General features: G+C 43.6%; 2 protein-coding genes and 3 long non-coding RNA genes across 8 annotated transcripts; all 5 read right to left on the bottom strand.

The window, feature by feature from the left end:
- Nucleotides 1–27,233: 27,233 nt before the first annotated feature.
- scn3b (sodium channel, voltage-gated, type III, beta) lies at nucleotides 27,234–39,377 on the bottom strand. Of its 4 annotated transcripts, none has more exons than XM_071356564.1 (7): nucleotides 39,089–39,377; nucleotides 38,550–38,645; nucleotides 35,679–35,842; nucleotides 35,189–35,414; nucleotides 30,889–31,027; nucleotides 29,032–29,097; nucleotides 27,234–28,377 (listed from the first exon to the last, which is right to left on the bottom strand). In XM_071356564.1, exons 2-6 carry the CDS (start codon nucleotides 38,602–38,604, stop codon nucleotides 29,034–29,036), a joined length of 648 nt encoding a protein of 215 aa, XP_071212665.1. In that variant the 5' UTR covers nucleotides 38,605–38,645; nucleotides 39,089–39,377; the 3' UTR covers nucleotides 27,234–28,377; nucleotides 29,032–29,033. The 4 variants fall into 4 exon arrangements, with proteins under 4 accessions (XP_071212665.1, XP_071212664.1, XP_071212663.1 ...); XM_071356563.1 differs by having other exon boundaries at nucleotides 29,002–29,097; nucleotides 39,085–39,377; XM_071356562.1 differs by having other exon boundaries at nucleotides 39,085–39,376.
- Nucleotides 39,378–46,061: 6,684 nt separating this feature from the next.
- On the bottom strand, nucleotides 46,062–97,377 carry LOC139547482 (zonadhesin-like). Its single transcript, XM_071356366.1, has 49 exons — nucleotides 97,211–97,377; nucleotides 96,493–96,621; nucleotides 95,995–96,210; nucleotides 95,153–95,331; nucleotides 94,838–94,940; nucleotides 90,216–90,374; nucleotides 89,728–89,890; nucleotides 89,363–89,466; nucleotides 86,783–86,962; nucleotides 86,259–86,471; nucleotides 85,724–85,903; nucleotides 84,005–84,196; nucleotides 83,522–83,671; nucleotides 83,241–83,344; nucleotides 82,856–83,052; nucleotides 82,293–82,513; nucleotides 81,917–82,063; nucleotides 80,600–80,764; nucleotides 79,947–80,098; nucleotides 78,530–78,698; nucleotides 78,055–78,163; nucleotides 75,905–76,041; nucleotides 75,556–75,681; nucleotides 75,068–75,247; nucleotides 74,154–74,378; nucleotides 73,789–73,915; nucleotides 73,455–73,654; nucleotides 72,722–72,934; nucleotides 64,622–64,767; nucleotides 64,333–64,460; nucleotides 62,563–62,710; nucleotides 58,379–58,511; nucleotides 58,115–58,276; nucleotides 57,694–57,820; nucleotides 57,014–57,225; nucleotides 55,618–55,780; nucleotides 55,053–55,135; nucleotides 54,284–54,444; nucleotides 53,851–53,980; nucleotides 53,394–53,545; nucleotides 52,439–52,505; nucleotides 51,916–52,044; nucleotides 49,758–50,081; nucleotides 49,517–49,614; nucleotides 49,306–49,421; nucleotides 49,148–49,227; nucleotides 48,947–48,981; nucleotides 48,737–48,817; nucleotides 46,062–48,591 (listed from the first exon to the last, which is right to left on the bottom strand). The coding sequence occupies exons 1-49, from the start codon at nucleotides 97,290–97,292 to the stop codon at nucleotides 48,211–48,213; spliced, it is 7,578 nt and encodes a 2,525-aa protein (XP_071212467.1). The 5' UTR covers nucleotides 97,293–97,377; the 3' UTR covers nucleotides 46,062–48,210.
- A 438-nt stretch (nucleotides 97,378–97,815) lies between these two features.
- LOC139547615 (uncharacterized) lies at nucleotides 97,816–99,922 on the bottom strand. Its single transcript, XR_011669562.1, has 4 exons — nucleotides 99,791–99,922; nucleotides 98,946–99,062; nucleotides 98,442–98,603; nucleotides 97,816–98,022 (listed from the first exon to the last, which is right to left on the bottom strand). It is a non-coding gene; the product is annotated as an uncharacterized lncRNA (long non-coding RNA).
- A 2,103-nt stretch (nucleotides 99,923–102,025) lies between these two features.
- On the bottom strand, nucleotides 102,026–103,021 carry LOC139547617 (uncharacterized). Its single transcript, XR_011669564.1, has 3 exons — nucleotides 102,794–103,021; nucleotides 102,372–102,559; nucleotides 102,026–102,132 (listed from the first exon to the last, which is right to left on the bottom strand). It is a non-coding gene; the product is annotated as an uncharacterized lncRNA (long non-coding RNA).
- Nucleotides 103,022–104,450: 1,429 nt separating this feature from the next.
- Nucleotides 104,451–105,754, bottom strand: LOC139547616 (uncharacterized). The gene is made up of 4 exons (XR_011669563.1): nucleotides 105,547–105,754; nucleotides 105,056–105,159; nucleotides 104,787–104,940; nucleotides 104,451–104,537 (listed from the first exon to the last, which is right to left on the bottom strand). It is a non-coding gene; the product is annotated as an uncharacterized lncRNA (long non-coding RNA).
- Between the last annotated feature and the right edge of the window lie 16,142 nt (nucleotides 105,755–121,896).

The following is a 121,896-nucleotide window of genomic DNA, read 5'->3' on the forward strand; positions in this document are numbered from 1 at the left end:
AGCCAGGATCCGACAGGAGCCGGGGTGACATGTAAGTTTAGCGTAATGAGCCCATTCCAGGACGAATCAGGGACTAACATCCGGTTAGCCGGGGCCCCCCCGGGGAACACGTCGCCTTGTGGACCAGGCTCTCAATATCCCAAACAAGTATAGCTGCAAGACAGGAGGTAGGGAGGATGGTTTCTGGGTCAGAGGGTGTAGCCATCGAACTATACAGGCGAGAGAGGCTTAACATTCTTGGACTCAGGGCAGTAGGAACCGAGTGAATAATATCAGAGCCCAACGAGCCTGCCTGGAGGCGTTTGGCGGTGTGAAGATATTCTAGATTCTTATGGTCGGTCCACACTAAGAATGGGTGTTCCGCCGCTTCAAGCCAGTGCCTCCACTCGTCCAGGGCCATCTTGACCACGAAATTCCCGATTACCATCACAGTTCCTCAGCGGGATTAAGGCGATGGGACAGGAAAGTTCAGGAATGCAACTTTTGCTCCTGGGCAGAACGTTGGGACAGAATGGCCCCCACTCCAACATCCGAGGCGTCAACCTCCAACACAAACTGTTGGGACGGGCCCAGATGGATTAGGATGGGGGCAGTGGTGAAACGATGCTTAGGATTCATAAACGCCCGGTCAGCAGCTGGGGACTACGTGAACGGAACCTTGGGAGAGGTGAGTGCAGAGAGGAGAATAGCCAGGGTGCTGTAGCCCCAAATGAAGCAGGAGTAGAAATGTGCAAATCCCAGGAAACATTGCAGCTACACTCTGGATGTGGGTTGGGGCCAATCCACCACCACTCACCTTGTCAGGAACCATCTGAACTTTCCCTGCAGTGAGGACGTATCCCCAAAAGGAGATAGCGGAGCGATGGAATTCACATTTCTCCGCTTTGACAAACAGCTGGTTCTCCAGGAGGCACTGGAGGACTTGTCGGGCGTGGAGTACATTCTCTTGAGCCGAACGGGAAAAGACAAGGATGTCATCGAGGTAGACAAACAAACTTGTTTAACATGTCAATGAGCACATCGTTGACCAGGGCCTGGAACACCACGGGAGCGTTGGTCAATCTGACTGACATACCCATGTACTCGTAGTGTCCGCTATCCATGTTGAAGGCTATCTTCCACTTGTCTCCTTCCCATATCCGAACTAGGTGGTAGGCGTTCCGAAGGTCCAACTTTGAAAAGATGATTGCCCCCTGGAGAGGCTCAAATGCCGAGGAGAGGAGTGGTAAAAGGTAATGATTTTTTACCGTGATGCCATTGAGGCCCCGATAGTCAATACACAGGCACAGGGTTTTGTCCTTTTTTCCACAAAGAAGAACCCTGAGCCCCGGCAGGGGAGGTAGAAGGATGAATGCTCCCTGCAGCCAGAGAGTCCTCAATGTACTCCTCCATGGCCTTGGTCTCTGGGCCAGACAGGGAATAAAGCCGCCTCTGAGGCGGTGTGGTGCCCGGGAGGAGATCAATGATGCAATCGTAAGGACGATACGGCAGAAGGGATGTGGCGGGAGCCTTCCCGGAGGTCCTCGTACTCCGCGGGAACAGCGGAGAGATCCGAGGCTTTTCCCAAGCCCGCAGGAGGACGTCCCGGGGCAGGCTGCGCTGCCTTAACTTCTTATGGCTGCAGGGGCAGTATTGAGTAGCTTGGATGAAAGGTGCACAGAGGTGCCCATAGTAAACTGCCTGCTCCTCAATCCCAGTTGCTAATATATGCATATTATTATTCGTATTGGATAGAAAACACTCTGAAGTTTCTAAAAACTGTTTGAATTATGTCTGTGAGTATAACAGAACTCATATGGCAGGCAAAAACCTGAGAAGTTCCACTTCCTGTTTGAATTTTTTCTGAGGTGGCAGATTTTCAACCAAGCTCTCATTGAAATTACAGCGAGATATTGATGAGTTTTCACTTCCTACGGCTTCCACTGGATGTCAACAGTCAATAGAACTTTGTCTGATGACTCTAATGTGAAGGGGGGCCAAAGGAGACAGGAATTAGTCAGGTCTGCCACGAGCTGACCATGCTTTCCCATGCGCGTTCACATGAGGAGGACCTCCGTTCCACCGCTCTTCTGAAGTCAATCTAATTCTCCGGTTGGAACGTTATTCAAGATGTATGTTAACAACATTCTAAAGATTGATTCAGTACATCGTTTGACATGTTTCTACTGACTGTTATGGAACTTTTGGACATTTCATCACGTTATAGTGGACGCGCTTTGTGACTTTGGAATTGTTTACCAAACGCGCTAACCAAAGTAGCTAATTTGACAAAAATAACGGACATTATCGAACAAATCAAGCATTTATTGTGGACCTGGGATTCCTAGGACTGCATTCTGATGAAGTTCATCAAAGGTAAGGAAACATTTATCATGTATTTTCTGGTTTCTGTTGACCCCAACATGGCGGCTAATTTGGCTATTGTTCTGAGCTCCGTCTCAGATTATTGCATGATTTGCTTTTTCCGTAAAGTTTTTTTGAAATCTGACACAGCGGTTGCATTAAGGAGAGGTATATCTATAATTCCATGTGTATAACTTGTATTATCATCTACATTTATGATGAGTATTTCTGTTGAAATGATGTGGCTATGCAAAATCACTTGATGTTTTTGGAACTAGTGAATGTAACGCACCAATATAAACTCAGATTTTTTGTTATAAATATGAACTTTATCAAACAAAACATGCATGCATTGTGTAACATGAAGTCCTATGAGTGTCATCTGATGAAGATAATCAAAGGTTAGTGATGAATTTTATCTCTATTTCTGCTTTTTCTGACTGCTATCTTTCGCTGGAAAAATAGCTGTGCTTATTGTGGTTTGGTGGTGACCTAACATAATCGTTTGTAGTGCTTTCGCTGAAAAGCATATTTGAAATCGGACACTTTGGTGGGATTAACAACAAGATTACCTTTAAAATTATATAAGACACATGTATGTTTGAGGAATTTTAATTATGAGATTTCTGTTGTTTGTTGAATTTGGCGCCCTGCACTTTCACTGGCTGTTGTCATATCGATCCCGGTAGCGGGATGCAGAAGTTTTAAGGCAATGTGCATGGCAGAACAAGCTCCAACCCAGGATAGAATCAGTGGCCCAGTTGATCAGGGGATTGTGCCTCTGGAGCCATGAAAATCCCAAAACCACAGGAACTGTAAGGACTCACTGTGATTGCCAGACACTCACAGGTTAATGGGAACCATACTGTGAGTGACCCTGCCAATGCTCTGGCGTCCATGGGAATAGAGAGGGGTTGTGTGGAGATACCCAGCTCAGATACCAGGGTAGCATCCATGAAGCTCTCGTCCGTCCCAGAGTCAATGAGCACCCGGAGAGATTTAGACCGATCACCCCACAGCAGGATAGCATGGAGAGGAGTATGAGTAATAAGAGTTTGGAGACCCCCAGTATGGCCCACCAGCGTACCTACTGATGAGCCTGGTATGTTACTGGACAAGTGGATATATAATGTCCTGTAGTACCACAATACAGGCAACGTTGGAGCTCAGCCTGCGTAAACTTTCATTAGTAGACAATATAGCCCTGCCCAGCTGCATGGGCTCTGGGGGAGACGAGTCGCCAGTCCCCGATGATTCCCAAGGGAACTCGGGTGACTTCGGATTCTCTCGGGAATGCAGGCGTCGGAGACTTCCGGGATTTTTTGGAAGCGAGGTAGAAACCGAGAACAGACCTCCTCTCCCTCCTGCATTCCCGTAGGCTATCATCGATCCTTATGGTAAAGGCTATGATGGAGTCAAGGTCCATGGGTAACACCTGAGCTGTGAGCTCATCTTTAATTTCCTCAGAAAATCCATGAAGGAAGGTGCCGACCAGGGACTCCGGGTTCCAGGCACTCTCGGCGGCCAATGTTTGAAAGTCTACCACGTGGTCTGCCACATTACGGAAGTCTTGATGTAGTTGAAGTAGCTTCAGAGCCGCCTCTCTTCCAGACACCGGCGAATCGAACACCTTCCTCACCTCCTCTACGAAATACTCCAAACGAAGGCAAACAGCGGATTGTTGCTCTCTCACCATAGCCCAGGCGAGCGCCCTTCCAGACATCAGATCGAACGATCTGAAGGAAACAAAGAGGGCTGCATTTCAAAGATGAGGGAGCACTAGGAGAGAAACGCCCAGCAGGTCCCAGGATCCCCAGCATAGCACTCTGGAGGTTGTAAGTGGGGTTCTTGGGAAGCCGGGGTAGGCTGGGGAAGAGCACCGTTGGTAGCGGGGTTACTGAGCATCCAGGAGGTTTCCGTAGTGGCTTGCTACCCTATAGATAGTCCGCGTAATTTCTCCAGTAATGAGTTGAAACCCTGCATTCAAATCAATCAATCAAATGTATTTAAATAGCCCTTCTTACATCAGCTGATGTCACAAAGTGCTGTACAGAAACCCAGCCTAAAACCCCAAACAGCAAGCAATGCAGATGTAGAAGCACGGTGGCTAGGAAAAACTCCCTAGAAAGGCCAAAACCTAGGAAGAAACCTAGAGAGGAACCGGGCAATGAGTGTTGGCCAGCCACTCTTCTGGCTGTGCCAGGTGGAGATTATAACAGAACATGGTCAAGATGTTCAAATGTTCATAGATGACCAGCAGGGTCAAATAATAATAATCACAGTGGTTGTCGAGAGTGCAACAGGTCAGCACCTCAGGAGTAAATGTCAGTTGGCTTTTCATAGCCGATCATTCAGAGTATCTCTACCGCTCCTGCTGTCTCTAGAGAGTTGAAAACAGCAGGTCAGGGACAGGTAGCACGTCCGGTGAACAGGTCAGGGTTCCATAGCCGCAGGCAGAACAGTTGAAACTGGAGCAGCAGCATTGCCAGGTGGACTAGGGACAGCAAGGAGTCATCAGGCCAGGTAGTCCTGAGGCATGGTCCTAGGGCTCAGGTCCTCAGAGAGAGAAAGAGAGAAAGAGAGAAAGAAAGAAAGAAAGAAAGAAAGAAAGAAAGAAAGAGAGAGAGAATTAGAGAGAGCATACTTAAATTCACACAGGACACTGGATAAGACAGGAGAAATACTCCAGATATAACAGACTGACCCCCCGACACATAAACTACTGCAGCATAAATACTGGAGGCTGAGATAGGAGGGGTCGGGAGACACTGTGGCCCCGTCCGACGATACCCCCAGACAGGGCCAAACAGGCAGGATATAACCCCACCCACTTTGCCAAAGCACAGCCCCCACACCACTAGAGGGATATCTTCATCCTTACCATCCTGAGGCAAGGCCGAGTATAGCCCACAAAGATCTCCGCCATGGCACAACCCAAGGGGGGGCGCCAACCCGGACAGGAAGATCATGTCAGTGACTCAACCCACTCAAGTGACACACCCCTCCTAGGGACGGCATGGAAGAGCACCAGTAAGCCAGTGACTCAGCCCCTGTAATAGGGTTAGAGGCAGAGAATCCCAGTGGAGAGAGGGGAACCGGCCAGGCAGAGAAAGCAAGGGCGGTTCATTGCTCCAGTACCTTTCCGTTCACCTTCACACTCCTGGGCCAGACTACACTCAATCATAGGACCTACTGAAGAGATGCGTCTTCAATAAAGACTTAAAGGTTGAGACCGAGTCTGCGTCTCTCACAGGGATAGGCAGACCATTCCATAAAAAATGGAGCTCTATAGGAGAAAGCCCTGCCTCCAGCTGTTTGCTAAGAAATTCTAGGGACAGTAATGAGGCCTGCGTCTTGTGACGATAGCGTATGTGTAGGTATATATACGGCAGGACCAATTCGGAAAGATAGGTAGGAGTAAGCCCATGTAATGCTTTGTAGGTTAGCAGAAAAATCTTGAAATCAGCCCTGCCGCCAGTGTAGAGAGGCTAGCACTGGAGTAATATGATCACATTTTTTGGTTCTAGTCAAGATTCTAGCAGCCGTGTTTAGCACTAAATGAAGTTTATTTAGTGCTTTATCCGGGTAGCCTTAAAGTAGAGCATTGCAGTAGTCTAACCTAGAAGTGACAAAAGCATGGATACATTTTTCTGCATCATTTTTGGACAGAAAGTTTCAGATTTTTGCAATGTTACGTAGATGGAAAAAAGCTGTACTTGAAACAGTCTTGATATGTTTGTCAAAAGAGAGATCACGGTCCAGAGTAACGCCGAGGTCCTTCACAGTTTTATTTGAGACGACTGTACAACCATCAAGATTAGTTGTCAGATTCAACAGAAGATCTCTTTGTTTCTTGGGACCTAGAACAAGCTTCTCTGTTTTGTCCGAGTTTAAAAGTAGAACATTTTCCGCCATCCACTTCCTTATGTCTGAAACACAGGCTTCCAGGGAGGGCATTCTGCCTAGGTATGGAGTCCTTCCATAAGGTTCTGAAGTAGCCCCTCGTGTTTTCCAATGGTGGCTTCATACAGGCAGACAGCGCTGCAGAGCTGGTCCGAGTCTGCTGGGTCAGTCATGGCCAGTTCATACTATCACGACTCAGGATATGACCCAGATGCAGACCCAGGAGGCGGATGGTAATTCCGACAAAAACATACTGGTAAGACCTGACAAAACAAGATGAACTGGTAACAGACAGACAGAAAACGCAGGTATAAATACACAGGGGATAATGGGGAAAATAGGAGACACCTGGTGGGGGGTGGAGACACTCACAAGACAGGTGAAACAGATCAGGGTGTGACACAGACAGTACTTTGAGATGAAGAAGGGGTTTTTGGTTGTGCAGGGTTGAGCTTCGACAGTAAATGTATTGCGAATGACAGCGATTGAGGTGCCATTTCTTCTCAATCTCCCATACACAACAATTCATACTGTATTAGAAATGCCTTCCTAAGACATTTCACATCTTCACTTTGTTGACTGATCTCAAAAGAAATGTCCCCTCATTGTCCCTACACAATACACTAGCCGGTGGTAATCGGATGATACCTTTACCAATAAAGGCACGTTGCCCTACATCCCTTCCACAAAAACGGTAAAACGCTAACACCACAACCCTGTCCTTCCAGGAGACGTGCAGTACCAGCAAATGTTCTGCAAGAGGACCAAGCAGTTGGTTGTTAAGTAGCCCTGCACCACTTTCAGCAGAGTTTGATCCAGCTGGCCATTCACTGCAAACAGGACAAGCCTATCGCCATCAGCACAAAGAGTCTCCGCCTCCCCAGCCCACCATTGCCAGTGTACCGAAGCCGTATGAAGGACTATGGCTGCGTTTACACAGGCAGCCTAATTCTGATCTTTTATTTTCACTAATTGGTCTTTTGACCAATCAGATCAGTTCTGAAAAATATCTGAACCAATAAGTGGAAAAAATATCAGAATTGGGCTGCAGTGTGTAAACGTAGATAGTGTGGCCCAGCATAAGACCATGTAGAACAGGGGTCTCCAAACCTGTTCCTAGAGAGCTACACTCTTGAAGATTTTCAATCCACCTCCAGTTGTAACTAACCTGGTTCAGTTTATCAACCAGCTAATTATTAGAATCAGGTGTGCTAGATTAGGGTTGGAGTGAAAACTTACAAGAACGGGAGCTCTCTGGGAACAGGGTTGGAGAGCCCTGATGTAGAACCACCTTAAAATAAATATGGATATTTTCTATCAATCTTAAAAATGTGTCTGCCCTTATGGATTCACAGAATATATTTATATAAACTGTACAGGGCTTTGTAGCATCAAACATATGCTAGACATTTAGATATCCAAAGAAAATGTAAAATACAGGAGAGTGTACACTATTAAATAGTAACAAGAGAACTGCGTTTCAACAACAATGGGGGTGTAGAGACACAGGTGTAGAGACACACAAGTGCAGAGAACTGTAGTTACAGATTGTTACACCAGATTATGTGATATACCCAAAGATTTTTGCCGACATCTTGTCTATTTCTAATTTTCTCTCATTGATCGAGACATGTGGGTGTCCACCCCAAAGTGCTGCATGTTATGATGACAGGGACCTGTCTTGATTAACGAGTGAGAAGACTTGAAATAGACACGATGGTGGCGCACATATTGTTGGACTACTTTATGAATCAAAAAAGTACAACGGAGCAAACTGACCCCCTGCAACTGGACATGGACATTTTATGGACATGGACTCCTGTGTCCCCAAATCGAGGACAAAGACGACATCGCTAAGGTCAGTCAAAAAGTCTCTGTTCTACACCAAGCAGTACCTATCCTGTAACTGGATACCAAACATCTTTGGTTAGATCATATTACTGGTGTAACAATATGTAGCTAAGAGAGCTGGTGATCAGCAGTCATAAAGAGTCATCTGCTTGAAATCTAGCATAATGGCTAATCCCTCGAGAGGGATACAGGTCACGGGATACAGTTCTGCTACAATTACACACGCAGGCAAAGGAATTATGTTTCTGTATCTAGAATTCACTTCAGGAAGAAGCCCAGGCACCAAACAGTGTTGTCTGTAAGACAAAAAAAACAATTATACTCTATTGTACAGATTGAAAACAGTTGAACCGTGCCAGCGTAACATCAACATTAGGGTAGACGAGTTGAACATGCATACATTTGCACAGGCACAGAGATTACATTTACCACAATATATAGCCTAATAGCAGTGGTGTAAAGTACTTAAATAAATATACTTGAAAGTACTACTTAAGTAGTTTTTTGGGGTATCTGTACTTTAATTTTCTATTTATATTTTTGAGACCGTTTACTTTTACTTCAGTACATTTCTAAATGTGGTACTTTTTACTCCATACATTTTCCCTGACATCCAAAAGTACTCGTTATATTCTGAATGCTTAGCAGGACAAGAAAATGGTCTAATTCACACACTTATCAAGAGAACATCCCTGGTCATCCCTACTGCCTCTGATCTGGTGGACTCATGAAACACATGCTTTTTTTGGTAAATGATGTCTGAGTAGTGGAGCGTGCCCCTGGCTATCCATACATTTTAAAAACAATAAAATGGTGCCATCTGGTATGCTTAATATAAGGAATTATAAATTATTTCTGCTTTTACTTTTAATACTTTTTTACTTTTACTCAAGTAGGATTTTACTGGGTGATTTTCACTTTTACTTGAGTAATTGTCTATAAAGGTATCTTGACTTTTACTCATGTATGACAATTGGGTACTTTTTCCACCATTGACTAATAGAAAGAAATATGGCATAACCCTCAACCTTTGCAGTGATCAAATGAGCCTAAGTAGGTAGGTAGGCAGTATCTACCTACAGCTATGTATATCAGGCATGCTTAGGCAAATATTAGATTTTTTATTTAACCTTTATTTAGCTAGGCATTTCAGTTAAGAACAAATTCTTATTTACAATGACGGCCAACCAAAAGGATAAAGGCCTCCTGCTGGGACGGGGGACTGGGATTAAAATAAATAAATAAATACAATATAAATATAGGACAAAAAACACATCACTACAAGAGAGACAACACAACACTACATAAAGAGAGACCTAAGACAACAACATAGCAAGGCAGCAACACATAACAACACAGCATGGTAGCAACACAACATGACAACAACATGGTAGCAACACAACATGGTAGCAGCACAAAACATGGTACAAACATTATTGGGCACAGACAACAGCACAAAGGGCAAGAAGGTAGAGACAACAATACATCACACAGCGCAGCCACAACTGTCAGTAATAGTGTCCATGAATGAGTCTTTGAATAAGGAGATTGAGATAAAACTGTCCAGTTTGAGTGTTTGTTGCAGCTCTTTCCAGTCGCTAGCTGCAGCAAACTGAAAAGAGGAGCGACCCAGGGATGTGTGTGGGGACCTTTAACAGAATGTGACTGACAGAACAGGTGTTGTATGTGGAGGATGTGGAGGATGAGGGCTGCGGTAGATATCTCAGATAGGGGGGAGTGAGGCATAAGAGGGTTTTAGAAATACGCTTCAACCAGTGGAACTTTTTACAGAGGAGTATAGAGTGCACTATAAGTGTCCAATAAGGAGCATTGGTGGCAAATCGGATGGCCGAATGGTAAAGAACATCTAGCCACTCGAGAGCACCCTTATCTGCCGATCTATAAATGATGCCTCTCGTAGCCTAGCATGGGTAGGATGGTCATCTGAATCAGGGTTAGCTTGGCAGCTGGGGTGAAAGAGGAAAGATTACGATAGAGGAAACCAAGTCTAGATTTAACTTTAGCCTGCAGCTTTGATATGTGCTGAGAGAAGAACAGTGCACCGTCTAGCCATACTCCCAAGTACTTGTATGAGGTGACTACCTCAAGCTCTAAACCCTCAGAGGTAGTAATAACACCTGTGTGAAGATGGGCATTCTTCTTACCAAACCACATGACCTTTGTTTTGGAGGTGTTCTGAACAAGGTGAAGGGTAGAGAAAGCTTGTTGGACACTAAGAAAGCTTTGTTGTAGAGCATTTAACACAAAATCCGGGGAGGGGCCAGCTGAGCATAAGACTGTATCATCTGCATATAAATGAATGAGAGAGCTTCCTACTCCCTGAGCTATGTTGTTGATGTAAATTAAGAAGAGCGTGGGACCTAGGATCGAGCGTTTGGGTACTCCCTTGGTGACAGGCAGTGGCTGAGACAGCAGATTTTCTGACTTTACACAATACACTCTTCGAGAGAGGTAGTTAGCAAACCAGGCCAAAGACCCCTCAGAGACACCAATACTCCTTAGCTGGCCCACAAGAATGGAATGGTCTACTGTATCAAATGCTTTGTCCAAGTCAATAAAAATAGCAGCACAATATTGCTTAGAATCAAGGGCAATGGTGGATATTTAAGGTTGCAGTGACACATCCATAACCTCAGCGGAAACCAGATTGCATACCCGACAGAATACTATAGACACCAAGAAAGCCAGTCAGTTGATTATTGAGAAGTTTTTCCAACACCTTTGATAAAATGGCAAAAAAGAAATAGACCCATAACTGTTAGGATCAGCTTGATCTCCCCCTTTAAATAAAGGATGAACTGTGGCTTGCTTCCAAGCAATGGGAACCTCCCCAGAGAGGAGAGCCATGTTAAAAAGGTCGGAGATAGGCTTGGCGATCATAGGGGCAGCAACCTTAAAGAAGAAAGGGTCTAACCCATCTGACCCAGATGGGTTTTTGGGGTCAAGTTTAAGGAGCTCCTTTAGTACCTCGGACTCAGTGACTGCCTGCAGGGAGAAACTTTGTAGCGGGGCAGGGGGAAAAGAGGGAGAAGCATCGGTGCTAGTCGCATTAGAAGGGATGGGAGATGAGGAAATGTTGGATGGACAAGCAGGCATGGCTGAGTCAAATAGGAATCCTGACTTAATGAAGTGGTGATTAAAGATTAAAGATCAACAACATTAAGGGACATGGGCAACTGTGAGGAGGGTTTATTCTCCAGGTCTTTCACTGTTTTCCAAAACTTCTTGGGGTTAGGCCCACAGAGAGAGAACTGCTCCTTAAAGTAACTAACTTTGGCCTTCTGGATAGCTTGAGTGCACTTATTTCTCATTTGCCTGAAAGATAGCCAGTCAGCCTGAGTATGTGTGTGCCGAACCTTTCGCCAAATGTAATTCTTGAAGTGGAGTAACTCTGCAAGATCACTGTCGAACCAGGGGCTGAACCTGTTTTTAATTCTAATTGTCTTTATGGGGGCGTGTTTGTTAACAATACCACTGAAAATATCAAAAATGAAGGTCCAAGCGCCTTCGACAGAGGGGATCAAGCTAATTCTATACCATTTTACAAAGATGTCTATATTTATCTTTATTGTCAAATAATTATGGGAATCATCATGGGATTGTCATGATCAGTCTTACCCCTGTTCATTACCTCCTGCGATCAATGGACTCGATTGATTTTTTGTATTGTACATTTTGTATTTGTGCTCTTTTTTTTTCTTTTTTTCAGACTTCTAGTCTATTTAATCTGTTACATTTTTTTGTGTCAGTTGGTGTAAATGCACAAAGTCAGTGTGTCGTTTTAGTTTCGTTAAGAAAAGTTCTGTAGATGTGGATCATAAGATGACGCTGGCTGGAAAGTGACTTCATAAAGGAAGGCTTGCTCATTAAAGTCAGATCAGATCAAATCAGGACAGGTCGTTTCGCTGAGCAGCCATTACAAACACAGGCTGTAGTGATCACTAAGGTGAGGTCATTACAGAAAACACCAGACTGATACCTATCAGGATTATTTGTGAGGATAACGTCGAGGAGAGTAGGCTTTTCTGGGTGTTTGGAGTCATACCTCGTGGGATTGGTAATAATCTGAAAAATATGTAGGGAGTCCCATTGCTTTAGGACTTGGTCAGGTGGTTTAAGCATGTCCCAGTTTAGGTCACCTAGCAGGACAAATTCAGACTTAGTGTAAGGGGCCAGGAGAGAGTTTAGGGCAGGTAGGGTACAGGCCGGTGCTGATGGAGGACGATAGCACCCAGCAACAGTCAACAAAGAGCTATTTGAAAGTTTAATGCTTAAAACCAGCAAATCAAATTGTTTGGGGACAGACTTGGTGGAGACAATCGAGCACTGAAGGTGATCCTTGGTAAAGATTGCCACTCCCCCACCTTTGGAAGATCTGTCTTGCCAAAAAAGATTATAACCAGAAAGGTTAACATCAGTATTCAAAACACTCTTCCTTAATTAACCACGTCTCAGTAATGACCAACACATCTGGATTGGAGCTGTGAACCCACACTTTCAATTGATACAATTTAGGTAATATGCTTCTAGTGTTAACGTGCAGAAAACCCAGGCTTTTACGAGAGCAGAAATCAGTGAAGCAGATATCAGAACACAAGTCAGAATTGGGGCTAGAAACAGTAGATGGGCCAGGGTGTAGATGCACATTTCCAGATATCATCAACAGTAATACAATCAAGGCACGGCATAAGACAGGGAGAGCTCTGCAGTGCTGATTTATGACATCTGGATATGCATCAGATGGCAACAAGATCATATTGTACAGCAATTTCATCAGGTAACATGAATACGAGGCCGGCGAGAGGTGATTAGAATAGGATGGGAGGCCAATAGAGAGTTAGAGTGTGGAACGAACATAGTCTGTCCAGCGATTGGGTAAAGCAAGTTTGTAGTCAACAAAGTATGCAGGAGTCATGAGGCAAATAGCAAAATAGCAAAATGCACAATAATGAAAAAATATATATAACGACTTGGGGCTAGCCATTGTAAGTTCAGAGTCACTCGCACCAACAGTGCATATGTGCTGGAGGCGAGCGAAAGCTTGGGAGACAGGGGTGAGTGTGGTGGAGGTACCTGTACCTGAAGGGGGAGACAGGCCAGGGCAGACGTGAACAGATCACCAGGTGGAATCCAAGCAGCAGTGTAGGTTGTCACACCCACCTGGGAGAAGCTGTTATTTCAGGAGGCAGATTTCTTGTAGAAAATGCCAGTGAACAGCAGGAGGCGGCTTCAGAGGACACTTCAATGACTCCTGCCAACAGTACTTTGTTGTTTTAATGTTTCTCCTCACTGTTTGCTAGTAAACCTAGCTAGCTAGTTTGCTAGATATGCAATGCTTAATATTTACATCTATCTTGTGTCTTGCCTATCATTTTGTGAGATTGAAATGAATCCAAGGTCATAATCATAACCAATGTCAACGCTCGTCAATTATGTTACATAGCTAGTTCATAAAATGATTTACAGTTGCTGATGTTACACAGCATTGCTCCCAAGTTACAAATGCGAGGCATAGATATGTTACCGGTAGATTTTTAGCTAGCTAACTTAGCTAGCTACCTAGCTAGCTAAGTTAGCAAACAGGAAAATTATACGATTTTCCCCCACTGTAACACAGTAGTGTGTTTGCCAGCAATACACAATATGGGTTTCAGTAGATAAACTAAAGTTAGCTAACTAGCTAAGTAGCTTGCAGAAAAAATAACTTGCTTAGCTAGGTACTGTATTTTGTCATCTGCCCTCTTGGTTCTGGCATCGGCTATAGCTGAGCTTCTAACTTTAGCTAAATTCAACTCTTTGTTTTGAATCCTGTTTGCTATATTCCGGTTTAAACATGTATGGTTGAATGTCATCATGTAGCTAATAGATGCTCCATTGTCAAATTCTTGTTGATGAGACTAATCATTGGTCAGTTCTTTCAGTTTTGCCCAAAGGATTGTTGTTAGTGTCCTCATCCTTTAAGAAAAAGCGGGGGCCAGAGCACGACGCACCGCCCAACACAAGTTGTAGTCTTTCAGAGACTGGAAAAAATGTGTTTGATTGTATATTTAGCAATGAATCCGCCGATAGGAACATCACTAAAAGACGTCCATGGCTCTATTGAACAAGGACAACCATATGTACACCCACAGAAACATATGGTGCGATCAGTATAACATAGAGCCTTCGCGAAAGGCCTTCAAAGCAGGACCACGTGTATTTTTAGGTCTTGCCCCCCATCAATACACTGGACGCCGTCATAGAGTGTATCATTCGGACTGCAACAGAAGGCTTAATATACACTGAGTGTACAAAACATTAAGGGCACCTGCTCTTTCCATGACTTAGACTGACCAGGTGAATCAATGTGAAAGCTATGATCCCTTATTGATGTCACTTCTTAAATTCACTTCAATCAGCGTATATGAAGGGGAGCAGACAGGTTAAAGAAGGATGTTTAAGTCTTGAGACAATTGAGACATGGGTTGTGTAAGTGTACCATTCAGAGTGTGAATGGGCAAGACAAATATTTAAGTGCCTTTGAATAGGGTATGGTAGTAGGTGCCAGGCACACCAGTTTGAGTGTGTCGAGATCTGCAATGCTGATGGATTTTTCACGCCTTGTGTACCAAGAATGGTCCACCACACAAAGGACATCCAGCCAACTAGACACAAACGTGGGAAACATTGGAGTCGACATGGGCCAGCATCCCTGTGGAACGATTTCGACACCTTGTCGAGTCCATGCCCTGATGAGGCTGTTCTGAGGGCAAAACGGGGGGGGGGGGGGGGGGGGGGGGCAACTCAATATTGTGAAGGTGTCCTTAAAGTTTTGTACTCTCAGTGTATGTTCTCCCTGTCAAATAGAATTTCTTGACAGGTGTGTATTATACTGTAATCCTACTTTATTTAAAGGCGCTGAGGGACAGAACTGACAGAAGTCATTATTACTTAGCTGATATGATGGACTGTCACTTAGCTGATTCCTCACAGTCATCACAATTCATTACTGTCTCTTTCAACATGCTGCTACTACAGGACAGTTTGTTTCAAGGGCAGCGCCTAGATGTAGGCAGGATAGATGTCAAGAATGTTGCGTGTAGAGAAAAAATGAAATCACGTTATATTCAAATCTTATTTTATTGGTTGCATACACATTTTTAGCAGATGTTATTGCGGGTGTAGCGAAATATTTATGCTTGGAAAAGTCTCTGGGACAAGTGGAATTGCCTTGCGGGGTACGAACAAAGGGTCAGATTCATGAAAGTTGTATTTCTGGTTGAAATGCTGGTGAGTTACTGCTGCTCTAATATCCCAAAGTTATTTCCCGGCTGTCTATAAATAGGCAAAGTAGCTAATAATGTGAGAAATAACGCAACAATAAAAAAGAAAAACACTGCAAAGTTGCTTAAGAGCCATGAACAGGGTGACCATGTCTATCGGCGCCATCTAAACAAACAGGTTTTCCATGCTCTATCCTAAGAGTCAACCTGGATTCAAAATAACACAAAGAACAACAGCTATCGAAGAGATTCTTTTAAGGGTACTGGATCAGAGTAGCCTGGCTCTCAGATTCACGTAACAACTATCCTATCCCATCTATGTTTCCCTTATTTTTCCACAAACATTTGTATAGGCTCTGAGAGGCAGGCAAATGGTGCATCTACACGGCGCTACCTCCAACTTGAAGCATAAATTCCTTTTAAATATTGATTCCTTACTTCATATTAATATTTTTGGGGGTTCTGGTTCATAACGCTGCAACTCAGACCGCGTGGAATATGCTATCAGAGACAAACCGACCATGCCACACAGGGTAAAGAAATCAACTCCTTTTTGTTGCACCACACCGCACTCACTGCACTAACGTCCTGTCCAGAGAGTGTACTTGTACATCAAGATTCCTCACGCTACAGAAACAAGAGATAGGCTGCTGGCCTAAGGCCCGTTCTGGCATTGGCAAGGCTATTTACTTACTCTACTGCACTTGCCACTTGCTCTCCATCTCTTCCGCGTCAGTCTTAGGATGACCATCCCGCAAACACCTGAAAACAAGGGGTGCATTTGTTTTACCTCATCTGGTGCGCCACAGTTTGCACTTTAGGACCATGAAATAGGATTGAGTTAAGTAGGGCTCATTAATAATACATTGAGGTGAGGGGAAAGGGATTCAGGAAGTTACACGCAGGTGAAATATGATCAACTGTAAGCATACCTCACATATTCAAACCATAGGGCCATTTGCATTCAAGTCAGAGCAGGCTTGCACACCATGGATATCAACCCAAAGCAGAATGTTAAGAAGAGCTATCTATTGTGAAAGTATTTCTGCTGTATGAATACAAAGCAGATAAAAGCTAAGAGACTCTTGAGTAATTTACACCCAAAGCAGGACCTTTGATATCCATGTGAGCAAAAGATAAGCAGCATTCTCTTCGACACAACTTCAATTCACGGTTAACCACAAATGATTCTCTACTACACAATTGCTATCAAGGGCATTTGGGAATATTGAATGAAAAACCGGCTCCCATATATTGACGTATTCCATTATGTGGATTTTGCCGAAATCCGTACTTAATTCTTATCCTTATTTGAGTTTGGTTGTGTACCTTTGGGTCATAACAAGATGGCGTTGAGAAGTATCCATTCGGTATTAAGCTCAAATGAGACATATCCTTCTGGTACTCCATTATAGCTTTGAACATGTTAGTTTATCCTTGGGCTTTCTGTGCAGAAGTAAAAGGACACAGTATAATTTGTATTTGTATTTGTATTCATGTGACTGGAAAGAGTAATGGGTTTAGTGCCTGCCAAGCGGAGATAAAAAAGAACTAATGCTCTATGACTCCTGACTTCCAACCTCAATATGAAATTAATTCCGAACAAGGAAACACTTTGTCTTTCATCAAGCCAGTATTCAGGAACAATTTGTAAGGAAATGTGTTTTTTCCTCCAATCATTTCAGAACGGTAAAGGTCTATAGAATCACATGATCTGTCTCCATGGACTGGACACACACACATAGGCATGCATGCACAAACAGACAGAGACACACACACAGACACAAACACACAAACAGAGATAGACATAATCAGCTGGGTTCTGATAAGCTTTCATTTGTTTGGGGGAATAAAACGCTTTGATTGTTTAATTCAATGATCAAATAACAGACATTTGGGTGTTTGCATCCGAAGCCAAGATATTTTAAGATGAATTGGATTATGGCCTCTGTTGAAGTGCAATAATTTGAGTTTAGTCTATCCATCTATCATTTAGGCAGGCTATCGAAATACACAATATCAAAGCAAGAAGAATCTCCAACAAAAAAGCTACTGCACTGTTGGGCTGGCTGCTGTGCTCCATATTGAACTTTGAAGTAATCTTCTAATTCAAGGCCATAGGCAGGTTGTGTTGATAGTGATGGATGCAACTTCCATTCACCAAAATGTTATCTTAGCTTGTCCTGTCTCTTGCCCTAAGCCAAGGCAGATAAGGTCAGCTTTTGCCACTGGTATTGCTTCTGGATTCTGAAAGCAATAGTGGCCAGTAGTTCAATGTGTTCATTAGCAGGCTTTCCATATGATCACTTAAAACAAAGGAAAATGGTCTTCTATGTCTTTGCCAGATAAGCTTGAGGTGAAGAACAAAACTGAGATACAGTGGCTTGCGAAAGTATTCACCCCCGTTGGCATTGTTGCCTTACAACCTGGAATTAAAATGGATTTTTGATTTACACAACATGCCTGCCATTTTGAAAATGCAAAATGTTTTTTATTTTGCGAAACAAACAAGAAATAAGACAAAAAAACAGAAAACTTGAGCGTGCAGAACTATTCCCCCCAGGGTCAATACTTTGTAGAGCCACCTTTTGCAGCAATTACAGCTGCAAGTCTCTTTGGGTATGTCTCTATTGCATTTTTTTGAAACAAGTCATTTTTTTCATTTCACTTCACTAATTTGGACTATTTTGTGTACAGTATGTCCATTACATGAAATCCAAATAAACATCTATTTAAATTACAGGTTGGAAACACGTCAAGGGGGATGAAGACTTTTGCAAGGCACTGTACAGCTGTGAAAATATTTGAATAATGCAAACATGTAGAAGGACAGGCTGTAGATTAGCTTGATGTTTTTCCCAAACTAATTAGTCCCTTAAGGTTTGAACAATTTTGTTTCAACACTGTTTAAGCAATCACTTAACAATGTACTTTTCACAAACAAGGACCTGCTTGAGGTAAAGTGGAAGACTAAAATTGTGTGGTCATTATCTTAACGTAATTATTATTAACATTATTCTCATCGTGTTGAAAATGCAGATGATCCTTGGGTTTTGATGAGTAGAATGTTGATCTTCAGTGGTGAGAACTGGGGATAGGCCTACGGGCAGTGTGTCTTTAATGTTGAAGCATTACTTGTTATTTCTCGTCATGGGCCCTAAGTCAATTCTGGATTTAGGATTTTTTTAAGTTATATTCAAGAGGAAACAGATAAGCAACTTTTTGAAATGTGGTTACCCGAAGGTAAAATCACATCATTGATTGTGTCTGATTGCGTCTAGCCTCACTTGGGGCAACTGTCCTCATGACTGCTTTATGCAAAAGTACAAGAGTGAATTCGTACTCAATGAAAGCCTCTAAACTTTGCATTATGTCTCATAGCCTATACATTAATGTATGTCTGATTAATATTTAATGTATATGCACAATATTATGTATCTTACTATTATTTAATTACTGTATATGTCTGGAAAGAATGATTTGGGCAATTTCATTCATTGCATATTTTAAGTAATTGGTTCATGAGAAATTAACATTTTATCTATATACATTTTCTCAATAAATAAATAGTCAGAAGGCCTACAGGAAAGCACCAGCAGATTGAGCACAGTTACAATTAGTGTAATTCAAGAATGTGGAATCCAGGTGGGGCTAAACATATCCCAGTGATTTAGCAAGTCGCTAACAGCCAGGTGTTCATTTCACTAACAATGGAGCTACGCCGTCACTCAGAGCCGACGCCAGCTCGGTTCTCTAATCACGCATGATAAAGCAGCCCCAGCCATTGATTCACTGTGGATCCTGACTTGTTAATGCTCTTTTTATTTAAGGCATCCCTTTGTGCGCATAATCAAAGATGTCTTGTGTTTGAAGTGCAGGTGAATCAAATGGCGGGGAGGGAGAGGGGGCTAGTGGAAAGTAAATATGGGTGGACAGCCTTTTGGTTAATTCATATCTCCAAATGTTGTATGAGGAGAGATGATTGAAAGTCGGCATAGTACGGTGGCCCTAAGAGGCAAACCAGATTTTTAAATGATAGGAAGATATCCATCCCTCTTTTGATTATATCTTGTTGGAATGAATCAGTCTAAATATCAGAATGGAGTAAATGTTTCAACTTTCAACTTTCATTTCATGCTCAATCTTGTTCTTTGAACAGGAATCTTTATATTTCCTGTCTTTGCTAAAACTGCTTCATTATTTTCCAATGCAGTCGTTTTTATCTCAATATCAATTCATTTCTGGGTAACAATTAAGTACCTTACTATAAAAAAAAAAAGCTTCTTAGCAAAGAGCAATTCTCAAGCAATTATTTTGCTAGGACTGAGTGGTCTGAGTGGGGAGGGAAAACTGAAAACTAGCTGTTATCGGGGAAAGGGGAAAGGGGGATAACTAGTCAGTTGTACAACTGAATGCCTTCAACTGAAATGTGTCTGCCTAATTTAACCCAACCCCTCTGAATCAGAGAGGTGCGGGGGGCTGCCTTAATCGACATCCACGTCTTCGGCGCCCTGGGAACAGTGGGTTAATATTGGTCTATTAAATAACTGGTGATGTCACAAGGCAGGCCAAAACTCCATCAAACCAAATCAGTCTTTCAAACAGCTCTTACACTAAAAGGGCATTATCAGAATTTTCACAATTTCACAGTATTATTCCAATCTCACAGTGTGGAAATATATACAAAACACGTTTTTGACTGCACTGGTCCTTTAAAAGCAAAAAATGGATTTCGGCACTTAGTCTTCATTTGGGTTTTTGCTCATTTTTATTAATTGTCCCTCACGTTTGCTTATACAGTACTTGTAGAGTATATTACATTGTGGCTTTGACTCCTAATAAATTCATAATGAATCCTGGATATTCAAAAGGTGTCCCAGACCTAATTTATTTACTTCATACCTGTCACAACCATGGACGCCCTCACACTCAGAACTGCTTAAGACGCCCTTGTGACCTATTAGTCAGTCCACGGCAATGACAAGTTTGATCAAATTACAGCAATGTCAAGTTTGATCAAATTAACTTAAGGCCTCACGTGACTCACCTCTGAAAACGCAATCATTTGCATCCTTTCAAATCAGATGAACTTTGTGTGGATTTGGGAAGAGCTTCTGCGGGTGCTCTGTTGACTACTTAAGCATCATTTAGTGTTGCACATGCTGCCATTTTGCCTGTGGGTTTCTTTTCTCACGCTGACACTGTGAAGATGTCCAGGCCAGGGGAGATGTGACGAGGAAGAACATCACCGTGTCTGTTGTTTCTTTTATGGAGCACGGGCAGTCTGGGAGAGTCAAGGAGATTCATGAAAACATTTTCAACTTGAAAGCATTCCTAGTTGAAAGCCCACATCTGCTGAGATGATTTGAGGGAGGGAAGTGATTTCTTATTTACTGAAGCAAGATGTAAAAGAGAGACTTAAAAACGAATGTCACCGTGATATGACAGGCTGCACATTCTCACTGGGCTAACATTTCCATTTGTTTTCATATTCTACAAAAGTTTCCTCCCAACATCAGGTAATAGTTAATTGACTTTTAGCATTCTGCTGCGCAATGGGTAAAATGTGAATCGATTAATGCTGATCTCTTGCACTCAGATGTAATTCTAGATCTCAATACGCTTGAAATTCCCTTCACATACAGAGTTTTTCTTACTTGTTGTACTATTTTCTACATTGTAGAATACTAGTGAAGACATCAAAGTATAAAATAACACATATGAAATGTAGTAACCAATTATTTTATTTTTTACAAATAAACACATGTTTTATATTTCAGATTGTTCAAAGTAGTCACCCTTTGCCTTGATGACAGCTTTGCACACTCTTGGCATTCTCTCAACCAGCTTCATGAGGTAGTCACCTGGAATGCATTTCAATTAACAAGTGTGCCTTGTTAAAAGTTAATTTGTGGAATTTCTTTCCTTCTTAATGCGTTTGAGCCAATCAGTCAATCCAGAAAATTTCAAGAACTTTGAATGTTTCTTCAACTACAGTCGCAAAAACCATCAAGCGCTGTGATGAAACTGGCTCTCATGAGGACCGCCACAGGAAGGAATGACCCAGAGATACCTCTGCTGCAGAGGATAAGTTCATTAGACTTAACTGCAACTCAGAAATTGCAGCCCAAATAAATGCTTCACAGAGTTCAAGTAACAAACACATCTCAACATCAACTGATCAGAGGAGACTGTGGCAGGTAGCCTAGTGTTTAGAGCGTTGGACTAGAAACCGAAAGGTTGCAAGATTGAATCCCCGAGCTGACAAGGTAAAAATCTGTCGTTCTGCCCCTGAAGAAGGCAGTTAACCCACGGTTCAAAGGCTGTCATTGAAAATAAGAATTTGTTCTTAACTGACTTGCCTAGTTAAAGAAAGGAACATTTTTTTAAACTGTGTGGATCAGGCCGTCATGGTCAATTTGCTGCAAAGAAACCACTACTAAAGGACATGAATAATAATAAGAAACTTGCTTAGGCTAAAAAACACTAGCAATGGACATTAGACTGGTGGAAATCTGTCCTTTGGTCTGAAGAGTCCAAATTTTAGATTTATGGTTCCAACCGCCATGTCTCAGTTGCAGAGTAGGTGAATGGCTCATCTCTGCATGTGTGGTTCCTACTGTGAAGCGTGGAGGAGGAGGTGTGATGGTGTGGGGGTGCTTTGCTGGTGACACTCTCTGTGATTTTCAAGAGGACAATGACCTAAACACATCTCCAGGCTGTGTAAGGGCTATTTGACCAAGAAGGAGCGTGATGGAGTGCTGCATCAGATGACCTGGCCTCGACAATCACCCGACCTCAACTCAACTGAGATGATTTGGGATGAGTTGGACAGCAGAGTGAAGAAAAAGCAGCCAACAAGTGCTCAGCATATGTGGAAACTCCTTCAAGACTGTTGGAAAAGTGTTCCTCATGAAGCTGGTTGAGAGAATGCCAAGCTTGTGCAAAGCTGTCATCATGGCCAAGGGTGGCTACTTTGAAGAATCTCAAATGTCAAATATATTTTGATTAACACTTTTTTTGGTTACTACATAATTCCATATGTGTTATTTCATAGTGTTGATGTCTTCACTATTATTCTACAATGTAGAAAATAGTAAAAAATAAAGAAAAACCCTTAGAGTCCAGGCTCTGTCTTCGAGCCCAGGCTCTGTCGCAGCCGGCCGCGACCGGGAGACCCATTGTAAGGCGCACAATTGGCCCAGCGTCATCCGGGTTAGGAATGTCCTTGTCCCATCGCGCACTAGCGACTCCTGTAGCGGGCTGGGCGCAGTGTACGCTGACACGGTGGCCAGGTGCATGGTGTTTCCTTCGACACATTGGTGCGGCTGGCTTCCGGGTTAAGTGGGCATTGTGTCAAGAAGTAGTGCGGCTTGGTTGGCTTGTGTTTTGGAAGACGCACGGCTCTCGACCTTCGCCTTTCCCGAGTCCATACGGGAGTTGCAGCGATGAGACAAGAATGTAACTACCAATTGGATACCACGAAATTGAGGAGAAAACGGGGTAAAATATATATATACAGTATATACATAAAGAAAATAAAGAAAAACCCTTCAATGAGTTTGACCGGTACTGTATATTTCCAAAAGGTAGATTTTTTATCAAACCTTTAAGCAGAGTATCATTGTTTAGCCAGTATCACACTTTAGCTTAGATAGAGGTACAGTGTGTGGGTTCTATATGAACACACTCACACACACACTCACACACTGGGTGGGGTATGTACTCCAATCAATAACATCAAATTAGCAAACACAATAAAGAGATAATAAGGTCGCGTAAGGTTTAAACCAGTTATCTTCTCTCACCCTGCCACCCATACAAAATCACAGCTCCTTCATTAAACAGGTACACTGCCCTCTTATGGCCCTAGAACCATATTGCACTGTCGCATCCAATATCCAACATCAACTGACAGAACTAATGCACTCAAATATTCTACACCTGAATGGAGACCATAGGGGCAAAATATATTATTCTGTCTTCTGGGTTTTGGTCGATGATCCATCAATACTTTTTTTCTCCAAAACTGATCTTTCAGGGCCATGGAGGTGCTTTTGCATATAGATTAATAATTGCATTTTGGGGAAGAGGGAAAGAGGGGTTGTCCCTACAGTCTCTGAGCTGGGTCAGATGTTAGCAGTTGTGTGAAGTTTTGGCTCATTTAAGGGACTTAACAACTAAATAAATAAATTGTTTTATTCAAGTAGGCCACTACAACAGTGATAAGACGAACTATAACAACACCTCTACTTACCCTTTTTCATTTTTTGATTGTATATAAATAGTATTTTATAAGGCCCCCCAACTACATATCAGGTTGAATAACTTGGTGTTTAATTATATATATATATTTGTATTACACTAGAGGGAGACAAAGAGCCTTTGTAGATGTTATAATTGACATGACCTCATCTTGTTTTCTTAGATGTTGTCATGTCCCATTCTGTAACTAAACTCAGAGTAAAGTGATAGTAAATTGAGAGTAAAAGTGATAGGAAGTATGATTGGCAGAGCACATGATGACGTATTTGTTAAGTTCTTTTGTTGTTTTGTATTTATTAGGATCCCCATAAGCTGCTGCAAAAGCATCAGCTACTCTTCCTGGGGTCCACATGAAACATGACATAATACTAATTGTTTTGGTCACTTACACATATTTGGCTAACATTACTGTGGTTGTAGCGAAATGCTTCTGATTCTAGCTCCAACAGTACAGTAATACCTAACAATAGAAAACAATACACGCAAATGCCAAAACATTCAAATAAAGGAATTAAGAAATGTAAAAATATTAGAATGAGCAATGTCAGAGTCCGGAATATAAATATATATGTATATGATGGTGTGTATAGACATTATGGACAGTATATGAATAGAAAAGATGTGTACATCAGTACTTATATAGGATGAGCCCCGACAGGAATACAGTATATACATATAAAGTGGGTAAAACAGTATGAAACATTATTAAAGTGAACAGTGTTCAATGACTATGTACCGTACATAGGGCAGCAGTCTTTAAAGTTCAGGGCAGGGTACTAGGCCGACTAGTGGTGACTATTTAACAGTCTGATGGCCTGGAGATAGAAGCTGCTCAGTGTCTCTGTCCCTTTGATGTACCTGTACTTTCTCCACCTTCAAATCCCCCCTCCAAAATTTGGGGCAGGCACAGTGGTCTAAGGCACTGCATCGCAGTGCTAGCTGTGCCACTAGAGATCCTGGTTTGAGTCCAGGCTCTGTCGCCGTGCGCTAGCAGAGAGAACAGTCTATGACTAGGGTGGCTGGAGTCTCTGACAATTTTTAGGGCCTTCCTCTGACACCGCCTGGTATAGAGGTCCTGGATGGCTGGGAGCTCAGCCCAGGTGATGTACTGAGCCGTACGCACTACCCTCTGTAGTGCCTTGCGTTCGGACGATGAACAGTTGCCGTACCAAGCGGAGACACAGTCAGTCAAGATGCTCTCAATGGTGCAGGTGTAGAACTTTTTGAGGATCTGACGGCCCATGACAAACCTTTTCAGCCTCAAAGAGGCATTGTCGTGCCCTCTTCACGACTGTGTTGGTGTGTTTGGACCATGACAGGTCCTTAGTGATGTGGACACCGAGGAACTTGAAGCTCTCAATCCACTCGACTACAGCCCCGTTGATGTGAATGGGGGCATGCTCGGCCTTCCTTTCCTGTAGTTCACAATCAGCTCCTTTTTTTTCACCTGTATTTAACCAGGTAGGCCGGTTGAGAACAAGTTCTCATTTACAACTGCGACCTGGCCAAGATAAAGCAAAGCAGTGCGACCAAAACAACAACACAGAGTTACACATGGGATAAACAAACGTACAGTCAATAACACAATAGAAACATCTGTATACAGTGTGTGCAAATGAAGTAAGGAGGTAAGGCAATAAATAGGCCATAGTGGCGAAGTAATTACAATTTAGCAATTAACACTGGAGTGATAGATGTGCAGATGAGGATGTGCCAGTAGAAATACTGGTGTGCAAAAATATATATATGGGGATGAGGCAGGTAGTTGGTTGGATGGGCTATTTACAGATGGGCTGTGTACAGCTGCATCGATTGGTAAGCTGCTCTGACAGCTGATGTCTTGATCACATTGAGGGAGAGGTTGTTGTCCTGGCACCACACTTCCAGGTCTCTCATCTCCTCCCTATAGGCTGTTTCATCATTGTCGGTAATCAGGCCTACCACCGTCATGTTGTCAGCAAACTTAATAAAGGTGTTGGAGTTGTGCGAGGTAGTAGGTGAACAGGAAGTACAGGAGGGGACTAAGCATGCACCCCTGAGGGGCCCCTGTGTTGAGGGATAGCATGGCGGATGTGTTGTTGCATACCCTCAGGGGTGAATGCGGCCCATCAGGAAGTCTAGGATCCAGTTGTAGAGGGAGGTGTTCAGTCCCAGGGTCCCAGGGCACTATGGTGTTGAACACTGAGCTGTAGTCATTAAACAGCATTCTCACGTAAGTGTTCCTTTTGCCAAGGTGGGAAAGGGCGGTATGCAAATTATAGTGGTGTCGGGTAATGTGGAGATGTTATGATCCTTTAACTAGCCTCTCAAAACACTTCATGATGACAGAAGTGAGTGTCACGAGGCAATAGTCATTTAGTTCAGATATCTTCACTTTCTTGGGCAATAGGAACAATGGCAGACATATTGAAGCAAGTGGGGACAACATACTGGGATAGGGAGAGATTGAATATGTTGTTGTTGTTGTGTAAAATGTTAATGAATTGCTGTGAGGGATTGGCAATATTCCAGCTCCAATAGAACATCAAGCATTGTTGAATTAATTTCTGCGATAAATGAACTTATTTCAGAGCAGTAACAGCCTGGTATAATTATAAAGTACTGAATGTGGGTCACAATAGTGGGTTGTACCCTTTGGGAGATAGGACACTGTGCCGTACCCCATAGATACGCTGGTAATACAGAAGAGCAAGAAAATGCATTACTGACTGAAACAGTAGCAGCACACAGATAATGAAATGTTTAACTTTCATATCAACGTTGTAGGCCTATGCTTTAGGGTGCATTACCAGCTAGGGTTGTGATAACCCTTATGCCCTGTACTGCGTAGTCATTATCTTCATATCTCGCTAGTGCGTGACCCGCACAAATGTTGCATCGTGGCATGGTTACGTCGATCTGCTCCCTGCTCAGGGCTTGCATGGGTTGCTATAACGACAGATGCTATATCTGTCACCCGGCAGCCACAGAACAAGAATATGGAGGCGGTGAGATTGCTCTCCGAGGACTGCCCCCCATCCGAAGGTGCTTTACACCAGCTGTGCACTGTGAAGGTGGATGGATGGATGGTACAGATGGATGGATGGTACAGACGGATGGTATAGATGGATGGCTAAACCTGCCTAGACTTGGCCTAATTCATTCACACTCTACCTCCTCAGTCTCAATCAGCTTGGTGCCACCACCCCCAGTCCGTCACCACCCCCAGTCCGTCACCACCCCCAGTCCGTCACCACCTCCAGTCCCCAGTCAAGACATGTCATCAAAACCTTGTGGGTGGACTAGTCACAATGCATTTATTGCAAATGGGATGATGCTCCTTATCCCTGTGGTATTCGCTATTCAGGCAATAACAAATCTGTTATCTTTTTTAGATATGTGCCTTCCTCTGTTATTCGTCGGACAATCAGTGAGGAGGCTGACAGACAGCTTTGCACGAATCTTATCGAAGTGTCGATTTCCTTTTTAGCATTTCAACGAAACGCGATCTGCTTGTCTCGTCTCTGTGTCGACTGTGTAATTCTATTGATTTTCAAGATCAATGTAGAAAGACTTTACACATTAGATAAGTATAGAGAAGGGTTAGGATACATTTGGAATGCATTGTCCTTTAATAGCTCAATACAGAGATACAGTGTATAAGATATACAGTGACATATATAGTATGATAGTACACAATACAGTGTATACACTAATTGTAACTATAGAAGTAGGCACACGTTTGAGTCTCAATAACAGTGCTACTGTAGATGAAAAAACAACCTCATCAACCACCATATGGTTTAGCATCACCGAGTTTTTGGCTATTGGGGCGTACAGTAGTTGTATTCTGCAGCATCATTGTTTTGAACGTCTTAAGATGCCATTGAATCAACTTTATAGCTTACAAAAAGCTGAGGTTAAAAAAAAAAATGCCATATTGATGGTGTGAGAAAAAGATGGAGGAAACTCCGGGACCAATTACTATGTGGCAACTTTTTTTCTTCGTCTTTTGTAAAAGAGCCGAGTCACTCTCTAAGATCCGAATACACAACACCCGCCTCATACCAGGCTCTTTCTGTGGAAGAGAATTGAACTGAAAGAGGATCTTCGGACATAGTGAGTCACAATAAGAACCAGCGAGAGGACTCTGTGTTCACACCATAAACCACAGTCATACTGTGCATGGAATATTTTCTTTCACCAAACAACTTAAGTGAGGTAAACTTGAAAAGCTATGCACTCCAATTTCTGTAAAAAGATAACGAGACACCGGTCGTATAAGAGAAAAACCTTGACCCATAATCTCGTCATATTCTATTAGCAGAGTTAAAATGAAGTAAAAATTATATACCAGAAGTTTTTATGGGCACCCAATTATGTGCAGTGCAGCATTATTATTAGCAATTGAACAGCATTTCACGCGTTTAAAAGTGTGAGTAATTTACTTTGAAGTGATTCCTTGGTCCTCCGCAACAGTAGGTTCTGTTTTCTTTCTGTGGGTGACATTCAAATAGCATAAACAACTTATTACTCATCAAATCACTGCTGTCTGCCACAGAGTGGTACAGAGTGAAATAAGAAAAGAGAGTATACTTGAGCATTTGAGCTAGCTCACACCACAAGACCAAGACAAAGTTGCTGAGAGGTGTTGTGACATCTTCACTGAATGTTCCCTTCGAGGACGTCAGTCTGTATCGTCAGGTGACCGTGAATTGCTTGGCGCACTGCTTGGTGCACAGTTGGTCAGTACCTGAAACAGAGGACAGACCAAGTTGCTTGATTGTGTTGAAAAAATGCACACATTTCCAAGCTAGTTAGGTACAACAACAAAACAAATTCTAACGCAGATTCAGAAATGTAACACAATAACTTGCGACAAACTTTCTTCCATTTCAAAAAACAGAAAGTAGCACTCTGAAAACATGTACTGAGCCTCACACAGCCCCATAGCAATAATAAGAAAAAGTGTCTTTGTCCACTTTTCTGAGAACACAGCAGGTGGTATGTTCAGTGTTCAAAGGCCTCATTTCTTTCGCTGTTGCGATCGGGCTACTCTCCCTTTGAAAACGACACTTAAATCAAGTACCACAGAATCCCATGTGGAGTGTAGATTTCTTATATAAAACTATTGCTTTCACCTCATTCATTTCACTATTAGGTAGACTTTTTACATTAGTACTAGTACTACGAGTGAGAAAGAGCTGATGGTAAATTAGGATGAAGCAGAGAGATGAGTGGTTGACGAAGGGAACGTTATTACTATGATGTGAGGGAGTCATGTCTTGTGGAAGAAAATGGTTAGTTACATACAACGAGTTTGAAGGGGAGAGTGATTTTCTGATCGAAATCAGGTTGAGAGCCACATTCAAAATACCGTATTGTTGTGAGACATAAAAGTAATCACTTTTATTCTGTAACTGGAACACTCAGGTTGTCTTTATTTTCTGACGGAATGGCTAGGTAGTTTGTCCTGTAGATGGGTGGAAAGAGAGGCATATCTGAGACCCTGTGGTGCATCCATGGAGCACAATACTGTGTACATTTCATTGGGCCTTTCTTATTGAACTCTGTCAATGCAAAAACAATTGAGACAATTGGGATACATTAGCGCTGGGAAAGTTCCAGTTGATTCATGACAACGTGCCAACAGCAAAATCGAACATAAGCCTGGATACCGACTTAGAAACTGTGACGGCGATTTCTTTCAACGTCACGATTCCCACAACCCATGAGTTAGCCTATTTCTTAGCCCTTATTCTATGCGGAAAATGTATCCAAGTAAGAGGACCGTGTCAAATGAAAGTGGGAAAACAGTAGGAAATCCTCCCTCCTAGCCAACAGGCCATGATTGATGTGATTTAGGATCACTAAATGTATACTACAGATCATTTTAAATGGTTGCTTTATCCTGTACTGTTGAACAGCCAGTCACATATTATGGCCGGCTGCCATCAGTGTGCCTCTAATGTAGCTTATCTGCTCAAACAGCTCAATACCAATGGCTGCGTCCCAAATGGCACCCTACTCCCTATATAGTGCACTATTTTTGACCAGAGCCCTATCAGCCCTAAGTCCTGTTGGCACTAGAACGGATGGAGGTCACACCTCGCAACACACCACCGCCGGTGGTTAAACTTAATGTGATATTCCTGGGCATTGGGGTCATTAGGCGTTGCCTCTAGACTGAGTGCAAAGTGCAAAGTGTTGTCTATTTGTGAAACAACTGACACGACCCATGTAATATAGCAGCATACTCTCTTCATCTTTACAGAAGTGCATTATTTTAACTCATTTCTCAATCGATTCCTTCAGGCATTCTCTCAATTTCCCAAGTAAGTTCTGTGTACATCTATCTTGCACTATTGGTACTTTTAGTGTAAGGTACAGGAAATAGTGTAATTGGATTCAAACATGCACTGTATATTACCCAATATCGTATAGTACGGTCGAAATCTGATGGCCACAATCCACTGTATCGACTTCCATCTACCGCCCAGCACCATCACCAATCACTGAGAGCTGACACCACGGGAATATATTTAAGCCTTGGCCACAGAACAAGTCAATTTCGGATCTGGCTGCAAATCCACAGAGCACTAAATTGTCTGTTTGAAAATGGCAGAACAGGAGTCAGCAGAGAGCTCCAAACAATCCAGGGACCTCAGCAGAAAGACGACTTACAGTACTGAAACAGCTGACCGACTACTATTGACCGACTACTGACCGCAGGAGCCCTCAGACCATTACACCTCCATTACACTCTTTCACAGACCGCACAACCTATACATTGAATACTGCATGGCCTAAGAGTAAATGTAAACTATTCACTAACCTCAATTTATTGAAGGGCTCATAAAATCAGCAGGGCTAATGTTACGCCACATTGTCAGTAATGCTTACTGGCCCAAACTCCACATATAGTACGAGATACTTAGCATCGTATCCATACTGTATGTGCTGATGCCAACTCTAGTCGTCTATCATTGCCCTACAGCATACATCTAGATACATGGTGCAAAGCAACGATAGAAGACTAGAGTCGGCCTTAGTCCATACAGTATGGACACGAGGCTATGATACACGAGGCTACGAGACATACGGCTACAAGATACGAGGCTACGAGTTACAACGCTACGAGTTACAAGACCCGATTACAAGATACGAGGCTATGAGATCTAACGCTAAGAGATACAAAGCTACAAGGTACAAGACAAGCCTATGAGATAAGAAGCTAGAAGATGCATGGCTAAGAGCTACTCACGCGGTGTCCTGGGCCTGCTCGTCCGACTTGGAGATCTTCCTGTAGCAATATACCATCTCCACCAGGAGCCAGCAGGTGAGGAAGACCAGCAGGACGTACATCATGATCTCTGAGTACAGGGCAGTGGTGTCGTCACTGGCTGCCAGATAGACACACACAACCCATAGAGATGGATATAGGGCACACTTGCTACAAAGTCGGTTTTAGCATTGGCAGCGCCATCAAAGGCTTTCACCATTTTAAAGTAGTCAACTGGGTGGGACTACCTATGGGTTAAGGAAGGGTAACGGCATTCCATCCAAGTCAGCAGAAGGGATCAGCCAAATACTCCTGAGCAAAGATTCAAGCACCACAGGTGGCAGTTAAATCATTAACTTTAGCTTTATGCCCGTTCAGACTATACACACTCTAACACAGTAGCTGGAGGTATACGCCTTTTAAGTTTGATTACAAACCACCAATAAACTCATAGAAGGAGACACTGACTACTTTGAAATTGATATAGCCCTCAGTGGTTCTGCCCATGCTGTCACAGAAGTGATGATTCGCAAAGATAGGTGTGCTCTCTTTCCATCTCTATGACACAACCCACACCGCATCTGATTGGATAGAACACTGCAAGACAACAAAAATAGACAATTTTATTTCAACTGCAGTGGTTGGATAGGGTCTTACTGTAAATCTTGCACAGACTGTTCTACAAGTATGTCATTTGTGAATTAAGGCATAGAGTAGTAAAGATAGCTATTCGTCAATAAGATAACTGGGTAGGCCAATTTGTTTGAATGGGCCAGTGAACAGACCCAGCATATCAGCCATAATAAAGAACTGCCCTGTCGCCACTAGCAATGAAATGACAATTCTAATTGAAACGACTTCAGTATGTAGCAATCTATTTCAGATTCATCCATTCACTCATAATCAAAACTACAAAACAGTCCTATAGGTGGACAGTACAGCTTGTTCTGTTAGCCAGATGAAGTCAATCTCATCCCGTATAGGAGGCAGTTAAGCATGCTTTGTCTGTACATATGAGTTTTTTTGGTACATATTGAGAATACACATTTGATTAGATAATGGTCCAATGATAAAAATGGTAAGATCCAATTACTGCTAGTATTATCAAATGTGTAAAGTATACAGTATAGTGTTTCAGGTAACCTTATTGAGAATAACCAACAAGTCCTCTCGTGATGCTTTAGTGTTTTCCTGCATGCATCGTACATTCTCTACCACCGTTGCCCAGGCAATTTATTGCCAGCTAACGAGATAGTTAGTGTAGCTCTATGCAAAAAAACAAGTTCCCCCCAAGTAAAAAAAACGGCCATACTGTCTTGCAACACTGCAAACCCACTACAAACGATCCAACGATCATGCTATCTCTTCCCCTAGTTTTCTTACATACAACGCGGTCTTAAATGAACGATGCATTTAATTGACCCCGTTGTCCTCCCAGTACTACTGCCAGCATTAAACTGGAGCGTTTAGGCTTCATATTTGTAACATAAAAGTGTAAACCATCAAAACGTCTTGCTACAACACATAGAGGAATAAATCATCAAAACGTCTTGCTACAACACATAGAGGAATAAATCATCAAAACGTCTTGCTACAACACATAGAGGAATAAATCATCAAAACGTCTTGCTACAACACATAGAGGAATAAATCATCAAAACGTCTTGCTACAACACATAGAGGAATAAATCATCAAAACGTATTGCTACAACACATAGAGGAATAAATCATCAAAACGTCTTGCTACAACACATAGAGGAATAAATCATCAAAACGTCTTGCTACAACACATAGAGGAATAAATCATCAAAACGTCTTGCTACAACACATAGAGGAATAAACCATCAAAACGTCTTGCTACAACACATAGAGGAATAAATCATCAAAACGTCTTGCTACAACACATAGAGGAATAAATCATCAAAACGTCTTGCTACAACACATAGAGGAATAAATCATCAAAACGTCTTGCTACAACACATAGAGGAATAAACCATCAAAACGTCTTGCTACAACACATAGAGGAATAAACCATCAAAACGTCTTGCTACAACACATAGAGGAATAAATCATCAAAACGTCTTGCTACAACACATAGAGGAATAAATCATCAAAACGTCTTGCTACAACACATAGAGGAATAAATCATCAAAACGTCTTGCTACAACACATAGAGGAATAAATCATCAAAACGTCTTGCTACAACACATAGAGGAATAAATCATCAAAACGTCTTGCTACAACACATAGAGGAATAAATCATCAAAACGTCTTGCTACAACACATAGAGGAATAAATCATCAAAACGTCTTGCTACAACACATAGAGGAATAAATCATCAAAACGTCTTGCTACAACACATAGAGGAATAAATCATCAAAACGTCTTGCTACAACACATAGAGGAATAAATCATCAAAACGTCTTGCTACAACACATAGAGGAATAAATCATCAAAACGTCTTGCTACAACACATAGAGGAATAAATCATCAAAACGTCTTGCTACAACACATAGAGGAATAAATCATCAAAACGTCTTGCTACAACACATAGAGGAATAAATCATCAAAACGTCTTGCTACAACACATAGAGGAATAAACCATCAAAACGTCTTGCTACAACACATAGAGGAATAAATCATCAAAACGTCTTGCTACAACACATAGAGGAATAAACCATCAAAACGTCTTGCTACAACACATAGAGGAATAAATCATCAAAACGTCTTGCTACAACACATAGAGGAATAAATCATCAAAAACATGAATGATAATCGCCGTCCTCAATGTCCTTGTTGAGTCTTTGTCCATTTCAGATGTTGTGACTGAAGATAAAAAGTGACTGTGCCAATAAGGAAGTCCACTACACTACAAGATATTGGTACACTATTATCACATTAATAGAGCAGGTTAGATTTATACGTTGTTGTTTTTTTTAAACAGTTTATAAGCGGAAAGATGTTCTTTATATTTAAATAAGTCATTCTTCCTCTTACATGTGAGAGTTGGATCTGTTGAGAACCACCGTGTGTCACGTTCCTGACCTGTTTTTCCTTTTTCTTGTATTTATTTAGTTGGTCAGGGCGTGAGTTGGGGTGGGCTGTCTATGTGTGATTTTCTATGTTGGGGTTTTGTGTTCGGCCTGGTATGATTCTCAATCAGAGGCAGCTGTCAATCGAGTCGCTCTGGATAAGAGCGTCTGCTAAATGACTTAAATGTAAATGTAATGTAATGTTGTCCCTGATTGAGAATCATACTAAGGCAGCCGGGGTTTCACGTGTGTGTTTGTGGGTGTTTGTATCTCGTGTCAGTGTTCGTGCCACACGGGACTGTTTTCGGTTGTTTTGTATCGTATTGTTTTCGTTTTCATTAAATAATGACCACTTTCCACTCTGCGTCTTGGTCCGATCCATGCTCCTCCTCGTCTAGGAGGAGAACGACTTCGACAACCGTTACACCGTGTCAATGAATTAGTGGCCAAACTCCCAAGAAGCTTGAGGCACGGCATTTCCTGTGTGAAACTTCCAAATCGCTGCAGAAAGATTTACTTATCGTAATCCCTTCTTATATTGGAATGAAACATTGCTCGCTGGTCCACGACTTTTTTTCCAATTGGACACGGTTATGGTATGAGATGCAAAAGAAAAGTTGTATGTTTGATGTAAAGTACACGAGGGCAAACTAAAATACAGTTGGTAATGACTATTATCAAATGTAGATGTATGCAGATATGAGCCAGCCACTTAAGACACAACTAAGTCGGTCTATATGAACCCCAGCAGTTCACAATAAGTAGACAGAGAGAGGAGAGGTATTGTAAAGTGAATTGTAGGAATAATTATATACAACTATATCTATTAAATAGTATGTTTGAGTACGGTGAACATCCAGGAACCGTCCAGTAAATAGAAACCAAATGATGTACATTACCCCTTATAATAGATAGTAAAGTAGAAAAAAACCTCCCTTACTATACGAGGGCTTCAATTGAGCTTTGATAATAATAAAAACAGAACAAAAACACACAATTACTCATACAATAAAATGATGAATGTTGTTTTATGCAAATTGTAAATACGATTAACATACCCAATAGCGCCGGAGAAAAATAATACATTTTACTTTTAAGTTTTGTCAAAACACATGGCAACAACCAAGGAGAAGCACGTGCAAATATGCAAATCACACATCGCAAACCACAGATGGTTAAGCCTCCAGCAAGGAGCTTGAAAGCACGGGAAGTACAATTACAAAATAGGAAGTAACAGGAAGTGCTCTTACCTTCCTCTCTGACCACCAGGTTGATCACCAGGGTTTTGGTAACCGAGTGCGAGTAGGAGTCAAACTCAAACTGTCGGAACACCTTACAATTGTAGGTGCCCGTGTCGTTCATTGTGACGTTGAGGATACTGATGGAGAGTTCCTGCAGGTCTTTACTTCCATTCCACACCAGGCGACCACGCCAAGGCCCCTCCAGCTCCCTGGGGTGCCCATCAAACAGGTAGATCTGAGGGCGACATAGCAGGCATGCAGGCACACACACACACACACACAGTAATCGTTGATAGCTAACTTTGCCTCACAGTTCAAAGTACTTGTAGACCATACAGCCTGACCAGGAAAAACCTCCATGCCCTAGTTATGGGCAATCATTCCCGGTCAGGTCACATGGTCAGGAAAAATGGCTGGTCCTATCATCAGGTGAAATAATTGTCATGAAATTGAAGAAGTTGGTGTTTGTGCGAATGGATGTTAGATGGAGGAGACCTACAGGGACGGGTTCTTCGTCAGGTGGGATGTAGTACCAGTCAACGCGTGTCTCCGCGCTGACCTCCTCTCTCTTCATACAGGAGATGCAGGTCAGTTTCATTGGGTTCCCAACGACTGCCTCTGTTTCCGAAGGCACGTCCACACATACTGGCCTGCTCACCTGCACTGGAGATCGTAACAAACAGAGCGGCATCACACCAGCACCACACTGTAGCATGTACAGTACACATCACCCAGAGATACATAATCGCGTGTGTGTTTTTGTGTGAGAGAGGCAGGTTAGTGTTTTTTGTCATGAATATTGTTCTGGGGGCATCTCTGCAGAGTGGTCACTAGTTGGCACAGCCACAAAGTCATACAATCAGATTTTAAACCCAACCCTAACCTTAACCCTGACCTTAACAACACTGCTAAACTTAATGCTTAACCCTAACCTTAAAGTAACACCGAAAAGCAAAAACATTTTTAATGAATTTTTACAATATACCTTTTGACTTTGCAGCTGGCCTAAGGGGAAATCATTCAGTTCTACCTCCAAGACAAGACTCATGACATTAAACGTCAACCTACGTGTGAGAGCTGGCGGGAATAAAAGACAACAGAAACACAAACGGATTATTCTATTTAATCACACCCTCTGCCCATCCCCCCATGGTCTGTTGGTCTGAGAGTGGTGTTCTATCTGATAACCCTGTGAACTCATTTTCTGCCAGCCTTGGATGAGCTCCCTGTTGTGCCAGTCAGACTGGCATAATGCAGTACCATAAACACCACTGCTCTCAAATCACAACTCACTCACCACATAATGCACCCTCACACCCTGGACCAAAACAAATGTCACACTAGACTGACAACTGTGGACACATGCAGCGAGCGTTACATCATCCACCCCACTACACAAGGGCTGAATCCCAAACAGCACCATATTTCATATATAGTGCACTACTTTTGGACCGGAGACCGGGTCAAAAGTAGTGCACTATATAGGGAATAGGGTGCCATTTGGGACACAGGTAAACCCAGTCAAACCCAGCCAGGCTGCTATATTGATTGAGGGATGAAATTATGTGGTTTTCTGCATGGAGTCTTTGTGTGACTGACTGATGAAACACAGGGTTAGTATTATGTAACCCAGAGCCCCAGGCTGTCTGTCAACATCGGTCACAACTCCAGCTCATTCTGAAGGGTCATACATGCAGGCACATGGAAACCGGGACAGTCACAGTAGTGAAAGTGACACAGAAAAGTACTGGGAAAGAGGACCAAGTAGAAACCTACTCTAAATGATACAAAAAGTGTCAGTAGCCTAATGTTATGTATGAATTCATTTATTTCTTATTTCTGAAGGGCAGCACAGACAGACCTCATCTGAGGCTTTAACTCACTGAGAAGTGAGAAGAGGATCTACTGTATGATCTCTATTTAAGTCCCTCTATTAGTTTGTTCATGTTTTTAAATGCTGGAATAATACACCACTGTATATATACAAAAGTGGAACCCTTAGTGGATCAGCCATACCCGTTGCTGACAGGTGTATAAAATCGAGCACACCGCCATGCAATCTCCATAGCCAAACATTGGCACTAGAATGGCCTTGTTTACATAGAATGCCACCTTTCCAACAAGTCAGTTCGTCATATTTCTGCCCTGCTAGAGCTGCCCCGGGCAACTGTAAGTGCCGTTAATGTGAAATGGAAACATCTAGGAGCAACAGCGGCTCAGCCGCAAAGCGGTAGACAACACAAGCTCACAGAACGGGACCGCAGAGTGCTGAAGCACGTAAAACTTGTCTTTCCTCGGTTGCAACACTCACTACTTAGTTTCAAACTGCCTCTGAAAGCAACGTCAGCACAAGAACTGTTCATCGGAAGCTTCATGAAATAGCAGATGCCAGGTTTAGCAGATGCCAGGAGAACACTACCTGCCCCAATGCATAGTGCCAACTGTAAAGTTTGGTGGATGAGGAATAACGGTCTGGGGCTGTTTTTCATGGTTTGGGCTAGGCATCTTAGTGCCACCGAAGGAAAATCTTAAACCTACAGCATACTTTGTGGTAACAGTTTGGGTATTACCCTTTCCTGTTTCAGCATGACAATGCTCCCGTCCACAAAGGGAAGTCCATACAGAAATATTTTGTAGAGATTGGTGTGGAAAAACTTGACTGGCCTGCACAGAGACTTGACCTCAACCTCATCAAACACCTATGGAATGAATTGGAACGCCGACTGCGAGCCAGGCCTAATCGCCCAACATCAGTGCCCAACTTCACTAATGCTCTTGTGGCTGAATGGAAGCAAGTCCCCGCAGAAATGTTCCAACATAGTGGAAAGCCTTCCCAGAAGAGTGGAGGCTATTATTGCAGCAAAAGGGGGACCAACTCCATATTAATGCCCATAATTTTGGAATGAGATGTTCGACAAGCAGGTGTCCACATACTTTGGTCATGTAATGCATTTAGAATATGTTATATAAAAATGTTGCCAAATTGCATTTTATTTTACTTTAGAGAGTGATTACCAAAATCATGTCCTGTCTGTAGGCTTCTACATGTGACAATAATATGTTTACACCTTCATTTTACTTTATACAAAAGACAAGTGAATGTTACTATAGGCTTTGTATATCACTTGACCCTGTCAAATCATGCCACGCTAGCCTTTGTCAGACCTCTCAAAGTGGTCAGTTGAACCCCCCCCCCCCCCCCCCCCCAAAAAAAAGTCACGGAAATGATGACGGAAAATAAATGCTTAGATTGTGCCAAATTGTGCCAAATTGTGCCAATTTATGTCAATAACCGTCGCATCGCAAGTATAAGATAAGTGTGATTTTCAATCATTAGAAACAAATACATAATGTATGTGCAAACACTTACCTACTAAAACCAAAAGTAAAAGAGAATGCAATATAACCCTGATTCGAGTTCTCATATTCGGTGTTCTCTGGGATAGCTGTCTTGGGCACTCTCTCCCTGTTCACAATCAAAGAAAGAAAACACACTTTAAACTTCGAATAATCTCATATTTCATCTACAGTATTTCTATGGCGTGGTGGCAGATTGCCCTAGTTTGATTAGGCTATTTGAGGAGCGTCATTTCAGGACAATGGACAGCGCACCGAGGAGATCAGTCGTCGATAATTATAACATATTCTCTGTAGAGATTTCACAAAGTGTGAGAAAAATATCGCTTTATGCTATATGCTGGTCTATCAATTTTCCGTAAAGTTTTAATGTCGAACAGCTTCCACAAAAGGCAACGGTTGGTTATTTGCCAGTGTCTGAAGACAACATGAATTAAATAGTATAATTGACTGGCATGTTGCCTAAGATTCATCATTTATCTTATTGTAAACTACTCCCACATTTTCCAGTAGTAGTAACTTTGTGGTGAGAAAATAAAATAACTCACACACTCAGTCATTCACTCGATATTCCTCGCAGTTCCGGCATGAATTAAAACCCAGAAGAGACCTGTAGATTCTATACTCCGGTTAGGCCACTTTCTAGATCTGGGTGAGCGTCTAGAAATCCTCAAACATATAATGACAATAGATTGTAAAAAGTTGAATTTGAAAAGCGAATAATAAATTGGTTTGATGAAAAAAAGGCTACTCCTTTGTCAGAATCTTCATAAAAGGAGGAGCAAACGGAAAATGACGTTTCTTCTTCCGCTGTCCACTGCCTTTGTTTTTCACAATAAGCGACCACTTAGCGCTCCGATAATATTGTCCTTGATGCGCATGCGTAAAAGTCCCCATTTACAGTAGGCTCTTCTTGTTCACACGCACATAGACAACAACAAGTAGAGTCGACCATTAAACTATGAGAATGGTTTACCAAGAAAAACTTCCAAAAGGTCTAATTCCGAAAGGACTAGTGCTCCAATTCCTTTTTACCGCAAATTAGTCCTTTTGGAAGTTTTTCATGGTAAGCCATTCTCGTGATTTTATGTTATGGTTGTTGAGCACCCCTCCTTTTCCTTTGTTTGCTGAAGTGCAAAGGCCTGCCTGAACTCCTACCATTAAACTATTTGCTTTCCTATTTTTAACCATTTGACCTTTCACTCTAAATAAATAACACCTTTCAAGATGGCTATTTCCATGAAACATTAGCACCCTTAAATTGTGCACTCTAATCAATTATACTTGCAGGCTATTACAATTATCTTCAAATGTATATACAGTAACAGTCAAGGTTTGGACACCTACTCATTGAAGGGTTTTTCTTTATTTTGAGTTTGTTCTACATTGTAGAATAAAACTATGAAATAACACATATGAAATCATTTAGTAACCAAATGTGTTAAACAAATAAAAATATGCTTTAAGTTTTAGATTCTTCAAAGTAGCCACCCTTTGCCTTGATGACAGCTTTGCACATTTTTGGCATTCTCTCAACCAGCTTCCAACATTCTTGAAGGAGTTCCCACATATGCTGAGCACTTGTTGCCTGATTTTTCTTCACTATGTGGTTCAAACCATCTCAATTGGGTTGAGGTTGGGTGATTGTGGAGGCCAAGTCATCTAATACCACCCTGCATACCACTGCTGGCTTGCTTCTGAAGCTAAGCAGGGTTGGTCCTGGTCAGTCCCTGGATGGGAGACCAGATGCTGCTGGAAGTGGTGTTGGAGGGCCAGTAGGAGGCACTCTTTCCTCTGGTCTAAAAAAAAATATCCCAATGCCCCAGGGCAGTGATTGGGGACACTGCCCTGTGTAGGGTGCCGTCTTTCGGATGGGACGTTAAACGGGTGTCCTGACTCTGAGGTCATTAAAGATCCCATGGCACTTATCGTAAGAGTAGGGGTGTTAACCCCGGTGTCCTGGCTAAATTCCCAATCTGGCCCTCAAACCATCATGGTCACCTAATAATCCCCAGTTTACAATTGGCTCATTCATCCCCCTCCTCTCCCCTGTAACTATTCCCCAGGTCGTTGCTGCAAATGAGAATGTGTTCTCAGTCAACTTACCTGGTAAAATAACGGTAAAATAAAAATAAAAATAATAATGCAGCACTCCATCACTCTCCTTGGTCAAATAGCCCTTATACAGCCTGGAGGTATATTTTTGGTCATTGTCCTGCTGAATAACAGATGATAGTCCCACTAAGCGCAAACCAGATGGGATGGCGTATCGCTGCAGAAAGCTGTGGTAGCCATGATGGTTAAGTGCGCCTTCAATTATAAATAAATCACTGACAGTGTCACCAGCATAGCACCCCCACACCTCCTCCTCCATGCTTCACGGTGGGAACCACACATGCGGAGATCATCCGTTCACCTACTCTGTGTCTCACAAAGACATGGCAGTTGGAACCAAACATCTCAAATTTTGACTCATAAAACCAAGGACAGATTTCCACCGGTCTAATGTCCATTGCTCGTGTTTCTTGGCCCAAGCAAGTCTCTTCTTTTTATTGGTGTCCTTTAGTAGTGGTTTCTTTGCAGCAATTCGACCATGAAGGCCTGATTCACACAGTCTCTTCTGAACAGTTCATGTTGAAATGTGTCTGTTACTTGAACTCTGTGAAGCATGTATTTGGGCTGCAATCTGAGGCTGGTAACTCTAATGAACTTATCCTCTGCAGCAGAGGTAACTCTGGTTCTTCCTTTCCTGTGGCGGTCCTCATGAGAGCCAGTTTCATCATAGCGCTTGATGGTTTTTGTGACTGCACGTGAAGAAACTTTCAAAGTTCTTTCCGCATTGACTGAACTTAATGTCTTAAAGTAATGATGGACTTTCGTTTCTCTTTGCTTATTTGAGCTGTTCTTGCCATAATATGGACTTGGTCTTTTACCAAATAGGACTATCTTCTGTATACAACCCCTACCATGTCACAACACAATTGATTGGCTCAAACGTATTAAGAAGGAAAGAAATTCCACAAATTAACTTTTAACAAGGCACACCTGTTAATTGAAATGCATTCCAGGTGACTACCTCATAAAACTGGTAGAGAGAATACCACAAGTACGCAAAGCTGTCATCAAGGCAAAGGGTGGCTACTTTGAAAAATCTAAAATATATTTTGATTTCTTTAACACTTTTTTGGTTACTATATGATTCCATATGTGTTATTTCAAAGTTGTAAATAGTAAAAACAAAGAAAAACTCTGGAATGAGTAGTTGTGTCCAAACTTTTGACTGGTACTGTAATGTTTTTATATTTTAAAGTATTCCAACAAGTAATCCAATACCTTGTTAGCCTAAGTAATGGAATTTGAATGAATACAATACTAATATCACTGCTCTTTATTTCACACAGAACTGGGCTACAAAAAAGACAAGCCATCTAACAAAGACGGAGGACTGTTTTTCATGTAATACAAAGAGATTGTCAGTGCAGATTGTTCCTCAATCTTCTTACATTTCTTTAAAGTTTGTTTTAGTTATATTTATTCGCGCAAAGGAAGACAACTGAAAAGCAAAACAGTGCAGATAAAAACAAGGTAAAAAAAAGTGTGCAGATGAGTTTTTAAACCCAAGAGGGCATATATGAAAACTACATTAAAAGAAAAACAATATATGTGTGTGTGTGTGTATGGATGTGTGTGTGTGTACAATACAGTTTGTTCAATCAATTATACAAAGTATGCTAATATCAATTGAACATGATAGATTCAGTGTACAAAAAAATTTGTTTGTTTGTGTGTGTGCGTGAAAGTGTGAGAGTTAGGCTACATGGAGGAGACTACTGTGCAGCTTCACAAAAAAAGTTATTAAATTCCCTTGAAAAAAAAGGTTTACTATAGGTCTTACTTCCAACATTGAATTGAGATGGGAGAGCTGTAGAAGTCTTTTTCTTGCTCAACAGATGATTGATCATTTTCCAAGTTGACTTTATATTGTTTGAAGATTCTTGTAATGCTAGTAAAGTATATCTTTTGGGATATCCGAAGTAGATGGGTAAATGTGTACTATACGGAACAAAAATATAAAGCAACATGCACCAATTTCAACGATTTAATTAACTGAGTTACAGTTCATATAAAGAAATCAGTCAGTTGAAATAAATGTATTAGGCCCTAATCTATGGATTTCACATGACTGGGCAGGGGTTGCGCATTGGGTGGGCTAGGGAGGGCATAGGCTTTACCACTTGGGAGCCAGGCCCACCCACTGGGGAGCCAGGCACAGCCAATCAGAATGAGTTTTTCCCTAAAAAGGGCTTTATGACAGACAGAAATACTCCTCAGTTTCATCAGCTGTCTGTGTGGCTGGTCTTAGACGATCCCGCAGGTGAAGAAGCCAGATGTGGAGGTCCTGGGCTTGCATGGTTACACCTGGTCTGCGGTTATGAGACCGCTTGGACGTACTGCCAAATTATCTAAAACAGCATTGGAGGCGGCTTATGGTAGAAACATTTACATTCAATTATCTGGCAACAGCTCTGGTTTTTATTTCAGCTCATTAAACATGGGACCAACACTTTACATGTTGCGTTTATATTTTTGTTCAGTATATTTGTAATTGGCAGAATTCAAGGGGGGAGTGATTTTTGAGAGAAAAAAATTTACTGAGGATTTTTAGAGACCAGCTGTAACAACTTTCGTCTGGTGAAGGAGAAGAGGACCAAAATGCAGCGTGGTAAGTGTTCGTCATATTTTATTAAACTGAACACTAAACAAAATAACAACGAGGACAAAACGAAAACGAAACAGTTCTGCAAGGTGAACATACACTAAGACAGAAAATAAACACCCACAACCAAAATGGGGAAAACAGGCTACCTAAGTATGATTCTCAATCAGAGACAATGATCGACAGCTGCCTCTGATTAAGAACCATACCAGGCCAAACACAGAAATACAATAACATAGAAAAAAGAACATAGACTACCCACCCCAACTCACGCCCTGACCAACCTAACACAAAGACATAAAAAAGGAACTAAGGTCAGAAAGTGACACCAGCTGTAAACCATGGTTCCCATAACCATTTTCTGCTCTCTTAAGAGGTCTTAACAAGGAAAAACAGTGGTGAAATACAGAATTGAAGGATGTGAGAAAAGTCTGGTAAGCAGACTTCACATCGGCATGGTGATAAATATTTGCGCTCGGTATTACTGTTGTTAAATATTCTACATTTAATGCTACTTTCAATTCCCACCTGTTCTTTTCCAGCTGACAAACAAAAGTGGAATATTTGAGTGTTCATAAATGCCAGTATAATGAATCAGTGAAAATATGATCAATAAGGATGATTGATGAACTGGTCACTTTTGTGGGCTTGTAGACGAGGGGATATACAGTAGATAGCTTGAGTATAAAGTATTCAAAAAGTCAGATGTCAGTAAGTGGTTCTCACGTTTAAATAAATTCATGTTGTAGTCACCCAACAGAAAATACATTTTATCTGAATTTTTTAATCAAATCCAAGCTTGATGCAATGACATCATTAAAACTACCAATGTCAGTATCGTGTGGCTTATAAACACATCCAATTATGACTTTTTTTTACCACCCAAAAATGTACATTATGGAATTTCTATTAAGAGCGATTCAACGTCGATGATATGAGATCCTCTCTTACAAAGAAGGTCCTCTCTTACAAAGAATGTAAGACATTTATGAACAAAAATGGACGGGGTCATTGACAACAGACATCCCATGTACCACCACAACCGCACAAATGTTATATAAGGTTGTTTAGCATCTGCAAGGAGAGCGCTTACTCATAGCCACTCATTTAATACAGATCAGTGAAGCACATTTGTTTCTTCAACCCCTCAGGGTTGGGTATTGTGTGTAGATTGATGAGGGGGGGAAAAACGATTTGATCCATTTTAGAGTAAGGCTGTCATGTAGCAAAATGTGGAAAAAGTCATGGAGTCTGAATACTTTCCGAATGCACTGCATACTCTGACCTCGTTGTGTACAGTATGTGTTGAGGGTATGTTTATGGCATTACACTGGGGCATGTGCAGGGCATTGAAAAACACGTCATTCTGAGCACACCAAGAAAAGCCATAAGCCTACAGAGCTTCTAATGCAACCTTCAAATCCCCAGGACTCTCTCTAATATTTGGTGCTTATAGCAGGATGATGCAATGATCTTTCATCTACATAAAACATCATCTGCATTTGACACAAAGCCATAAAGTATTCGATGCCATTTTATTCCATTGTGTTTCACTGCTTCTCTCTGATATTACCTCTGAGAGCAGTCACCCCATCAACCACTCACCAGTGCGAAAGAAACCTGGGCTGCATCTCAAATGTCACCCTATATAGGCAATAGCGTACCTTTTGAGACCCAGCCTTAAAGTACTGATCAAGGATTGGCATGATATCAAATATACACGTTATGAGTCACATTTAGTATGAATTATGTTAGCTTTCCTAGTACATTTATTCATGAAAGACTAAGCTGTTTAATGAATTGTGAGGCATTGACATATGGAATATGATCAATCAGATTTGTCCTGTAATGGATGGTCCTGTGTGTGTTCCATACATTGCAGAAATACAGTACATTCTAAACCAGCATCTAAAGCAAAGATATTGTGACACTGATACGCATTCCAAAATATTCTTACTTGTATTTCTCTGTGGTACTTCAACCTCTTAAACTCTCGAATGTTCTTCAATGTTCCTAATCTGGAAATAATCAAAAGGTTTATCCAGTGAAGGCCTCGTAAAGCTCCATGCAGCTTCATAAAGCAGATACAGTGTATATGTGGTGCTCAGATTTGAAGATTCAGTGTAATCTAACAAGGAGATCACTGTGTTTAAATCTAGTGGCCAGTGTACAGTATGTGTATGGAGGAATAAGAAAGGCTTACCTCAAAGTATAGGCTTCCTACCATGGATTGCAAATGTATGTATGTTGTCATTCTATATATATGGATGTTGTATGTGACACATTTTTTCAATGTATATATATTGGAGCGCATGGCTGATAAACCCAAATCATTATATACAGTACATGCCATCAAGCAAGTAGGCAGCAATCATAATTTGAGTGACTAATTCCACAGCATATTATTTATAATGAAAACACATAAATGGCAGTGGAACAGAAGTGATGTTGCCAGCAAGCTGGGTGAGTCTCAGACACAGACTAAATACGGCAGGCCTGGTGGCTGCCACCGCCACATCCCACAGATAAGGGAACCATGGTAACGGTGATGCAGAAGGACAGGATGATGGGAACAAGGCAGAGAAAAGGCAAAACCTGTAGACTAACACAGGAGGATCTCAGCTCTGAGAAAGAGAAACCAAACTGGTTTGTTTATCATGCTCATCTCCAAGAACAAAACAAATAGATGTGTTCCTACCCACTGTGCACAAACTGGTTGAATCAATGTTGATTCCACGTCATTTCAATGAAATTACATTAAACTAACGTGGAATAGACAGTGAACTGACGTCTGTGCCCAGTGGGTACTGTGTAGGGTGAAAGTCAAGTAATCCATTTCCTAATGAAGGTACACACACCACTAAGCTTTGAGGGTGGTGGTAATGCACTCCAAGCAAATCACTGGTGGCCTATTTACAGTAAAGTAGACTGATTAGACATAGACACCCAACCGGTAAATGGATGCACCGGTAAAATGACACTGAGGCTCAGCAGAAATATGAGATTGTGAACCTGAATTGGGATGACCGAAAATGGAAAACTAGCGAGTGGTGTTCGGTAAGGAGAAAATGTTTTTTGAAACAGAGTGAGACAGGAAAGTACTGTACTGTAGGAAATTGTCCAATAAGAAACACTGTAAAAAAAAAATTCAAATGTTTAAAAATACAAATGTTTTGCCTCAAATGTTAATTTTAATTTTTTTTTAAGATTTAGTCAAACATTGAAAAAAACATTAAAACGCATTGTTCAAACGTTTAATTTTTTTAAACTATTGGCCGGCGTCCGGGGCAACATATTCCCAGGGATTTGGAGGGATTTCAAGATTACAACATGATTACAGCATGTGGACACTGATGGAAAATGTTGGAACTTAACCGTGAAATCTGTCCAGAAACTATAGAAACGTTTTAATTAATGAAACTCAGTGCTGAATTAATGAAAAGTAGACAATATATTTATCCCCAGTAGTGTAGTACAGATGTTCAATACAAAACATGCATATGGGGGTTACACAATCCTATTTGAAGAGGAGGCTAGATTTTGAAGGGGTCTGATCTATGTTATGGAGCATTTTTTGGGTGGCATTACTGATATTGATGTACCACAATATGAGATTTTATAACTGCAACAAATATAACTCTTTAATTGTATGTAACACAGCAGTATCCCCCGCCCCCCAAATAAATCAGAGGGCAAAACTTAGTGAGTCTGTATCCATGGGATCCTGATAAAATCTTCCATATCAAATGCGTTTCCTCCTAAATGTGTGCTGCTCCAAACAAAACACTAATGACCAAACAAGTTCAAATAACATTTGTAACAAGCATTTTGTGTTTGTATCATGCACTCTGTATTGCAGCTATCCATTTGTTATCGACAGACAGTGATGGGACAGGAATAGTTGTGGGCTCCATTAGCAGCTGGCAAAAGGTAACATCATGCCAACCTGAGGACAAAAACATACACAGGGCTTTCCTTTCTATAAATAACATAGTGTAGTCGTTGTTTAAGCAACTAGAGCAGAAATAATACTGAAACATTGCAAGTCCTTACACGAGAAAGACGTATGCTGGTTTACACTCTCAGAAGAAAAGGTGCTACCTACAACCATAAAGGCTTCTTCGGCTTACCCCTCCACAAAGAACCCTTTGGCAACCCTTTTTTCTAAGAGCACAGTGCCAGTGCCAGCTGAGAGAGGTATGACAAGTAGTCAGATAGTGGGTGGTGTGAGATATGATATTCAGTGAGACATTGTTTCTAATCTCCACGATAGGGGCTGTCAGGCAGCTTTAACCCGGGACTTGTCACCAAGTCGTGGGAACTGATACTAACAGCCTTTGAAGATTGGTCCAGCTGACCTCCTCAATCTGCTCACAGTCTAAGCCCACCCCCCTGTAGGAATACTCCTTTTCTATTAGCAGAGTGCCCTGTGGATGAACTATCATGCAGCACTTATATTGTCTTGATTACTCAGCTTGGAACGGGTCCAGGGGTTGGAGTGATGCTGATACATTTACCGCTGCTCGGAGAGAGAGACGGAAAGGACCATAAACGGACGAAAGAATATTGTGTAATAAAATATTCATAAATACTCCTGAAAGGATCTGGGTCACTTCGTACAAAGATGTTTGGGTTGAAACAAAGAGAAGCAGGCGCAAGAGCGGACTGGTCATCCAATGAGACGGTGATGTTTTGATTTGACAGCGGTGGCTGAAGCTTGAAAGACATGGAGGGGGATGGACCTGGAAAGTATTTCTACCTGGTGACATTGTGGTGAAAGCACAATTCATATCTTTAATAAATATCACTCCAATGAAAATGATCAGTTTGATTAAATCAGATGTGACGAACCTATTATACATCTATTATTCACACTAAACTGTACATGTAATCTACAAAATCACGAGACAAATCACACCAAAACCACACAACCAGTATCCCATTGTCACATGCTGGCTTATTCCCATACATCTAGTTCTCTGAAGCCTGTTTTACCCATGCTTGTCATCTGACTGCTTGGTCCCTGGCTTTCTACTTCCTGATTGTACGGGCTCTGGTTATTTTCTAGTTTATGGTTCTTTGGTACCCTGCTGTCTAGGTCCTCCTGGTCTAGAGAATGATCTTGTTCCTCCTGACCGTCTGATCTATAGTTGTCTGGCTCTGGTTGTGGGTGATCTCGGGTCTGCTCCTCTTCCTCTGGACTGTGGCCGTCTAGCTGGCGCCGGCTCATCCCATTTAATCTGATTTGCAGCTCGTTGAGCCTCTGGGATACATACTGTCTCTTCAGCTCTAACATCATTGTTCCATTACGACTCAGGGCCTTCTCGGGTGTTGCACCCTGGAAGGAACGGAGGGAGAGAACGAGAGAGAGTCACCACAGCATCAGAATTTCAAATGTTCAATTAAAGAGGCTTATGATGCAAACCAGAAACATTTGAGGTTTGGTCAAAGCCTTGCTGTCTCTGCTTCAGCCACGTCTTCACCTGGGTCCTCTTCTGGAGTTGAACGCTGAGCTGCAGGAAAACCTCATTCAGATGGTCCATCTCCTTCTCCAAACAGTGAGCCTTCGACAGAGAGAAGCAAGCAACCATCAACTCAATAATCCTCCTGAGGGGATTGTGAAGTAAGTTATAAACAACATGTACAGTACAATGGCTCAATGTGGAAATTCACTGCAGGAAAACATAACTTACGTGGACAGGTGTTCTTAAACATTGTTGAGAAGGTCCTGAAAAATAGATTGAGGACATACATGGGCTTTGCAATACACAGTACGTACCTAAATATATTTTTGTAATACATATTTCTATATAGTTCAATACAGAACAACACATTCTTACTGTTTTCACAGTACGTGCATATGATATAGACCTAATATTATCAAAACAGGTTACCCTTTTCAGTGTCCTCTGCTGGAAATTGCTTAAGATCCCGCATGATTTGCTCCACATTGAAATACTTATATCGCTGGAGTCTAAAATAAAATTGTAAAGGATTGTAAACATTTTGTAAATGTTTTTATGAGGTCATTGTCAAAAGTGCAAACACAAACCTGTCTGACAAGAGGTGCTCTGTGAACTGGCTTTCAGTGGGGACACGGACATTGAGAAAGTCCTCTACTAACTTCCCAGGAGACTGGTCTGAGGTCAGTGAGGTGTCCCTCTTCGCCTGTAAAAGTAAGGCACAAGTCTGCCCGCTGCACTCAACAGTACAGTATATTTACCTGTGAATCAATGGGTTCCAGAAACGTCAAGGCTTCCTACCTTGTTTGCATCATATCTGAAAGAGGCGTTGAACAGCTGAAGGCTCAAAGCAGAGATGGCATGATGGAGGACTTGCATGAAGCTCTCAGGCTTGGAACCTAATACAGGACATTCATCTGACATGATAAACCTACTGTGGGAGAACATCAACAACAAAATAGTACAACAAAAATCCGAAGTAACATAACAATTCATACCGCTTAAGACGTGACCATGCTTCACAACATTATTATCTATTTACCTGAAGCAATATAGGCCATAGACTGTAGGAGAGTGGCAATAAACTGTCCCACACTCTCAAGCTTTGCCTCACAGAGATACAGAATCTGGTTGGTGGTGTCAAAATAAAAGTCCCCATTGCAGTGTGACACCAGGCCCTCGTAGGCTGAGACAGGAACCGTTTTGGACAGAAGCAGCATGACAGGGGGAAAGATTTGGGTGTTGCAAAGCAGTTTCACAACATGACAGCCGAACAGGAAGATGGCAAAGTGCTGTGGGGAGAGGTTGTCCAGGGCAACGGGAATCAGGTGCACTGCTGGGTCCTCTGTGGTCTTGTCAGTACTGGCTGGAATACAAACTGTAGTGTCAGAGGACATCACTAGTGTACTGTACTAGTCAGCTAAGCAGATATACAGTACCAGTCAAAAGTTTGGACACACCTACTCATTCAAGGGTTTTTCTTTATTTTTACTATTTTCTACAGTGTAGAATAATATGAAATAACACATATAGAATCATGTAGTAACCAAAAAAGTGTTATACAAATCAAAATATATTTTATATTTGAGATTCTTCAAAGTAGCAACCCTTTGCTTTGATGACAGCTTTGCACACTCTTGGCATTCTCTCAACCAGCTTCACCTGGAATGCTTTTCTAACAGTCTTGAAGGAGTTCCCACATATGCTGAGCACTTGTTGGCTGCTTTGCTTCACTCTGCGGTCCAACTCATCCCAAACCATCTAAATTGGGTTGAGGTCGTGTGATTGGAGGCCGGGTCATTTGATGCAGCACTCCATCCCTCTCCGTCTTGGTCAAATAGCCCTTACACAGCCTGGAGGTGTGTTGGGTCATTGTCCTGGTGAAAAACAAATTATAGTCCCACTAAGCGCAAACCAGATGGGATGGCGTATCGCTGCAGAATGCTGTGGTAGCCATGCTGGTTAAGTGTGCCTTAAATTCTAAATAAATCACTGACAGTGTCACCAGCAAAGCACCACCACATCATCAGACCTCTTCCTCCATGCTTCACGGTGGGAATCACACATGTGGAGATCATCTGTTCCCCTACTCTGTGTCTCTCAAAGACACGGTGGTTGAAACCATATATCTCAATTTTGACTCATCAGACCAAAGGATAGATTTCCACCTCTCTAATGTCCATTGCTCGTGTTTCTTGGCCCAACCAAGTCTCTTCTTCTTATTGGTGTCCTTTAGTAGTGGTTTCTTTGCAGCAATTCAACCACGAAGGCCTGATTCACACAGTCTCCTCTGAACAGTTCATGTTGAGACGTGTCTGTTACTTGAACTCTGTGAAGCGTTTATTTGGGCTGCAATTTCCGAGGCTGGTAACTCTAATGAACTTATCCTCAGCAACAGAGGTAACTCTGGGTCTTCCTTTCCTGTGGCGGTCCTCATGAGAGTCAGTTTCATCATAGCGCTTGATGGCTTTTGCAACTGCACTTGAAGAAACTTTCAAAGTTCTTTAAGTTTTCCAGATTGACTGACCTTCATGTCTTAAAGTAATGATGGACTGTCGTTTCTCTTTGTTTATTTGAGCTGTTCATGCCATAATATGGACTTGGTCTTTTACCAAATAGGGCTATGTTCTGTATACCAACCCTACCTTGTCACGACACAACTGAATGGACCAAATTGGACCAAAGACATTCACAAATTAACTTTTAACAAGGCATACCTGTTAATTGAAAATGCATTCCAGGTGACTACCTCATGAAGCTGGTTGAGAGAATGTCAAGAGTGTGCAAAGCTGTCATCAAGGCAAAGGGTGGCTACTTTGAAGAATCTAGATTTGTTTAACACTTTTTTGGTTACTACATGATTCTATACGTGTTACTTCATAGTTTTGATGTCTTCACTGATGTTCTACAATATAGAAAATAGAAAAAAATACAGAAAAACTCTTGAATGAGTAGGTGTGTCCAAACCTTTGACTTGTACCGTATACTGTGAATAAAAGTAACATGCAGCATTCATTGATTGACAGTACAATTGACCATAGCCCATGATGGGCACTCTAGTCAATATTGCCTTGGACTCGAGTCCCGTCTCGAGTCCCAGTTGTTATCTCCAACATTTCAATCAACAGTTACAGAGGATTATCTCTTCTCTCGGGAGAAGAGAAGCATGGAGCATTAGAGAGGTTCAAGCTGTCCCTAACCTCTGTCTACACCAGATAGGTTCTGGAGGGACTCCTGTATCTCCTGCAGGGTCCTGGACAGAGGGGTCATTGCCACTAGTTTGGACAGGTCCTGTTCACTCAGACAGGGGGCTGTGCTCTGTAGGTGTACTAGTACAGAAGAGCAGAAGATAAGTTGGAAGTTAATGCACAACACTGCAAAGTCCTATATGTGTGGGAGTAGTTGCATGTCCCACTTCATAGGGCGAAGCAAGTTGACCGAGTAAAAAAAAAAATACTGTGTTGAAAAGCATTAAAGTCATTCAGGTTGAATAAACAAAACCACTGTTCCTAGATGTGGCCCGACTGCGGTGTCCGTGTCTCCTCACTTCATAACTTAACACTGTCTACTGAATTTGCAGTGGGCTGAGGTAACATATCCTCGCAATATGCCTGGCTCTTCTAATCATTCATATAAGAAGTTGTGTAGAAATATACTCACAGCTGGTGAATAAGACTATAGGTGTACATGAGGGGAACGATTTGAACAGTGTCTATATCCTACCTAGATCATGAGGTGGTGGTCCTGTCTCATGGCCTGATGCAGGTTTGGTCATGTTGGCTGAGGAAAACTAAAAACCGAAAATAATATAATTAGTTATTAGTATTCACAATATCCACATCCCATATTTCTTTTGATTGACAACCTTTGGATGTAAATACAGATATGCTGGTGAATGGTTGTGGTCCTCTGTAGCTCAGTTGGTAAAGCAAGGCGCCTGGATTGACAGGATAGTTGGTTCGATTCCCTGAACCACCCATACGTTAAAAATGTATCCACGCTTTGGATAAAGAGCCTACTAAATGGCATATATTATTATTACATTACAATGGGGTGCTTGTCTGATACAAAGCATTATTAGCTATACTAAGTGGCCAGTTTATTAGGTACACCCAATTAGTACCGGGGAACGACCTCCCTTTGCCTCCAGAACACCCTGAATTATTTGGGCATGGAAACATTGCTCGACTGGTGTCAAGGGACCTTACGTGTGCCAGGAAAACATTCCCCACAACATTACACCACCGCCGTTGACACCAGGCAGGATGGGGCCATGGACTCATGCTGCTTACGCCAAACCCTGACTCTCATCAAAAAACTGTTTTTGCCCACAGGACTGACGCTGACTGAATGTTTTTTGTTTGTCGCACCATTCTCTGTAAACCCTAGACACTCGTGAGTGAAAAGCCCAGGAGGCCGGGCCGTTTCTGAGATACTGGGACCGTTAGAATCGTCAAAACGAGTGACCTAAGCGACTTTGAGTGTGGTACATACCACACTCAAAGTCGCTTAGGTCACTCGTTTTGACCATTCTAACGATCAATCGAACAGTAACTGAATGTCTGAATGCCTGCCTGCCTACTTTATATAGGAAGCCATGGCCACGTGAACTGGGCGGTGTACCTAATAAACTGGCGACCGAGTGTATATATAACCTTTGGAAGTGATAGCCATTTACCTGTGTGTAGCCTGTGTGCAGCTCACACTCCCTGGTGTCTGTGTGGCAGTGTGCTGCGGTCATGTCATGCTGCTGCCAGCTCTCTCCACTAAGTCTGTACAGGACTGCCTCCAAAGCTCTGACTACAGCTCCCATCAGCACCACTGACGGTTCTGCTCACAGGTCAAAGGTTGGGATTCAGATCAGTGCAGAAAAAAAAGACCTGTGCACCGCAGTTGCCTTGAGCCGACATCCACAAAGTTTACAGTAGAAAGTGATTTCTGCAAACATCAGGGAAATTGCCCTTAAAGGTCTATCGCTGTGCGCTGGTCTTAAATCTGTGTTGGATCAAATGCTGGTCATAGTATAGCAAAGCAATACGTTATCTCTGAGACGTTACCTCTGTAGGCAGATGATTTTACAGTATAGCAGTTAATAAATGTATTATTGGCCACTGATTGGCATCATTAAGTCGTACCTTTTGTTGATTGGATATGCCCGTCCCCGTCTGAATCCGTATTGGTGTATGGATCATTCTGCAAGGCATCGCGTTCCAATAGCTCTTTCAACAGACCCAACTTTTTGGGTTCCATGTTCTCCAGAACATCCTAGTACGACATAAAACCACTAGTTACGCCGTTCAAAGGACCGATGGGTCTAATGATTGTTTATGTTCTGTCACTTTACAGATTCTAGGGGGACAATATCTAGACCTGGGTTGAAATACTACTTGAAATGATTTAAAACACTTGACCATGGCTGTTGCAATGGAACCAATAGAATAGTCCCAAAAGTGCAAACCTTGCCCACCTGGCCGTTCAGGCAGGCTAAAGTATGTGAAAGATTTCAAATAGTAGTTGAACGCAGGTCTGCTACGTTTCTCCTGTCCTATTATGCCATATTTTTCATACCCTCAGCGCATCTGTTTGTTGACAGATATTTCGGTAGAACTCTTGGGTGTCCTTGCGGTGCCTGGCCAGCTGGGACGCCAAATGCAGGTTCTGATCCTCCAGCTTGTCGTAGAGAGTTTTCACGTTGAATTCCTCCAGCTCAAACTTCCCAGTTATGTATCCTTGGGGTAGCATTTGTGGATAATAATAATCACTTGAAATTCCAACGCAAGACTACTGAAAATGTAATTGATCTAGAGGGAAATAGCCTCACTAGTACATTATCATGGTTTAGCACTGTCGTCATCCTTGAGTTGGATTTTGGTATAAAATGGATAATCGATCCAAAATGGAAATGGCAGAGCAATATACTCCTGAAACCATTCGGAAAGGGGGATACCTAGTCAGTTGTATAACTCAAATGTGTCTTCCGCAGTTAACCCAACACCTCTGAATCAGAGAGGTGCGGGGAGGGGGGGGGGGGCTGCCTTAATCGACATCCACGGCACCCGGGGAATAGCGGGTTAATTGCCTTGCTCAGGGGCAGAACGAGAGATTTTTTTTCTCCACTTGTCAGCTCACGGCCAGCAACAACGCTCTAACCACTAGGCTACCTGTCACCCCTTTATCCATGGTATTTCAGGGTCTATGATATTTGGGTACAGTCAAAAACGTCAACTATTCATCTAGAGGGGTAAATAACCTTGTACGTGACCGTATATGTACCATGGGTGGTTTTGAGACTATGAACCTGTCATCATTAATGCAGTGAGTAATCCGAGTTAGTCACCTCCTCCACGGCAGACTGCAGGCTCCTCAGCCTCAGCCCCCTCTCCGACTCCCCTGCAGCCCAGCACCCCCTGGCCATTCAGGCTGAGACACAAACAAAAGAGAAAAGTCAATCATTGTAGATGGTTTTTTTTCAGAAGGAGGTTTTCGGAGCAGAGTTTCACTTGCACAGCAAGGTGTCCCCTGGTCAGATGGATGGAGTTGACTTGATTTGTAAAAAACAACAGTCCTGTTGCATGACGCACCTGAAGACTTCTCAGCCGTGCTCACCATCAGAATGAAATGGGTCATGCCACAGGACTGCTGATTTGTAAGGGACATGCTGCAGTGCAAATCAAATACACCTCTGAAAATACAATTCAGAGAACCTATTATCTGCCATGATTGAATTCTGACCAGAGAGCTGTTAGTAGAGCCACTCCCTGCTATCTACCAACTCTCAATCATAACAGTGGTAAGATCGCATATCAGATAAATGGTTGGCCCACTCCCTGAAAGCTATTAGCCAAGCTAATAAAAGCTAATAGAATAAACCGGTATTGATCGTTTGGTTGCGTCTGGCTGACCTTTCTCCACTGTAGACGTATTCCACTGGAGGGATGGGCTCTCCCAGGCTCCGCCACTTAGGCCTCAGTTTGCCCTGGCACACCAGCTTGGCCCGACTGGGCTTCAGAACCAGAGCTGTGGTGGTGAGCACCAGGATCAGCACAAGCAGGAGACTCAGGACACCTAGAGTGAGTCATTCATTCCACGTCAATTCAGCAAGTCACGACACCCACTATTTCAGGTTGTTCTAAAGGTTTCTGTAGTTTAAAAAGATCATATAAACATTCCTGCAACACTTTTTTGTTGAAATATAATTTGATCTCTGAGAAATTAAGCTACTTGATTGCACCCAAATTTGTTTGAAGCAAAATGACCCTAAATTCAAATTCAAATAACTGTATTTTCCTGTGGAGGAACTGACATATACACATGGCTACAATATGTAGTGTAAAGTGTGTCATGCCATATGACAGAAGTGCACAGAGATTGGTAACCAGTTGTGCTCTATAGAAGTGTGTCCCAAACTCGGTCCTTGCCCCCCCCCCGGGTGCACGTTTTGTGCCACCACTACACAGCTGATTCAAAAACCAAAACGTGCTCCCAAGAGGGGCCCCAGGACCGAGTTTGGGAAACCCTGCTCTATAGTACCTTTTTTGTTACTTTCGTTCTGGTTTACTGGTTTTAAGAGATGAGGCTCCACTTAACCTGTTCTTAAATCTATTCAAACCCTTTGAACCATTGAGCATCTTTTTGTTAGCTTTTGTATTTTTCACAGAATCAAAGCAGCCCGTATACTCCCTCTCTTTTTTCTGCTCAGCAGTACCTACAGTAGTTCTCTCTTGCTGCATGACAAACTGCTTATGAATTGGTTATCAGTGACATGGAGAAGTGGAACACAGAATTTAAACACAGAGGGGAAAATAAATTGTTCACCAATCAATTCAAAGAAAAACAGGAGGGTGATAATGCACATTCAAAATCGATTCCCACCAAAGAATCAGTCTATGATTCTCTACTCTGGGCCTGTGCCTTGATTTCTCTTCTCTCTTTATGTGTTGTTATTGATTACATATAATTTCAGATGTGAATGGTCAGTGGCTGAATCCCAAATGGCACCCTATACCCTATAGAGAGCACTACTTTTGACCAGAGCCCTGTGGGCCCTGGTCAAAAGCAGTGCACTAACGGGGTTTTTCCATAGATGTCACTCCAGCCCTTTTGGGTTTTAAGCACTAGTGATATTTTGGGAATTGTGTTTTCATCACCCAGGGTGATTATTGGGACTTGAAAAGAGACGTGTCTACAACCTCTGAATAATCAAAACAGGTGCTTTGTGTGAAGATGTTTAACAGGGAGGAAATGCACCATAAATAGGGAATAGAGTGCTATTTGAAATGCACGCAGAGTGTACCTCACCTACGATGGCGCCCCAGTCAGGCAGCAGGTTGAGCCGGTGTTGTTTGATGACCCCGTGCTTGACCAGTTGGGCGGGTGTCATGGGCTGGAAAACGGCTGCAGTGGGGTCACACTCTGTCCCTCTCTCACTGACCACCACCACTAGACTCCACTCTGGAATGGCGTTGTCCAGGAACACATACTTCCCCGTCTCCGAGAACACGTGTGCAAATCTAATGGGAAAAGAGGAGACGAATCTGAAAAGCACGCCATTGAAGAACCCATTTTGGTTCCAGGTAGAACCCTCTGTGGAAAGGGTTCTACATGGAACCAAAGGGGTTCTACCTGGAACCAAAATGGGTTCTTCATATGGTTCTCCTATGAGGAATGCCAAAGAACATTTCAAGGTTCTAGATAGCACTTTTTTTCCTAAGATTGTATATAGTGCACTACTTTTTCCCAGAGCCCATTCACATAGTTCCCTGTCTCAGGGAACATGTGGGCATACATATGGTAAAAGAAGAGTCACTAAGAAAATCTGATTCCCTATCTATTGCCTTTATAGTGCATTACTTTGGGCTATATAGGGAATAGGGTGCCATTTTGGGCACAGCCACAATTAGAGAACAGATGCTTTACATTGCTAATGTGAATCTAATATGACCTAACGGAAGACTGAAGGCCATAAGGTACCTTCATACCTGGTCGAGTTGAACTGAGTCTGCTTCATGAGTCGCTCTAGCCGCCGGAAGGCCCCAAAGTCCCAGCTAGGGTTGCTATTGAAGAGATGGTCTTTCTGATACACTGGGAAGTGGCTGAGGTGACGGTCTGGTTTCAAAATGAATTGTAATAAAATAGGAATGTCGCAAAACAGAATAGTTAAAGGGATAGTTAACTTTATGAAGTTTACCTCAAGATGATACAATCCGTTTCCACTAGCGTTCTTACATGCTACAAAAATGCTAGCCAGGAGATTATGTACTTCGCTAAATACCCAGCAAACAAATTCAAAAAACAGATTGGACTACTAAAGAAATAAGCAAAAACTTCAAACAAGTGAACTACCCCTTTAAGTTAGAGCCCAGGGGAATGTTTGAAATAGAGGTTGAAAGAATGACATACCATTGTAGTTGATGGTGAGCTGGAAGATGAGCATGTCATTGGAGGAGAGGCATGCTATGGGGTTGGGGATACGAGGGAGGACATCGGAGTGTAGAAGTTCTGCCTTGGATTCCAGATCCCTCCTCTTCCTTGATCGCCTGTCAATAAATTCAATTGGCTCCGCTGCAGGCAAATAATGAACTATTGAAAATATACAGCTTTGCTTTAAGAAATGGCTGAGATACATATAACAGAAACTGACGTAATTCAATCAAACTCAATTACCTGTCAGGGTCATTTCAACAACATTTCGGTCCATCAGAATCCAACCAAATACACCTTCAGAATCAAATTGAACAAAATGGATGTTTCCAATGTTCGTCACATGGACGTCTGGTCCCAAAACATCCAGCATTTTCTACAGGAAAGAAAGGATACATGTCATTAAGGATCTAATGATAATTGGAGTAAATGGATAATAATAATAATGATTGAATTTGTCTGCTATATTCCCGTGTAAATAATACAAATTAATCGATACCAGCATTGGGGTCAATTCCATGTCAATTTAGGAAGTAAATTTCAATTTCCCATTCCAATTTTCCCCAAATGCTCTTCTATGAGGAAACATTAGGATTTGGAATTTCAGTCTACTTCCTGAATTGACTGAATTGAAAAGGAATTGACCCCAACTCTGATCCATACTATTTTTCTTCACCACAAGGCTACCCCAAGGATACAACAGCTTTAAGAGTCAAGTCGTCAAACACAGGGTGGGTAGGTTACTTTCTAAATGTAATCCGTTACAGTTACTAGTTACCTGTCCAAAAATGTAATCAGTAATGTAACTTTTGGATTATCCAAACTCAGTAACGTAATCTGATTACATTCAGTTACTTTAAGATGACTTACCCCTTAAGAGGCATTAGAAGAACACAAAAATGTATGTTACCAATTGAACAACATCTATTGCAGGATAAATCAATGTTAAAGTTTACATAGCTGGCCATATATGGATGTTACATTTGACTTTATGGGTTGGTTATGTAGGCTTCTTCTAACCCATCGCTTTCTACTACATATAATAATACGATTAAATTATATCTTTACATTAAAAAAACAGTCGTTCCAATAAATGTTATACCCCTTGATCTTCAAGAATAGGACTTGGAAATGTAGAAGTATAGATTAGCCAAATTGTTTTACCTGAGTGTCACCCCAAAACGAAGGACTTATTAGCCAGCCCTACTCTGTTGTTTATGATTTTGTTGTCATTGTGGACTGATTGGGCTCATTGATTCGAGTTGAAAAATAAATGCCGCGCTCATGGAATGGCATGCTTTGAGCACTACTGTAAAGTGCTATTTACATGTGAAAAATGCATGCCATATGCTGCATTTGCTATAGGCCTACTGTTTACCTTTTTGTTGGTGACACTTTGATATCTTGATAATATGCAGTTGTTTAAATGGCAAATCCACAGATGAAACAATAACAAAATGGTTGCCCCACCTCTGTTTTGGTAAAAAGCTGAAGGATGGGCCTGGAGAAATGTAACCACTCTCAGATTAATAGACAGAGCTATGGATGCAAGGACTGACCATCCATTATATCAAAATGATTGTTTTAACAATGTTATGAGGCTATACAATGTTTGTTTACATTTACAATGTTTACAAACATTGGAGTAAAACAAGCTTATATGGTGGGTTGTCATGGAGTGTGACAGTTGAACTAAGCTCATGAGATATTTATAAGTTATATTCTTCAAGAATCAATGGAAATATATACAGTACCAGTCAAAAGTTTGGACACACCAACTCATCATTCAAGGGTTTTTCTTTATTTTTACTATTTTCTACATTGTACAGTAGAATAATAGTGAAGACATTAAAACTATGAAATAACACATATGGAATCATGTAGTAACCAAAAAAGTGTTAAACAAATCTAAATATATTTTATATTTGAGATTCTTCAAAGTAGCCACCCATTGCCTTGATGACAGCTTTGCAAATGCTTGGCATTCTCTCTACCAGCTTCATGAGGTAGTCACCTGGAATGCATTTCAATTAACAGGTATGCCTTGTTAAAAGTTAATTTGTGGAATTTCTTTCTTCCTTAATGCATTTGAGACAATCAATTGTGTTGTGACAAGGTAGGGTTGGTATAAAGAAGATAGCGCTATTTGGTAAAAGACCATGCGCTTATTACGGCAAGAACAGCTCAAATAAGCAAAGAGAAACGAAAGTCCATCTATAGTTTAAGACATAAAGGTCAGTCAATCTGAAAAATGTCAAGAACTTTGAAGTGCAGTCGCAAAAACCATCAAGCGCTATGATGAAACTGGCTCTCATGAGGACCACCACAGGAAAGTAAGACCCAGAGTTACCTCTGCCACAGAGGATAAGTTTATTAGAGTTACCAGCCTCAGAAATTTCAGCCCAAATAAATTCTTCACAAAGTTCAAGTAACAGACACATCTCAACATCAACTGTTCAGAGGAGACTGCATGAATCAGGCCTTCATGGTCAAATTGCTGCAAAGAAACCACTACTAAAAATCAACAACAATAAGAAGAGACTTCCTTGGGCAAAGAAACATGAGCAATGGACATCAGACTGGTGGAAATCTGTCCTTTGGTCTGATGAGTCCAAATTTGAGATTTTTGGTTCCAATCGCCGTTTCTTTGTGAGATGCAGAGTAGGTGAACGGATTATCTCTGCGTGTGTGGTTCCCACCAAGAAGCATGGAGGAGGTATGATGGTGTTGGGGTGCTTTGCTGGTTACACTGTCAGTTTTTTTTAAATTCAAGGCACACTTAACCAGCATGGCTACCACAGCATTCTGCAGCGATACACCATCCTATCTGGTTTGCACTTAGGGGACTATCATGGGGGTCTATCATTTGTTTTTCACCAGGAAAATGACCAAACACACCTCCAGGCTGTGTAAGGTCTATTTGACCAAGAAAGAGAGTGATGGAGTGCTGCATCAGATGACCTGACCTCCACCATCCCCCGACCTCAACCCAATTGAGATGGTTTAGGATGAGTTGGACCGCAGAGTGAAGGAAAGCAGCCAACAAGTGCTTGGCATATGTGGGAACGCCTTCAAGACTGTTGGAAAAGCATTCCTCATGAAGCTGGTTGAGAGAATGTCAAGAGTGTGCAAAGCTGTCATCTAGGCAGTGGGTGGCTACTTTGAAGAATTTGTATAACCCTTTTTTGGTTACTACATGATTCCATATGTGTTATTTCATAGTTTTGATGTCTTCACTATTATTCTACAATATAGAAAATAGTACAAATCAAGAAAAACCCTTGAATGAGTAGGTGTGTCCAAACTTTTGACTGGTGCTGTATATATATAATTCACAAGTCCAACAATGGATGTAGCAACTACAGATTGCCCCTTTAAGTCTATCAAAAGCGTGCGAGTTTGAGCATGTATCCATTAGGCCTGTGGATTTAGATTTGTATCAGCATGAATTAGATTGAGCAATTAAAGCCCCACTTTTATTCCATAGCCCGGGATCCGCACTACACAGCTATTGTGAGAGCACATTTTCCCCCTGGCTATCGATTGGTTTCAAAAACAATGATTGATAGGCAGCTTAAACGTCTTGAATTCAACCAATATTAGGTTCAAATACACATTTAGATTTGTGAACAGCCATTCACAACAAGCACAGTCCGTAAGGCGCAAACGGCTAAATGAGAGAGCAGCAGTGTGATTCACATCAATGCGCTATGTAGATATCAATAATAAGTGATATCCGTATCGCCATAGACTACACCACTGCTGTCATCCTTTCCACCAAGCGTTTATTCAAGTTGGATAATCTTTGGATGCCGACAGCAGTCGCCCCATTGGAAGACATAGCTTGGACTGTAGCCTACAAAAGCCTATTCCTGCTCCTTTCCTGTGATCCATCAAACACATTTGGTGTGCGATCATTGTGGTCTCTGACAAACTTAAACTCGCGCCTTTTTTCAATGCTGATTTGAATGTCATTGACGAAACAGAGAAGTGTCAAAAGTAATCCTCGAAGTAATCATGTCGGTTTTCTAAAGTATCTGTAATCTGATTACAATATGTTTGTTGATGTAAAGGATTACAGTTAACCTTTTTTTTGTCGTCCCTTACATGTAACAGATTACATGTGAACCGTTACTCCCCAACCCTGATCACACTGCAGCTATCTCTGTGTCCATACTGTACGTGCTGAAGCTAACTCTAGATTTCAAACATTACCATGTGTCATACATGTCATGCCATCACAACGACACCAGAGTTGGCTATAGCGCATACAGTATGGTTTCGAGGCTACTGAAGCAATTTTGGGCACAGTCATGTGATGGAGGTCAGGTCCCCAGAGTGTGTCACTTCTCAGAAAGTTCCAGACGGAACGGGCCATAAGGCTGTACAGTAAGCATGCGGTGGTGGCTGGTGGTGGTGGTGCTCACTCTGCTCCACACTCGGCTTTCATCTGGCTCTTTGATCCCCAGCAGCAGCGGTCCGTCTGGGGAGAGCCTGGCAGAGATGTGGGGCAGTCTGGATAGACACGAGGTGTTGCACAGCTCCTCTGCTGATACGTAGCGCTCACAGTGGCAGCTGATGAGGGGAGAGAGACTTTAAGCTACTGAGTTGGAAGAAGGAGGGATTTACAGTATATAGGCTACTATACATCATGGAATAGATTCATATAAAATAGATCTGCTTGTAAACAAATACGACTGAACAGACACTTTTATCCAAAGCGACTTACACTACCGTTCTAAAGTTTGGGGTCACTTAGTACCGTCTTTGTTTTTAAAAGAGCACATTTTTGGTCCATTAAAATAACATAAAATTGATCAGAAATACAGTGTAGACATTGTTAATGTTGTAAATGATTATTGTAGCTGGCAACGGCTGATTTTTCATGGAATATCTACATAGGCGTACAGAGGCCCATTATCAGAAACCATCACTCCTGTGTTCCAATGGCACGTTGTGTTAGCTAATCCAAGTTTATCATTTTAAAAGGCTAATTGGACATTAGAAAACCCTTTTGCAATTACGTTAGCACAGCTGAAAACTGTTGTCCTGATTAAAGAAGCAATAAAACTGTCCGTCCTCAGACTAGGTGAGTATCTGGAGCATCAGCATTTGTGGGTTCGATTACAGGCTCAAAATGGCCAGAAACAAAGAACGTTCTTCTGAAACTCATCAGTCTATTCTTGTTCTGAGAAATGAAGGCAATTTCATGCGAGAAATTGCCAAGGAACTGAAGATCTCGTACAACGTTGTGTACTACTCCCTTCACAGAACAGTGCAAACTGGCTCTAACCAGAATAGAAAGAGGAGAAGGAGGCCCCCCCAAGAGGACAAGTACATTAGAGTGTCTAGTTTGAGAAACAGACGCCTCACAAGTCCTCAACTGGCAGCTTTATCAAATAGTACCCGCAAAACGCCAGTCTCAACGTCAACAGTGAAGAGGCGACTCCGGGATGCTGGCCTTTTAGGCAGAGTTCCTCTGTCCAGTGTCTGTGTTCTTTTGCCCATCTTAATCTTTGATTTTTATTGGCCAGTCTGAGATATGGCTTTTTCTTTGCAACTCTGCCTAGAAGGCCAGCATCCCAGAGTCGCCTCTTCACTGTTGACGTTGAGACTGGTGTTTTGCAGTCGCCTATGTAGATATTCCATTTAAGAAATCAGCCGTTTCCAGATACAATAGTAATTTACAACATTAACAATGTCTACAATGTATTTCTGATCAATTATAATGTACAAAAAATGTGTTTTTCTTTCAAAAACAAGGACATTTCTAAGTGACCCCAAACTTTTGAACCGTAGTGTACATCGTAAGTATTTGTGATCCTTGCGGGGATTGAACCAACAACCTTGAGTTGCGAGCGACACACTCTTACCAACTGAGCCACACAGGACGGTTGATAAAAGGACACTGGACAACTGTAACATTAAACAATATTACAGTTAATTCAATAGACCAGAGATAGTTTTAAATAAGCAAACAGTAAAATACAAATATTGGACATGGTAAAAATTAGACACGTGGTCCTCAGTAGCTCAGTTGGTAGAGCTTGGTGCTTGCGATACCAGGATGGTGGGTTTGATTCCCAGGACCACCCATACATAAACATGTATGCATGCATGACTGTAAGTTACTTTGGATAAAAGTCTCTACTAAATGGCAAATATTCCATGGACTGTTGTGTTGACAGAGTACTCACATGCCCATTTCCACATCCAGACTCCCCCCCTGAGGTCCACAGGTGATGTTACAGGAGTGGTGAGAGGGTGAGACACACTCTCTGGACGCAGCCAGACGCACCTGTCCCGCACTGCAGCGCTTGTTCACCTAGTCCAGAGAGGATTCCTATTCTTATTGCCTCCATTAGTGCAGCAGGACACAAACATGGACTCACAAGGAACAGTTTTAAAACGTGTCATGTGTGGTTACATCTGTATCCGAGCAGCCAAACACAGATGCATCCGACTACACTGATTGCTGAATCTAACCTCAGGCTGGCAGTCCAGTTCACTGTCGGAGCTGGAGCTCTTGAAATCCAGATTGTTGTAGAAAATAAAGCCGGTTCGACACAGACAGGAGCCGTCTGAGTGCTGGAAAGCACGGTTCTTCCCAAGGCAGGTGCAGGAAGGGGCCCCTGTGGTATATTTAAGTCAAGATGTGATACTTAGGCTGCATTTATACAGGCAGCCCAAGTCTGTTATTTTGCCCAATTATGGGTAATTGGTTTGTGAAAAGGCCAGTTAGTGGTAAGAAAGATCAGAATTGGTCTGTCTGGGTAAATGCAGCCTCATTGAAGCACACTTTCAAACTGATATGAGGCAACATCAAATGCAAGTCATATTTTATATTTAGGGCCCTGTGTTTTGGACAATCATGTCACGTGACCTTTACATAAATCTTTCGTTAAAGCTTCATCAAACTGTCCCCTTTTCTTTTTATGTCAGATGGTCCAGCAATATCCTCAGACAATTGCTTAAATTTTTTGGGTGTAATTTTGTATTCCTGGAAAAGGCTCGAAAAAAAGGTTACGACATATCTCCTTTGGTGAAAATGTTGATTTGGTGTGGGGAGCAAAAAGCACTTTTTAAAAGAGACGGGATTCACCTTTAACGCAGGGGTTCCCGGATTATTTCCAGCAACATTGCAAACTGTTTTAGAGACTGATGGCCTGGGTCTGGTGGTGTTCCAGTCCTCCCTTTCATTATTAGTAACAGAGGATATGAAAAGCATAATTACACTATACAGTATATACAAAAGTATGTGGACACGCCTTCAAATAAGTGGAGTCAGCTATTTCAGCCACACCAGTTGATGACAGGTGTATAAAATCGAATACACGGCCAGGCAATCGCCATGGACAAACACTGATAGTAGAATGGCCTTACTGAAGAGCTCAGTGACTTTCAACGTGGCACCGTCATAGGATGCAACCTTTCCAACAAGTCAGTTCATCAAATTTCTGCCCTGCTAGACCTGCCATGGTCAACTGTAAGTGCTGTTATTGAGAAGTGGAAATGTCTAGGAGCAACAACGGCTCAGCCTCGAAGTGGTAGGCCACATAAGTTCACAGAACGGGAACGCCGAGTGCCGAAGCGCGTAGCCTGTAAGAAACGTCTTTCTTCGGTTGCAACACTCACTACAGAGTTACAAACTGCCTCTGGAAGCAACGTCAGCACAAGAACTGTTTGTCGGGAGCCAAATGAAATGGGTTTCTATGGCCGAGCAGCCGCACACAAGCCTAAGATCACCATGCTCAATGCCAAGCGTCGGCTAGAGTGGTGTAAAGCTCACCGCCATTGGACTCTGGAGCAGTGGAAAGGCTTTCTCTTGAGTGATGAATCACACTACACTATCTGGCAGTCCGACAGACAAATCTGGGTTTGGCGGATGCCAGGAGAACGCTACCTGCCCGAATGCATAGTGCCAACTGTAAAGTTTAGTGGAGGAGGAATAATGGTCTGGGGCTGTTTTTCAAGGTTCGGCCGAGGCCCCTTCGTTCCAGTGAAGGGAAATCTTAACGCTACAGCATACAATGACATTCTAGAAGATTCTGTGCTTCCAACTTTGTGGCAACAGTTTGGGGAAGGCCCTTTCCTGTTTCAGCATGACAATGCCCCTGTGAACAAAGCAAGGTCAATACAGAAATGGTTTGTCGAGATTGGTGTGAAAGAAGTTGACTGGCCTGCACAGAGCCCTGACATCAACCACATCGTACACATTTGGGATGAATTGGAACACCGACTCCGAGCCAGGCCTAATCGCCCAACATCAGTGCCCGACCTCACTAATGCTCGTGGCTGAATGGAAGCAAAAACGAAAAGGGGCACACCTTCCCTCATATACAGTGCATTCGGAAAGTATTCAGACCCCTTGACTTTTTCCAAATTTTGTTACATTACAGCCTTATTCTGAAATGGATTAAATAAATTTTTTCCAGCATTAATCTACACACAATACGCCATAACGACAAAACGAAAACAGATTTTTTGAAATTTTTGCTAATTTATTCGAAATAAAAACAAAAATACCTTATTTACATAAGTATTCAGACCCTTTGCTATAAGACTCAAAATTGACCTCAGGTGCATCCTTTTTCCGCTGATCATCCTTCAGATGTTTCTACAACTTGACTGGAGTCCACCTGTTGTCAATTCAATTGATTGGACATGATTTGGAAAAGACTTGTGTCTATATAAGGACGCACAGTTGAAAGTGCATGTCAGAGCAAAAACCAAGCCATGAGGTCGAAGTAATTGTCTGTAGAGCTCCGAGACAGGATTATGTCGAGGCACAGATCTATGGAAGATTACCAAAACGTTTTTGCAGCATTGAAGGTCCAGAAGAACACAGTTGCTTCATAACAGCTTTGCACACTTTTGGCAATCTCTCAACCAGCTTCATGAGGTAGTCACCTGAAATGCATTTCAACTAACAGGTGTGCTTGTTAAAAGTTCATTTATGGAATTTCTTTCCTTCTTAATACGCTTGAGCCAATCAATTGTGTTGTGACAAGGTAGGGGTTGTATACAGAAGATAGTCCTATTTGGTAAAAGACCAAGTCCATATTATGGCAAGAACAGCTCAAATAAGCAAAGAGAAACGACAGATCATCATGACTTTAAGACATGAATGTCAGTCAATTCATAACATTTCAAGAACTTTGAAAGTTTTGTCAGGTGCAGTCGCAAAAACAATCAAGCGCTATGATGAAACTGGCTCTCATGAGGACCGCCAAAGGAAAGGAAGACCCAGAGTTCATTAGAGTTACTAGCCTCAGAAATTGCAGCCCAAATAAATGCTTCACAAAGTTTAAGTAACAGACACATCTCAACATCAACTGTTCAGAAGAGACTGCGTGAATCAGGCCTTCATGGTCGAATTGCTGCAAATAAACCTAAAGGACACCAATAAGAAGAAGAGACTTGCTTGGGCCAAGAAACACGAGCAAGGGATGTTAGACCGGTGGAAATCTGTCCTTTGGTCTGATGAATCCAAATGTGAGATTTTTGGTTCCAACCGCCGTGTCTTTGTGAGTCACAGAGTAGGTGAACAGATGATCTCCGCATGTGTGGTTCTCAAAGTGAAGCATGGAGGAGGAGGTGTGATGGTGCTTTCCTGGTGACACTGTCAATTATTTATTTAGAATTCAAGGCACACTTAACCAGCATGGCTACCACTGCATTCTGCAGCGATTCTGCAGCCATCCCATCTGGTTTGCGCTTAGTGGGACTATCATTTGCTTTTCACCAGGAAAATGACCCAACACATCTCCAGGCTGTGTAAGGGCTATTTGACCAAGAAGGAGAGCGATGGAGTGCAGCATCAGATGACCTGGCTTCCACAATCACCCAATTAAGATGGTTTGGGATGAGTTGGACCGTAGAGTGAAGGAAAAGCCGCCAACAAGTGCTCAGCATATCTGGGAACTCCTTTAAAACTGTTGGAAAAGCATTCCTCATGTAGCTGGTTGAGAGAATGTCAAGAGTGTGCAAAGCTGTCAAGGGAAAGGGAGGCTACTTTGAAGAATCTCAAATATAACATATATGTCACGCCCTGACCTTAGAGATCCTTTTTATGTCTCTATTTTGGTTTGGTCAGGGCGTGAGTTGGGGTGGGCATTCTATGTTTTGTGTTCTATGTTTTGTATTTCTTTGTTGTTTGGCCAGGTGTGGTTCTCAATCAGAGGCAGCTGTCTATCGTTGTCTCTGATTGAGAACCATACTTAGGTAGCTCTTGCCCACATGGGTTTTGTGGGTAGTTATTTTCTGTTTTGTGTGTCTGCACCAGACAGAACTGTTTAGTTTGTTCCACTTTGTTATTTTTTGTTCTAGTGTTCAGGTTTATTAAAAATCATGAACACGTACCACGCTGCACCTTGGTCCTCTTCTTCAAACAGCCGTTACAATATATTTGGATTTTTAAACACTTTTTTGGTTACTACATGATTCCATATGTGTTATTTCATATTATTCTACATTGTAGAAAATAGTAAAAATAAAGAAAAACCCTTGAATGAGTAGGTGTGTCCAAACTTTTGACTGGCACTGTATATACAGTAAGAAACAATTTATTATGTCATCAAACTTGTCACGCCCTGACCATAGTTTTCTTTGTATGTTTCTATGTTTGTTTGGTCAGGGTGTGATGTGAGTGGGCATTCTATGTTGTATGTCTAGTTTGTCTGTTTCTATGTGTTTGGCCTGATATGGTTCTCAATCAGAGGCAGGTGTCAGTCGTTGTCTCTGATTGGGAGCCGTATTTAGGTAGCCTTTTTTGTCATTGTGGGTTGTGGGTTGTGGGTGATTGTTCCTGTGTCTGTGTCTAACCATACGAGACTGTTTCGTTTTCGTTCGTTTCACTTTGTTGTTTTGTTCAGTGTTCTATTTGCTTTATTAAAATATGGAAACTTACCACGCTGCGCATTGGTCCTCCAATCCTTCCTACTACTCCTCCTCAGAAGAGGAGGAAGACGAGCGTTACAAAACTACACAAATCCTCAGTTTCAGGCAAACGTTATATGCTTTTGCCCAAGGGTATGGGAAGGTGTGTCCCTTTGCGATTCACAATATAATATTTTACAGCCCACATTCATATATATGGAAGTACATATGTATATATGGAACTTTAGTTGTTTACATTATTCTGTATGTAAAAATATGGAAATAGGGGAAACATTTTGAGGTACTATGCCCTTATTAGTCCCACATTGAGACAGCTTACTAAGAATCTGTTTCCTGTTTAAGTTGCTCTTTAATAACTAGAAATATTCCTTTATTACAGCTAATAATTAGGTTATTACGGATTGGCCAGTATTACATGATGTTTGAATAACAAATCACTTAATTAAGGCCTAATATATGGCTAATAAGACATAATAAAGGCCTTATAAGCTACTTATATACATACTTATAAACTACAAATGACTGGTTCACATGTGTACCTTAAAATAAAGTGGTACCATTATTATTATTATTATTATTATAAAACATCAAGGTAATGTGACATGATAGTCCAAAACACATGGCCCTAATTTGTCACGCCCTGGCCTTAGTATTCTTTGTTTTCTTAAGTATTTTGGTTAGGTCAGGGTGTGACATGGGGAATGTATGTGGTTTTTGTTGTGTCTAGGGTGGATGTAAGGTTTAGGGGGTTTATTAGAGTAGTTGGGTTTATGTTTAGTATAGTTGTCTAGCTGTGTCTATGGTTGTGTGTATGTTTCTAGGTATGTCTATGGTTGAGTGTATGTTTCTAGGGTTGTCTATGGTTGCCTGAGTGGTTCTCAATCAGAGACAGATGTCGTTCATTTGTCTCTGATTGGGAGCCATATTTTAGGCAGCCATGGGCATCAGGTTTTGGTTGGGTCATTGTCTAGTTCTGTTCTATGTCTAGGTCTGTGTCAAGGTTGCATGTTTGCATTTTGTCGGTTAGAGCTTCACGGTTATCTATTTGTTGTTTTTGCTTCGTTGGTTATCTTCTAAATAAAGAGAAGAGGTATTTTTTACACGCTGCGCCTTGGTCCTCTCTCTCTCCCATGGACAATCGTGACAGAATGACCCAACCAAGAAGGACCAAGCAGCGTGAAAGGAGGGAACCAGAGCCAAGTGTGCTAATACTGGAGGTGAGCAATGGAAATAATACAGAGACTGTTAAGGACTTATTGAGGAGTTTGGAGGAGAGTGAAAGGAGGAAGCTGCTGTGTTGGTGCGTGAGGCACGACATCCACCCGACAGAGCGTGTGCGGGAGGTGATGTTACCTGAGTCAGTTCTCCATGCTCGTCCTGAGTTGCGTGCTAACCGTCTGGGAATGACAGTCCCACGAACCAGGTCTCCTGTGTGCCTCCCTAGTCCTGCACCTCCTGTAGTACCTTTCCGCTCCAGCCCGGTACCACCAGTTCCAGCACCACGCACTAGGCCTAAGGTGCTTATCCAGGGTCCAGTATGCCCTGTTCCTTCTCCACGCACTAGCCTTGAGATGCGTGTCTCCAGCCCGGTACCACCAGTGCCGGCACCACGCACTAGGCCTAATGTGCTTATCCAGGGTCCAGTATGCCCTGTTTCATCTCCCCGCACTAGCCTTCAGGTGCGTGTCCCCAGCCCGGTACCTCCGGTTCCGGCACCACGCACCAGGCCTATAGTGCGTCTCAGCCGGCCAGAGCTGCCAGTCTGCCCCGAGCTGCCAGTCTGCCCCGAGCCGTCAGAGCTGCCAGTCTGCCCCGAGCCGTCAGAGCTGCCAGTCTGCCCCGAGCCGTCAGAGCTGCCAGTCTGCCCCGAGCCGTCAGAGCTGCCAGTCTGCCCCGAGCCGTCAGAGCTGCCAGTCTGCCCAGTGCCGTCAGAGCTGCCCGTCTGCCCAGTGCCGTCTGAGTCATCCGTCTGCCCAGCGCCGTCTGAGTCATCCGTCTGCCCAGCGCCGTCTGAGTCATCCGTCTGCCCAGCGCCGTCAGAGCGGCCCGTCTGCCAAGCGCCGTCAGAGCGGCCCGTCTGCCAAGCACCGTCAGAGCGGCCCGTCTGCCAAGCACCGTCAGAGCGGCCCGTCTGCCAAGCACCGTCAGAGCGGCCCGTCTGCCAAGCACCGTCAGAGCGGCCCGTCTGCCAAGCACCGTCAGAGCGGCCTGTCTGCCAAGCACCGCATGAACTGCCCGTCTGTATTGAGCCTTCAAAGCCGCCCGTCTGCCATGAGCCTGCAAAGCCGTCCGTCTGCCATGAGCCAGAGCCTTCCGCCAGACCGGATCAGCCAGAGCCTTCCGCCAGACCGCATCAGCCAGAGCCTTCCGCCAGACCGCATCAGCCAGAGCCTTCCGCCAGACCGCATCAGCCAGAGCCTTCCGCCAGACCGCATCAGCCAGAGCCTTCCGCCAGACCGCATCAGCCAGAGCCTTCCGCCAGACCGCATCAGCCAGAGCCTTCCGCCAGACCGCATCAGCCAGAGCCTTCCGCCAGACCGGATCAGCCAGAGCCTTCCGCCAGACCGGATCAGCCAGAGCCTTCCGCCAGACCGGATCAGCCAGAGCCTTCCGCCAGACCGGATCAGCCAGAGCCTTCCGCCAGACCGGATCAGCCAGAGCCTTCCGCCAGACCGGATCAGCCAGAGCCTTCCGCCAGACCGGATCAGCCAGGATCCGTCATCCAGCCAGGATCCGCCAGCCAGCCAGGATCCGCCAGCCAGCCAGGATCCGCCAGCCAGCCAGGATCCGCCATCCAGTCCGGAGCTGCCCCTTATCCTGGTGCTGCCCCTTATCCTGGTGCTGCCCCTTATCCTGGTGCTGCCCCTTAGTCCGGTGGGGTTAATTTGGAGGGTGGCCATTTGGAGGAGGCTACGAAGGCGGGTAGAGACTATGGTGGGGTGGGGACCACGACCAGCGCCGGAGCCGCCGCCGTGGACGGAAGCCCACCCAGACCCTCCCCTAGACTTTGTGCTGGTGCGCCCGGAGTTCGCACCTTAAGGGGGGGGTTATGTCACGCCCTGGCCTTAGTATTCTTTGTTTTCTTAAGTATTTTGGTTAGGTCAGGGTGTGACATGGGGAATGTATGTGGTTTTTGTTGTGTCGAGGGTGGATGTAAGGTTTAGGGGGTTTATTAGAGTAGTTGGGTTTATGTTTAGTATAGTTGTCTAGCTGTGTCTATGGTTGTGTGTATGTTTCTAGGTATGTCTATGGTTGAGTGTATGTTTCTAGGGTTGTCTATGGTTGCCTGAGTGGTTCTCAATCAGAGACAGATGTCGTTCATTTGTCTCTGATTGGGAGCCATATTTTAGGCAGCCATAGGCATCAGGTTTTGGTTGGGTCATTGTCTAGTTCTGTTCTATGTCTAGGTCTGTGTCAAGGTTGCATGTTTGCATTTTGTCGGTTAGAGCTTCACGGTTATCTATTTGTTGTTTTTGCTTCGTTGGTTATCTTCTAAATAAAGAGAAGAGGTATTTTTTACACGCTGCGCCTTGGTCCTCTCTCTCTCTCCCATGGACAATCGTGACATAATTATGTTACATAAAAATGCACACGTACACACAAAGGGTCAGGAGTTGTTCCTGGTCTGGTCATGTGATCAGGAAAAACTCCCGGGCCTTATAGTGTAGTACACCTGTTTGATCAGACCTTGGGGTGCAGCAGAGGAACTTCCGCAGGGGAAACAGGCTCTCTGGGCAGCCAGATGGTTGAAGGTATCAGGTGGACATGGGTAGCAGTCCTCCACGTGTTCAGCGTTGGAGAGATTACCAAAAGAACCAGGGGGGCAAGGGACAGGACTGGATGAGCCCAGCAGACACACATAGCCCAGGGGACAGGGGTTGCTGTGGTAGTGCTCTGTCCCTGATGGACAGAAAATATCGGACAGCTTTACGGTAAGGAACCATTTGAAATCAAGAAAGATGATAGTGTGATGGATGGATGGATGGATGGATGGATGGAGAAAGAAGAATGGACAGATAACAAAATGTTGGGAAAATGAAGGCTTGAAGAATGGATAGGTGTGTGGAAGGGAGGAAGGAAGACGACGGTATGATGGACGGAGGATGGTTAGTTGGATTGATTTAAGTAGCCAAGAAGGTATTAGTCTCGTACGAACCACCCTCATCTCACAAGCTAGCTTGCATTCTGTTTCGCTACATGGTAGCTGGGGATGGTTCGTATGAGGCTAAGAATGTGTAGATGGATAGATAAAACTTTGAAAGATGCGTGGATCAGTGAACATTGGAAGGATGAACGAATGAAGGTTGGAAGAATGAACGAATGGATGAAAGATGGTTGGAAAGATGGATAGATTGTGGAAAGGATAGCTAAATCTTGATAAAGCAATCACACTCAACCAAAAGTAGCACAAACAGGTCACCTGGAGGGCAGTGGTACCCTGGAGGGCAGGTGAGGCACTGAGGGTGGGGGGACAACCGAGGTCGGTAGGTCCCTGCCTCACACAGCCCACAGCTGCTGTCCTGGGAGGCTCTGGGGCCACTGGTGTTGAGGGGCACAGAGCCCCCCTCACAGGACAGCATGGCAGAGCTGTTGGCAGGACAGTAGTAGGGAAACGTGCAACTGTGGAATGACCAATGATCAGATTTTCAATGTTATCTTCAAAGTAAATCATGGCATAAATGTTAAGGACCATAATGAATGTGCCTAGGAACTGGAGTAAGCATTACATCATGTTTTGAGTTATGCCTACTCACACTTGGTTTGGTGTGTTGTAGGTGTGAGACCCCTCTGGACAGAGGTAGCCTTCAGGACAGATTTCAGGCTCTGCAGTCTGGGGCCCACAGTAGGAGCCAGCCTTACACAGCCTCTCTGAGACTGCACCTAACCAACATACATGCGTGCACACACACGCGCACACACACACACACACAACTACTAGATCAGGAAAAACTCAGAGCCCTCGTACTTATTAGGGCCTGGGGTTTTCCTTTGTACGGTTGTTTGGTCAGGAAAAAAAACGACTTAACTAGGGCCTGGAGTTTTTCCAAGTCAAGTCACACATGGCCAGGAAAAACTCCTGGCCCTAAGACATTTCATTCCTTCATAAATCATCACCTACCAGGGGGACACTGGAACGAGGCTCTACAGGAGATTCCAGCAATGTTGGGCTGCCCTGTGGACATGGGGTCTGGGCAGTAGGTGCCCCCTGCACACGGCTCACACTGACTGCCAACAGCCGCCCCTGGGAGGGGCCTCATGGTACCCGCAGGGCATAGGATAGGTAGACCAGTGCCACTGCACCAGTAGCCCGGGGGACAGGGGTAGCCAGAGTAATCTGTAAGACCTGAATAAACAACCCAGGGAGAGCAAACACTGTAAAAGTCTGCTGGTGATTTGAGGCTAATGATTACATTACAGCTTTATTCAAATGTAAATCAATGGGGTTGGAAGATAATTGTAGTTCTAATAGTATGCGGAATGGATTACTTTAGTTATGTGTAAATCCACAGGGTAGTCATTTGCGGTGCCTCAGGAAAATGTGTTTTAAATTCCCCTGATTATAGCTCATTACCCGCCTCTGCTCTCCTATTTCAAGACTTGAAGGAATGTTGTCTTTCCCGAAGGAACTTTAAAATCAATGAAAAAAGAACGTATTACTGTGTCGAACAGAAACTTGCCTCCTGCTTTACTCCAACCCCTCCGAAAGACACATACACATGCAGAAGTTGGAGCAGGGCAGCCACACTATGGCGCCCGTTGAGCAGTTTAGGGTTTCAGTGGCTTGCTCAAGGGCAAAACGGTAGGTGATGGCATGTATGACCAGATTTTATCACCTGTCAGACATTTTCCCTGACACATTTTTTCCCCTGACAGAAATGTTTTCCTTGTCAGACATTTTCTCCCTGTCCAACCGGCAACCCTCGGTTGCTAGTCCACTTTTCTAACCTCTAGGCTTCCTGTCGCCCCAATGCTACAGTAATGGCACAGCAATAGTATTGTAAGATATTGAAGTCTAAGGTGTTTCAGCCTGACCTGTAGAGTTACAGTAGAATCCAGGGGGACAGGGCTGGCAGTCCCCCTTGCTGGCTGCCCCGGGGGTGGATCTGTAGGTAAATAACGGACATTCCCTGGGTTCAGTCCCTCCCTCGTAGTCACTACCAACCACCCCATCACAGTAGTGACCAGCAGGACATGGGTGCAGGACAGGGTCACCTGTATAAGAGTTCAATGGAATTCAAAAAACGTCTGGTTCATGGATAAAATACTACGGGTGCCTCGCAGACGTGGGTTCAAATACTATTTGAAATCATTTAAAATTATTTAACTGTGCTAGATTGAGCTGCCCGTTGCAATGGAACCAATATAAATGTCCCAAAAGTAGTTGAAAGATCTCAAATATTATTTTAACCTAGGTCTGGTGTCTCATAGTACAACATGTCTTTGAACTCCAATGTCTTGATTAAAATGGGAAGAAAGAATTAGCATCATAAGGCATCATTATTATTAGGTGTTATAATGACCTTTTTTGCACCAGTGCTGTGGTGGACAAGGCAGACAATCATGGATATTGGCTGCTCCAGGTAAAACTCTGATAGTGTTATCGGGGCAGACTTCAGGCTTCTCTGAACCTTCTGGGCAGTAGAATCCTGAGACAACAAAGACTCCCAATCATTACACGTTAAAATCAATACGCAGACCTGTATGACCAAGTACTGTAACAACAAACATCAAACACAGGAACTCCAAAAATCGTAAGACAAAATCGCTCATATCCAATAAAGGGCCAATAAATGACCCCCTTGTAATCTTGGACTTTGAAATAAAACATTGTATGTTATCCTGTTTTTGAACAACTCATAAGTGACCCACCTGCTGGACAGGGGCCGGCACACTGCATCCCCCATTCACACTGGCTCCAGTTGGAGTGAGGCCCCTGTGGCGTGAACTCATAGCTGCCAGACATACACAGATACCCTGCTGCACAACGGCCCTTGATCTTACCAGCCCTACAGTTAGAATAGTTATAGCACATTATTAATGACCAGGGCCCGTATCCACAAAACATCTCAGAGTAGGAATTCTGATCTAGGATCTGTCCATATAATCTTATTAACTTTGATCTAAAATGCAAAACTGATCCTAGATCAGCACTCCTAATTCTGAGACGCTTTGTGGATACAGGCACAGAGGATCTTACCACAACCTTACCTATGACTTTGAATGAAGTGAATAAAAAATATATATATATTTAACTAGGCAAGTCAGTTAAGAACCAATTCTTATTTACAATGACAGCCTACACCAGCCAAACCCAGGCGACACTTGGCCAATTGTGCGCCGCCCTATGGGACTCCCAATCACAGCCTGTTGTGATACAGCCTGGATTCGAACGAGGGTGTCCGTAGTGACACCTCTAGCACTGAGACGCAGTGCCTTAGGCCGCTGCGCCACTTGGGAGCTCAATTATATCCCTTTGGGGAAAATTTGCTTTGTGTCTGCCGTCAAACATGCAGTTCATTACTTGTACAGGAAGGTCCGCTTTCCCAGACACAGTCAAATAACTTGAAATTCTGCTCTATTTCAAAATATACATATTTCCAAGAATAACCTTGCAGTCCATGCGTTCAGCACGTAAACATTCGTGGCAACATTGCTCAGGCTACTAAGCAAAGACTAGTAACATAATACAACTTAAAATATGCTATTCAGTTCTTTTTAAAATACATTTTCTTGTTTCCACAATGTTTCCTTCCAAAAAAACAACATTATAATGGATTTCTTGATTTAACTCTTGAACTGTGGTGTATTATATATATATATGTTTTTATTTTTTTTATTTTTTTACATATAGCCTATATAACTTAATGAAAATGCTATGTTTTTTTAATAATAGTATTTTTTTAATTCCAACGTTACCTAAGACCTTCATAAACACCAGAAAATGAGTATTCTACTGATAGCCAGTGGTGTAAAGTAATAAAGAAAACATAATTTAAAGTACTACTTAAGTAGTGTTTTGCAGTATCTGTACTTTGCTTTTTATATTTTTGACAACTTTTACTCCACTACATACCTAAAGAAAATCTGTACGTTTTACTCCCATACATTTTCCCTGACACCCAAAATACTCGTTATATTTTGAATGTTCAGGCAGGACAGCAATACGGTCCAAGGCACCTATCAATATAACGTGTTATCATACCTACTGCCTCTGATATGGCGAATTACAAAACAAATATACTGCATTTGTAAATGATGTCTGAATGTGCCCCTGGCTGTCCGAAAAAGAAAAAAAATCCATCTGGTTTACTTAATATAAGGAATTTGATGTATCACATTTACTTTTAGACTTTTACTCAAGTAGTATTTCACTGGGTGACTTTCACTTTTACTTAAGTCATTTTCTATTAAGGTATCTTAACTTCTACTCAAGTATGGCAATTGAGTACTTTTTCCACCACTGCCGATAGTACGTATATATGAAATGTATTTATTAGACTGTTAGAATACTGACTCGAAGGGGGTCCGTCGAGGCCAGGTGTACGCTAATGGAGAAGCCCGACAACGTTCTCTAGCGGATACTCATAGGCCCAGCTGTTCTAGTGTTATGCCTAGCTATGAAAATGTCCATTGAGAACGCTTTTTAGTTCAGGACTAGGCTCAATCTGTGTCTGGGGAAACTGGTCCAAAATGTATCACAACACATAAAAAGGACACAGGGGGTAACATACATTAGGCTACAGTCAACATAGACAGTTCTGTGGATGAGCTTACAGAAGAGGATGGGGGAGTGGGGGGGGGGGGGGGTGCAGAAGTGCAATATAACTGCATTGCAATGGCTACATTCACAGTGCACAAAATAAGCAATTTCAAATATGTTAACAATTGGCCCTCTCTTGAACCATAATCACCGAACCACACATGCTTGAGGTCCTTTCTTATTTGGTACGTAGCTGAGAGTTTCGTGAGTAACTGTAGTGTGAGGTGTTAAATGAGAAGAAAGTGTTCCGTTACCGTACCTGCAGAACCTCCCTGGGAGACAGGGCAGACACTCCCGCTCTTCCTGTAACCCCCCCAGGTCAGAAGGGGTGAACGTACCGTTGGGGCACGGCTGGGGAACCATGGTGGCTGGTAAAGACAAAGGTAAAAACGGTATGACAAGGTTGCATTTTTGCAGCTGATGTTGATGTTTTGGTTCTGTGTAGGCCTACACACCTAGATCAATTCCTAGTAACGCTTGTTGCATGGTTATCACGTTTTCGTATTTGGATTCTGGTAGATATGGGCCAGGTGAGTCTATATTAACTTAATATTGGTGTGTATAACTAATGCTTAGAGTCTGTCCTGATCCTGTGACCTGACCAGGAAAAACTGAACCCTTGCCAAAGTCAATTAAGAGTCCTTGGGTTCATATCTAGGTCCCATAGTGTTTCCTGGTACGGTCATATAGTCAGGAAAAACACCTGGCCCAACATTTAACCAATGTATGTGTACCTGCAGGGCAGAAGGAGTGAGGGGGGCAGGGCCATGGCTCTCCAACAATGGCCTCCTCACAGTAGAAGCCTGGGCGGCAGGGGATGCAGGAGTCAGAGCCTGGGTTGGGCTGGTACTCTCCTGTAGGACAGGGCAGGGCCAGGGGAGAGCCCTCTGGACAGTAGTGACCCTGGGTAGGGAGACATTTCAGTAGTCTCAGAGCCAGTCTCTTGGCCCTAACCCTTTAGTGTTTGCAGATCTGAAGGGCCTGGAAAGGTATAGTCTCGCGTAGTCATACCTTCAAATCACGTTGTTGTCATGCTGCTCCTCTTGTGAATTATTGAACTTGAAAGTCACCCCAAAAACTGAGTGTATAAAACATTAGGGACAGCTGCTCTTTCCATGACATAGACTGACCAGGTGAAAGCTATGATTCCTTATTGATGTCACTTGTTAAATCCAGTGAAATCAGTGTAGATGAAGGGGAGGTGACAGGTTAAAGAAGGATTTTTAAGTCTTGTGATAATTGAGACATGGATTGTGAATGTGTGCCATTCAGAGGGTGAATAGGCAAGACAAAAGATTTAAGTTCCTTTGAACGGGGTATGGTAGTAGGTGCCAGGCGCACCGGTTTGAGTGTGTCAAGAACTGCAATGCTGCTGGGTTTTTCGCGCTCATCGGTTTCCTGTGTGTGTCAAGAATGGTCCACCACACAAAGGACATCCAGCCAACTTGACACAACTGTGGGAAGCATTGGAGTCAACATGGACCAGCATCCCTGCGGAACGCTTTCGACACCTTGTAGAGTCCATGTTCTAAGGGCAAAAGGGGGAAGTTCCCACTCAGTGTATTTTGATTGGGTTTTAATCAGCGAATCATCATATTGTTCCTTACAGATTTATAAACATCGAAAGGTTAAGCCAAATGGAGAATTAGAGAGCAATTTGGGACTCTCTCTGCTGGGTGTTGTACATGGACGAGCTGAGTTTGTCGAAGTGATTTGGTGCAGAGGATGTGGTTGAGTGGTAGCGCATTCGACCCCAGACACTTGGGTTTGATCCCTGCGTACATCACTCTTACTGTCTCCTCCTCATCCATCTACCCCTGTTTCTAGAACTGTCAAAAAAAAGTAAAAAATTATTATAATAATAATAATAGTGATTTGATCCCTTTGAAAAGTAATAAATAAGTACTCGATTACCATTATTATTCATTACTACAGGACCTCAGAGATACGAACACGTCAGGAATGGTGGTCATTCAGAACACTGCAATGTCAAAAATCACATCAAACCACAATAGAAAATATTTAATACATGTCCCGGTTTGTTATTGACCGTTCCTTTGACCAGTCGGTCCGTACATTTTGAGGTTCAAATCTTTGAGGTTCTACTGTAGTCCAATTGGACAGGAGTGAGGCAAGCAGGACAGGGCTCACCTTAGGGCAGAGGAAAGCATAGGGCGTGGTGGAGGAGAAGTCAAATGGGCAGTAGAAGCCAGCAGCACACAGGCCACTTGGGGAGGCCAGGCCCTCAATGGAACAATAGTGTCCAGGGGGACAAGGGGAGCAGCTGTCTATGGATAACCCACCTGTTGGATAACAGTAACAAAAGACATTCACACTCTTACATTAGTTTAGCATTATTCGGATCACATCTTTGAATCAAGCCAATGTGCCGCCATGAGCCAGCGAGGATTCAGATCACTGTTGACTCCTGATAAATGCATGCCATTTAGCAGTAAAGCGCAACATGCCGATATCAGTAAAAACAAAAGTGTGTATCTCATTTGTAAGGGGCCTTTGTAGTTTACACAAAACCAATATGCAGTTATCAGGAGTCGACTGTACAAAATAAAAAATAAAAAACAGCACTAAGTAAGGCCAGGATTCAAATCAACGCAAATGAACAACATGCACACTGTGATTGACCTTTAAAGGGAATTCCCAGATGTTCTCCGAGATTGTGTCACCATGGATGTCAGCTCACGCATAAATCACCTTTAAAAGTCAATCGCAGTACACAGGTGGTTAATCTATGTTGGCTTGAATCCCAGCAAGAATCCTTATCACGTTGATGTATCTCTAAGTACCGGTGTGGTTTCGGATGCTGCCTGCAGGACACGGCAGTGGGGAGAGGGTCCCAGAAAGGCAATAGTGGCCCACAGGACAGGGCCCGTTCCTGGGAAAGATGGCTGAGCTCTGGGGAGCTGGACTAGGTGCTCCACGCTGGCAGAAGTAGCCCTCCTGGCACTGGCCTGGTAACAACAACCAAAACACAGAATCACACCTGCCTGTTTGCATTTATACTCTATCCAATCTGCTTCTCCTGCTTGGTTCCTTGCATAACATCTAGTCAATGGTCATCAGTGCAAGAAATTCATATTTAATATAAAGCAAGGCAACAGTAAACATGTCCCCCCCCCCCCCCCTCGGCTGGAGTGATGTAAAGCTGGACGCCATTGAAGTTTGGTGGGGGAGGAATAATGGCCTGGGGCTGTTTTTCATGATTCGGGGAAGGCACCTTCGTTCCAGTGAAGGGATATCTTAACGCTACAGCATACATTGACATTCTAGATGATTCTGAGCTTCCAACTTTGGTTGCAAAAGTTTGGGGAAGGGCCTTTCCTGTTTCAGCATGACAATGCCCCCGTGCACAAAGCGAGGTCCATACAGAAATGGTTTGTCGAGATTGGTGTGGAAGAACTTGACTGGCCTGCACAGAGCTCTAACCTCAACCCCATCGAACACCTTTGGGATGAATTGGAATGCAGACTGCGAGCCAGACCTAATCGCACAACATCAGTGCCCGACTTCACTAATGCTCTTTGTTGCTGAATGGAAGCAAGTCTCCGCAGCAATGTTCCAACATCTAGTGGAAAGCTTTCCCAGAAGAGTGGAGGCTGTTATAGCAGCAAAGGGGGACCAACTCCATATTAAAGCTTGTGATATTGGATGTTTGACAAGCAGCGTCCACATACTTTTGATCATGTAGTGACCCCAATTATTCAACAACAAAAAAACATTACCAACATGATTAATTGTCAACTGTATCTGTATGGATTTACAGTGCCAAAAGGTTCACCTTTTGTGAATGGACAGTTGAACCCTGCGCAGTATATACACGCTTACAAAAAAGGGTTCCAAAAGGGTTCAGCTGTCCCCATAGAGAACCCTTTTTGGTTCCAGGTAGAATCCTTTTAGGTTACAGCCAGAACCCTTTTGGGTTCCATGTAGAACACTATGTGGAAAGGGTTCTACCTGGAACCAAAAATAGTTATTCAAAGGGTTCTCCTATGGAGAAAGCCGAAGAACCCTTTTAGGTTCTAGAGAGCATCTATTTTTTTCTAAGAGTGTAGTACTGTTACTACAGATCTATTCTTTGCTTTTCTATTCTCTGACTACTAAACCTTGTGGTAGTGAGGAGCCGGGCAAGCTGCAGTAGAACCCAGAGGGGCAGGGCCTGCATGCAGAGGAGGAGGGGGCTCCTGTCTGTTCACTGATGGTCCCAACAGGACAAGGCAGGGGTAACACACACCGGGCAGGACAGAAATGACCTGGGTGGGAAAAGGAGAGAAGCGGAAAAAATGCCTGCTGTGAATAAGTGCATTCACTTACCGCATACTAGTGAATAACTCCCAATGAAGCGTGTTGTATATGATTTTAATTCTATTCAAATGTATTGAAATGCATTACTTCACATTAAGACGCCATTTCTACATTTCATTTGAGAAGTAATAGTTATATTACATTCTTTAATATTATGAATCGATTTTTTATAATCACCAGCAGGGCAGAGAGAGGGTTCTTGGGTAGCAGAGGAGGGACACATGGTGCCATTAGGGCAGGTGAGGCAGTGGGCGGCACCAGGGGCAGGACTGTAGGTGCCAGGCTCACAGGGTACCTCTGAAGCTGTGCCAACAGGACAGCGATGCCCTGTGGGGCACAGGTAACCATGGAGACCATCAGAGGGGTGGGCACTGGAGCTACCCCCTAGACACACATACCTAGATAAGGAGAGAAAGAGTCAACCACAAAATGTATAGTGTAGATATATACAAAATAGATGGGCAGGAAAAGCTTATCTCAATCTGTAACTCTCGATTGGCTGATTTGGAGTCTGTTTTGTTCATTTCTCTAACAGCAATGAGCACGAGAGGAACATAAATTCAGTGAGCATAACAACTGCATTTTCTGAGTCATTTCCTTTCCGCTGTTTCCAGGTCAGTTGAGATAGAGCGATAAACTGCCAGATCAACTAGATAAATTGTATCAGTTTAAGTTGCATTCTGCTCAGGCATTAGCTGAGGGCTCCTCATTAGGAGACGAGCAGCATGCGTTTCTATTACCCAGCGCTACACGGGGCGGCGTCCGCGGTCAGCGCAGGCCTGTCACAGAAGTGCCCAGGGGGGCAAGGCTGGCACTCTTCTACGCCCCTCAGTCCCAGGGAGCTGGAGAGAGAGCCCGGTGGGCACGGAAGAGGGTAGCCAGTGCCAGCTGGACAGTAGTGGCCACGGGAACACAGATTATTACTGGTAGAATTCTGCTGGAAAACAACACAACGAAGAAACATTAATTTCTTGTATACCGTTTGATTTTGATCAACTCCCCATCACAGGGTGGTAAAATGTCCCTTGTAGGGTACTTGGGTATGGCACACACAGAAAGAGTAAACACATCAAAACATGACCACTGTTGTTTGTGCCTCCTCATTCAATATTACTACAAAGGTACCTCGTATTCAGTAGCATTGGGTGTGATGGCACCCGGGGGACAGTGGTATCCTGCCTGGCAAGGCCCCGTCGTCTGGGAGAGCCCAGGGAGGGCACAGAACATCCCTGTGGACATACGAGAGTACGTCTCAAATGACACCCTATTCCCACATATAGCGCACTACGTTGGCTCTGGTCAAAAGAAGTGCACTAGATAGGGAAAAGATGATGTCATTTGAAACGCGAAAACCGGAATGTTGAAACCCTAGTCGGTGGTAATGTATATATCTGTGTAAGTCTCACCTGCAGGGCATGGTAGACAGTGGTCCGGGCTGGATGCTCCAGGCTTGCTCTGCACTGTGCCAGGGGGACAGGGGAACTTCACACCCACGGCCAACCCAGGAGGACAGTAGTGACCAAGAGGACAGACCAATGGATAGACCACCCCTTCTCCTGCTCCACACATGACATGAGAAACATGACACAGAATCCTGCTAATGTATGAAGTGGAAGGGTTGGTGAACTCTACCACAGAGTTGGGGTCAACTTGAACCAAAATTCTATGTCCAACAAGATATAGGAATTCAACTGGAATCACATGACCCCAAACCTGGTGGAAATACCACAATTTATAGGAATTATGGAATATATTAATTATCAAAATAATTTTGCTGACATGAAATAAATCATCAGATATAATGAAATGTTAAACGAATGACTGATCGTAAGGTTTTAAAATGACACTGACAATCCTGTTTGAAGTTGAAATCCAACAGCCTCACCCACCCTGACAGTAGTAGCCATCAGGACATGTGGTACAGTTGTTCTGGTGACTGTTGCCTGTCACTGAGCTGTGTGTCCCTGCAGGACAGGCCAGGGGGGTCCTAGTTCCTCCTGGACAGAAGTAACCTGCTGGACAGAGGGCCTCCTCAGGACTACTGGAGCCCCAGTCACAGAAGAAGCCAGGGGAACAAGCACCTACAAGGGTTTCCCACCATTAACATGAGGCCGAACATTGTTTAAGCAGTACAGACATAACTCGTTTTTTTACTTGGTAGAATGGTAATTACACAATGACAACCTATGAGTTACTTGTTTGATTCATTGGTATTCATTCAAACAAATGGACTTAATTTTAAATCGTGGAAAAATTTGAACCACCTCTGCTCGCCAACTAATGTATCTATTTACTACCGTTCAAAAGTTTGGGGTCACTTCGAAATGTCCTTGTTTTTGAAAGAAAAGCAAATTTTTTGTCCATTAAAATAACATCAAATTGATCAAAAATACAGTGTAGACATTGTTCATGTTGTTCTAATGGAATATCTACATAGGCGTACAGAGGCCCATTATCAGCAACCATCACTCCTGTATTCCAATGGCACGTTATGTTAGCTAATCAAAGTTTATTAAAGGCTAATTGATTCTTAGAAAATCCTTTTGCAATTATGTTAGCACAGTTGAAAACTGTTGTCCTGATTAAAGAAGCAATAAAACTGGCCTTCTTTAGACTAGTTGAGTATCTGGAGAATCAGCATTTGTGGGTTCGATTACGGGCTCAAAATGGCAAGAAACAAAGAACTTTCTTCTGAAACTCGTCAGTCTATTCTTGTTCTGAGAAATGAAGGCTATTCAATGCGAGAATTTCCAAGAAACTGAAGATATCGTATAATGCTGTGTACTACTCTATTCACAGAACAGCGCAAATTGGCCCTAACCAGAATAGAAAGAGGAGTGGGAGGCCCCGGTGCAGAACTGAGCAAGAGGACAAGTACATTAGAGTGTCTAGTATGAGAAACAGACGCCTCATAAGTCCTCAACTGGCAGCTTCATTAAACAGTACCGGCAAAACACCAATCTCAACGTCAACAGGGAAGAGGCTGGCCTGGGATGCTGGCCTTCTAGGCAGAGTTGCAAAGACAAAGCCATATCTCTGTCCAGTGTCTGTGTTCTTTGCCCATCTTAATATTTTATTGTCCAGTCTGAGATATGGCTTTTTTTCCCCCAACTCTGCCTAGAAGGCCAGCATCCTGGAGTCACCTCTTCACTGTTGACGTTGAGACTGGTGTTTTGCGTTTTCCATTAAAGAAATCTGCCGTTTCCAGCTACAACATTCATTTACAACGTTAACAATGTCTACACTGTATTTCTGATCAATTTGATGTTATTTTAATGGACAAAAAATGTTATTTTCTTTCAAAAACAAGGACATTTCTAAGTGACCCCAAACTTTTGAACGGTAGTGTATATATAAAAAATGTACACATAGCAGGTAACCATTTGTTCTTATCGTAACAACAACAACAAACATCTTAAGACAAATGCCCTATGTGTTCTACTCAGATTTGAGATACGTTGACTTACCATGGACTTAGGTCCAATTTTTGTTGACTTACTGTAAGTCCATGTTTTATTGACTTAAGTCCATGTTAAGTCTACTTACCTCAAGTCTGAGTATGGGCCTTCAGAGTGTAGAGATAGTAAGAGAGTTCCTCTGTACTGTACCTGCTCTGAATCCTAGTTGGCAGTATGCTCCAGGGGGGCAGGGTGACCCTGTCCTGTTGTCGGTGGGGTTGGGCACTGTGGCCCTGGTAACACAGAGGAACCCAGGAGCACAGGGTCCAGTGGGCTCAACCAGACCCTCTGATCCACAGAACTGGCCCGCCGGACAAACCAAGCACTCCCCTGTAACCGCAGTGGAACAAATGTGTGCATTGGCTCTGACACAAAATGCAATTTTATTTGTAAAAAAAAAAAAGGATTCATTCAAAACATCATTAATACAAAGGGTTATGGCTGATTACCATTTCAAATAAGGTAGATAATACATGTACGGCCAGGAGTTTTGTCTTGGCTGCTGCATTACCTGACCAAGAAAACCTCTGGGCCCTTTGGGCGCTTGTTATAGGCTAAAGCTAGGGCTAAGAGTCTTTCCTGGTAAGTTGTTGGCTGTGACGAAAAACTCCTGGCCATACATAAACATCTACCTTGTTTGGTCTGGAAAAACTCCTGTCCCTAACTATAGTATATTATTTCTCACCAGGGGATGTGAGACCCAGAGTAGGGCTGTAGGTGCCTTTGGGGCAGGGGTAGAGTTGGCTGAATGAGCGCTCTCTGGGGCAGACATAGCCAGCTGGGCAGGGCAGAGGGGTGATGGGGCCACTGGTGCTGCCAGTTGTGTTGGTGGTCACGCAGTGAGAGCCAGGGGGACAGGGCTTACACTCCCTCTGGCCCTCCAAGTCCTGGAACCAACCTACAATGTCACCAACAACGTCAAATACTGTATGCAGTTTGGTTTTTGTGAACAGATGAGATACAATGTATGGACATTTCACAGAGAAATCTTTACATCCGACTGTCATTATTTGCCGATCAAAAAGGATAAGTTCAGTATTTTACAACTGCATGTCAGATGGTTCCTTATCCTGAAAGTAGTCTATGAGCCAGGAGACACAGATTCCTTAAACAGCCACGACAAACTAATCGTAGCAGTAGAGTGATGGGACATCCGTACAATTTCAAAAATGTCATCAGCTCACATCTCTCTGAAGATCATTACGTTACCATCAGGACATGGCTTGCAGTCATCTCTCTTCTTCCCTCCGGTGTTATTGTGATGGGTGCCAGCAGGACAGGATGCAGGCACACTGGTCCCACTCTCACAGTAGTGGCCTGGGTTGCAAACACCTCCAAATACACCTGACATCGGGGCAGCACTCTGGGACCCTTCCAAACAGTAGAAACCTACAAATATATGGTAACACTTCCATTGAAAACTTCATAACATATGCAGACCACCATAGTCCCTGTTCCCAAGAGCACTACGGTAACCTGCCTAAATGACTACAGACCCGTAGCACTCACGTCCGTAGCCATGAAGTGCTTTGAAGGCTGGTAAAGGCTCACATTAACACCATTATCCCAGAAACCCTAGACCCACTCCAATTTGCATACCGCTCAAACAGATCCACAGATGATGCAATCTCTATTGCACTCGACACTGCCCTTTCCCAGCTGGACAAAAGCAACACCTACGTGAGAATGCTACTCATTGACAACAGCTCAGCGTTCAACACCATAGTGCCCTCAAAGCTCATCACTAAGCTAAGGATCCTGGGACTCAACACCTCCCTCTTCCACTGGATCCTGGACTTCCTGACGGGCCGCCCCCAGGTGGTGAGGGTAGGAAGCAACACACCTGCCACGCTGATCCTCAACACTGGAGCCCCTCAGGGGTGCGTGCTCAGTCCCCTCCTGTACTCCTTGTTCACCCACTACTGCATGGCCAGGCACGACTCCAACACCATCATTAAGTTTGCAGACGACACAACAGTGGTAGGCCTGATCACCAACAACGATGAGACAGCCTATAGGGAGGAGGTCAGAGACCTGGCCGAGTGGTGCCAGAAAAACAATCTATCCCTCAACGTAATCAAGACAGAGGAGATGATTGTGGACTACAGGCAAAGGAGGACCGAGCACGCCCCCATTCTCATCGATGGGGCTGTAGAGGAGCAGGTTGAGAGCTTCAAGTTCCTTGGTGTCCACATCACCAACAAACTAACATGGTCCAAACACACCAAGACAGTCGTGAAGAGGGCATGAGAAAACCTATTCCCCCTCAGGAGATTGAAAAGATTTGGCCTGGGTCCTCAGATCCTCAAAAGGTTCTACAGCTGCAACATTGAGAGCATCCTGACTGGCTGCATCACTGCCTGGTATGGCAACTGCTCGGCCTCCGACCGCAAGGCCCTACAGAGGGTAGTGCGTATCGTCCAGTACAATACTGGGGCTAAGCTGCCTGCCATCCAGGACCTCTACACCAGGTGGTATCAGAGGAAGGCCCTAAAAATTGTCAAAGACCCCAGCTGGCCCAGTTATAGACTGTTCTCTCTGCTACCGCATGGCAAGCGGTACTGGAGCATCAAAAGGCTTCTCAACAGCTTTTACCCCCAAGCCATAAGAATCCTGAACAGGTGATCAAATGTCTATTTGCATTGCGTGTATGTGTGTCCCCCACCGCCAACCCCCTCTTTTACGCTGCTGCTACTCTTTGTTTATCATCTATGCATAGTCACTTTAACTATAACTACATGCGCATATTACATCAATTAGCCCGACTAACCGTTGCCCCCGCACATTGACTCTATATCGGTACCATCTGAATAAAGCCTCGCTACTGTTATTTTCACTGTCATTTTACTATTTTTTTATTTTATTTCTTTACATATCTATTGTTTACCTAATACCTATTTTTACTTAAAAATTGCACTGTTGGTTAGGGCTTGTAAGTAAGCATTTCACTGTAAGGTCTACTACACCTGTTGTATTTGGCACACGTGACAAATAAACTTTGATTTGATTTCACATGCATAATGCATTCATACATACATATTCAATTCATAAGCACTGCATAAGCAGTTGAATGTGTTATGAGGTCCGACCTTATGTAGGTGCCTTTCACACTGAACATGTCATATCAAACTTTATCTGTCACAGGCGCCGAATACAACAAGTGTAGACCTTACCGTGAAATGCTTACTTACAAGCCCTTAACCAACAGTGCAGTTCAAGAGGAGTTAAGAAAATATTTACCAAATAAACTAAAGTAAAAAATAATAAAAAGTAACATAATAAAGTAACATAATAAAATATTTTTTTTAAAGTTTCAATATCAAGCATTGGATACAGTCAGCAACACAATAAAGTCCTTCAAGTGGAATAATAGATTGAAAATGGAAAAATAATACTGTAGTGACCATAACCCATCACTTAGCGATCTCGTCAATGGGTTCGGGCGTCTTGGCATGATGGTTAAGGTGTTGGAGTGACAGTTGCTGGACCCAGGTTCGTGTCCCGGCCGGTGCAACCCTTCAAAAACGCTACTTTGGTGTCAGAAGTGGGATGGTGCCCATGAGGCCATCAGAGAGGCATGTACCCGTGAGAGACTTGGTATGGAGAAGTGTGGGAACACGCTCTTCTGAAGGGGGTAATGTAGCGACCTTAACCCAACACCTAGTGAACTCGTCAATAGGTTCGGACCTCTTGGCGTAACAATTACAAGGTTTGAGTCCCAGGCGGGGCTTCCCCCCCCAATTCGCTACAATACTAATACTTAATTCTAAGTAAGTGTTAATCTCTCACCTGGCAGACAGGCTCCAGTGACTGCTTTAAGGCCTGGCTCTGCACAGTAGAACCCTGCAACACATCTACGACACTGGGAGGGCTCCGTTAGTCCACTTTGCTCACTGCGAGAAAATATACGCCCTGAACATTAACTAACAAGGCTACAGATCTACCATCATGGAACTAACTACATTGGCAGGTGGGTACACATTGTTACGGGAATATTTAGAACTGTTATACACTATATGTATATTATAAAACATGTTTTAGTGACAATAATATTGGAAGATCAAGATGTAACACAAAATGTAAATATGAAACATACTCTGACAATATCTTAATAGCTGCCTTTATTTTGTATAGATATCACACACAGTGGGTACCTGAATGTGCCTTTAGGGCAGGGCGATGGTACGGAGCTCCCAACAGGACAGTAGAATCCAGGAGGACATGGAGCTCCTGTGATGTTGTCTGAGGGGGAGGGTTGAGAGGCGGCCCCAAAACACACAAACCCTGCACTGCACGGACCACTGGGGGAAATTCTCCCTTCAAAGAAAGATATTCAGAAAAACAATGTAAAATAACATGATTATGAACTAAAATGAACTGTTAGTGTTATATACTGTATCTAGCATCATCCCTGCATGTGCTCCAGCCTAACTGCTATGATATTGTATGGCATGACAACGGACGATAGAAGAGTTGGCTAGAGCACATACAGTTTGGGTACCAAATGATAGCCTGCTATACCCTGCACTAATGGAACCCTATTCCCTATGGGCCCTGGTCAAAAGTAGTGCACTACATTGGGAATAGGGTGCCATTTGGGATGCAGCCTAGGGACGCAATATGGGATGAGGCTAATATATACCTGTTCCTTCACAGTACATCCCCGGTTCACACAAAGAGCATTCCGATACGTCAGCCAATCCTGATAAGTTTCCATAGGTCCCGGATGGACAAGGATGCTTATTGGCTGTTCCACGTGGACAATAGAATCCTCTTCCGCAGGGAACCAAGTGTGTCCTTCCTGGATTCAGGGTGGATGAAATCAATCAATTAATCAACTTGATTTTATAAAGCTCTTTTTTCAAAGAGCAAGTTCAACATTTATTCAAAGTTTATTCACCACGTACAGAGTACATGCTCTTCTTAGAAAGTAGATTGTCAGGTTTTCCATTTACTTTGAAACTTTGAACTTTAAAGGCGAAAGAAACGCACACCTATTTAAGCGAGATGCTGGCTAGCGGAGTGGAACACTTGAAAAAATAAAGGAGAGCCGCACACCGTAGGAGCTCAGATGCAAAAATGTAATGTTCAACGTTTCAACACACAAGCTGTCTTCATCAGGGTATAATCACCTGGCACCTACTACCACACCCCGTTAAAAAGGCACTTAAATATTTTGTCTTGCCTATTCACCGTTTAAAGTGGCACACATACAGTGGCTTGCGAAAGTATTCACCCCCTTGGCATTGTTCCTATTTTCTTGCCTTACAACCTGGACTTAAAATTGATTTTTGGGGGGATTGTATCATTTGATTTACACAACATGCCTACCACTTTGAAGATGCAAAATATGTTTTATTGCGAAACAAACTAGAAATACGACAAAAAATACTGAAAACTTGAGCGTGCATAACTATTCACCACGCTCAAAGTCAATACTTTGTAGAGCCACCTTTTGCAGCAATTGCCGCTGCAAGTCTCTTGGGCTATGTCTCTATAAGCTTGGCACATCTAGCCACTGGGATTTTTGCCCATTCTTCAAGGCAAAACTGCTCCAGCTCCTTCAAGTTGGATGGGTTCCGCTGGTGTACAGCAATCTTTAAGTCATACCACAGATTCTCATTTGATTGACAAGGCCATTCCAAGACATTTAAATGTTTCCCTTAAACCACTCGAGTGTTGCTCCCTGACCAAAACATCCCCACAGCATGATGCTGCCACCACCATGCTTCACTGTGGGGATGGTATTCTCGGGGTGATGAGAGGTGTTGGGTTTGCGCCAGACATAGCGTTTTCCTTGATGGCCAAAAAGCTCAATTTTAGTCTCATCTGACCAGAGTAGCTTCTTCCATATGTTTTGGGAGTCTCCCACATGGCTTTTGGCAAATACCAAACGTGTTGGCATTTTTTTTTTTTAAGTAATGGCTTTTTTCTAGCCACTCTTCCGTAAAGCCAAGCTCTGTGGAGTGTACGGCTTAAAGTGGTCCTATGGACAGATACTCATCTTGGGTCTCTTTGTTGCCTCTCTGATTAATGCCCTCCTTGCCTGGTCCGTGAGTTTTGGTGGGCAGCCCTCTCTTGGCAGGTTTGTTGTGGTGCCATATTCTTTCCATTTTTAATAATGGATTTAATGGTGCTCCGTTGGATGTTCAAAGTTTCTAATATTTTTTTATCACCAACAACTTTGTCCCTGACCAACTTCATGGTGCCGCTTGCTTGGTGGTGCTCCTTGCTTAGTGGTGTTGCAGACTCTGGGGCCTTTCAGAACACGTGTATATATACTGAGATCATGTGACAGATCATGTGACACTTAGATTGCACACAGGTGGACTTTATTTAACAAATTATGTGACTTCCGAAGGTAATTGGTTGCACCAGATCTTATTTAGGGGCTTCATAGCAAAGGGGGTGAATACATATACACCACTTTTCCGTAAAAAAAATTTGTTTTTTGAGACAAGTAATTGTTTTCATTTCACTTCACCAATTTGGACTATTTTGTGTATGTCCATTACATGAAATCCAAATAAAAATCTATTTAAATTACAGGTTGTAATGCAAAAAAGGAAAAATGCCAAGGGGGATGAATACTTTTGCAAGGCACTGTACACAATCTATGTATCAATTGTCTCAAGGCTTAAAAATATTTTTTTAACCTGTCTCCTCCCCTTCATCTACACTGATTGAAGTTGATTTAGCAAGTGACATCAATAAGGGATCATAGCTTCCACCTGGATTCACCTGATCAGTCCATGTCATGGAAAGAGCAGGTGTTCATAATGCACTCAGTGTATATTACCCATATAAAAAAATGATTCATGACTTATTTTACATTTCAGTCATTTAGCACTCTCTTATGCAGAGAGACTTACAGTTAGTGCATTCACCTTAAGGTAGCTAGAGACAACCACATATCACAGTCATATTAAGTCAACATTTATCCTCAATAAAGCAACTATCAGCAAAGTCAGCAAAGCTAGTGAGAACAGACAAGTGCAATAAAAAAGTTTTCAGATGTTTCAGGAAAATGGGCAGGGACTCAGCTGTCCTGACATGGTCTTGAAAGAGATGTGAGTTTCAACTAGGAGCCAGATTGCAGGCTGATGTGGGAGAACATGGGAAAGTGAAACACGAGGCGGGCTGAGGCATTCTGGAAGAGTTTCAGGGGTTTGATGGCACAAGCGGTGAGCCCAGCCAGCAGAGAGTTGCAGAGAGTCCAAACAGGAGATGACAAGTGTGTGGAATAAAACCGGAGGGAAAAGTATCTCAATCGTCGATAAAATGACTAAAACCAAATCGAAACTGTGTAGAAATAGAAATGATGATGGACCTACATTTATAGTCTTGATGGATTATATTTAAATGTAACATGTTTCAAGTTCAACTGTAGTTTGTTTTGTATCCTGTGTAGTGAATGATTACTGTGAGTATTAATGGAGTTTAGGCCATGAAACTGTGTGTATGCTAATTTAGAAACCATGACCTAATCAGAGAAGAAGAAATTGCCTAGTATCAGACAGCAGGGTCAGGCCCAGAACAGAAGATGGACGAGGTGGGATTCTGGCTAAACAAAGAGGATAATGGACATTCCACAGGGGAGCCAGAGGGATACTCATTGGGGTCATAAAATGTATAGCTGGGGAGGTGACGTCTACAGTCGTGACCAAAAGTTTTGAGAATGACACAAATATACATTTTCACAAAGTCTGCTGCCTCAGTTTGTAGGATGGCAATTTGCATATACTCCAGAATGTTATGAAGAGTGATCAGATGAATTGCAATTAGTTGCAAAGTCCCTCTTTGCCATGCAAATTAACTGAATCCCCCCCCCCAAAAAAAAAACATTTCCACTGCATTTCAGCCCTGCCACAAAAGGACCAGCTGACATCATGTCAGTGATTCTCTCGTTAACACAGGTGTGAGTGTTGACGAGGACAAGGCTGGAGATCACTCTGTCATTCTGATTGAGTTCGAATAACAGACTGGAAGCTTCAAAAGGAAGGTGGTGCTTGGAATCATTGTTCTTCCTCTGTCAACCATGGTTACCTGCAAGGAAACACGTGCCGCCATCATTGCTTTGCACAAAAAGGGCTTCACAGGCAAAGGTATTGCTGCCAGTAAGATTGCACCTAAATCAACCATTTATCGGATCATCAAGAACTTCAAGGAGAGCGGTTCAATTGTTGTGAAGAAGGCTTCAGGGCGCCCAAGAAACTCCAGCAAGCGCCAGGACCGTCTCCTAAAGTTGATTCAGCTGCGGGATCGGGGCACCACCAGTACAGAGCTTGCTCAGGAATGGCAGCAGGCAGGTGTGAGTGCATCTGCACACACAGTGAGGCGAAGACTTTTGGAGGATGGCCTAGTGTCAAGAAGGGCAGCAAAGAAGCCACTTCTCTCCAGGAAAAACATCAGGGACAGACTGACATTCTGCAAAAGGTAAAGGGATTGGACTGCTGAGTACTGGGCTAAAGTAATTTTCTCTGATGAATCCCCTTTCCGATTGTTTGGGGCATCCTGAAAAAAGCTTGTCTGGAAAAGACAAGGTGAGCGCTACCATCAGTCCTGTGTCATGCCAACAGTAAAGCATCCTGAAACCATTCATGTGTGGGGTTGCTTCTCAACCAAGGGAGTGGGCTCACTCACAATTTTGCCTAAGAACACAGCCACGAATAAAGAATGGTACCAACACATCCTCCGAGAGCAACTACTCCCAACCATCCAGGAACAGTTTGGTGATGAACAATGCCTTTTCCAGCATGATGGAGCACCTTGCCATAAGGCAAAAGTGAAAACTAAGTGGATCGGGGAACAAAACATCGATATTTTGGTTCCATGGCCAGGAAACTCCCCAGACCTTAATCCCATTGGCAATCGTAACCAAAGCACATCATTTTTTGATGTATTTGTTAGCAAAAAGAGAAATAAATACAAAGTCCTTTGAATAAAGATATTTTCAATATACAAACTGCTGATGGATCACCTGCTATGAATATAAAGTTTTGATTGCTTACATATGTATTTTGTTTATGGGAGGTTTATCTTCATGTAAAACAGCGATTTGGGAGAATAAAGAGGTTTTAGCTGTATAGGTTTAACAGTAAATTGCTCATTCATTTTATTTGATAATTTCATAAATGTTTCTTTGTCACTTATTTGTGTGTGTGTGTGTGATTATCTATGATGTCATGGGTCTATCTTGTTATTTTATCAAGACATCAATAAAAAATGCATTAAAAAAAAAAATGAATAGATATACCTGCTTACCTTCTTCAAGACAGTAGAAGCCAGAAGGACACACCTCACATCGGTGCTGACCCTCACTAGGCTGGTAGCTGCCTGGGGAACAGGCTCTCTCTCTCACGCTACCCTGAAAGACCAGCAACACACACATTTGTAATATGACACATAATACATACTATGATATGAGTACGATTTAAGTTGCCACTGTTATCTGTGGAATAAGATTATCCAAGAAGCAGTGTATTTGACATGCATTCTAGGTGGTGCGCTAGTACAGTATGGATATAGTAAACTAGCCATACTTATCACTGCACAAGCCCCTAGGACATTTGCACTAACCTCCATGCAGAAATGACCAACTCCACACACATGTCGCGACGGTCTATCAGTGCTCTGTCCCCCAGGACAGTAGTAGCCAGCAGCACACAGACCGCTGGGCTCGACCAAGCCTATCTGATCGCAGTAATAACCAGGGGGGCAACGCTGGCAATCGTCCACTGTGGACCCGCCTGATCGACCTAACAACACACAGTGGCACAGATCAGTTGGTCAGCATCAGACAATCACATCAGACTGACATGACATTTTCTGAGCGTCATAGAACATTGATTATATAGGATTTTAATTGCCCCATTCCAAAACACAGATGAAATTGTGACCAAGCTCTCTGTCATAGTAGCCATGGGGAGAATGTTTTTAAATGAACTACGTTTTCATATTCCACGGCACCAGTAAATAGCTAGCAGGGTGACAGCCAGTGGCGTACGTAAGGACATCAGGGTCACATTCAGTAGGCACGAAGTTCTATCTGAATTTGTTCAATAAGAAACGCTCGATAGCAGGGTGTGTGAGGACATCAGCATCGACAACAACGACAGAGTGACGTGACTCTTCAACACTGATGAGGATTAGTACAAAACTTCCTGATAGCGTTTGCAACTTATTTTTTTAAAAACGGTGGCCTATCCTCTAATCTTTCACAGTATCCCGACCTATAGGATCCTTGCAGGATATTCAAACATCTCAAAATATCCTGAAATGATCGTCATAGTCAACATTTTAACCAGTTTTAACCATTAACAGTAAAGCAACAGTGTTGTTGTAGCCTGGTCCCAGATTTGTATTTGTTGGCTATACAGCACAAACAGATTTCGGACCAGGCTAGTGTTTCTGTTTCTTACCCTTCAGGGATCCAGGAGGGCAAGGTAGAGGGAGAGGTGTGCCCTGGGGGCAGTAGTGTCCAGGGGGGCAGAGTGAGGCGTGAGGGGTCGTGGAACCCCTGGAGCAGAAATAGCCTGGGTTACAGAGGCCACTGGGGGCTTCCAGACCAGTCTGACCACAGTAGAAGCCAGTGTCACAGGGCTGAGGGTAGGCCGATCCTACAGGACAGTAGAAACCTATAGGAAAGTCATACACATATTGTGGTTGATGCTATACATTGGTAGTGGATGAGGTGAGTTTAAACCCGTACAATGTAAAGCACTTTGAAAACCTGGAAAAATAATATATTAATCCAGTCTACAAGAAAACACACTTTAATACAACACTGTTAAAAAAAAAGGCTGACTATCTACTAAATAAAAAGCTATCTGTTTTTATGTTGCACGGTTTTTAAGTCTATTGGCATAAATAGAAGCAACCGTTTGAGTACAATGGGTCACATAGCGGGCAATGCATACCTTTGGGACACACATCGCCTTTGAAGTTAGCACATTTATAAAGTGGGCTCCTGGGATGAGGTGTAGAGTCGGCCAAGGCCTGACCTGACCATGGCCTAGTTACGACATCCATCCAGCTCCCATCGCCATCTAAAAACGAACATGACGCAATAAACATGTGTTGAGGCTACAACCTCCAACTGTAACTCATTTGCATTCACCTCCAAGCGCTACAGTCCATCATTTCAGAACAACCCAGAACCAAGTCTTGCGTGTGTGCTGGCCAGCTATTCAACAGTCTATTAGTAGAGTCTATAGAGTCCATGACATTGGTTTCACCTGTCGGAAGTGGATAGTCGACCAGCAAAATAAAAACTTTATTTAGGCATAGCGGTCTAAATTAATTCATGGTTAAGGTCAGGTTTGTGAATGAGGGTTAGGTTAAATAGTTTGTAACTCAAACCGTATGATCTGTCCAGATGTTTTTGTGAGAGAAAGAGCTCAGAAGATCCTCACTCATCTCACAAAAAAACGACCGCTCCCAGCCATTGCACTGAGTCTCTAGCTTAAACACGCAGACTTCAATTGATCAAAAGTATTACAGTGAGGTACTTAATTGTTACCCAGAAACTATTTGATATTGACATAAAAACGTCTGCATTGGGCCTTTAACATTGGGTTCGCGTACCGGCCGTCTGCCACCATTTATTTTCTGATGGTCAAATATACACTGCCTTACCTGTATCTATACTGTTAGGTGAGCAGGAGGTGTTGTGTAACCAGGAACAAAGGTCTTGATTGGTAGGATGGACCTTTATCATGCCACAAAGGCAGCTGAGCTGGGAGGAGTTAGCCTGGGGTGTAGCACTGTCTGCACCTCCACTACAGTAGAAACCAGGGGAGCAAGGACCTACGGTATAGAGGAGTGTGGCATTGACGTGAACATAAAACGAGGTACAAACTTTATATAAAACATGAAATGACAAATGTGCAAATGAGCCTAATTGTATGATATGTGACCACAGGTTTTTCTTCCTGGTCACATGACCAAATGCCGGAGGCCCTGGTTTGACGGAAACCATTTACCGTTTAAGAACGAAACGGAAGCAAACAGAGCAAACGGAACAGGGAGGGACATTGATCAATTTGTCCAATAGAAACTCTTGTTTGCTTATTCAGTTTGAAGTAAACGGTTTCTGTTGTAAAACGTTTTGCAACAGAATCTGCGTAATGATTACACTCCTGGTGACCTGACCAGGAAAAACTCCAGGCACTAGTTTCATTTAGTCATTAGTTGATATGAGAGAGGCAATGTTGAGAGTTTTTCCACACCTGTGAATTGTGAGGAGCCTGGGTTGAGGCAGTATCTTCCTGGGGGACAAGGGTAGCAGCGGGAGGGGGATGGAGCACCCCTCTCTGGAAGGTAGCTACCCACAGGACAGGGCCTGGGCGACCCACTACCCTCTGGGCAGTAGTGTCCTAGAGGGCAGACATCCCCAAAGGTCTGGGAGACTGGATCAGGAATAGTAGCTCCACGGGAACAGAAGTGGCCTTTCAGACGTACAGGAGGAAAGACAATGAACAGCTCGTCAATAAAAACAGAAACCAAGATTTCCGTCACCTAAGGCAGTGGTATTCAAAGTCAGGGTCACGATGGTGGAACCGCAGTGGGGTCGCCAAAATTAAAAAAATTCAGAGAACAGATTATTGTATGAGGCAATATGCAAATGTTTTTGGAGAAAGATGTATTCATTGGTTTGTTTTCATTTTGATTAGATTGTGTCATTAGATTTGGGGTGGGGTCACAATAAATTCTTGAGTCCCCCAAGCACATGGGCAATGCCTGAAATAATATCTTATTAAGATGTTATTCATATGTTATTCCTGTATAGTGTGTCTAACCTGGAGAGCATGGGCAGTCTGAAATTGCATGATATTAAAACGTTATTAAAACATTATCCTGTGTTGACCTGGAGAGCAGGGTCCCGAGGGAGATGTGAGAGCACTGCTGCTGCAGTAGAGCCCGGGAGGGCATGGAGAACACTCCCTCGGAGATGCTCTCCCCTCAGCCTGACTCACACTGCCAGCTGGGCACGGTGCTGGGACAGAGGTTCCCTCCACACAGTAATAACCTGGAACAGAAAAGTAAAGAGTGAAGATGGCTGGAATAGAATGTTCTTTATTATCAATAATTTATTTTTATTTTTACCAAAGACATATAAGCTATGCTAAATGGATGACAAATGTCATGTAGTGTGGAATCCTAGCCTGGTCCAGATGAGTATGCCAACACTGTGACAATGACCCTAAGACAGGACAAACAGATCTGAGACCAGGCTATCTGAACGGGCTAGCTGGGCTAGCTAAAAAGGGTGGATTTCCAAGTTAGGATTTAGGCCGAATAGCATCGAAAATAAGACTTTTCATGTGTTAGAAAAGTGTCCTTGAATCATACAGGCATACATGGTAGGCACCTGGTGGGCAGGTCTTGCATGTAGACTGACCAGTCAAAGACTGATAGGTGCCAGGGGCACAGATGACAGGCTTGGCACTTCCATACGGGCACGAGTGACCAGATGGGCACTGACATTCTAAACACAGGCAACAAAACAGGAAACAGAAGCAAACGTTATAAATATTCAATTAGATGTCATGGCAACGCTATTGGATTATTTAGCCCCTGCTGGGAGACCCTGTGGACTGCAGGGAGAAGTGGGTGTAATGACTGTGGCAGCATGGAGGAGTTGCATCATACTATTTATGGAGGCTATTTATGAACCTTGCTGATGAGGAAATGAATCCAATGACATCGAGAGTGTTCATGCACATTCAATTTGACACAGAAAATAGACAAATGAAAAAGAAAGTTACACACACATCTGTTCTTGAGCGTGAAACTTTCTTTTTCATTTGTATCGTTCATTTTCCATTAATCAGCACCTCAACAAAGGAGGAAATAGACAAAAAAATAACACTTTTGGCTAGCACAGAGCCATTCTGTATGTGCAGCAGCCAACTTTTCTTTTGTTAATTGTCATACCATACAAACAATGAGTGGACATTATCCCCATTTATCTACAGTGATTCACCCATCCCTGGCTTTCTCCTTCTCTCCCTGGCTGATGAGTAATATGAGAAGAATGAGAATGAGACCAAACAATCAAGTTTGCAGATGACACAAAGTGCTTTACAATTACCCTGCTCAGTCCCCAAAGAGCAGGCAAAGCAAAAGCACAGTGGCAAAGTATAAACAACAACAAAAAAGGAAGGAACCTAGGGAGGAACCAGGCCATTCTCTTCCCGGCTGTACCCGGTTTACCTGGTTGATGCCCTGATACGGCGCCTACTGGACAGAACCAACCCTGGGGACAGCGGAGGTCTGTGGTGGTCTGCCCCCACACAGGGCAGTAGAATCCAGACGGACAAGCCTCACAGTCTGCCTCTGATTGACCACCATATCCACCTAGAAAGGTGCCTGGAGTAGAGGAAATAGAGGGAGGGTTAATCTCGGTTAATTTGGGAGTCAAATATTGCGTCATCTGTCCACGAGAGGGGGGAAACGCTCCAGTATATCTCGTAATTGCGTCTAATTTGATTATCGTTCCACAGAAAGACCATCCTTTTACCAACGAGTGACATAATGTAGCCTGCCAAGAGGCTGTCTTGTATCTGACAACTTGGAGCACTAAATGAACAGTTTATTCAATCTAGCGACAGTTGTAGACACTTAACATAAATCATGCTGCCAAACAACGAGAAGATCTATTTTTGGTCTAGCATTGTCTAATCTTGTTAAAGGACCACATCACGTGTTATCGAAAGTGGCACACACACACACACACACACACACACACACACACACACACACACACACACACACACACACACACACACACACAAAATAGAAATAGCATAACATTGCCACATCGATCACGAGTGACAGTGCCCGATTACATTTTCTAATGAGCTGCCTTAATGACAGCTTTATTGTTACACCTATTAGGTTCTATTGCCCTTGGAACTTGTCTGAGTGCATTATAATATAGTGTACCTGGGGGGCAGGGTATTGGCTGAGCTGTCCCAATCGGACAGTAGTGGCCTCCTGGACACAGGTCTCCATTGATCTGTTCCAAGACCTCTCCATCACGAGGAGGATATACAGAAGTTGCATTTCCTGTAACAGGGACAACATATGTTATGTCATTATCATTAGTGGGGCCTGGAGTTTTACCTGACCCCATGACCTGTCAAAGAAATAGCCAGGGTGCTAGATCTAGTCTATTACTTCAGACCAGAGTTTTTCCTGGTTAGGTCCCACATAGTCAGGAAAAACTGTCAGGAAAAACTGTTTTCAAACCTCTCCTTGGGGACCCACAGACATTTCACCATTTTGTTGGAGCCTTGAACAAGAATACCCGATTCAAGTACTTGTTGCGTTATTACTTGTTGCATTATGATTTGGCACGGGGGTTCTGGATCCTATTGGGCAGTAGAACCCAGCGCTGCAGGGACCAGATGGGGAGGCAAGGCCAAAGCCTGCACAGTACTGCCCAGGCACACAGGGCTGGCACGCAGCCACAGATACTGCCCCTGCACAGCAAACACACCAGAACACATAGAGTTCATTTCCATAGTAATATTATATATTACATTTATTAATTGTCATAATTTTCATATAATTCATATAATTCAGGCCTTCCATTCGGTCATATGTAATCAATATGAATGTGTTAATTTTATATGAAAGATAATGACAAACCTATAATTTATAAGGGCCATATACAGCAACCGCGCTTACATAAATGTGATACAAACAGTAGAGGATATAGAAAAAAAAGATCTTCATATTGAAATGTCCCCAGTTGAAATGTCACCTTCTAAGGAGCTGAAAGTGCCAGGCGGGCAGAGAAACATGTGACTGGTACCCAGTGGGCAGTAGGACCCAGCGATGCATTTTCCACCTGTAGGATCTCCAGCTGGCTGAGAAGTAACAGAGCCTCGGACACAAAGGTACCTAGAGGAGGGAAGGAGGGAGAGAGGTAGAGGGAAAGAGAGAGAGCAAATAAGAGAGAAAATAGAATGAGAGAAGGTACGAGATAGAAAAAACAAGAAAGGTATAGATGGAGAGAGAATATAGAGGAAGAAACGGGAACACAAGTATAGAGACAACTCAACATAAATCTCAAGGACCATACATGCTGAACCAGAGATACGATTCAACGTGATTTGTTTCTTCTATAACGCTGCCACCCACCCAGGAGAGCATTGCCCAGTAGGCACTGCCAACCCTGCAGAGCTGCAGTACTTCCCTGCAGGGCAGGGCACACACCCACTCTTACTAGACGTGCTGGTCTGCCCACTAAACGTGCCAGCTGGGCATGGGTACTCCACACCAGACCGTGTGCCTAGAGAACCCAAAAGAAAAATCACACACAGATGCCATATAGTCTAGTGTCATTCTCAGCAATGTCTTCGCCACTAGGGTATGCATGGCACTTATTACAATACAGACAAATAGTACAGTGCCCTATATGCACTACCTGGGGGGCAGTAGTGTCCCTTCAGACAAGGGGTTGGCATGTGTGTTCCCACTCCCTGTTCTGTGTTAGGACGTACTGAGCCTGCACAGTAAAACCCTTCTGGACAGGTAAAACACTCTGCCTGTGAAAGGGATGATAAAGAATATAGTAATTAACACGCAGCATTCAGTGTATGTAGAGTCTGGAGTTTATTTCAGACCAGACCAGGATTTATTTAAGCGCAGTTAAAACCTACAAACAGGGTCCTGAGTTTTTCCTGGTTAGATTACATGGTCAAGAAAAACTCCTGGCCCTACAAACTGTTCAGCTTTACTAGACCGGTGGTCAAGATGATACTGCTATGAATGTCCTCCTCCCTACCTGCCCAGGTTGATCCTGGTAAGTCCCTGGCACACAGGGAACCTGGATGGCACTGCCAAGTGGGCACATATGCCCAGCTGAGCAGATGACAGAGCCAGGGAGACTGGAGTTGTGTCTGTAAGGGCAGTAGGAGCCAGCCTGGCAGAGATGAGAAGGGAGGGAGAGCCCTCTGCTGGCACAAATGAACCCTGCATTTGAGAGAGAAGTCTTCACTGTTGCGCAATATAAAAGGAGCCCGACAAAAGTCATTTAAATGCCAGTCAAATATAAATTGCTTTTCAAATTGAATTTAAATAGCTTTTCCTCCCTGAAGAAACGTAATGTGCAGTATATCAGTCAAATATACATCAGAAAATGTTTCTTCATAAGATAAAGAATAGTGGTTTCGTACTTCAAATAAAATGTGTTTGATCAGCACCAACCTGCAGGGCAAGGCAGGCAGTCAGAGAGTTGTGTGTTCCTGGTGGTGTTGCTGTAATATCCTAGAGGACAGGGACATGGCGCTGCAGCCAAGCCCTCTGGACAGTAATGACCTTGGGGACACCGCTCACCGGTCACACCGTCTTCTGGTTTCGGGGATACTGCTCCAGAGTGGCAAAGATAGCCAGCGATGCATTGTCCCGATACGGCACTCAGTCCAGGAAAGCCACAGAAAAACCCTGAGAAAAGGAGGTAGGACCAATCAGACCAGGGCCTGTTTTCATCTGATCTTGGATCAGGTCCTCCCATTCCATGTAAGCTTATTCATTATAATCTAGGCAAACTGATCCTAGACCAGCACTCAATCAGACCAGGATCGCTAGATAGATCTCCTTTTAAAATAGCTATAAAATGGGGCAATGGGTGAATGTGGCATCCGCTTGCACCTCAAACATGTTAAATGTCAAGAAATGTTGTAAATAAAAGGCCTGTGTCGTTCTATCAGTTACTATATGTATACCTGTTCAGATGATGTTCAGTTGGGGGGCATTAAAAAGGGAACTTATACAGTCCAGCAAAAATAACCTACGTTTCAAAATGGAAGTCACTGCACTGCCAGGGGGCCCATTTAAGAAAGTATTTCATTATAACGGTTATTGTACAATGTTGTTAGATGATGGCTAATGAACTTGACGCTTGGCTTCACCCTGGGTGAGCTGATGGTGTTAACGACATGCATTACCCGCAGCACAGGCATCTTGAAAAGTCACTTTTTGACATCTAGAACGGTTTGATATATTAAAAGAATTAGAAATACGATGAAATAGGCCATAACAACCAGATAGATATGTGTACAACCTGGGGGGCATGGCAGGCAGTCCTGTGGACTGCCCATCCTAGTGTGTGGGTTGCTGGTCCCAGCAGGGCATGGGTACTGGTACTGAGAGGAGGTGCCAGTTGGACAGTAATGACCCGCAGGGCACTCATTGGTTTCATGGAGGGAGCTGTTGCCAGGACAGTAATAACTGGAGAAAAGGAAATAAATATGTAAGAAGCTGGGATCTGATTCATCATAATACACACCCAAGGAAGAACCCGCACACACGCACGCGACACACACACACACACACACACACACACTCTCTCTCTTGGGAATCAAAAATGTGGGCATAACAATTTGTCAGATTTCTTATGTACTCCATAAAAGCAGATCTTAGAAAGAGGAACAGGCTTGGAGCTGTAGATATTACATAATAGATCTCTAACCTTAACTAGGCAAGTCAGTTAAGAGCAAATTCTTATTTACAATGACACCCTACTTGTAAATCCCCCCCAAGCCAAACCCTCCCCTAACTTGGACGGCACTGGGCCAATTGAGCGCCGCCCTATGGGACTCCCTATCACAGCCGATTGGGACACAGCCCGGGATCGAACCTCGGTCTGTAGTGACACCTCTAGCACCGCCTTGGACCGCTGCGCCACTCCGGAGTCAAAGATAAAACAACATGATTCGATAATATTATCTTCACAGCTTTAGTCCCATGGAGCCTACGGGCATGTGTGTGTACACTGAGTGTGTCTTTGTTAGAGCAGTATTAGAGAGAAGTCGCTCTGAGGGAGCAGTGTGTGTGTGTGTGTAACCGTACCCCTGGAGACAGGGGCTGCAGCTGGATCGACCCTCCTCTAAACTGACGGCTCCCTGGGGACACTCTCGCGGAGCCGACGAACCCTTAGAGCAAAAATAACCTGCGTGTGAGAAATAGGAAACAATGAGTGGAGAGCGAAAAACAGAGGGAGAGAGGTAGAGAAAGACACACAGAGAGAGAGAGAGACAGAGACAATAGGGGCAACAGAGACAGCACTTTGGGGAGAAAGAAGATTGAGGAAAATGGAGAGAGAGAGAAAGAGAGAAGAGAGAAGAGAGATGGAGACGGTATTCTGGGGAGTCCTTTATATTTGCGAACCCAGGGGAGGAGGTGTGAATTGGTGAGTTACCTCGTGGACACGGCCCTCCTCGGCTGTCTCTGATAGGGCTGTTGGGGAAAACTGCTCCACGGCGACAATAAAAACCTTCCCAGCATTCCCCTGTAGGCGCTGTTAGCCCAGACGCGTCACAGTAATAACCTGGGGAGCAGGGCCGGCAGCCGTTCTATGGGAGAAGGTAGAGCATAGCAACAACAGCTCAGGCTGCAGTCACTGTGCTGTGGTCTCGGGAGGAAATGTCAGGAATATTGAGCGTATTGAGCCTTGAGAAACTAATATACCTGGGAGACTAGTTTGGTCAGGTTGCTGAATGTGCCAATGGGACAAGGTTGAGGATCGATGGTACCTCTAGGGCAGTAGTGACCTGCAGGGCATGGTCCTCCACCTGAAGCAAAGACAGTACAGTGTGTCATCAGACAGATCCAATGTGCATGTGAGTTGTAATAGAAGGAGCCACAGTCCCACTTTAAACAAACTGTAACTTTAAAATCTTTACGTACCCTTCATAGACCATTTATAAGGCCATAGATCCTTTAGAAACCATTCATAAGCTAATTTCATTATAATGGATGACAAAAGGGTTATGCCACATTTGGCATATCACCAGATGTGAAGACCTTTGCTCATAAAATATTTATGAAGCATATGTATAGTTCTCATGAAGACATTATGAACGTTCGCTGAATTCTTTATAAGTTGAGGTCAATTTAAAGTGCGACCAGAACCATTACTAGATAGAGATTGTCCAACATGAATGGTGCATGTGCATCACCTGCAGAGTGAGAGGAAGGCTGTGGAGAGGTGTTTCCGTAGGAACAGTAATACCCCTCCAGGCACTGTCCTGTGACTGAGGTGCCATTCCTAAGTGGACAGTAATGGCCACCGTCACACTGCCTGCACTGGCTGATGGATGTCAAGCCCAGCTCAGGGCTGTATGTGCCCTCTGGACAAGCTCTCAAGTCATGTCCCGTTCCCTCGGGACAGTAAAAACCTAGAGGGCAAAGAAGAAAAAAAAGATTTTTTTTTGGTGCAAGAGTACGAACCAATGTGCCATTCAATCAAAAGTTCCACTTTTTCTTCATGTGGGGTGCTGTGGTTATACAGTATAGATAGTTGCCGATTTTCATATCCTTATCAATGTAGTCTCGTAATGAGCAGTGGTGGGAAAAGTACCCAATTGTCACACTTGAGTAAAAGTAAAGATGCCTTAAATGACTTAAGTGAAAGATATCAAGTGAAATACTACTAGAGTTCAAGTCTAAAAGTATTTGGTGTTAAATATACTTAAGTATCAAAAGTAAGTGTAAAAGTATAAATCATTTCAAATTCCTTGTAATAAAAGCTGCAATATGTAACTTTTTGGCCAAGCTGACCAAATTCGCATAGAAATGTGTGTTATAGATCTGTCATTCCCATCAAAAGCAAGTCTAAGAAGCGGTAGAGCTGTTCAATGTCTGCTTTTCTATGCTTCCCGTTGTCAAGTTACATTTTTGCTTCTTTTACATTCGGATTTGTACACCAGCTTCAAAAAGCTGAAAATACAATCGTTTTGGTTACGGAAAATATATTTCACAGTGGTTTAGATGGCACAATGATTCTCTACACTATACCTGCTTGTTTTGTCACATAAACTAAAATTAGGCGAACTATTAGTATTTTAGCAACCAGGAAATGGAGGAGCAATTTCTGCACAGTGAATCTTTAAACAAACCAGATTGCAGTGTTCTTGTTTTTGCAAATTACAGATGGCCAGGGGCACACTCCAACACTCAGACATAATTCACAAACGAAGCATTTGTGTTTAGTGAGTCCGCCAGATCAGAGGCAGTAGGGATGACCAGGGATGTTCTCTTGATAAGTGTGTGAATTGGACAATTTTCATGTCCTGCTAAGTAGTTCAAAATGAGTACTTTTGGGTGTCAGGGAAAATGTATGGAGTAAAAAGTTAATTAAAGTACAGATACCCTAAAAAGGTTATTAAGTAATGAGGGACACCGTATTGTTGTTTGAGAGACCTAGAATAGCTGATGTCGAGGGTTTAATCAATTGATACCTTATATTATTTTTTCAACTTGTTTTTTAAAATATAATAATTGCTTTACTGACCTGCAGGACACAGTTGCAGGGTGCCTGACACACAGTACCAGCCAGGGGTACAGGGCTCACATTGAGTTGCATGTGTTACAATCATATACGTCCCTGGATCACAGGACAACGGCTGAGTGGTTCCTATGGGACAATAGTGACCCTCTAGACAGGGTCCGCCTGTAGGGCCATCAGCGGGAGTGGGTGTCACTGCTCTCTCAAGACAATAATATCTGCACAGAAAAGGAAGAACACATGTTAACTGAACTACTGAATAAAAAAACAAATACTGTATCCTTTGTCAGATTATCTACCCTTTTTCCCCTGAGTGTGCCCTTGTTTACTCCCCACGGAACGACGGTGTAAGAAATACGACTCCCCTTCTTACATCGACCAATTGCTTGGTGTAGTTATATAGTATAAAGTATAACTATGTTTTAGGTGAACTATCCTTTTAAATCCACGAGGGGGAGTAAGAAAACTTCCACTTCAGGGGAAAGGGGTAGGGAATTGGAACTCAGCCTGTGTACGAGTGAGACAGTGGTTGGTGTATACCCTCCAGCGCAAGACCCAGTGGGAGCGGTGAGGCTGATAGAGTCGCAGTAGAGTCCTCCAGGGCAGGGTCGGCACTCTTCCTGGTTCGCCAGGCCAGTACTGTTCGACCAGGTACCCAAAGGACAGGGCACAGGGGCAGGGGTACCTGCAGAGCAGACCCAGAGAAATCTCAATGCCTACAATGTCGTAGCAACTGGTGTGTTGTAGAATCCCATCATAAACTGTATACACAAATCTATTGACGGATGCAGGAGTATACACTACGCAGCGAGATTACTGGTCCCGAAATCTCCAGTCAGTTTATAACAGTACTGTAATGATCAAACTGGTCAGACGCAGTATTAATACTGAGTAATATTATACATCATCTCTAGGCTACTCAAAGTAAAATAACAAGTATTTGAGAGCTACGCAGTAGGAGTAGGAACAGAGAGCTACCTGAGGGGCAGTATTGTCCAGCAGGACACAGAAAGCCTGAGAGGCCATCCACAGGACTGGGGGAGTACGCCCCCTCCCTGCACCAGAAGCCAGCGTTGCAGTAACCTACATACAAATCATCAATGTTTGCTTCTTCCTGCTGTTCAGTACCTGTCACACTGCATTGCATTACCAAGCATAGGAGCCAAGCTCTGGTTATATCACGATGAGTTAACTTCCAATATACTGTATATATACTGTATATATAGCTCCCATAAAATAATATATTTTATTCTATTTTGAGCATACAATATAGCTCAGTATTTGTATAATTTATTTTATATAGTCTTTTTTGCTAATCGTTATCAAGGGTGACAATAATTATGGACCTGACTGTATAGTTGATGTGAAACTGGGTGAGAAAAAGAGAAGTGTCACAAAAATAGGTGATACATCAATAACCTATATCCCAATTATCTCTCCTTCCTCCCACAATGTGCACATGTCCACTTCCCTTCACTGATTATACCAGGAAATGACTGGTCTAAGAAATGTAGTGACAACTCCCACCAGCCCATGGCTCCACCAATCCAATGCGTTCAGATTTGTGGGAAGTAGTGAACGCTTCAGGAGAAAGAAGATCTATCTCACCTGCAGGTTCAGCGAGTCCCATGGCAGGACAGAACTGTCCTGGAGGACAGAGCATGCAGCCTGTCAGGCGGTCTATTCGCTCTCTGGGGTTGAATGAGCCTGGGGGGCAGGGGTTCTGGGTGGGCAAAGCAGTGCCTGGGGGGCAGTAATGTCCTTTAGGGCAGGGCCGAAGCACCGAGGCATTCGCCAGGCCCAACCTCAGGTCACAGTAATAACCTAGAAGGAAAAATACAGTGTGTTGTTTATGTATTTTAGTACACAGCTTTGATCAATAATTAGCTCGCCAATATCTGTCCTGGGTCATTTCTGACCATGTGACCTGACTGTGGGTCCTTGTAATTGGCTATAACTTAGTGTCCAGAGTTGTATAGGTTATAACTAGTTTTTCCTGGTCAGGTCACATAGTAAGGAAAAACTCTGGGCCCTAAGTATGTGGAATGATCCAGAACACAGAACAGTGTACTGTTAACAGAGAGAGAGAGAGAGCTCATACAATTACAGTACCTACCCGCTTCACAGATATGACAGGTGGCCTGTTTCTCTCTGTCCTGTAAGGTTCCAGAGGGGCAGGGCTCAGGAACTGCACTTCCCTGGGGACAGTAGTGGGCTGCTGGGCAAGCCAGGGCTGTGGCCACCCTCTGACCTGGAGGGCACCAGTAACCTAGAACACCACGATAGAGACAGAGTTACAATACCGACAGTCTCTCTTTCCTCTGGTTCCAGTGATCGCCTTTGTGTTGTGACACTACCTCTTGGCTAGAGATGCTGTAACCATCTCAATGACCATCTCATGGATAAATAATTAAGCAATAAGGCATGAGAATAAGCTGGCATAAAATATCAATAAAATATAACGTAACAATAGGGAGCAGCGTGAAAGCATTTCTAACATTGATGGGAGACCTGAAGGCACGTCTAGCTAGGAGGACAGAGTTAACCTACAAGAACAGTTTACGGCCCAACTCCAAATGTACCCCTAGACCACATGCACTTGTGGAGATCCGAGAGGATTTGATTTGTAAGCAATATGATGAAACTTCCACCTGGCCTATCAGTGAGCAATTGGGAGCGATTTACGATTAAGCCAAAATGAACTCACCCTCGCTACATAGCCCAGTGGCGACCCTCAGGCCTGCAGCAGCGCAGTAAAACCCTGCAGTGCAAGCCTGACACTGAGACCCATCGGAGAGGCCTGAGGCTGTGGAGAAAGTACCAGCGGGACACAGCTCTGGCTCCCCAGAGCCTTCACCTGAGAGAAAAAGACAACTTCACTCCACTGCTAGCAAAGACGAATGATAACTATCAGCACGACTCACGGTTGTCGTCAAGACGGAGACAGTCGGAGTGGACTGAGGCAACGAAAAAATGATAATAGAGTTGATTTGTAAAAGGACTTTTCCAGGTGTTCAAAGCCCTTTGCAGTGTATGGTTGGGAGAGAGACAAAAGTCTTCCATTGTCAACGCGTAGCAGACATTTTGTGCCAGAAAGCTCACCACACATCAAGCTCACCACACGTCAGTGAAATGTGGGGTTACTACCTTAAAGCGTCCAGTAAGAACACAGATTTGTTTTGACTAATTAAGAAGCAGGGTGAGTGCTGCTGTCTCAAGTACCACAGTAGGTTCCAGAAGGACAGATGTTGCCCGTCTCTCCGTCAGTGGGTTTGGCCTGAGTGGCTCCCTCTGTGCAGTAGAAGCCAGGGGAGCAGGGTCCCATGGGCAGGGCCAGACCTATTGGACAACATGTTGAGGAATGAGTATATAACTAACTGTATGAGTGTGTATGCATTTGAAAGCTCTGCTTCCTCAGGTTAAAATCATCCATATTTACTGAAGAATCGAATACTGAGTTACTGTTTCAGCTCCAAATTGACTCCCCAGGGTTGGGGTCAATTCCATTTCAATTCAGTCAATTGAAATGGAATTGACCCCAATCCTGCTACAGTACGGTATTTTAAATTCTACGCCAGCAGTGTCAAACTATTTGTTATATTTCCTGTCAAAATTAGCAACAAAAAAACGTCCTCTATCGCTTTTGGAATTTTCAATGCTTACTGACTCTCTAGCATTCGTTTTGATGACTGTTACCAAGCTGGACAGAGTGAAGAGACTATAAATGTAGGTCCATTATCATTTCTTCACAGTTTCAATTTAGTAATATGAATGTCGATTGAGATCTTTTCGATTGAGATCTTTACTCTCAGAATAAAATGTACTCAAACCATCCACAGGGGTGTCAAACGTACGTCCCGTGGGTGGTGTTCCACGCTAATGAGCAACAAGCTGAAAAAGGAGTCTTGATTGGGGTGACACAACATGGTGTGACACACACAGTACCAGATATGTTGCAGAAGGCCCCGGGAGGGCAGGGCAGAGGCTCAGAGCTTCCTTGGGGGCAGTAGAAGCCCTCTTGACAGTGGCCCCCGGTGGAGGTGGCAGGACACAGACAGTTGGCGTTAGTGTAGTTGTCCAAGTCAAAGGGCTGGGAGTTCCAGGCAGCAGACACACAGAACCAACCTGGGAGAGATGGAGAAAGCGGCAGGAGAGAGAGAGAGAGAGAGAGCGAGAGCGAGAGCGAGAGAGAGAGCGAGAGAGAGAGAAAGAGAGAAAGGGGCAGGAGAGAGGGATAGAGAGAGAGAGAGAGAGAGAGAGAGAGAGAGAGAGAGAGAGAGAGAGAGAGAGAAAGAGAGAAAGGGGCAGGAGAGAGGGATAGAGAGAGAGGGATAGAGAGAGAGAGAGAAAGGGGCAGGAGAGAGGGATAGAGAGAGAGAGAGAGAGAGAGAGAGAGAGAGAGATTCCAATGGGTGAAATTCCACAGTGTGCCATCACAGCAGCAAGATTTGTGACCTGTTGCCACAAGAAAAGGGCAACCAGTGAAGAACAAACACCACTGTAAATACAACCCATATTTATGTTTATTTATTTTAACTTGTGTGCTTTAACCATTTGTACATTGTTACAACACTGCATATATATAATATGACATTTGTAATGTCTTTATTGTTTTGAAACTTCTGTATGTGTAATGTTTACTGTTCATTTTTATTGTTTATTTGACTTTTGTATATTACCTACCTCACTTGCTTTGGCAATGTTAACACATGTTTCCCATGCCAATAAAGCCCCTTGAATTGAATTGAATTGAATTGAGAGAGAGAGAGAGAGAGAGAGAGAGAGAGAGAGAGAGAGAGAGAGAGAGAAAGAGAGAAAGGGGCAGAGAGAGGGAAAGAGAGAGAGAGAAAGAGAGAAAGGGGCAGGAGAGAGAGATAGAGAGAGAGAGAAAGAGAGAAAGGGGCAGGAGAGAGAGAGAGAGAGAGAGAGAGAGAAAGAGAAAGAGAAAGAGAAAGAGAGAGAGAGAGAGAGAGAGAGGGGCAGGAGAGAGGGATAGAGAGAGAGAGAGAGAAAGAGAGAAAGGGGCAGGAGAGAGGGATAGAGAGAGAGAGAGAGAGAGAGAGAGAGAGAAAGGGGCAGGAGAGAGGGATAGAGAGAGAGGGATAGAGAGAGAGAAAGAGAGAGAAAGAGAGAAAGGGGCAGGAGAGAGAGAGAGAGAGAGAGAAAGAGAGAGAAAGAGAGAAAGGGGCAGGAGAGAGGGATAGAGAGAGAGAGAGAAAGAGAGAGAAAGAGAGAAAGGGGCAGGAGAGAGGGATAGAGAGAGAGAGAGAGAGAGAGAGAGAGAGAGAGAGAGAGAGAAAGAGAGAAAGGGGCAGGAGAGAGGGAGAGAGAGAGAGAGAGAGAGAGAGAGAGAGAGAGAGAGAGAGAGAGAAAGAGAGAAAGGGGCAGGAGAGAGGGATAGAGAGAGAGGGATAGAGAGAGAGGGATAGAGAGAGAGAGATAGAGAGAGAGAGAGAGAGAGAGAGAAAGAGAGAGAAAGAGAGAGAAAGAGAGAAAGGGGCAGGAGAGAGGGATAGAGAGAGAGAGAGATAGAGAGAGAGAGAGAGAGAGAGAGAGAGAGAGAAAGAGAGAAAGGGGCAGGAGAGAGGGATAGAGAGAGAGAGAGAGAGAGAGAGAGAGAGAGAGAGAGAGAGAGAGGGGCAGGAGAGAGGGATAGAGAGAGAGAGAAAGGGGCAGGAGAGAGGGATAGAGAGAGAGAGAGAGAGAGCAATATTGCCATAATTGGGCCCTGGCAGTAAATTTCCCAAAAACTAAAATCATGATTTTCCAAAAACAAAACAGATGTCAGAAACACAAATATAAATTCACCCTGAACAACACCATAATTGAACACACAAAAAATTACACCTACCTTGGTCTGACCATATCTGCATCGGGAAACTTTAATATGGCAGTGAATGCACTCAAAGAAAAAGCCCGCAGAGCATTGTATGCAATAAAAATGAAATTATTCAAAATCAACATCCCAATTAGAATTTGGACCAAAATATTTGACAGTGTAATCCTACCAATAGCTCTTTACGGAAGTGAGGTTTGGGGGCCGCTCAATAAACTGGACTTTAAAATGTGGGACAAACATCCAATTGAAACCCTACATGCAGAATTCTGTCGGAAAGTCCTACAAGTCCAGAGAAATACACCAACTAATGCATGTAGGGCAGAATTGGGCCGCTTTCCAGTAATAATGAAAATACAGAAAAGATCATTAAAATTTTGGCTACATCTGTAACGGCGGTCCTCCTCCTCTTCATCCGAAGAGGAGGAGCAGGGATTGAACCAAGGTGCAGCGCGTTGAAATGACATGAATGATTTATTAAAGACAAGACGAAAACGAACTATACTTGATAATGATACAAAATAACAAAACGAAAGTAGACAGACCTGAACGACGAACATACATAAACACGAGAACGCACGAACAGGGAAAAAATAGCCTACATGAAATGAACAAACCGTAACAGTCCCGTAAGGTGCAAACATCGACACAGACACAGGAGACAACCACCCACAAACAAACACTGTGAACAGCCTACCTAAATATGACTCTCAATTAGAGGAACGCCAAACACCTGCCTCCAATTGAGAGCCATACCAGGCAACCCTAAACCAACATAGAAACAGATAACATAGAATGCCCACCCAAACTCACGTCCTGACCAACTAACACACAAAACTAAACAGAAAACAGGTCAGGAACGTGACATAACCCCCCCCTCAAGATGCGTACTCCGAACGCATCACCAAAAAGTCCAGGGGAGGGTCTGGGTGGGCATCTGACCACGGTGGTGGCTTAGGCTCCGGGCGTGGTTCCCACCCCACCATAATCAATCCCCGCTTCCTTAGCCTCCCCACAATGACCACCCTCCAAATAACCCCACCTAAATTTAGGGGCAACACCAGAATCAAGGACAGCTCTGGGACAAGGTAGTTCAGGACATAGGGATAGCTCAGGACAGAGGGATAGCTTAGGAGAGAGAGGTAGCTCAGGATAAAGAGGTAGCTCAGGATAGAGGGGCAACTCCGGACTGAAGGGCAGCTCCGGACAGAGAGACAGCTCTGGACTGAGGGGCAGTTCTGAATTACTAGCCGCTTCTGGCTGAGGGACAGCTCATGGCTGACTGACGGCTCTGGACGCTCATGGCAGGCTGACGGCTCTGGACGCTCATGGCAGGCTGACGGCTCTGGACGCTCATGGCAGGCTGACGGCTCTGGACGCTCATGGCAGGCTGACGGCTCTGGACGCTCATGGCAGGCTGACGGCTCTGGACGCTCATGGCTGGCTGACGGCTCTGGACGCTCATGGCTGGCTGACGGCTCTGGACGCTCATGGCTCTCTGACGGCTCTGGCTGCTCATGGCTCTCTGACGGCTCTGGCTGCTCATGGCTCTCTGACGGCTCTGGCTGCTCATGGCTCTCTGACGGCTCTGGCTGCTCATGGCTCTCTGACGGCTCTGGCTGCTCATGGCTCGCTGACGGCTCTGGCCGCTCATGGCAGGTTGACGGCTCTGGCTGCTCATGGCTCGCTGACGGCTCTGGCTGCTCATGGCTCGCTGACGGCTCTGGCTGCTCATGGCTCGCTGGCGGCTCTGGCAGATCCTGTCTGGCTGGCGGCTCTGGCAGATCCTGTCTGGTTGGCGGCTCTGGCAGATCCTGTCTGATTGGCGGCTCTGGCAGATCCTGTCTGATTGGCGGCTCTGGCAGATCCTGTCTGATTGGCGGCTCTGGCAGATCCTGTCTGGTTGGCGGCTCTGGCAGATCCTGTCTGACGGGCGGCTCTAGCGGCTCCTGTCTGGCGGACGGCTCTAGCGGCTCCTGTCTGGCGGACGGCTCTGTAGGCTCATGGCAGACGGGCGGCTTTGCAGGCTCATGGCAGACGGGCGGCTTTGCAGGCTCATTGCAGACGGATGGCTCAGACGGCGCTGGGGAGACGGATGGCTCAGATGGCGCTGGGGAGACGGATGGCTCAGATGGCGCTGGGGAGACGGATGGCTCAGACGGCGCTGGGGAGACGGATGGCTCAGATGGCGCTCGGGAGACGGATGGCTCAGATGGCGCTGGGGAGACGGATGGCTCTGGCCGGATAAGGCGCACTGTAGACCTGGTGCGTGGTGCCGGAACTGGAGGCACCGGGCTAAGGACACGCACCTTCATACTAGTGCGGGGAGCAGGGACAGGGCACACTGAACTCTCAAAGCGTACTCTATACCTGGTGCGTGGTACCGGCACTGGTGGCACCGGGCTGAGGGCACGCACCTCAGGACTAGTACGGGGAGAAGTGACAGTGTGTACAGGACTTAGGAGACGCACAGGTGGCTTAGTGCGTGGGGCCGGAACTGGAGGCACCGAACTGGATACACGCACTATAGGGAGAGTGCGTGGAGGAGGAACAGGGCTCTGGAAACGCACTGGTAGCCTAGTGCGTAGTGTAGGCACTGTAGGTACTAGGCTGGGGCGGGGAGGTGGCACCGGAAATACCGGACCGTGCAGGCGTACTGGCTCTCTTGAGCATTGAGCCTGCCCAACCTTACCTGGTTGAATGCTCCCGGTCGCCCGCCCAGTGCGGGGAGGTGGAATAACCCGCACCGGGCTGTGTAGGCGAACCGGGGAAACCATGCGTAAGGCAGGTGCCATGTATGCCGGCCCGAGGAGACGCACTGGAGACCAGACGCGTTGAGCCGGCCTCATGACACCTGGCTCAATGCCCAATCTAGCCCTACCAGTGCGGGGAGGTGGAATAACCCGCACCGGGCTATGCACACGTACAGGAGACACCGTGCGCTCTACTGCGTAACACGGTGTCTGCCCGTACTCCCGCTCTCCACGGTTAGCCTGGGAAGTGGGCGCAGGTCTCCTACCTGCCCTAGGCCCACGACCCCTTAGCCCCCCCCCAAGAAATTTTTGGGAGTTACTCACGGGCTTTTCGGGCTTCCGTGCAAGACGCGTCCCCTCATAACGCCGGTTCCTCTCTCTATTTTCCTCCGCTCTCCGAGCTGCCTCCAGCCGTTCCCATGGACGGTGATTTATTTTAGCCCATGGTCCTTCTCCGTTAAATATTTGCTCCCAACTCCACAAGTCCTGTATACTTGCCCGTTGCTCCAAATTACGCTGCTTGGCTCTGGATTGGTGGGTGGTTCTGTAACGGCGGTCCTCCTCCTCTTCATCCGAAGAGGAGGAGCAGGGATTGAACCAAGGTGCAGCGCGTTGAAATGACATGAATGATTTATTAAAGACAAGACGAAAACGAACTATACTTGATAATGATACAAAATAACAAAACGAAAGTAGACAGACCTGAACGACGAACATACATAAACACGAGAACGCACGAACAGGGAAAAAATAGCCTACATGAAATGAACAAACCGTAACAGTCCCGTAAGGTGCAAACATCGACACAGACACAGGAGACAACCACCCACAAACAAACACTGTGAACAGCCTACCTAAATATGACTCTCAATTAGAGGAACGCCAAACACCTGCCTCCAATTGAGAGCCATACCAGGCAACCCTAAACCAACATAGAAACAGATAACATAGAATGCCCACCCAAACTCACGTCCTGACCAACTAACACACAAAACTAAACAGAAAACAGGTCAGGAACGTGACAACATCTAAATTCAAGTCCAAATTCGAGTCTGCAATTTAAAGCACTTCAAACCCAAGAGCTGAGCCCAGAAACGAGCCCTCTCAGTCAGCTGGTGTTGGACCTAACCAACCAAGCTGACACCGGCACTGCTTCAAAAGAAAGAATTCCAATAAACAAAATCATGAACCAATCAAAGGACTCATATTTACAACATTGGAAAAACGAAACAAAATCCCAAAGCCGACTAAATTGCTATCTGACCCTAAACAGAGAATATGAATTGTCTGAATATCTCTACTCTGTCAGAGATTCGAAGCAGAGACAGATCCTTACCAAGTACAGGCTGAGTGACCACCGATTGGCAATAGAAACCGGCAGACATAAAAAGACATGGCTACCCAAAGAGGAGCGTGTATGTGGTCACTGCACGACAGGGGAGGTAGAAACAGAGATGCACTTTCTCCTTTACTGTGATAAATATTCCTCACCAAGAGATTCATTATTCACAGAAATGACTACATTTATTCCAAATTTTAACTTATTAAACCCAGAGGAAAAACTAAAAATACTCATGGGCGAAGGAGCAATGGCTCCTCTTGCAGCCAAATATGTATTTGCCTGCCATAGCCTGAGGGACACTGAATAATAACATCTGCATAGTAAGCAGTAACTTACTTATTATGACTGTTATTGTTATTACTGTTATTGTTATTAGTATTATTATTGTTGTTTATCATTCCAAATAGTAATGGTATGGGTGGTAATGGTAATGATAGTAATGATAGTGGTGGTGGTAGTGGTGCATTACACCATACATTACATTCGACTATTGACTGTTACCATTTTATTGTTACTATTTTTTATATTTAATTTTGTATTATTATTTACTGCCATTCTATATTATTATTTGTCATTGTTTTAATTGTATTACAATGTATATTGTATACATTGTTGCTTTGGCAATATTGACACAATGTTTTTCATGCCAATAAAGCAGCTTGAATTTGAATTTGAAAGAGAGAGAGAGAGAGAGAGAGAGAGAGAGAGAGAGAGAGAGAGAGAGAGAGAGAGAGAGAGAGAAAGAGAAAGAGAGAAAGGGGCAGGAGAGAGGGATAGAGAGAGAGAGAAAGGGGCAGGAGAAAGGGATAGAGAGAGAGAGAGAGTGAATGCTCTTTATGACCATACAAGACACATTATCCTGAATCACTCATATGAAGGGCATAAGGCCAGCAGGTTTAGCCCTAGTTATATTTTCAAATATAGCTGTGAGTTATTCCTGGTCAGATCACATGGTATGGGAGAACTCATGGCACTAGAGAGAGTTTTTCAGATAATAGAGGCCTATCAACTGACCGGCTTTGCATTTCCCTGAGACAGCGGTCAGTCTCTCCTTCTCACAGTAGTGTCCAGGGGGACAGGGCAGACAGCTGTCCAGGCTCTGGGTCATGGGCTCAGGGTTGTAGTAGCCACGGGGACAGGGGAACTGGGTGGCATGCCGCGTGCCTGGAAAACACACAACATACTGTAACACACAACACCACTGATAATGACCATACTGTGTGGAATAGACAGATTTTGCAGTTATTTAATGAAATCCCCCAAATAAGCACCACAACCTTAATCCTGACCTAACGCACACTACCGTTCAAAAGTTTGGGGTCACTTAGAAATGTCCTTGTTTTCCATGAAAACATACATGTAATGAGTTGCAAAATGAATAGGAAATATAGTCAAGACGTTGACAAGGTTATAAATAATGATTTTTAATTGAAATAATAATTGTGTCCTTCAAACTTTGCTTTCGTCAAAGAATCCTCCATTTGCAGCAATTACAGCCTTGTAGACCTTTGGCATTCTAGTTGTCAATTTGTTGAGGTAATCTGAAGAGATTTCAGCCCATGCTTCCTGAAGCACCGCCCACAAGTTAGATTGGCTTGATGGGCACTTCTTACGTACCAAACGGTCAAGCTGCTAACACAACAGCTCAATAGGGTTGAGATCCGGTGACTGTGCTGGCCATTCCATTATAGACAGAATACCAGCTGACTGCTTCTTCCCTAAATAGATATTGCATAGTTTGGAGCTGTGTTTTGGGTCATTGTCCTGTTGTAGGAGGATATTGGTTCCAATTGTTTCTGCGTCTCACAAATGTTCTTCTTTGTGATCCGAACACCTCGAACTTAGATTAGTCTGTCCATAAAACTTTTTTCCAATCTTCCTCTGTTCAGTGTCTGTGTTCTTTTGCCCATCTTAAATCTTTCATTTTTATTGGCCAGTCTGAGATATGGCCTAGAAGGCCAGCATCCCGGGGTCGCCTCTTCACTGTTGACGTTAAGACTGGTGTTTTGTGGGATCTTCAGTTTCTTGGCAATTTCTCGCATGGAATAGCCTTCATTTCTAAGAACAAGAATAGACTGACGAGTTTCAGAAGTTCTTTGTTTCTGCCCAATTTGAGCCTGTCATCGAACCCATAAATGTTGATGCTCCAGATATAGAAGGCCAGTTTTATTGCTTCTTTAATCAGGACAACAGTTTTCAGCTGTGCCAACATAATTGCAAAAGGGTTTTCTAATGATTAAATAACCTTTTAAAATGATAAACTTGGATTAGCTAACACAACGTGCCATTGGAACACAGGAGTGATGGTTGCTGATAATGGGCCTCTGTACGCCTATATAGATATTCCATAAAAAATCTGCCGTTTCCAGCTACAATAGTCATTTACAACGTTAACAATGTCAACACTGTATTTCTGATCAATTTGATGTTATTTTAATGGACACATTTTTTAGCTTTTCTTTCAAAAACAAGGACATTTTGAAGTGACCCCAAACTTTTGAACGGTAGTGTATATAGACACACTAACAAGGTTTCTCAGCACACTCAGCTTTGACACTTGCTTGACTCATACACTATATATACAAAAGTATGTGGCCACCCCTTCAATTTTGTGGATTTGGCTATTTCAGCCACACCCGTTGCTGACAGGTGTATAAAATCAAGCACACAGCCATGCAATCTCCATAGACAATCATTGGCAGTAGAATAGCCTTAAGAGCTCAGTGACTTTCAACGTGGCACCAGCATTGGACTCTGGAGCAGTGAAACGCGTTCTCTGGAGTGATGAATCACTCTTCACCATTTATCAGTCCAACGGGCAAATCTGGGTTTGGTGAATGCCAGGAGAACGCTACCTGCCCCAATGCATAGTACCAACTGTAAAGTTTGGTGGAGGAGGAATAATGGTCTGGGGTTGTTTTTAATGGTTCGGACTAGGCCCCTTAGTTCCAGTGAAGGGAAATCTTAACGCTACAGCATACAATGACATTCTAAACGATTCTGTGCTTCTGTCACGATCGTCTTGAGGATAATGAGTGGACCAAGGCGCAGCGTGAAAGAAAGCCATCTTCTTTTAATGAAGAAAAACAAACACTTACTAAACGAAAAAAAGAAAGAAAAAAAAAACGATCGTGAAGCTAAAACGAACTAAGTACACATGCAACATAGAACATAGACAATTACCCACAATCACCTAAAGCCTATGGCTGCCTTAAATATGGCTCCCAATCAGAGACAACAATAAACAGCTGTCTCTGATTGAGAACCAAACCAGGCAACCATAGACTTTCCTAAACCTCTCTACTGAACACAACCCCATACACTATACAAAACCCCCTAAACAATACCAAAAACACATACATTCCCCATGTCACACCCTGACCTAACTAAAATAATAAAGAAAACAAAGAATACTAAGGCCAGGGCGTGACAGCTTCCAACTTTGTGGCAACAGTTTGGGGAAGGCCCTTTCCTGTTTCAGCATGACGATGCTCCCGTGTACAAAGTGAGGTCCATACAGAAATAGTTTGTCGAGATTGGTGTGGAAGAACTTGACTGGCCTGCACAGATCCCTGACCTCAACCCCATCAAACAGCTTTGGGATGAATTGGAACGCGGACTGCCAGCCAGGCCTAATCGCCCAACATCAATGCCCGACCTCACAAATGCTCTTGTGGCTGAATGGAAGCAAATCCCCGTAGTAATGTTCCAACATCTAGTGGAAAGCCTTCTCAGAAGAGTGGAGGCTGTTATAGTAGTAAAGGGTGGACCAATTCCATATTAATGCCCATGATTTTGAAATGAGATGTTCGACGAGCAGGTGTCCACATACTTTTGGTCATGTAGTGTAGCGTGTCAGTCCCTCATACAAAAAAAAAGTACTGTACTGTTACTGGGTTGGTAATCACTTCAAACAACATGGACTCACCCACTGGTCAAATTGCTTAGGACTCAAACCTTTTCAACCAGCCATGTGCTGGAAAACCTTAATAAGACATGAGGATGGTTTCCTACCATCAGGACAGTAGAAGCCAGGGGGGCAGGGGAACTGGGTGTAGTTACTGGTCCTCTCAGGGCAGTAGTAACCAGCGTGGCAGCGGGGGCACTGTGTCTGGCCTGTCAGGCTGGCATACGTGCCAGCTGGGCAGGGCACTGGGATGGCACTGCCAGGGGAGCAGTAATGGGCTGGGGGGCAGAGCCCTCCCCATCTTCCTCCTCCCTCTCTTCCTCCTCTTCCCTCAAACCCTGCACAGGCGATATCGATTAGAAACAGTGATTAGAGCTTCTAATATTGATCAAATGAATGTGTAATTGTGATATATCAATTGACTATCATCTAAAACCCTAACTGATCTGACTAAATCGTTGACTGTAGTCTCGGTTTGCCAAACTTTTGGGTCTAGCTACAGAGGCTGTGGGAAGAGACTAGATTGAATTCTTAATACTATGATAATGAATGTGATAATGAGTGTAAGTAAGTAAGCCTTGGACAAGTCAGCCTTGTCTGAACCAGAATGGCCCATAGTGCAGGAGTCTATCTCTTGATTCTGTAGCGTGAGGCAGCTTGATGCCTACGTACACCCCCTGGACAGGACGCTAGCTAGTGTATCGCATGGCCTATGATAATGAATGTGCTCTGATTATAACGTACCCGTGGCCAAGCGGTCCCCCCCTGGGCAATAGAATCCCTCCTGGCAGGCTCCAGATGGACGGGTGAGCCCCTCAGAGCCACAGAACTGTCCCGGAGGACACGGGCTGCAGCCTGAGACCTCTGTCACATGGAGACTAAACACAGACACACACACATGGACTGTTTACTGAGGAATTTTAAATCTCCTCTACTGAGCAATGCTTATCAATTGTAGACAGCTGGAGTTAATATGTAAGCTCCAAACTGACTCCATGTTACAGGGCTGGGGTCAAGTCCATTTCAATTCAGTCAATTACACACACACACACACACACACACACACACACACACACACACACACACACAAACGCGCGCACGCGCACACGCTGGATTAAACCCTAGTCACATACATCTATCTATTCATTAATATTCATTATTATTATACAAATGGTTTATGTAGT

Source organism: Salvelinus alpinus, chromosome 21 (genome assembly GCF_045679555.1).
Source record: "Salvelinus alpinus chromosome 21, SLU_Salpinus.1, whole genome shotgun sequence".
Taxonomy (NCBI): Eukaryota; Metazoa; Chordata; class Actinopteri; order Salmoniformes; family Salmonidae; genus Salvelinus; species Salvelinus alpinus.

Coding starts and splice junctions, on each gene's coding strand:
- scn3b (XM_071356564.1), bottom strand. CDS start 38,604: ATGAGAACTCGAATCAGGGTTATATTGCATTCTCTTTTACTTTTGGTT. Junction 35,843..38,549: donor TTTACTTTTGGTTTTAGTAG/GTAAGTGTTTGC, acceptor TACGATCTCCAG/TGCAGGTGAGCAGGCCAGTA. Junction 29,098..30,888: donor GAGCAGGCCCAGGACACCGC/GTGAGTAGCTCT, acceptor ACCCATCTACAG/GACAAACTACCTAGCCATTC.
- LOC139547482 (XM_071356366.1), bottom strand. CDS start 97,292: ATGATAAAGGTCCATCCTACCAATCAAGACCTTTGTTCCTGGTTACAC. Junction 86,963..89,362: donor CACTGGAGCCTGTCTGCCAG/GTGAGAGATTAA, acceptor ATATATTTGTAG/GTTTCTACTGTTTGGAAGGG. Junction 80,099..80,599: donor CAGCATCCGAAACCACACCG/GTACTTAGAGAT, acceptor GTTATCCAACAG/GTGGGTTATCCATAGACAGC.